We start from the raw sequence: 144,179 nt of genomic DNA on the forward strand, positions 1-144,179 counted from the left end.
GACAGTAATGAAAGTGATAAAAAAAAAAGAAAGCAACAGTGTAAAAAATAAAAATAAAAACTAAATTTTTTTTTTAAAGGGCCTGCGTCCCCCTGTTCTCGTGCGCAAAGGTGAACACACGTGTCGGTCCTGCACGCACGCACGCAAACAGCAATCATCCCGCACATATGAGATATCACCGCAAATGTCAGATCATGGGCAGTAATTCTATATATGGCACCTGGACGAATCATGTCAAATTTACAAGTTATGCGCTGCGCTTGGGTGACCCCAAAAACAAAATTAATAATAACCAACTCTGTGCTTACTAGTGCGATAATATTAAATACAAATAATATGAATGTTTAATAAATAAACAAGGTGTGAAAAAACAAGTGCTTGTTACACCATAAATTAGTACTTATTTGTGCTTTTTACACCATACATAGTGTCTTAATCAACATAAAAAGTGTCCAGCAGTGATAATAAAACAATGCGTGCAGGTGGTGTTCAGCTGTGACAACAATCCAACATCATGCCGAAGATATCCTGAGTGCTGCAAAACATGCTCCTGTGCTCCTTCGTGACCCCCTTAAGCTAATGTGCTCACCTCAGAGCGTGTGACTCAGCTTCTACCCTGAGTCCAAAATTGCTTTGGAGCCACCCCTGGGCTCAGTCTCAGTGTCTGCTGCACTCCTCCAGCTGGAAACAATGTGGCTCCATACATAGAATGAAAAGGAAACTATATAGTGTAATATAGTCAAAATACTTTTATTAAAAGAAAACGCTCCCCACACCGGGGTACTCACATGGCACTGGTGCGTCAGTGCACCATACTATAACGGCTTTCTATGGAAAATCAGTGGAAGTTTGGTGCGGTATGCTGTGCTGAGACAGCGCTGGTGTAAAGTCTGTGTCAGTCTCTCCGTCCTGGCCCCTCCCCTACGCGTCTTCGACACAGGGATCACGTGTCATCATCAGGGGATTATGATTAGACGGATGCTCTACAGGATTATATAAGGCGATCGCGGCCATTTTGCCATAGATCGCAGACACTCTAATGCTAGGCTACAACTTCTGTTATGACTAATGAGCCTATCCCACCACATTAACCCTAACTGCTGCTGAAAATAGTAAGTGGGGAAAATGTGCCTAGTGTTATTTTACGACCTGTCAATAACAGCCGAATGAGACTCATTTGTAAGTGTAATTCCAGGACAGAGCTCTGGTACCCCGCACAGCGCATACCACAGCATACCTCCAAAATTACAGATAAATGCATATCTACATATAAAATATAGTAAATAACAGTAATCTAGGATTAAAATCAAAACTAAAATTATTGTACCGCAAATTCCCTGTCCATGCGATTTTAAAATGCATCTCATCAGAGTGATCTGAATATGTGTGTGGGGTAAACAGATATCCCCATTATGAGTCAATATTTTTATACAATAAAATTATTATACCACGAATCCCCTGTTCATGCGATTTTAAAATGCGTCTCATCAGAGTGATCTGAATAAACGTGTAGGGTAAATAGATATCCCCATTATGAGTCAATATTTCAATACAGTATGATGTACAATGAATAAAATATGAAAATATTATTAAATAAAAAATAGATAAAATAGATAAAATTAGGAAATAAAAAGATAACCATAGAAGACTATTAAAAGGCTATCGCTCAATCCTCATGTCCGTACCAACCATCGCTCAAATCCTATATATTAATATAATCCTTAACCCTAGAAATACGTGATTGATACGCATCAATCAAACATTCAAGCTGGGAAATGAATAGGCCTGAAAAACCACCAGGAATGCTCAATCTGAGGGTTAAAAATTGCTAAGGAAGCACCTAAGGTCAAATTCTTTATTCAACCCCCCCCAACCCCCCCCCCCCCGGGAAGAGGGAGCCTAACTGGTGTATCCACCATGACTCACGCTTGCTAATCTCCCTAGTATAATTTGAACCTCTCCAATGTTTCTTAGGTGCCTCTATAACCCAAAATCGCATCCCGACTGTACTTTTGTTATGCACCTCTTTAAAATGTATCGAAAGGTAGTGCTTATCGAAACCTTTCCGTATGTTTCTCACATGTTCCTCCATACGATCTTTTAAAGCTCTTGTGGTGCGCCCAATATAAAGAAAATCGCATGGGCATTTGACCGCATATACCACTCCCACTGTATTGCAGGATATAAAATCCCTTATCGTGTATATGTGGTTAGTGTGGGGATGCTGAAATTCCTTAACCCTTTTAGTATTAGTAGGAACCCTGATGCAACTGTAACATCTTCCACAACCATAAAATCCTTTTAGATCCCAGAACATCTTGGGTCTGGACGAATCATGTCTCAGGGTCTTCACTGTGAACGGCTGAAGATTCCCCATCAGACCCTGAGACAAGAACGGTATATCGCAGCTGGGGTGGGACAAATTCAGATGGAGGGGGCGCTTGATTTTAGTCTTCTCTAGGGCAGCACAAAACTAAAATACACCACTGCTTGCAAAACAGACTTGTAATAAATTACAAGTCTGACTTTTGGTGGATTTAGAATCTACAGTATTATTGTACATGAATTAGAAAGTTTTGTTAGGAATGGTCAGCATCTGAAGGAGCAAATATTGGTCCTGGTTCTCATATCTTATTGCTAGTCAAATGCATTACCTTTTAAAGGAAATGCGTACTGAGAGAAACACAGAGGCAACCATTGCTAAATTCCTCCCAATTATGTTAACAGCATAGCCATTCTGGATTCAATATTTTCTCAATCGCTGTCCTGGAAGAAGTGTGCAGATTAGAATATTACAATACATTTTAAGAATAGAAGGTCAGTAATGCCATCCTCCCTAAAACATTCCTTTATACACCCTCAGAACTATGTGTAACGGGTGGTAAAATGCAAGTTACCTTAATGCACTGTAACACACAGCACAGTGCAGTATACTGTGTTGCTATTCATTCAGAATGGCACCCCAACGCCAAAATACAATAGATGCCAATAGACCTGTACTGCAGCGTACTACAGAGCACCCATTGTACACCGCCTTTAATGAGGTTTAGGATTTTTTTTCTGCTGTGCACTGTAAGCTTATTTTAAATGAATGGGTTGATTTAAAGAGAGGCCCGGTGTATTTTTCTTTAACATGGGGATGTATAAAACACTCATGGCCCAGCGGAGGTGGACGGGGCTGACTGGCTGCACGCCCAGGTCGGGGGGACTGCTCGTGGGAGCGGGGGTGCTGTCCCTGCACCCCCTGTGTGACACGGGCTCGGAGGTCCAGGCCTCCGGAGCGCCTTAGCATGGAGGTTACTCCCAGAGTCCAGCTCCGCTTTAGGAGCTCCACAGAGGCTGCATCCAGGGACCCTCCGCCCCTGCACACAACACCAGTCACATGCGGAGTCGGTGCAGCCCAGGAGGAATTCTCTGCCTCGGCTGTACTCGCAGGATGGGGTGGTGGTGGCTGGCGTGGCTCATTCCTCATTGATAAGCAGATAAGCAGCGGGGCGCGACCGGGATTGGCTCTGTGGCCACCCGGGCAGCTTGCCGGGGAGAGACCATCCTTTGGGACCTGGCCTGGTGCCTGGATCAGCCGGGAGGCCCTGACACGGCAGAGCCATGAGGGGAACGGAGCCCTGATGGCAACAATGCAGCTGGCGGTGGCCAGGGTGGGGCAGTGAGAGGAGTGGGGAGAGAGGCTGCATCCCACCCGGCCGGGGCGAGGGGGCGTCTGGTCAATGATGGGGAGTAGCCTGGGCCCTCCTGGAAGGTAGCGAGTGGTGACATCATGGGTGTCTGGGCTGGGGCAGCATGTCTAAAAACAACAATCATGTTATACTTACCTGCGTTGTGTAGTCGTTTTCTAAAGAGCAGCCCAGATCCTCCTCTTCTCGGGTCCCTTGCCGGCACTCCTGGCCCCTCCCTCCTGCCGAGTGCCCCCACAGCAAGCAGCTAGCTATGGGGGCACCCGAGCTGAGCCGCTGCTCTGTGTGTCCATTCATACATGGAGCTGCAGCTCAGCCCCGCCCCCTCTCTCTCCTCATTGGCTCACTGACTTTGACTGACAGCAGCGGGAGCCAATGGCACCCGCTGTGTGTCTCAGACAATCAGGAGGGAGAGTCCCGGACAGCCGAGTCTCTCGTGCAACACCACTGGATAGAGATGGGGCTCAGGTAAGTATTAGGGGGGCTTTTTATCTTAATGCATAGAATGCATTAAGATAAAAAACCTTCTGCCTTTACAACCCCTTTAACACAAAATACAGCACATTAATGTGCTATACAGTAGAGCAGGGGTCTCAAACTGGTGGCCCTCCATCTGTTATGAAACTACAAATACCATCATGCTTCTGCCTGTGGGAGTCATGCTTGTAACTATCAGCCTTGCAATGCCTCATGGGACTTGTAGTTTTGCAACAGCTGGAGGGCCTCCAGTTTGAGTCACCTGCAGTAGAGTAGTTTGAAGGGGGCCTTAATGTTTAATTGCTAAGTAAGAACTAGGGGGTATAAAGGACGCACAGGTCACAAAAAAAAAAAAAAAACCAATATATGCATTAAAAAAAAATTCCTTTAACAGTCGATAAAAACACATGTACATTATGTGAAATGTTTACTGGTTGTCTGAATTTTGTAAAGCATGAAAACTGCATGAAACTTCAGAGCCTGCATAGAAAAGAGTAGGTTAAGGAACACTAAAATCTTAACAAAACAACCCCACCCTAAGTAAATATCTAGCTGATGCTTGTACAGGCAAAACATGTTGGCATGCTATTTCTCTTTGTAATAAAAAATGTATTATTTTAAAAATAATGTAAAAATATGTTGCCTGCCAGTGGTGTAGCTATCGTCTTTGTGTCCTATGGCAACTTTATGTGTCTAGGTGTAAGGGTGCACAGTGTAGCTTTTCTGTCTGTCTTCATCCTGCCAGAAGTCCCCTCCATGGTCACACACAGGGAGCCCCTACAATATTATGCGTGCTGATGTTACATGCCTAGGGATGAGCAAACAAGCAAAGTTCAGTTTTCACAAGGTTTAGTGAAACCTTTCAGATCTTATGTGCGGTGTAATGAAATCAAATAGTCAATCTGAATTTCCTGGGTTTGTGCTCGATGTATGTTTCAGTTAAACACAACATAAGACTTTCATCGATTGTGCGATCAAATCTGTGAGATCTGTTTTGATCAGTGCCAGTTCATGATAATATAAGCATTTTTGTTTGACAGAAAGTTGTATTAACCATTGTATATAGAAACTGTTTTTTTTTTTTTTTAATTATGAAAGCGTTCATATACTGTGTGGGTTTTTATGTGGGCCAATATTTCGAAGATTAATAAGCTGGTTGAAGATTTCCTGGTGTTGACATTTCAGTTCTTTTTCAGTGAACCGGAAAGACAATTCCCTGAGAAACACATTTGTTTGCAGAACAAAAAGTGTGAAGTCATTTCTGTTGGTTTAGGTGTTGTCATGTTTGCTATGCATTCACTCCATGTGGAGATTTTAAAATAAAGTCAGTAATCTTCTCCCTGACGTGCAAGACCATGTGAAATGGTTGGATTAGGGCTGTAAAAACTGCTAAAATATCCTAATAATAATGGTTCCCACAGTTCCTACAAAATAATACAGAATATATGCATCTGGTGTATTTATTTTTCCTTTACAGCCATAAAGCTCTCATTAGAGCCATGTTAGAAAAAGCGGTAATGTAGTGACTACCCCATATGCATGAAAATTGTTTTTTGTAGATAAACTAATATGCACAATTGGTTTAGAATCACGTTTCAAAAGTTTGTACCTATTAGCATTCCTTCAGAACACAGAGTAATTTCTAAATAATGACCTTCATTTTACTGAATAATGTTCTCTTATATCCCATTTCAGGAGCAAGTATAGCAAACAAAAAAAAGACTCTTTCTGCTTGCTTAATGGTTGCTTAAATCATACTTGCAGTAGACAGGGTATAGGGATTTCTTTTACAGTAAACATAACCTGGTCTAACATATATCTAAGGTAGTAGCAGTCCAGAAATGAAGGTGCCTTGTGGTGCCTACAAGTGTGTGTGTGTGAGTCCTTAAATAAACCTCTCTGCCATGTGAGACTCCTATAAATCCCAGGGTAAAATTGTATATGGGGCATCAGCTTCTGCCCAAGTAAAAATTGATCCCAAACTGGAGAGAAGTCAAGGCCCATACACCTTGGACTTGGGATCCAGAAGGACATGTAGACTGATCTGAAGGCCATCACAAACGCTTGCAGGTACCACAAGGATTTCGGTGCTTCACAGAGAAATGTCTTAGATCAAGTCAAGTTCACTTAAAAGCGGAGTTCCACCCATATAAAAGTCAGCAGCTACAAAAAGTGTAGCTGCTGACTTTTAATAATCAGATACTCACCTGTCCCACGGTCCAGCGATGCGGGCGAACGAAGCCCCGCTCCTCTCCCCCTTCTCTCGGCGGCACCGGCATTCTGTCCCAGAAGATTGCACGAAGGGAGGGGGGAGAGGTGAACTTTGTTCCGCCGCTGCGGAGTCCCGGGAGGAAGTGGGAGCTGGATGCCTCTGAAAAGAGGGTATCCGCTCGCCCCCCCCCCCCCCACAAAAAAATGACATGTCAAATGTGGTATGTCAGGGGGTCACCTACACTTAAAGGGGAAGTTCCATTTTTGGGTGGAACTCCGCTTTAAGAGCTGCTGACCTCTTAGAGACAGCAATGTACTAGCGACATATGTAAACTAGTTTAGGCTGCCATTAAATGCAAACCATTTTATGAGGAACTATAGGTATAGCACAATGTGGATATGCCATACATTGCAAAATGAACGATGGAGATCAATTCAACAATTCTACAATTTAATATTGTAGTTAACAGTCCTGATGGCTCAAAATAAACATTTTTGTAAGTTCTGGATAAGATCTAAGCTAAACTTGCTATAACCAGGTCCAGCTTGGTGTGGGGACAAGTTTATCATACATACACTGTATGCAATGTTGGTGAATATATTAAAAAAACTCCAGACTTTTATTTTATTTTAGCTGAAGGTAATTTTGCAACTAAAATATGTTATGGCAATTGTACTTTTTTAGCTATAAATCTCACAGAGCCCAGGGAGAGGTGGACATGATACATAGGCTCATTGCATTATATACCACACATAAGATCTGAAAGGGAATAACATGTTTATAACATTAGGACACCTACAGTATCAGTTTCTTTAGCGTGGTTTCTTGCATCATTGTACAATGATATGTAAAAGAGCTGAGAAAGCATCTTTAAGTTTCGCTCACATGGGTTTTGGCATTAATTATAGCTGTATGTGTTAACCAGACTAAGTTTATTTTTACAGTTACCAGGTATGTCCAATTTATATTGTTAATGCAGGCTTATCAAATTTGAATCTTTATTACAGAAAGTGAAGTAAGCTGTGTTAGTTTTTTTTCTATCTATCAGGAACATTACTAGTGTTTTCAAAGACATCTGTTAACATAGCTCTTTATATTAAAAAAAATTAAGGGAAAACCTGTTTAGTTATTTCATTATGTTCTGTATAGTGTATAATCTACACTAATAATCTACACTTAAGATGCTCCCCTTAGATATCGACTTTTATTCAGGGACATGCTTGGTGCTCAGAGTCCAAAAAGTTTTGCCTCTTTTGCCAGAAGCCTATTTGTAAAATGAAGCTGAAAGAAAGGTTTCTCAGCGATGATGGCATGGTATCTTATTTAGGTGACTTCATACCATTTCTGTGGAGCAGCCACCTTTTTAAATCTGTAGTGCTACCTCTGTAGGAGTCGCTGGATAGGATGGGTCCTCTGTTCTTTGCCTTGACCTTCTCAAGAACCTCAGCCCCTCTGACACACCAGGTTGAGTGTACAAACATACAGTATCACAGGGAATCACTGAAAGTATTAATTAGTACCCAATAGTAGCGCTATATCTAAGAAAACAGGCACCAAACCAGGTAGTAAGTGCAAACTTAATATATTGTCACACAATATGGTGGGTCACTAGGCAAGCATAAAATGGATTAACAATGGTAATAAGACAATTTAGAATACAAAGTTATTAGCTGTGAGGACTAGGCATAAGATGATATTTGGCATCCAGATCAGCATAAACAGTAACTTCAAGGCCACCTCAACTGCAGCAGTAAAGTTTAATCTATCAAATGCTGGAATTATACATTTATGCACATTTATGGCAGTGATACTAGCCTTAGACTGACTGGGCATGCACTGTAGAAAAGAAAAGGGAGATGGTATTGGAGGGGGCAAGGGACCAAAGGGGCTTGCACAATATTTATTACGGGAGAGATGTTCTGCTGTCGGCTATCGTTGGGGCCCTTTAGGAGTGTCAGTGCACCTAACGGCAGTACCAGTTACCCTACATTACTACAGTATAGGTGTGGTATAGTCTCAGCATGAGTGAAAGGTAGATCTGGTTCAGATGCCATATAGGTTTTGTATAATGCAGTATAGGGTTGGTATAGGTGCAGCCTAGATTTAGAATAAGTGTGGCAGTTCATTATGGGTGCAGTATGGATTGGGTACGCTTGGTGTCCTGCTTGCAGGGACTCAGTTGCCACTAGCAGTATCAGCAATGGGCGAATAGTCCTTTCACCAGGATGCTGAGTTGACCTCTTGCTGTAGAAGGGAAGACCCCCTCGGTCTTTCCTTGAAAGCCTTCGGTGATCAGCAGTGGGTGAGTGGAGTGGAGCTAACCAATATATGGCTGTCATATCAAACTACATCTTTGAAGATTCTCAGTGCTCTGCATAGAAGTCTATGGGCTTACTTGGCTTTATCTCTTCCCCCTGCTGCCTGGAGGAGAATGGTACAACATAAAAGTAATATCACATTAGAGGGAGAGAGGCAAATAAAGAGCAACATCTCCTTCTCCATGTTGCTGTAGCCCAAACCACAATAAGTATGCCCTTTAAGGCAACACCCACCATTTAGCAGGCCTACCAACCACTGTAGTGCCATGGCACACTTAATGTTTGTACTATCTTTAGCCCACTGGAAACCACTCCATAAAAAGGGCAGCTAATTGTGTTTGTTTGCTTGCATTGCTTGCAAACTGTGCTATAATTTTTTAAATCTGAACTCCAAGTAGATATAAAAACATTACTACTACTGTTGTGTATTCAATTATAAATAGGTTAATGTGTTAAAAAAACAAATATTGTGTTATTGTACACTATAGTTGTAATAATCATACAATCAAGAAATAGTTAGAACTACTTACAAAAACAGGAGTAAACTCGCATAAAATACAGTTAAACACATGCAGCACCCTGGCGGCCTGATGGCATCACCTCTGTAGCTCCTTCCAACGCGTTTCATTTGAAAGAACGTTATCAAGGGGATAACATACTTTCTAAATGAAACACGTTGGGAGGAGCTACAGCTCATGCCTGCTAAGGTGCTGCATGTGTTTAACAGTATTTTATGCAAGTTTACTCCTGCTTGTTGTAAGTAGTTTTAACCTTTATTCAAAACTTGAACTTTTAATACTACACTATGAGTTCCTCCTGTGTTTCCTCTTCTCATTGAGTGCACTGCTGGACCGTTTTAACTGCATGGTCTATCCATCTTGGAAGCCTTGCTCTTGGCATTCATACATCCCATTGGGTTTAGGTGCAGTTATACTTCCACCTTGGGTCCCAGCGGTTGATTGTGGATCATCCTGATTGCTTGGTTTTGTCCATTTTGGAATCCTGGCATCCAACCCACAGGGATATTGGGATAAGGCGCAGGCTGACCTCCATCTTGGGGTCTTAATAGCTGGTAATGAAGAAATGACATTTGCTACAATGTAAAGTAGTGAGTGTACAGCTTGTATAACAGTGTTATACTGTCCCCTCAAAATAACTCAACACACAGCCATTAATGTCTAAACCGCTGGCAACAAAAGTGAGTACACCCCTAAGTGAAAATGTCCAAATTGGGCCCAATTAGCCATTTTCCCTCCCAGTGTCATGTAACTCGTTAGTGTTACAAGGTCTCAGGTGTGAATGGGGAGCAGGTGTGTTAAATTTGGTGTTATCGCTCTCACTCTCTCATAGTGGTCACTGGAAGTTCAGCATGGCACCTCATGGCAAAGAACTCTCTGAGGATCTGAAAAAAATAATTTTTGAACTATATAAAGATGGCCTAGGCTATAAGAAGATTGCCAAGACCCTGAAACTGAGCTGCAGCACGGTGGCCAAGACCATACAGCGGTTTAACAGGACAGGTTCCACTCTGAACAGGCCTCGCCATGGTCGACCAAAGAAGTTGAGTGCACGTGCTCAGCGTTAAATACAGAGGTTGTCTTTGGGAAATAGACATATGAGTGCTGCCAGCATTGCTGCAGAGGTTGAAGGGGTGGGGGGTCAGCCTGTCATTGCTCAGACCATACGCAGCACACTGCATCAAATTGGTCTGCATGGCCTTCGTCCCAGAAGGAAGCCTCTTCTAAAGATGATGCACAACAAAGCCCACAAACAGTTTTCTGAAGACAAGCAGACTAAGGACACGGATTACTGGAACCATGTCCTTTTGTCTACTGAGACCAAGATACACTTATTTGGTTCAGATGGTGTCAAGCGTGTGTGGCGGCAACCAGGTGAGGAGTACAAAGACAAGTGTGTCTTGCCTACAGTCAAGCATGCTGTTGGGAGTCAATGGCGTCCCTGGGGGGGGGGGGGCAGAGGGGGTCCTGACCCCCCCCAACATTATGCTGTGCCCCACAATGTGCCCCCCAATTAAAAAAAAAAAAAATTTTTATTTTACAAACAAAGTAAGATGTGCATTCATAGCGGATGCGCATCTTACTCGGGCCGCCGCTGGAGCAACACAGTCTATATTAAGAGGGAGAGCGTCCCCAGTCAGCTCCTGAGGGTGATTCCTCCCCCCTCCCTCTGCTCGCTGACACTGCATAATGCGAGCACTCACACAACCATGGCCGCCCAATCTGCTCCTTCCCCTGCATCCTCATTGGCAGGGAGAAGAGAGAGTTGCAGGAAGGACTCCACTAGGACTCTCAGTTACTGAAAAAACAGACTGATTTCTCCCGCCTTAGGACAGGAGAACCAGCCTGTAAATTCCAAGAGATGCCAGACCAGCTCTGTCAATAGCAAGGGCAGGACAGCAAAGAGGAGGCTGGGGAACCCCACAGTGGCAGAACACCAGGGCCCGGTGGCAAGACAACCTTTGCAATCATGATAGTTCTCCCACTGCTTTGGACCCTTATATTTTCTTGGTATGCTGGTGACATATATCTCTTGTTTTCTGCCAATACAGTAGGAAGGGAGCTCACTGCAGAACATGTGAAAGGGCCCGTTATGGGATCATAGTAAAGGGCCCCAGGATATATAAATAAAAAAAAATATATATATATATATATATATATATATATATATATATATATATATATATATATATATATATATATAAAATTGCATTTTATAGTTGCCCCCCTACTTTTGTCCCTGTCCCCCCATGTGCCCACCCTAAAGACGTCACTGTTGGGAGTGTCATGGTCTGGGGTTGTATGAGTGCTGCCGGCACTGGGGAGCTACAGTTCATTGAGGGAACCATGAATGCCAACATGTACTGTGACTGTGACTGAAGCAAAGCATGATCTCTTCCCTTGGGAGACTGGGCCGCACAACAGTTTTCCAACTTGATAATGACCCCAAACACACCTCCAAAACGACCACTGCCTTGCTAAAGAAGCTGAGGGTAAAGGTGATGGACTGGCCAAGTATGTCTTCAGAAATAAAAAATATTGAGCATCTGTGGGGCATCCTCAAACGGAAGGTGGAGGAGCGCAAGGTCTCTAACATCCACCAGCTCCGTGATGTCGTCATGGAGGAGTGGAAGAGGACTCCAGTGACAACCTGTGAAGCTCTGGTGAACTCCATGCCCAAGATGGTTAAGGCAGTGCTGGAAAATAATGGAGGCCACACAAAATATTGACACTTTGGGCCCAATTTGGACATTTTCACTTAGGGGTGTACTCACTTAAGTTGCCAACGGTTTAGACATTAATGGCTGTGTGTGGAGTTATTTTGAGGGGACAGCAAATTAAAAACTGTTATACAAGCTGTACACTCACTACTTTACATTGTAGCAAAGTGTAATTTCTTCAGTGTTAGCATATATACCTTGAAGCAGACCTTGCAGTACGATGCAACGGTATAATGTCTGGACCCTCTACATTTGTAAATTACTAGCTTTTAGTATGTGCAGAAGTTACATGCACTGTAAAGAAAAGGTTTAGATTTATACTGACCTTACCCTCATCTTCGAAAGTGCTTTGAAGGATGTCACCATCCTTATGGGAAGATTTTTGAGGAATGCAGATCATGACAACGCATTCAAGAAGACACTCCAGTCCATTGCAAAAGCAACATCTTGCGAGATTCACAGAAAAAGACATATGTGGAAGGAGCGCCAGACCAAAAAATAAGAGTCCAAATTAATTTATTGATATTGTGTTAAAAGACAGCCAACACGTTTTGGGGGTTAAAGGAACTCCCACTTCATCAGAGCTACAACAATACACATAATATAATGTAAATATAATTGTGACTGATAAAATCATGAGCCTAACAATCATAAAACATCATGAATAATATACATATACATGTGTCTACACATACAGTACGTGCATTTAAAAATACCTGCATATACACAAACACACATACATGAAACTAAATGAAGATGAAGAGATGAATAAATATCACATAGCAAGTGATAAGGTGCAATGGGTCCATTTTCAAAGTTAATATTATCAGATTCTACAGGTACCTCCTTTTGCACTTATTAAGTGGGAGGCACCGAGATATATAAGCAGACCTTGCACTTTACTTGAAGGTCAACTTTAATATGTCTTGATATCAATCCTTGTCTCCCCTGCACAGCAGCACTCAGACTGGAAGGGAAATGGGAGAGGCACAAAGAGCTCTACAGGCTCTGCTATTTGTATCAACCTTCCTTCCACTGAAAACATACTCAAATACAGCATATTAAAAAAAAGCCCTATACATAGTTTTTTCCAGCAACCTTCTAGCTGGTCTTGTAGCGTAATGGGTCTTTTCTCTTCTTTCTTGGCAGCAACTGCAGGCAATCCTTTCTTCTGGACTGAGCAGGACTTACATAATGATGCTTTTTTGGTGGTTCCCTAGCACTCCTATCTGAGATCTTCATTGTGAGGCCCACAAAGCGCCAAAAAAGACTCTTCTTTACATTTTTATTTGTCAGAGTCTGCTTCTTCTGCACATGCAAAGCTACAGTTTCTATTCATTTCCAATGTAGAGTTTGTACACAGTGTGGGCTGATGCACCCAAGGGGATTAAAAATCAATTTTCATTTATTTTTTTTAAAGTGAAATATTTTTTTTTATATATATAATTGACATTTCTTAGGCTGAGTGATATATTGTTAAACTTTTTTTTCTTTAGTTTTGGATGGAGTGGGAAAGGGTTATATGCCCTGTCAGGTTTTTATTTCTATATGTCATCCCACTGGGGAGATTTACTCTCTTCATTTGTCTTGATGACCACTGTCACTGGGACAGAAAGTAAGGGAAATTGTCATGAATTTTCAGTAGTCCATGTAACAGTAATAGTGGACATATCAATAGGGACACATGTTCTGGTGACACATTTCTGGTGCCCTGTACACACGACCGGTTTTACCGTCGGAATAAACTCTGAAGGTTTCTCCGACGGAACTCAGACGGAATTCCACTCAAGCAGTCTTGCCTACACACGGTCATACCAAAGTCCGACCGTGCAGAGCATGGTGACGTACAACACGTATGAAGGGACTAGAAAAAGGGAGTTCAATAGCCAGTAGCCAATAGCTTCCGTCTCGTACTTGCTTTAGAGCATGCTTTGTTTTTGGTACGTTGGAACAGCATACAGACGAGCGGTTTTCCCAATAGGAATTGGTTCAGTAGGAAATATTTAGAACATGTTCCATTTATAGGTCCGTCAGAATTTTTGAAAAAAAAGTCTGATGAGGCACACACACGATCTGAATAGACGATGAAAAGCTTCCATCTGACTTTGTCTTTCGGACATTCCGCTCGTGTGTACGCGGCATAAGAGTGGATTCCCTAACTTTAGGGAGCACTGCAGAGAAGAGATGAGACCCAGGGTCACAACATGTGATTTTGCTTATTTCCTTTTCTATGAGACTGTAAACTGTGGCTTGCGAATGGAAAATACAATTTTAAAGGCTAAGTTCACCTTTTAAAAAAAAGCCCATATTTTTTCAGGATCCTGCAAAGCATTACAACCATGATCAGTGGATTACAGGTGCTCCTGCACACTCTTCTTCCAGCTTTCTAGCCTGTACCTCCTTTCTGCTTGGAAGCTGGAGGAAGTGTGAATGAACTACGAGACCGTTCATCAGCAACCCCCAAAGTTCATTGAGAACTACAAGTTACCTGCCGCAGTGGTAGACAGGACTCATAGTTTTCTCATTCACAGATTCCTGTGAATTAATGCAACAGGTATGGGGAGAGGATCCACCGCTTGCTGTTACAAGGGAAAGCCTTGCTGATTTATGTGAAATGTGAATTTTATATACAGGTCCATTTTAAAATCATCCTGAACTTGGACTATACTGGACTGGACTACATAGAATCCCTCTGTAAAACTGCTGTCCCGTGTCACTGCACACCATAGCTTGATGTATGCTGCATTTAGGAGGGACACTGCTGAGCCTGTGCCCTCTCCACCAATCTAGCGTACCTCTGCCACCTCACTCCCAGTGACAGAAGGAGGTCCTGCTGTGCACCTAGCGTGAACCTCATGCATGCACTCCTTCGTACTCCGGGTTCGGTCCTGGTTGCTTTGGCCCTTTGCTACTGTAGTATCTGTCACCAACAGCAGGTACCACGCTTCACAACTGACTGCAATGTAGCTTGCACTATTTCTAGTTCCGGTCTCTTGGTGTTTTCCAACGGACTGCTGGGTGCAGCAGTCCCACTCAGTGCTTTATTGGCTCCCGCTACCGTCAATCAAATCCAGTGACACGGGAGCAGGGGGCGGGGCTGTGTCTTGCTGTCTACATCAATGGATGCAGCAGCAGGACTCTGGAGCACATCTGCACGGGTGCCCCTATGGAAAGCAGCTCTCTGTGGGGGCACCAATAAAGAGGAGGGGCCAGGAGCACCGCTGGGGACCCCAGAAAAGGAGGATCAGGGCCGCTCTGTGCAAAATCCTTGCACAGAGCATGTAAGTATAATATGTTTGTTATTTAAAAAAAAAAAAAAACTAACCTTTACAGCCACTTTAAGTATTGGAGAACATGTGATATTCCTCCTGCCCCCCCAGATGTAGCACTTAGTGCCTAAGTAGCCAGGTGTCAGACCACAGCACTACAATGCTGAGACGGGGAGTGTGTGGTGCATAGCCGTTGTACAGGTTTTGACTTTTTGGAATTGTGGAAGGGTCAATGGTGGAGTTTGCCCAGTAGTGCATTTAATCAACTAACAGTAGCCCCTTTAAAACCTGCAGTGAGCCATGGGCACTTTAAACATACCTGTAATAAAGAGCCCCAGTCAAAACAGCCATGTGAAAAAAGGTATTGCTGGTATACACATTCAATACTGTGAAAGTCCGTCAAAAGCTTTCTTTGTTAATAGGGAAGTTTGTTGTGACTGACTTGCACTCACATTAAGTCTTTTTGGCAAGACTGGCTTCATTGTGCCATATCCACATAGAAGGAGAGAAAAAGAGAAAAGCCTTTTCCCCTACACTATATAATCCACCCAACAGCTGGAGTCTATAAGTTGTGATGTACTGCCCTGCATATCTTGGGAGAGAAGAAAGGACCTTTTAAGCAGGATAATTAGTCCACTTCTACAATCATACACAGTCCATAGACACAAGCCTTCATTTGACTGCTATAGATAACAGAGCACAGACGTGTTTTTCTTTTTCTTAACAAAAAAAGCCCCATCTTCTGACCTTTAAGACTGTGGTGAGGTCTCAGTAGCCTGGAAACACAGAGCTGGCTCTGCTGAAGAATGCACAAACTTCCAGCCTTGTTTTTTTTCTTTTAAAAATAAACCCTTAACCGCAACAGATTTTTGAGTGTTTTACCTTATATACTCCAAGTTAATTATAGTGCAGCCGAGGACTTTATACAAAGAGGATAAGAAGTCTGCATGCCGGAGCTGTCAGATTCTTTGCATCAACGAAAGCTGATTACAGAGGTGCATTGCAAAAGGTATTTTACAGTGTAAATTGAAGGGTAGTAGTTGATGTTCAGGTCAAAAGTATGTACCAGAGGAGGGTCAAAAAGTATGAGGAAAAGGTTCAACAAGTCAAACAAGTTATTAAATGTGACTCACTACTACAAGCTATATTATGACCTCAATTAAAGGGAACCTTCAAAGACAAGATGTTATGTACTGCGCTTTGTTCCAACAATTTGCCTATACAGAATAGTGGTTTAGTATGATAGTTCTAAGTATATTGACAATTGTAAGTATATTTACAATGTATGATTAATCATTTACACATCATGTAATGTATTGGTTTAAATGCAAGCAATGTATGTACCTGGATTTGACTTGGTGACATACCCATGCAGTCCCTGTACAGCAGGTAAGAGGAAGAAACATCACAGTCACACATCATCAGTTCATATTGCTGAAAAGCAGCATGCCGATAATAGGAGAGAGCAGAGTGACAGACAGATATGCTCTACATTGTGCTGCTTTTCATTAACAATCTAGTCACAGATTGGGGGTAGGTCCATAACAGCCTGGGCTCAGAAGAGGGTTGAATGATGCTAATAGTTAATTAACCTGGAAGACTGACATATAGTGGTGGGACAGCTCTGGGTTAAAGACGATGATTCCAGCAAAATCTGATTTTTTTTTTTTTTAAAGTGGAGTTCCACCCACTTTTACAACTCTTCAGCATCCCTCACTAAACTGTGCACTGTAAACGAATTGGATATTTTTTTATTTATTTTTGTATATCTGCTGTATTCATTTTTCACTTCCTCCTCCCTGGCCGTGGCCCATCGCATCATTTCCTGTTTGCAATGCCTTCTGGGAAGGGGCGGCAACTTCCTCTGACACTGCCGTTGCTATGGAAACCTGATCTGAAACCTATTACACTGCTTGTGCTGCACTGAGCATGTACGAGATCTGCAAGGATGAGATCCAGGAAGAAATACAGTCTGGCTTCAGATGCCCACACTTAAGATGGCCACGGCCTGCTGTAAGTTTATAAAATAACAAACTACTGCTATAAACTAACAAAACAGATCTTAGTTTACAGACTAACTTTACTAGAATACATTAAGCTTGTGTATTATAGGGGTATTTTTATTCAAAAAGTATAATTTCAGCCGGAACACCACTTTAAATTTGGCTATTATTTATTTTGGCTGGAATTCTGCAGGTATTTTGGGTGTCAACCTGAATCTCTTATATGCTTATCAGATGGAACTGGCAAGGGGGAGGGAGGAGGAGGGCTTAGAGTGGTATTAACTGCTTCAGATCCGCGCTATAGCCGGATCTGAAGCATGGATCTGCTTTGCTGGGAGTATGTCTATTAACGTCCTCCCCTTTGCAGGCTCGCCCCGCCCCCCTGAAGAGCACGTGCGGCCCCTTATCACATGATCAGCTGTCAGCCAATGACAGCTGATCACGTGATATAAACAGAAAATCTGTAATAGTTTTTTTTTCTCTTCTCACGCTGACAGCGCGAGGAGAAAAAAAGCTGATCACCGGCTTCTGTTTGAAGGGACATTGGTCCCGAAGAGGAAGAGCCTCATATGTGCCCACCAGTTCTGCCTGCCAGTGCCACCTGCCAGTGCCATGAAGCAGTGCCCACAGTGCCACAAATCAGTGCCCACACTACATAAGTGGCAGCAATCAGTGCCACCTATCAATGCCCACAAGTGCCACCTATCAATGCCCACCAGTGTTGCCAATAAGTGCCTCATCAGTGCCACCTAGAAGTGCTGCCTATCATTGTCACCTACCAGTGCCGATCAGTGCCCATCACAGGCGTGGTCATACGGTACGCACACGTCGCTTCTACGTTTTGACTCTGCACTTCCGGTTTCGGTAGCTAAGCTGGTGGAACGCACGCCGTCACCTCGCTACCTATACACCATCCGCCTCTGGTTTACTAGGAGAGCATTGTCAGTTCCGTTTTTTAAACTTTTACTTATTATTTTTTGACAATAAACGGCTTTTATTCCCAAATGGATTTACACTATGAGGATTCCTTGTTTCTCCACACATATTTTGTTCCGGTGGATACTTATGTGAAGAACAACGCGGATCCAGGAGGAAGGGGCTCGCTGAACCTGAGAGGGGGATTTCGGGTCTCCAGGATTCCGGCCACAGGATCCATTCATGCCCTTCACCCCTGTAGGGGTTGGGCTTTCTGGTGAGTGGGGGCACAAGAGGGGGCCTGCCAGTCACGGACACACTAAACATTGAAATTCGTTGGGGATTACACACCTGTCAGACATACCTCCATTGGACAATTTATATTGGACGATTTTGATTGCATCACATATGCTAATTTATTTACATCCTATTTAATACTCTCTTTTTGATTTTTTCACTTTCAAAACACATTTTTATTCACTTTTTTACTATTCACATCAGGAAGGACACAGAAGTTCATTTTTATGTATTGTTTATGATATTGGGCACTTGAGTGGTTTTTTAAACAACAATATTACTTTTTATGTCACTTTTATTTATCTTGCACTATAGTATGATTTTGCAATCTTTCACTTATGGTTGTGACTTGCACATTCACACCCTGTGCCATATACGTATTGGATTAATTTACAGGATTTTAGTTAGATTTTCTCACACATGTTGCTGTGACTTTGGTGCACTCTGCACATTTATTGTATATTTTTTTCCTATATATATATACTTTTTTCACATTTTCTCTTTCCCATTACAAAAAAATTTTTTTGGTGGGTTGTGTATTACGTTTTTTGGTTTTTGATTATCTGTGAACAGCGCCATTCCCCTTTTAGAATACATCAGTGCCACCTATTAGTGCCCTTCAGTGCCACCTATCAATGCCCTTCAGTGCCGCCTATCAGTGCCACCCATCAGTGCCACCTCTCAGTGCCCACCAATGCCACCTCATCAGTGCCCACCAGTGCCGCCTATTAGTACCCATCAGTGCCGCCTTATCAGTGCCCATCAGTGTCGCCTAATCATTGCCCATTAATGCAGCCTATCAGTGCCCATCAGTGTAGCCTCATCAGAGTACATCAATGAAGGAGAAAAATTACCTGTTTGCAAAATTTATTAACAAAATATAAAAAACCCAGAGGTGATCAAATACCACCAAAAGAAAGCTCTATTTGTGGGAAAAAAAAGAAAAATTTAATTTGGGTACAGTGTTGTATGACCGTGCAATTGTCATTCAAAGAGTGACAGCGCTTAAAGCTAAAAATTGGTCTGGGCAGGAGGGGGGTTTAGGTGCCCAGTGAGCAAGTGGTTAAAGGTTTGGCTTTAAAAAAAATAACAAACATGTCATATTTACCTGCTCTGTGTAATGGTTTTTCACAGAGCAGCCCTGATCCTCGTCTTCTCGGGACCCCCCGCCGGCTCCTGGCTCCTCCTCCTTGACCAATGCCCCCATTAGCAAGCCACTTGCTATAGGGGCACTAGTGTGTGCTTGCTCCTGAGCCCTGCTCTATCCATACATAAGATTCATAGAGCCGTGGTTCGGCCCTGCCCCCCGCTCTCTAATTGGCTGTTTTTGACAGAAGTGGGAGCCAAAGGCTCCCGTTGCTGTCTCAGCCAATGAGAGGGAGTCTCGGGACAGCAGAGTCTCTCATGCACATCGCTGGATCGAGAAGGGGCTCAGGTGAGTACTAGGGGGGGGGGCGTGGGGGGAGCAGCACACTGAAGGTTTTTCACCTTCATGCATGAAATGCATGAAGGTAAAAAACCTTCAGCCTTTACAACCACTTCAAGACCAAGGACCTTTGGGGAACATACTACTTGCATGCCAATAAATACAGTTGTAGGTACTTTTCTTCATGACAATAATCCAAATGTAATAAATGTTCCTTTTGCAAAGTGTGAGGATAAATGATCAAAATAGATAAATTTGTTTTACAAAAATGTAATTACTACTCTGCCTTACTATATTAAATTATCAGTAAGATTAGTAACACAGGGTATGCACACCACCATTTTTAGTAGATCAGTCAATAATTTATTTTACACAGATTTAGTTTTGATCAATGAATGTTTGCCAACATACACACATGAATGATTTTCAGTTGATTTTTATCAAAAAACATTTTTGAAAAATGTTCTCTCATATACTTGAACGATCCAAAGTGGATTATGGTCATTGAGATTGAAAAGGAATAGAGCGGTAATTCTATGCGTTTGTGGTGCCACATCCAGTATTAAGTATAAGTATACACACGATCGGACTTTGTACAAACTTTCCCGTGGATTTTTGTACAAAGGGCGTTGGCCGTAAACTAATTAAGCATACACACGGCAGGACTTTTTCGGCAACAAACACGAACGTAGTGACGTTTCAACGTACTGACGACACTTCAAAAAGAGGACGTTCAATTCTCCGGCGCCATACTTTGGTCAACTTCTGTATTGTTGTCTGATAATTTGCATTGGTTCTGAGCATGCGTGTTTGTAGTTTGTACAAAAGTCCGATGGTTTTGTGTACACACGATCGGACTTTGCTCCATCGGACTTTTGTTGCCGGAAAGTTTGCCCATTCGCACAGCCAACAAAAGTCTGATGAAAACCGAAAAAGTTTGTCCGATGGAGCGTACACACGGTCGGATGTTGCCTTAAAACAGCTAATTTGCATGTTTGTTGTCAAAAAGTCTGATCGTGTGTACGGGCCTTAAGAAACAAAACAAGGAAAATCCCCTATGATGGACTTTAAAGGCACAACTAATTAAAATTGAAAATGTTTGAAAGTATTTCAGTAAAGGCCCGTACACACGAAGAACCGGAGAGCGGGAGAAGAACCGGTGACCTGGAGAAGAGGCCAGAGAGCGGGAGAAGAACCGGAGACCTGGAGAAGAGGCTGGGGAGCGGGAGAAGAACCGGACACCTGGAGAAGAGGCCGGAGAGAGTGGAGAAGAACTGGACACCGGGAGAAGAGGCCGGAGAGAGCGGAGAAGTTGGAAGAGACCTCCGAAGTCGGAAGAGACCTCCGAAGTCAGAAGAAGACCCCCGGAGCTGCCTAATAAATTACTTTAAAAACCTGTCTAGTGTGTTTTTTATTGAAACTTTTTTCCCCCAGGTGAATGGGTAGGGGTACGATGTACCCCATATTCATTCACATAGGGTGGGGGGGCCGGGATCTGGGGGCCCCCTTATTAAAGGGGGCTCCCGGATTCCGATAAGCCCTCCGCCCGCAGACCCCGACAACCAACGGCCAGGGTTGTCGGGAAGAGGCCCTTGTCCTCATCAACATGGGGACAAGGCGCTTTGGGGTGGGGGGGCTCGCAGGCCGCCCCCCTGCCCCAAAGCGCCCACCCCCCCATGTTGAGGGCATGCGGCCTGGTACGGTTCGGGGGGGGGCGCTTGCTCGTCCCCACCCCCCCGTCCTGACCGGCCAGGCTACGTGCTCGGATAAGGGTCTGGTAAAAAATTTTTTGGGTGGGGACCCCCACGCCGTTTTTTCGCATAGGGGGTTCCCCTTGAAATCCATACCAGACCTAAGGGCCTGGTATGCTCCTGGAGGGGAACCCATGCTGATTTTTTATTTAAAATTTGGGAGTTCCCCCCTCATGATTCATACCAAACACCTGTCAGTAATTCTTGTCGCTCATCGGGAAAGGAAAAAACACATTTTTCCTTTCCCGATGAGCGAGCCAGCTCGGCGCTGACTCCCACAACGGGGCTCGCAGGTGTCAAATCTTGCCGATACAGAAGTTGACCAAAGGGTGGCAGTAAAGAGCTGAAAAAACGCGTGATTTGGTGAAAGTTGGATGAAAAAGTCCTGCCGTGTGTATGTTTAATTAGTTTAAGGCCAACGCCCTTTGTACAAAAATCCACGGGAAAGTTTGTACAAAGTCCTATCGTATGTATAAGGCTTAAGAAATGTTATTAATTGTTAAACACATTAGCTAAAATATGCATATGACGATAGAATGTATTGTCAGTTCATAACATTGTCACCATATTCTAAAATGACAGCTATGATCCTCTTGCACCTAGGGTTTCTGACTGAAATACTTTCAAACAATTTTAATTTGAATTAGGTGTGCCTTTAAAGTCTATCATAGGGGATTTTCCTTGTTTTATGGTCATTGAAATTAATCATCGATGGAATCTAACCTTTTCAACTAAACAATAACAAAAAAGTACATGAAACTTACTGCCATGCCAAATCATTTGACTTTTAAAAAAACTGCAGAAAAATTGATGGAGCACAATCAACTGATATTTTGAGAATTAAACAATTGTTTAACCACTTCTGGACCAGCCACCGCAGTTTTGCTGCGGCAGGTTGGTTCCCCTGCGCGAAACCACATAACTATACGCTGGCTCGCGGGGACCGGATAGCAGGCCCCTTGCGCGCCCGCTGCACAGCGGGGGTGCCGATGTTCGTGGCCGACGGTCGCGATGACCACCGGCCACGAGCGATCGTGACCTGGAGACACAGAACAGGGACGAGTGTGTGTAAACACACACTTCCCTGTTCTGTTCTGACAGGAGTGACAGATCCTGTGTTCCTATTAGCTAGGAACCACGATCTGTCACTTCCTGCAGTTAGTCCCTCCCCCTTCAGTTAGAATCACCTCCCAGGGAGCACAGTTAACCCCTTCACCGCCCCCTAGTGTTAACCCCTTCACTGCCAGTGACATTTTTACAGTAATCGATGCATTTTTAATCGCACTGATCACTGTATTAATGCCAAAGGTTCCAAAAATGTGTCAAAATTGTCCGATGTGTCCACCATAATGTCGCAGTCATGATAAAAATCGCAGATCGCCGCCATTACTAGTAAAAAAAAAAATTAATAAAAATGCTATAAATCTATCCCCTATTTTGTAGACGCTATATCTTTAGCACAGACCAATCAATATATGCGTATTGCGATTTTTTTTTACCAAAAATATGTAGAATAATACATATTGGCCTAAACTTAGGAAAATTTTTTTTAATATATTTTTGGGGGATATTTATTATAGCAAAAAGTAAACAACAATGCGTTTTTTTCAAAATAGTCGCTCTTTTTTTGTTTATAGCGCAAAAAATAAAAAGATGCAGAGGCAATCAAATACCACCAAAAGAAAGCTCTATTTGTGGGGAAAAAAAGTACATCAATTTTGTTTGGGTACAACGTCGCACGATCGCGCAATTGTCAGTTAAAGCGACGCAGTGCCGAATCGCAAAAAATGCTCTGGTCAGGAAAAGGGTAAATTCTTCCGGGGCTGGTTAAACCAATTTGATTGGGCTGTCAAAAGCTGTATTTTTTTGGCCAATTAGATATACACACTTCCAAGCACAATAGCCCTTTAAATTGTAACATATACATGTGGGAAATATAAAGTAACTTATGTCAGCTGTAGCTATAAATCTGCCGATGATTGCCATAAGTACAGCACATAAGACAGTGTTGACCATACACATTTACTTGTAACCAAATACAAAACTAAAACATAACTAATAGACTGTGTAGCACAAGCTGTTACACATCTTTCAGCTCCACAGTGTAAGTACGGGATGCCTTGAATTTTGAGTCTTATGCTGGCCATACACTATACAGAAAATCGGCCGAACCCATTTTCGAAAAACGAACGTTCGACCGTGACCGCAAACGATCGTGCCATCATATAATGTCCGATAATCTGTTCAGTGGACATGAATAAATAATTTTGTGTTCGTTTTTTTACATATACCTAGTGCAGGCAGTTCGGACGGGAAACACATTAACCTTGCAATTTATCGTACGTTCGGCAGAAATTTTCCAAACATGCCGTTCGTTTTTTTTCCACAAAAACGTCACAAACGATTATCGATTTGTACCCACTAACTTGCCGAAAAACGAACGAAGTGTCCATACGAACGATTTTTCGGCCGATTTTTCGTATAGTGTATGGCCAGCATTACTTTCACCACTTCCATGTCATACACTGCAGCTGCAAGGAAGCTTCAGGAGCTGCCAGTGCTTGTCCTACTACTAAATGCTACAAATATAGGAATGAAAAGCAAGATGTGGTGAGAAATTCTTGCATTTTCAGAAAATCCAGGTGATTTCTAATTTACATTTTAAGGCAAATGCAGTAAATTCTACATGGTAGGGGGACCAGTGGGAGTACAGGGCTGGAGAGCCTTCCTGGGGAGGGGAGAATGCCAAGTGTTATCCCCTGCTCTATCAAGGACCCTCATAGAGAGCGGGAGAACCCCAGAAGGTGCTAAGCAGCCGTGCTGCACATGGGCGGTATGTTGGAGATCCCAGGGCACCTGCTGCTGCAAAGGTGAAATGCTGCTGGCCGCTGCCAGGAGAAAACTGTTATCCCTGGGGCTGGGACACATCATGAGGATTGTTATTGCTGCAGAGAGCTACTGTTCCATTATCCAACTGGTCCAGAGTGTTCTGCTGTCCAGGGATTACTGCAATGAAACACAGAACTGTCTGCTGCAGAGGAGTTTTGAGTATTAAACCATGTGCGTGTGTGCTGAGCTAAGATGGGGTTATCATTGCTGAGTTAAGATGGTGGCTGTACACTTGAGAAAGTTAGCCTGGGTAGGGGGCTCAGGACTTAAGGGACTCGGTTGCCACTGGAGGCTGAGGACACAGTAGAGGGCTCAGTGATGCTAAAGACTGGTTGCTCTTAGCCCGTGCTGTGGATGAGAGCCGCTGAGCCACGTGTGGCTTCCAGGAGAACCAGCTACAGAGGTTGTATGCTAAGTCCATGTGGTCACTGTTGGGGAGATTTACTAAAACTGGAGCACACAGAATCTGATGCAGCTGTGCGTAGTAATCAGCTTCTAGGTTTTATTGTCAATGCTTAAAGTGGAGTTCCGCTTAAAAAAAAAAATTAAAAATCAGCAGCTACAAATACTGCTGTCACGGGCATGGCCAGAGTGGAGGCTGTTGGAGAGGACTGTGTGCAAGCCTGTTGCCCACCGATTATGGGCCCTAGCATTTGAGGTGAATGAGAAATCCAGTCTGAACTGTATTAATCGGACTCAGTCATGTATATATTGTATGGGGACTCCTTACTGTATATTTGTGTCCCTGAAGAGGGAGGGGGGATTCCTCCAGCAGCCCCCTGCTGATAAGACTGATTCATTCTGCTGGGACACATCCTGTGAGGAGATGCTGGTGTTATCAACATGTGTTTATGTTAATTGAGAGAGCTGATCACATTAGCCACCAGCCCTGGCTAATAGACGAATGGTCTAGGCTGAGGAGGGGGGAGATTGTTGTTTGTATTGTTAATTGTATTAATGTGTGAAGCTCGGTGCCCACAAGACTGTCATCTGGTCTGGGTACATTTTGTAGTAAATTAGGTCATGTTAATTAGGTTAGCTTTGAGTCATCCCTGCTGTATAAAGGTCTGTGAGATCTCAAAATAAAGGTAGTTCTGATGTACTCCAAGACTGGTGTTGTCTAGTTCTTGGGGTTCCTATAGCCAGATCCATTGGACTCGTGTTCCAGAACTTAGGAAGCGGTATATGACGGAAGCACTCAAGCGGAGTGTGGGGCGTTCCGTGACATTGGTGGCAAGCAGCGGGAAAGCTTCCTGAAGTCTGGGACATCCAAACTTCCATCTGGATCCAAGGTCCAGATAGCAGAAGAGGAGAGGTACAGATACCAGCCGCCATGGATGAGGAATTCAGAAGGAGGTTGCGAGAGATGCAGATACAGCACAGAGGACCAGTATCAGAGGAGGTCCTGCTGGGATGGTGTGATTCTATTCGCTGCAAACTCTGGAAGGAAGCGCTAGCCCGTGAGCAGCGACACCAGGGAAAAGTTCTCCCCTCCATCGAGGAAAGGTACTGGTCGCAGTACGGACTGCGGGTGCGGTTTTTGGGAGAAAAACCACACAAGAAGCAGACAGCTGAATTAAGCAGGCTGGTCTGGGCAGAGATGAAGCTGGATGAGAGCTACAGAGCCCTCCGCATGTCCCTGGATAGCGGATGACAGCCCAACGGAAGGCTTAAGCTACGGCGGCTTGGGACTGTTGTTTGTGAAGCTGACAGGGGACCCTAACTTTGGGAGTGATTTGGAGCGGCGGGTGGACGAAATCATGGATTTCAGAGAAGGGCTACTAAACATTTCGGAAGTGCACTGGGCACAGGAAGATTTGGAGTTTCTGGCCGTTCAGGAATGGGAGCTAGAGATCGCCTACAGACGGCTGCTAGACATTGCTCAGTGCCAGGGCTGGGCTCCCTTTGCCTGGGACTATCAGGAAATACCAGCTGACAACCCTGAAATCCTGGCTGAAGAGTCTGCAATGTGGCAGAGCGATAGTGTGCTTTGCCAACCTGCCCCCACAGCTATGGAGGCGGAGGTCTTATGGCGGATGCAGCAAGTGCTGACTGACCTTGATGATCCTGTTTCTGCATGGGATGATCTTGGATGGAGGAATGTGCCTGTCCAGCAGCATGCCAGAGAATCTGCAGTGGAAAATCTGGAGATTGCCATCCCCAAAACTGAAGTGCTGACAACAGGGCAGAGCTCTGCTAACCTCTGCCCAGCACTGATGGCATCTTCTGAGTTCCACGGACAGGAGATGGTGAACCTCTATCCACAGACACCAGTTATAGAGGTAGAGGATTTAATAGACTTTTCTGCTGAGGAAGAACAACCTGATGAGCCTCCAGCAGAAGAGCTGCTATCAGGGCCAAAGTTCACTGTGTTCTGCCCAGCACCAACAGTGGCTTCAGCCTTCCTGAGAGAAGAGGTAGTCAGCCTTTCTCCCACAACACTGACAGGGACATGTGATTTTCTGCCAGCAGCATCTATGGAGTTAAAACAAACTTCTCCAGCTGAAGATCTGGTAACTGAACAGAGGGTCCAAGACCTCTGTCCCACACTTTTACCAATTCCAGAGACTGGGGATTTAATAGACGTTTCTGTAGAGGAGGAACCACCTGGCAAACCCCCAGCAGAAGTGCTGGCAACCGGACAGAGGGTCCAAGACCTCTGCCCCACACCTGCAGCAATTGTGGAGGCCCAAGGTGAGGAGGTTGCAGTCTATCGCGAGCTGCAGATCAGGATCCAAGGAGAGAATGCAGTCATCACCTCACAACTGCAGCTTGATCTGGTGTCGGTTGATGGGGCTTCAGTCCCCACCTGTATACCCCAGGGATGCTGGGCAGTCGGCCCAGATCCCCAACAGCAGGATGGAGTGAGCCCAGTCCCCCTGTCTTCTCTCCAGCGGCAGAAAGGATTCCAGGGAGAAGGGCCAGTCCGGGCCTCTCCCCAGCGGCAGATATGTTCTCTGAGAGAGGCAGAGGATGGCTGGGTGAGTAATGCACTGTTTGGGATGATTTGTTTGGGGTACTGTGTGGGTACAGGCAGTAGAGGACTGGAGCTGTGGACTAACTTCGGAGTCAACCCGTCTGGGGTCTCCTCCTGTGTTAGTCTCCTGCCGAAAGGGGAGAAATGTCACGGGCATGGCCAGAGCGGAGGCTGTTGGAGAGGACTGTGTGCAAGCCTGTTGCCCACCGATTATGGGCCCTAGCATTTGAGGTGAATGAGAAATCCAGTCTGAACTGTATTAATCGGACTCAGTCATGTATATATTGTATGGGGACTCCTTACTGTATATTTGTGTCCCTGAAGAGGGAGGGGGGATTCCTCCAGCAGCCCCCTGCTGATAAGACTGATTCATTCTGCTGGGACACATCCTGTGAGGAGATGCTGGTGTTATCAACATGTGTTTATGTTAATTGAGAGAGCTGATCACATTAGCCACCAGCCCTGGCTAATAGACGAATGGTCTAGGCTGAGGAGGGGGGAGATTGTTGTTTGTATTGTTAATTGTATTAATGTGTGAAGCTCGGTGCCCACAAGACTGTCATCTGGTCTGGGTACATTTTGTAGTAAATTAGGTCATGTTAATTAGGTTAGCTTTGAGTCATCCCTGCTGTATAAAGGTCTGTGAGATCTCAAAATAAAGGTAGTTCTGATGTACTCCAAGACTGGTGTTGTCTAGTTCTTGGGGTTCCTATAGCCAGATCCATTGGACTCGTGTTCCAGAACTTAGGAAGCGGTATATGACGGAAGCACTCAAGCGGAGTGTGGGGCGTTCCGTGACAACTGCAGCTGCTGACTTTTAATAATCGGACACTTACCTGTCCCAGTGTCCAGCGATGTGGAGGAACGAAGCCCCGCTCGGCTCCCCCTCCTCTCTGCGGCACCAGCATTGTCACTGTGGGCGCCCAGCTGTGGCTTTACAGCCGAGCAAACACTACGCATGCGCGAGCTGCGTCGTGTGCTGTGACTGGCCGGGCAATCATCTGGGACCTGCGACATGTCCCAGATGATTGCCGAGAGGGAGGGGGGAGAGGTGAACTTACTTCAGGAACCGCGGAGCCCCGGGAGGAAGTGGGAGCTGGAACCCTCTAAAAAGAGGGTTTCTGCTCCCCCCCAAAAAAATGACATGCCAAATGTCGCATGTCAGGGGGTCACCTTCTCTTAAAGAGGAAGTTCCATCTTTGGGTGGAACTCTGCTTTAATTGTACAAGCTGAAGTTAGAAGCTGATTGGCTACGATACCCACTGCACCAGATTCTGTGTGTGGGGTGTGTGTGCTGAAATCACCCAAAGACCATGGAGAATATCCCTGTTATTTTGCAGCCAAGTGCTGTTGCTCAGAGTGTGCACCATCCTGGCAAGCTGGCATGAGAGATGAACCACCTTTCGCTGGCCATCATGGGACCACCCAAGTTCTTGGACTAGCTGCTGCACCGATCCTGTTCCTGTCTGTCAGTCCAGGACTTTGGATTGCAAGTACTAGTATAACGAAGGGGAAGAGCACTCCACGCTACAAAATAAGGGCCCCAATGCTGACAGGATTTTGTCACCAAGTTCACTGGTCAGTGTGGTAGGCAGGCCCTTGTCTCTTCATAGGATAGAGGGTTGAGCAATTGTACTCCTACAATTGAAGTCATATTGTGTTACTCTGTTTCTTTTAACCTCTTTTCCTTTTACAGAGCTTTGCCTGTTAAACAAAGCCCATGCACACCAGTTGTGTCATAGTGTCATAATGTCATCAGAATGTCGGTCTGAGAAGAGGGGAACGCCCTGAAAGCTTGTCCTGGAATGTTAGCGCAAATAAAAAAATGTATCAGACAGTACTCATTTGTTCATACTCTTCACAGTAAAGCTGGCTATAGCTGAATTGAAATTTGACCGGTTCAGGAAGGATCAACCAAATTTCAATCCATGTGTAAGCCATTCCTGTTCATCAGAAGTTGATCGCCAGGATGTCTCCTGCTGAACGGGAATGCTGGAGAACTTTTTTTGATTGGCAGCTGCAGCCAATAGAGTACAATGTCCTGATGGTGGGGGTTTCTCCATCCACCTCCTTTGTGTGGATGGAGGAATCTGTGACCCAAAAATGACCCATCTATGGCCAGCTAAACTCTGATAAAAAAAACTCATATAGAAACATTGTCAACCATTTACACACTGGTGTCATTAAGGTAAATTCCAGCCATCACACCCACAAGAACTCACGTAACCTTGCTTTATCCTTGATGTCTCGAGCAAAAGTCATCACAACAAGCTGTAAATTACCCTTATTTAAACATTAGCCACAAGCTAATGCAACGGTATACACAAAGCTCTTTTGATGCTTATTTTCTCTTTTAGATCATCTGTTTCTTTATGTGTTTTCAACTGAAAGTTGAGCCTTTGTCATTGAGTGATTCACTACTGCTATTCTCATTGGGAATGTCTGGAACAATCATTAAGTGACACTTTTTGAATGGTGTCTGCCATGTGATGGGTTCCAGCAAGTGCAAGTTGACCTGGGATTACTATTCTGGGGGTTTCAAAGCATTAATGTTGGGACCTGCAAACCCCCATCTTCACATAGCAAACATGCTTAAACTTCAAAAAGTATTTCATGGGAAGGGTATGCAGATAATTCTTTTGCTTAAATGCCTAACTCATCAAGATAATTAGGACTTGCTTTATAATAAATTAAAAAATAAAACAAAGGTTACTCACATTTAATGAAGCAGTACAGCATTTATTATAGTGTTAAGTACTATGTTAGTTCATATTAGGCGTTTACAAGAGCTTAAAATCAAGAACATAACTTAGACAAAGTGTGGTATATACTATAATTACCAAATATCTTTAAAAAGGAAACTCCAACTTTAATATTTCCTAACTCCCATATGTAGTAGGAATATAGGGGGGTCTGATGCTTCTTTAGCTTTCTTATCCAGCAGGTGAATTATATTTCTAGATTGTGATCTCTAACGAGCAAGGCCCTCTGATTCCTCCTGTATCAAATTGTATTGTAATTGTACTGTCTCCTTTTATATTGTAAAGAGCTTCACAAACTGTTGGTGCTATATAAATCCTGTATAATATGTATAATAATAAAATGATCACAGTGTAGCCTATAATGGTATTGTATAGTTTTCAAGGTTTAGATATACATATAAAATAGATCAGTTGGATATAAATAATCCTAAAACCATGTAATAATCTTTATTTCCATGTATATTTTGTATAATATGGTGAGGGGTTAGAACCCTTGTAAGTTGTTTTTTTTTTAATTGTATTTTTATTGAAAATGTAAAAGTTAAACAAGGCACCAAGTACCTGAACACTACAATATGGTTTAGAGAACACAATCCAATAAAGAACTTCCACAGTCAATCAAGTAAAGGATTATTCATTAAATGCAATATTTGGTGTGCCTCTCATGTTTCATTTGTCATTTATGATGTCATTAGCATAAGCTACTGAAAGTATATGTGTATAGGAGCATGGAATAAGTAAAATCCCTAAGGCTGGGTTCACACCTATGCGAATTGGATGCGGGAAAATCCGCATCCAATTCGCATTAGTAGGAGATTGGGACCAGCTCTCTATGGAGCCGTTTCACATATCTCCGCTGTGGCTCCGGTGCGAATTTGCACAGGGGTCCTGTGCATCTTTTGGTCCATTTCAGGTCCGAATTTAGCCAAAAAATTTGTGCTGAAATCGGACCTGAAATGGTGCACGGGGACGCACCGGACGCCTGCTGTGAGCCACATGGAGCAATAGTGTGAACCCAGCCTTAAACTGAGGACTTTATTATGTTCCATTAAACATCTAACATAATAAAGGAAAGTACATAACTTGGATAAACAAACCTGTCATTGAAAATAATGGTAATTAAAAACATAGGTGAAAATCATGAGCATATCCTTGAAAATTACATTGGGGTACTTTACCCCTGCAGGGTTTTATAAGGGTGCCAGGTGGGGTGAAGTATACCATCTCTTGCTTCTTTCCTGTAGTCTTTTTCTCTTTTTACTCTTTTCTCTCTTGTTGTTACCAAGGTAGTGGTACCACTTTCTCTACCATGGATCTCGTCTCTTATTTACAGTAATAGGCCATTATGGGTCAAAAATTTTCAATTTTCTAGCCATGATTGTGTTCATTGCTCTACTGCTGTCATATACTTGATATGCATATTTAGCCTGGATAACCCATTCTTTTTGGATTTATACTTTAACCCAGGGGGAGGAAAGGAAGGTTGGTGGGGAGGGGAGGTAGGTTGAAGAGGGAGAAGAGGTTGTAGGGTGGGGAAGAAAGAAATGGGGGAAATCCCGGTACCACCACCCCTGGGCCGCAGTATCACCAAGAAAAAAGGCCTGTTCACATTTTTACACGTCACGAGCAAGCACCGATTCTTACTCCCGAGAACACATGAATATGGACCACTGGAACCATGTATGCCTGAACTTTTCTTCTCTGCATTTAGGTGTTGCCATGTGGTTTTACATTTGATGGATTTCAATGATCTTGGAGAAGCACAAAGTGAGAGATGGGGGAGTCTCCTGGTTCCAGAGGGCTGGAATACATGCCTCAGCTGCATTCACTAAATAGATCAGCACTGTTTTCTTGTATCGTTTTCCTGGGTTCAGTGAGAGGAGTGTAAAAGGATTTGGCCAGGTCCATTCCAAGGTCAAAGTGTATCAGCTGCCTGATGATGGTTCGAACTGTTGACCAGAAGTGTTAAATTTTATCACACACCCAAAGATATAGAGGAGCGTGCCCTCTGCCTTCTGGCATTTTCAACAGCTAGCAACTGTCTGGGGGTATATTTTGTGTAAAAACTATGGCACTTTGTACCATCTTACCAAGATCTTATATCTGAGTTCCTGATACCTATTTGCAATAGACGAGTATTGTGTGAAATATAAGATGTGCTCCCTCTGAGTGGAGAACATGGTCTCCAAGTTTTTTTCCCATTTAAGCAAAAATAGGGAGACAAAGTCTTCCGCTAGTAGAACTAGTAGGTGATACGCATCTGAAACCGTGTAAGAAGATGGCGTAAGGTCCTCACAATTGATTTTTTTTAAACTTAATTTGAAGTGTTACATAGTGGCATGCAGTATCATCCAGTGTGCTGTGGAAAAATGCACCACGCCTGCTGGACACACAAAGTGCACAGGTAATCGCCAGCTCTGTGGACAGCCATGGATAACTGCGGCCGCCGCTGACCTTTCATTGAAATGCACAGGGCTTGATGGCTGCAGCTAGCTGTTTACAGGTAGCTAAAACAGCTGCAGGACTCAGCCCGTGCAAATGTAGCCTAATGTGTCTGCTGACAAGTGCCCTTCCAAGTATCTATGCTAAAAATGCTAACTAATGCTTAATCAACACCTGTTCTAGGAGTAGTAACCCCGTTATCCCTAAATTACCTAAAATTTTTGTTAGTGTGTTTGGTGGCAAATAGTATAATCCTCTCAAGGGCAGGCTAAGAAATGTTAACCTATACCCTGCTTATTTGTAGCAGTAACTTACAATGGGGATGGAAAGTATTCGGACCCCCTTAAATTTTTCACTCTTTGTTGTATTGCAGCCATTTGCTAAAATCATTTAAGTTCATTTTTTTCCTCATTAATGTACACACAGCACCCCATATTGACAGAAAAACACAGAATTGTTGACATTTTTGCAGATTTATTAAAAAAGAAAAACTGAAATATCACATGGTCCTAAGTATTCAGACCCTTTGCCGTGACACTCATACATTTAACTCAGGTGCTGTCCATTTCTTCTGATCATCCTTGAGATGGTTCTACACCTTCATTTGAGTTCAGCTGTGTTTGATTATACTGATTGGACTTGATTAGGAAAGCCACACACCTGTCTATATAAGACCTTACAGCTCACAGTGCATGTCAGAGCAAATGAGAATCATGAGATCAAAGGAACTGCCTGAAGAGCTCAGAGACAGAATTTTGGCCAGGCACAGATCTGGCCAAGGTTACAAAAAAAATTCTGCTGCACTTAAGGTTCCTAAGAGCACAGTGGCCTCCATAATCCTTAAATGGAAAACGTTTGGGACGACCAGAACCCTTCCTAGAGCTGGCCATCTGGCCAAACTGAGCTATCGGGGGAGAAGAGCCTTGGTGAGAGAGGTAAAGAAGAACCCAAAGATGACTGTGGCTGAGCTCTAGAGATGCAGTCGGGAGATGGGAGAAAGTTGTAAAAAGTCAACCATCACTGCATCCCTCCACCAGTTGGGGCTTTATGGCAGAGTGGCCCGACGGAAACCTCCTCGGTACAAGACACATGAAAGCCCGCATAGAGTTTGCTAAAAAACACCTGAAGGACTCCAAGATGGTGAGAAATAAGATTCTTTGGTCTGATGAGACCAAGATAGAACTTTTTGGCCTTAATTATAAGCGGTATGTGTGGAGAAAACCAGGCACTGCTCATCACCTGTCCAATACAGTCCCAACAGTGAAGCATGGTGGTGGCAGCATCATGCTGTGGGGGTGTTTTTCAGCTGCAGGGACAGGACGACTGGTTGCAATCGAGGGAAAGATGAATGCGGCCAAGTACAGGGATATCCTGGATGAAAACCTTCTCCAGAGTGCTCACTGGGGCTGCTGGCTTGTCTCAAATGACAAATAGCTGGATGAGCTGGACCTGTACCGCACCCGCTTCTTCCTATTGGAACGGCGTGCGTTCCACCATCTACAGCTGACAACCAGGAACCCGGAAGTGTGGTAGGTGTAAAGTGACCAGTTACCACTTCAAGAGACAAGCCAGAAGCCCCAGTGCCGGGTAGGCACATTTTAATGTAAGCAGCCATTTGGCTTTTGTGATTTTAGTTTTACATTTTATTAAACAGTATTATGCTATGAGAAGTTTCTTGATTATCTTTGCATATCCTGCCCCACCATTCTGAGGAAGAGGTTCCTGCACATCTCCAGCCATATCCATATGCAAGCAGGCATTATCCTGCCAAAGCGGTACTTGACTTTCTTTTTAATTAAAGAAGTCAAATACATCTGGTAAGCAGCCTTTACATCTGCTCACGTTGGGTGATTTGCTATTGATTTGGTGAAGGAAATCCACTATCAAGCACGAATTCAGCAACACATATTTTATCTGCTTTAGTTGAACTAAGCACTTATTATCGGGACAATTTTTCTTCACTTTTTTTGCATTCTTTGATATTTATTATTATTTAGTCTCCTATTACAAAGGTTGTACTGGGAATGATTTGTATTTTCAAAGGTGAAATTTAAAGATTGCACATTGGTATATTTGTATATTTTTATTTGTACGCCTTAATATAATGCACTAAATGAGCGCCCCCTTTTTGTGTATGTATTTCCAATTTAGGAGTGGTATTCCACATTTTTGAGGGGAGCAGCCTAATTACTTTTATTATATATTCTAATTTATTTCACTTTGGTCGGAGGGTCTTTTATACTTATTGACCAAATATGACCATGGCCATATTTGGTCAGTGATGTCACCACCATTCTTTCCCCTTAGCCCATATAGCTGATGACAACTCAGGGAGCTCATTTGGTTATGAGTACCATCATTGAGGTTTTTTTTTTTCCAGCAAGTGGCTGGGCTTCATTATTGATGATGGATTTACAGTGAGTAACTTTTTGGGAATAAAGGAGTTTGGTGTCTTCATTTCTAGGTTACAATTTTTTGTGTGTGAATGAGTGGGGATATTATATACCCCACACTCATTCATTAAAAGGGGCTTCCAGATTCTTATAAGCCCCCAGTCCACAGACCCCCCACTGCCACCTGGCCAGGGTTGTGGGGAAGGTGCCCTTGTCCTCTTCAACATGGAAACACAGTGCTTTACCATAGGATGTCCCTCCAAGGTACCCATCCCCATGCTGAGGGCATGTGGCTTGGTATGGTTCAGGAGGATGGGGCAGGGGTTGCATGCATTATTACTTCTCCAGGGCAGTGCCCACCCCTCATGCTATTATATTTTTAATTTGACAGATTTTGTCTCTCATTGATTTCAATGAGGTTCATTATTGGCATCTGAACTTCTTTGAAGTTCACAGAGCCCTGCTCAAACTGAACTCAGGGCAGTTCGGATCATCCCTAATGCTAGTCCAACTACTAATCCAAGTTTAGTCTAATTCATAATCCTGTTAGTCTAAAATGGCATCCAGGGCTTTGCTGCTTTCTAAAGTCTTGGAATGTACCGTATATGAAACTCTATGGACTAACAGAAAGTAACAGTGACAGTATCATGTAACGTCATCTTAAAACCTTTATTCTAAAATAGTGTAAACTGGTTCATACAAACTTCTCTTAAAATCTTGTTATATAAACACATTCAGGAAGAGGCCATTTCAACCCTAAGTACATTGAAGAAATGCTTGTGACTGATCTGATTAGACAGTGTAGCCGCTATCTCCTGTATACGTTAACATTGACACAATTCAAGGGTGGACCCTCTTCATCAGAGCAGAGGTTTGCATGCACGCTTACAAAGTCCAATTAATCATTAGATAAAAATTAGAATAGTAGTAGTAATAGCTAACCCCCTTGCTGCCTTCATTTATAAATTATCTGTAGTTTATAATTTACATAATTTGGTTCCATTGTGTACAGCCGTGGCCAAAAGTTCTAAAATGATACAAATATTAATTTTCACACAGTCTGCTGCTTCAGTGTTTTTAGATCTTTTTGTCAGATGTTACTATAATATACTGAAGTATAATTACAAGCATTTCATAAGTGCCAAAGGCTTTTATTGAAAATTACATTGGGTTTAAGCAAAGAGTCAATATTTGCAGCGTTGACCTTTATTTTTCAAGACCTCTGCAATTCACCCTGGCATGCTGTCAATCAACTTCTGGGCCACATCCTGACTGATGGCAGCCAATTCCTGCATACACAATGCTGGGAGTTTGTCAGAATTTGTGGGTTTTTTTGTTTACCCGCCTCTTGAGTTCTGAATAGGATTAAGGTCTGGGGAGTTTCCTGGCCATGAACCCAAAATGTCATTGTTTTGTTCCCCAAGCCATGGATTGTTTGAGGATTTGCATAATTTAATTACAGAACATGCCCACAACTTTGAAGATGTTTTTTTTTTAATTGTAAAGCAAACAACAAATAGGACAAAATAACAGAAAAATTCAATGTGCATAACTATTCACCCACCTAAAGTCAATACTTTGTAGAGCCACCTTTTATGGCTATCACAGCTCCAAGTCACTTTGGATAAGTCTCTATAAGCTTGCCACATCTTACCACTGGGATTTTTTCCCATTCCTCCTTACAAAACTGCTCCAGCTCCTTCAAGTTGGATGGTTTGTGCTTGTGAACAGCAATCTTTACATCTGACCACAGATCTTCTATTGGATTGAGGTCTGGGCTTTGACTAGGCCATCCAACACATTTACATGTTTCCCCTTAAACCACTCAAGTGTTGCTTTAGCAGTGTGTTTGGGGTTTGGGGTCATTGTCCTGCTGGAAGGCTCCATCCTAGCCTCAAATCACACACAGTGTGGTACAGGTTTTGCTCAAGAATATCCCTGTATTTAGCACCATCCATCTTTCTCTCAAATCTGACCAATTTCCCAGTCCTGATTGCTGAAAAACATCCCCACAGCATGATGCTGCCACCACCATGTTTCACTGTGGGGATGGTGCTCTTTGGGTGATGTGATGTGTTGGGTTTGCGATAGACATAGTGTTTTCTTTGATGACCAAAAAGTTCAATTTTATTCTCATCAGACCAGAACACCTTCCTCCATACATTTTGGGAGTCTCCCACATGCCTTTTCGCAAACTCAAAACATGCTATTTTGTTTTTTGCTGAAAGTAATGGCTTTCTTCTGGCCACTCTGCCATAAAGCCCAACTCTATGGAGCGTACAGCTTATTGTCGTCCTATGTACAGATACACCAGTCTCTGCTGTGGAACTCTGCAGCTCCTCCAGGGTTACCTTAGGTCTCTGTCCTGCCGCTCTGATTAATGCCCTCCTTGCCCGGTCCGTGAGTTTTGGTGTGCAGCCATCTCTTGGCAGGTTTGCTGTTGTGCCATGTTCTTTCCATTTGGTTATGATAGATTTAATGGTGCTCCTAGGGATCATCAAAGATTTGGATATTTTTTTTAAACTAACCCTGAATTGTACTTCTCAACAACATTGTCTCTTACTTGTTTGGAGAGTTCTTTGGTCTTCAAGGCAGTGTTTGGTTAGTGGTGCCTCTTGCTTAGGTGTTGCAGCCTCTGGGGCCTTTCAAAAAGGTGTGTATATGTAATGACAGATCATGTGACACTTAGATTGCTCACAGGCAGACATCATTTCACTAATTATGTGACTTCTGAAGGTAATTGGTTGCACCAGAGCTTTTTATGGGCTTCATAACAAAGGTGGTAAATACATACGCACATGCCAATTATCATTTTTTTTAATTCTGAAAAATAGTTTTATGTATATATTTTTCTAATTTTACTTCACCAACTTAGACTATTGTGTTCTGATCCATCACATATAATTCAAATTAAAAAAAAAAACATTGAACTAAAGGCTGTAATGTAACAAAATAGATAAAAAGCCAAGGGGGTGAATACTTTTGCAAGGCACTGTAGCAAGGTGCTCCATCATGCTGGAAAAGGCAGTAAGCCTATAAATGTATACTTGGATACACTGTAGACATAGATACATTTCTATAAAATTTACCCAAGTGTTGATTTGGTCACTCCTAATCTTGCTGCTTTGTTTCGTTTTTGAAGCCTTACAATGGCCTGTTTCACTTGCATGGACAGCTCCTTTGAACACATGTCGGTTCACAGCAGTAGATTCCAAATGCAAATAGCACACTTAGGCTGGCCATACACGGTCGAATTTCGAAAGAATTTTCTTTTGAAAATCAGAAAATTTGTACGTTTTGTGATCCGATGGTACCACCATTGATTTCGAAGTTCAATCAACCAAGCCTTCAATATCACCTCATGTTGCTACAGAAAATAATTTTCGTGGCTGGGAATCTTCTTTTCTTTCCAGTAATTTTCTTTTCTTGCACATGCACATTTTTTTTCGATTACATTTCTCGCACGATTCGCCCATCGATTAGAAAATCTTTTGTTTTTTAAAAAATTTCCAACATGTCCGATTACTCAAATTCGATGGTCACACGAAAATCAGCTGCAGCCCACTAATGGTGCGAAATATGAACAAAAATTCTTAGAATTTTCAAAAGAAAATTCTTTCGAAATTTGACCCATGTATGGCCTGTCTTAGAATCAACTCCAGACCTTTTACCTGCTTAATTGATGAAGAAATCATGAAGGAGTAGCCCTCACCTGGCCATGAAACAGCTTTTGATTCAATTGTCCAATTACTTTTGGTCCCTTGAAAAAGGGGGGAAGGCTATTCTTAAGAGCTGTAACTCCTAAACCCTTCCTCCGATTTGGATGTACATACCCTCAAATTAAGCTTGAGCGTGTGCATTTTCAGCCCATATTTGAATATGTTTTGGTAAATACCTGAAAAATTTTTTAATTGTGCCTGTTTTCAGATATATATGGACCCAACTGTAGATCCATCACATTTGGCATATTGTATGGGTTTTAGGTAGCGTGAATATATAATCCAGGATTGAGTCTGATTGACTGTGGCTGATATAGATGGATACATTGTTTATGTTCTGCATTCATCACACACATTGCAGCAAGTACCAATAAAATGATAAATTGTTTCCCATTCAGCGGTGTGTGGAGTAATACAGGTTCATTGTTTATTGTGCCCACTTGCCGACATAGTTGGGAGATATGAGGCTGTACATCTATTTGCATAAAGAGAGGATACATCAGAGTTAGTTCTTGAAAGAATAGGCACATATGAGCATTGCTGACAGGTACGGTTCAGCTTTCATTTATGGGTGTTCGGTGGGTTGGTGTCAGCGTGCACCCGCCAACATAATACAAGTTTAACTAATAAGCAGTAATCTCAGTGCCACACATTATATCTTTTAGTATTTGTAGTCTACAATAACATGATATATTTAACTTTTTTTTGGGCAGATAGGGCTTTAATTTTGTAGTAAATTTGGATACATATAGTTTTATTTCATTGGTCCTCAGGAAGGATGCGCTTGAACTTGAGAGAGTCCAGGGAAGGGCAACAAAAGGCAATAAGGGGGTTGGAGAACCTCAGGTATGAGGAACGGCTACAAACATTAAACTTATTCTCCCTCGAGAAAAGACACTTGATAGGGAATATGATCAGAAGATACAAATCTTTGAAAGGTGACTCAAGCTTTGGATCAAAGCTTTAATCAAGTAGCTACAGGCTGGTTAGTTTAACGTCTAGAGTAGGGAAGATACTTGAGAGTTTACACATAAAAACACATAGAAGAGTATTGCTAGAAAACAATATTTTAAGCAATAGACAGCATGGGGTCATGAAAGACTGAAGTTCTCAAAATAATCAGATTTTTTTTTAAAATGAGGAAATACCGGTAAGAAAAAATATAAAAGCAGTAATTTAAACAAAAAAAACAAACAAAAATGTAATATATTGTAGCTTACCGATCATTAGGTGTGGTGGTTGCATTAGTTTTTGTTTTTAAGCTTTTTTCCCCCTCTGTTTTCACCTGGTAAAAGGGGCCAGTAACATACCTCCTGTATTAGCGTGCCCTCACTCTGAATGAAGGAGCACAGAGGCACCTTTGGACAGCAGCATTGTCAGTCTGGAGAGAGGGGAGTATTAAATGTACTAGCAGATTTAGGTACACTAACTGAAGAACAGCTTGTTTGGTTGAAAAACAACAGACTTACTGGCCAGATCACAAGGTGAAAATAAAGGCGAGAAAGGCTAAAAAAAAAAGAAAAGTAATACAGCCATTACATCTAAGAATTGGTAAGTTGCAATATAATAAAATGTTTGCTTTTGGCTAAGATAAAGTAGTAGCTGTAAATATAGTATACTTAAAGCGGAGTTCCACCCAAAAGTGGAACTTACGCTTTTACGCTTCCCCTCTCCAGTGTCACATTTGGCACCTTTCAGGGGGAGGGGGGGAACGGGGGACCTGTTTTTGACAGGTCTCCTTCCCCACTTTCGGGAGACGGGCTGTGGCCCAATCTCCCGGAAGTCCGACCCTCTCCTCCTTCCCTCGCCGCCGGGCCAATTAGATTGCAGAGCGCACTTCGCACATGCGCAGTATGGATCCAGCTGTGAAGCCTTTCGGGTTCCCTTACCGGGAATGGTGGCGGCAGCAGCACCCGGGAGCCGACCTGAAGATCGGCTGGGGAGCCAACATCGTGGGCTCCCTAGAAAGGTAAGTTCCTTAACATTAAAAGTCAGCGGCTGCAGTATTTGTAGCTGCTGACTTTTCTTTTTTTTTTCTAAATCCTGAACTTCTCTTTTAGTTGATAGCATGACACTTTTTCACGTGTACTTTTTTGGATGACCCATTTCATTTTTAACAGCTTTTTAAGTAGATTGGTGCAAAGTATCTTTTTGAGATAGCTATCTAGTCGGAATAACATCTTTACAGGATGTCTTCAACCTAAAAGCAGATCTTGATACACTGTTTATTCAGGCACCTACGTGATGAAAAAGATTAAAAGCTGATAAATGTAAAGTTATGCACTTGAGGGCTAAAAATATGTCTACATCATACATTATGGGAGGAGAACAACTGGGAAAGTCAATAGTCGGGAAAGATCTGGGTGTGTAGATCCAAGACTTAGTAATGAAATAAATACCAAGCTGCAGTTTCTAAAGCAAGCAAAAGAGGTATAGACTCCAGACAGATATCATTTTGCCCCCTGTACAAGGAAATGAAAAGAAGCATGGAGGATCCCAGCTATGAGGAAAGATTAGCTAAACTGAATGTATCCTCTCGAGAAAAGGCAATCAAGGGAGTAGTGAACTTTGTGTAAAGTTATTCTTTTAGGGTCATTACAAGGAAAAAAAGGGGACACTCTTTACTTCTGGGGTATTTCCTCTTGGACCAACACCTTCATAATTGATGTACAGTAAGGTCCATAAATATTGGGACATCGACACAATTCTAATCTTTTTGGCTTTATACACCACCACAATGGATTTGAAATGAAACGTTTTTTAAGGGAAAGAAGTGGAATGTTATGCAATGGCCAAGTCAATCACCTGACCTGAATCCGATTGAGCATGCATTTCACTTGCTGAAGACAAAACTGAAGGGAAAATGCCCCAAGAACGAGCAGGAATTGAAGACAGTTGCATTAGAGGCCTGGCAGAGCATCACCAGGGATGAAACCCAACGTCTGGTGATGTCTATGCATTCCAGACTTCAGGCTGTAATTGACTGCAAAGAATTTGCAACCAAGTATTAAAAAGTGAAAGTTTGATGGATGATTGTTAATCTGTCCCATTACTTTTGGTCCCTTAAAAAGTGGGAGGCACATATACAAACTGTTGTAATTCCTACACCGTTCACCTGATTTGGATGTAAATACCCTCAAATTAAAGCTGAAAGTCTGCAGTTAAAGCACATCTTGTTCATTTCATTTCAAATCCATTGTGGTGGTGTATAGAGCCAAAAAGATTAGAATTGTGTCGATGTCCCAATATGTATGGACCTGACTGTATAAAGGTTTAGAGCATTGCAGGATCCAGGAATTAATGTGAACACTTGCTATAATAAACTGCCCCCCCATGTGATACATGATTCTTCCAGCATGTTAGTGCAAAGCTTCAACGTGACATTAGTGACCACCCGATGACCATGACCATGGACCACCGGATAGAACCACAGCACACATGAGGGGTATTGGGTATTAAAACACACTGGGAAGCAGGTCCGATTCTGAATATTCTTCAGCCTTCTTAGCTCCTGAAGACAGCAGAAAGGTAAATATTAGACAGTTTGATGAGACCTTTTTTTTAGTATAGTGTCAATGTCACTTTAAAGTGGAGGTCCGGCCCTTTTTTATTTTTTTTTTAAAAGTCAGCAACTACAAACACTGTAGCTGCTGACTTTTAATAAGGACACTTACCTGTCCAGTGAGCCCACGATGTCGACCCCCCGAGGCCGATCTGTCCAGTGGATCTGGTGCCGGCGCCGCCATCCTAACGATGGGAAACAGGCAGCGGAGCCTTGCAGCTTCACTGCCCATTTCCTGCTGCGCATGCACAAGTCGCGCAGCGCTTTGTGAATGGACGCCCGTCTACTGGGACACACACATGTCCCAGAAGACATCGCACCCTATCTCCCAGGAGACAACGCGAGGGAGGACAAGAACCGCGGAGTAGGAAGTGGCAGATTAGGATGATCTGCCTAGCAACAGCCATTTCTGGCATTTTCACCCCCTTCCTTCCCAGACCAATTTTTAGTTTTCAGCGCTGTCGCACTTTAAACGACAATTGCGCGGTCGTGCGACGTTCTACCCAAACAAAATTGACGTCCTTTTTTTCCCACAAATAGAGCTTTTCTTTGGTGGTATTTGATCACCTCTGCGGTTTTTATTTTTTGCGCTATAAACAAAAGAAGAGCGACAATTTTGAAAAAAACAATATTTTTTACTTTTTGCTACAATAAATATCCCAATTTTTTTTTTAAAAAACACATTTTTTCCTCAGTTTCGGCCGATACATATTCTTCTACATATTTTTGGTAAAAAAAAATCACAATAAGCGTATATTGATTGGTTTGCGCAAAAGTTATAGCGTCTACAAAATACGGGATAGATTTATGGCATTTTTAAAAAAAATTTTTTTTTTTTTTTACTAGTAATAGCGGCGATCGCGTTTTTTTTTCGTGACTGCGACATTATGGCGGACACATCGGACATTTTTGACACATTTTTGGGACCATTCACATTTATACAGCGATCAATGCTATAAAATTGCATTGATTACTGTATAAATGTGACAGGCAGGGAAGGGGTTAACCACTAGGGGGAGACGAGGGGTTAAATGTTTCCTAGGGGAGTGATTATAACTGTAGGGGGAGGAGACGCACAAGGGGAGGAGACCGATCGGTGTTCCTCTGTACTGGGAACACAGATCGGTCTCCTCTCAACTGACAGGACGTGGATCTGTGTGTTTACACACACAGATCCACGGTCCGGCCTGGTTAATGGGCAATCGCGGGTGCCCGGCGGACATCGCGGCCGCCGGGCACACACACCGGGTCCCAAGCAACGCGGTGCGTGCGTGCCCCCTAGATGGCCGGGAAGCCCAGGCCGTCATATGACGTCCACCCAGGATGGGAGATCCCATCTGTGGACGTCATTTTACTATGGCCGGGTAGTGAAGTGGTTAAGGAACGTGTTCATGTATTTTTTTTTTTTTAGGGTGGACCTCCGCTTTAAAATCTGATGGTGAGCTGTATTGGATTTCTGCCAGACATATTGTTTGGTGTTGAGGCTAACTAATAAAATTTTAGTCTCACCTGACCATAACACCTTTTTTTCCATGTGGCCTCAGAATTTTCAAGGTGCATTTTGGCAAAGCTCAAACGTGACTGCATGTGGCCTTTTTTGAGGAGTGGCTTTTTTTCTTGCAACCCTCCCATACAAGCCACATTTGTGGAGAATTTGTGATATTGTCACATGCACACAATGACCACTCTTTGTCATAAATTCCTACAACTGCTTCAGAGTTGCTGTAGGCCTCTTGGTAACCTCTGACTAGTTTCCTCCTGGCTCTTTCATCCAGTTTGAAACGACGTCCAGATCCAGGGGAGGGTCTGTGTTGTACCAAATACCTTCCACTTCCTAATAATAGACTTCACTGTGCTTCTAGGTGTTAATAAAGCCTTTGAATGTTTTTGTATCTATCTCCTGACTTGTGTCTGTTCACAACTTTATGCCGGAGATCTTTTGACAGTGTCTTGCCACCCATAGTTGATGGTTTGCTCCATTTGCACTCCCAGGGACTGAAATGCTCCAGGAAAGCTCTTTTCATGCTGAGCTAATCAAAATGACCACAGATGATCACAGTTAAAAGTCAAATGGCTGTGTGTGCCATTGAGAATGTGATTAGCTACACCTGATTGAGTTTACAAGTCATTTTTAGGAGGGGGTGATCCTTTTTCCAACTCAGTGATTCTGTTTTTGATTTTCTTTTTTTTTATTCTGAGAGGTTGGTGTTATAATCTTTCACTTGGATGTTATAAGTTGCACTGAGTAAATACAGCTGGATAAAACAAAAAATATCTGTCTTCATTTCAGGCTGCAAAGTTACAAATCGTGATTATTTTAAAGGGGGTGATTACTTTCTATACCCACTGCACATACATCCTTTTGGGTGTCATAAGCTTAATGGGAAAAAATGTAAAAGAACTCTAACTTTTTGTAACAACCGAATATCACCCTATTTTTATTTCTGGGATGGAAACAGGAAAGATAAGTCACAATATTGGAGCTGTTCCACAGGAGTGACCTGTTTTATTTACACCTCACATCATTTAAAAGGCAAATGTCAGACATTGACCTCCACCATGAATAATGGCTTGTCCAGCCATGGGTTTAGAATGGACAGAGATTAGAAGCAGATGCAGTATTTTAGCCTTATCCTTTAAGCCAGGAATTCATGACCCTGGGAGGAATCTGGTCAGGGCACACAGGTTAACATCAACCATTCTGCTCCCTATCGATCACAGGTCCTGTCTCCTGTACCATAAAGCTATACAAAGTACTATTCTTAATAGATTTCTCTGTGAACTCTGCAAACAAAGGGGTTTTGACTTGTGAAATTCTACATTGAGTAAATTGGATACATAGAAGATACAGGTTTAACGTGTGGAGCAACAAGTAAATACCAAAATAGGGAGGAGAAAATCCATGTCATTTGTCATGCTGTCATAGAGTAACATCATTATCTGTGACACAACATAAAACCTTAAAGTGTTACTAAATCCACAACAGTAAAATCACTCTGTATATGCAGTAAAGCATGCTTGTTATATTCACTGTGGGACCTAAGAGGTTAATCCTCCGCATTGTGTAAAAAGGCTGTTTGATTCTGTCTTCCCTGGTTCTCCCCTTCTTTTACTGTCCCCAATCCATCTGCTGAAAGAACAGAGCTTTTGAGGCACTCTTGCACATGCTCGGTTTGGTGTGTATTGCTAGAGAGTTTTTTTTTTTTTTTCTCTTGGCAGAGTGCATGTGATCAGCACATGGCCAATCAGGAAAGGGCCATGGGTCCCGCAGCCTCATAGGACAGTCAGAGTAGAATGAAAACTCCTCCTAAGAGTTTTAACCAGACACTCATAGATGTCACAAGACTACTAATGAGAAAAGGTATTTAGCATTTTATATTTACTAAAATAAATGTGTTTCCATGTTCTGTGTACCATGGCAGACCAGATATAGGTAATGCAGGGTCCTGGGTTTAGTAAAACTTTAAAACCCAACTCCAGGCAGTTACAAAACAGTTAAACCTACCCCTCTCCCAGTGGTTAAAGAACCTAGTGCTTATTGTCACTAGAGGATGATCTAACACAAAATTACCTTAAAGAACAATTCCATTCATTGGCATGTTTTACATTTTATTCTATTGGTTTATTAGTCCGATATAACTATGTACTACAGTGGGTATAGAAAATAATCACAATGTGTTGCTTTGCAGCCTGAAGTGAAGACAGACACAGTTTTTGTTTTAACCGGCTGTATTTACTACTGCAACTTATAACATCTATCTGAAATATAGAACACCAACATGTCAGAAAAAAAAAGAAAAAGGATCACCCCCTTATGTCAGTATTTTGTTGAACCACCTTTTTTTCTTTAATTAGTCTGTTGGGATATGTCTCTACTAACTTTGTATATCTAGACCTTGCAATATTTGTCCACTCTTCTTTGCTAAACTGCTCAAGTTCAGTTAAATCTGATGGTGACCATTTGTGGACTGCAGTCTTCAAGGCATTCCACAGAATGGGGTTTAAGTCTGGGCTCTGACTAGGCCATGCAAGGACATCCCCCTTTTTGTCATGTTGGAATGTAAACCTTCTCCCACGGACAACTTTCTGGCAGAAGGACAGCGGATTTTTATTATTTTTTTTGTAAAAACACCTGGATAAAACAAAAACGATGTCAGTCTTCATTTCAGGCTGCAAAGTAGGGGTCATCCGATATAGTTTTTTCAGGGCCGATACAATACTGATTTTTCGGCTGCCTTTCAGGCCGATAGACGATTTTCTGTAGATTTAAACCTATTTTTACACTGTTCTTTTTAAAAAAATGTTTTCACTGTTATTGCTGTCGCAAGGAATGTAAACATCCCTTGTGACAGTAATAGGTAGCACAGGTACTCTTTATGGAGGGATCTGGGGTCTATAAGACCCCAAACTTCTCCACTGCACTTAAAAGTATTCAAAATGTCAAGATCAGCGTTTCTGAATACTTTCTATTTTTTAAAACTGGGGCCTTTGGGATGCCAGTAATCCAGAAGTGATGTCATGACTTTGCTACCGGGTTACTAGAACCGTGAGTCGGACAAAGCCGATCTGCATCCCGGTGGGTCAGGAGACAGGGGCAGGTGGAGCTACACGAGAGGGGGTTGATGTTCCTTCCCGCTGCTTGATTTTTTTTTTTTTCCTATACCCATTGTTTCATACCTGATCGATGCCCCTGGAAGCTGGAAATCACTGAAGTAGACACCACTAGTCCAGTGATCTCCACTTGCTTCAAAGGTCCCTTGCTGAGCAGCTGCTCTCCTGCATTGTGAAAACAGGAGGTTAGCCGCTTGGCGTGAGCACCTTTCAGAGAATGCTTTGCATTTTCTTAATACAGTAAAACCTTGGATTGTGAGCATAATTATTTCCGGAAACATGCTTGTAATCCAAAGCGCTTGTATATCAAAGCGAATTTCCCCATAAGAAATAATGGGAATTCCGCTGATTCGTTCCACAACCATTTATTCATAGGTTCTTCCGTTAAAAAGCTAAAAAGATTATAGCAATGTGATAGGTTGTGTAACCATAAAATTTCCATCCACAATCGCAGCTTCCACAAGGGGATTAGTAGCAAAATCTAGCAGGAGCTACAGAGTATAAAAGAGAAGAGAGGCGCCTCTAAAACGTGTTTGCGGAAGGGGGTTTAACAAGACTCGTGGCCACTCATTAAAATTAGAAGAAAATAGGTTTAAGCTTAGTGCGTAGAGGGTTCTTTACTGTAAGAGCAGCAAGGATGTGGTATTCCCTTCCACAGGTGGTGGTTTCAGCAGGGGGGGCATTGATAGTTTCAAAAAACTATTAGATAAGCACCTGAACAACCGCAACGTACAGGGATATACAATGTAATACTGACATATAATCACACACATAGGGTGGACTTGTGTCTTTTTTCAACCTCGCCTACTATGTAACTAAGTGTAGCAATATGTTGCTAAATGTTGTACCTTCATTAAATGTAACCATATTGCTACACTTAGAGGCGCCTCTCTTCTTTTTTATACTCAGTTGTGACATGATACTACTCTTATATCAAGACATTGCTTGTATATCAAGTCAAAATTTATTAAAAAAAATGTTGCTTGTCTCGCAAAACGCTCTCAAACCAAGTTACTCTCAAACCAAGGTTTTATTGTAAATGCAAAGCAGTCTCTGATTGGACAAGGAGGAGAGGCTGGGCGGTGATATCACGCTCTTCACCTTGTCTAAATCAGAGAATGTTTTACATATATTCTGAAAATGCAAAATACTCTCCATTGATGAGCAGCCAGTCTGAAGCCTTTTGAAAAGGCGGTCCTATACACTCAGCACGGGAACCGGAGATCACTTTCCAGTTTTCAGTGCATCTACCAGGTATGTCATATACAGTTACATATATAAACATGCTAATGCCTGGAATTGTTCTTTAAAGGGTTAGTTTACATATATAAAAAAAAAAAAGAAAAATACTCTATGCACACTACTTCATAATTTTAAAATAATCTGACTTTAAAAACATCCATTTATGCTCCTACCATACTTCTAAGCTTTTTGTGAATGGAGAAAAGCTTACCTCAAACCACTTCTGATATTTTTCATATCTCGGTCCTGCTCTCTTCTCTAGGACGAACAAACTGTTAGAACCAAAGCCCCCTAGCAGTACAAAAGAGTGCCGTCCTTCTTAGCCCCGCTTTTTCTTTTGTTAAGGTGAGCCAGCTCTTTAACCTGAGGACCCATGACAATTGGTTGTCCTCTCCAGAGCTGAAACATTTAGTGGGCGCTCCTACCAGCTGCCACCTTCTAAACTTATGATGTGGTTTAGGGTGACTTTGTGGAAAATGGACAGGACAAGAACACGGTTATCCCTAGATCTGAACTCCTGCTAGTTAAGACATGTGAAAGTACAGAATCTGATCCTGGGACTACTTAGGATAAAGGAGCAGTGTGAGGAACTGTGTAGACGTTAGGGGGCTCAGCACTGTTGCTCGGAGTTGTAGTGCAGAAAGGCAGTCAGGATTTTTACTAAACACATATAAAGTTATCTGAAGAAGATAGTGCTGCATTTAAAACCGCTTGTTCAACAGGGTTCGGCAAACCCCAGGCACCAGGTCGCAATGACGACAAGACATTTGTCTGGTGCCTGGGCTGCCACCCCAAATGCTGCACACACCCTCCACCCCGCTATGTATCCTGGGCTCTGACATAGCGGGTGCCGCTGGTTAGGGGGGGGGGGGGGGACGTCCACTCTCCTCCACTTTTTGTTGTTGACCGGGCATTGACATGTGACGTCACTTCCGGGTCCCTGTTGAATTTCCCTGGCCATCAAAGCCGGTGTCTTGCCGAGAAAGGTCGATAAGGACCCCCCTGTACTGCGCAGGCGCAGCGCTTGCGCAGTACGAACTACTAGGAGCCGCCAAAGATAGCCGAAGCTGAAAACCTTCAATCAGCTGTACATGGCGCCTGTGCCCTAGGTCCAGGTTCAAGCCCCACCATCCAAGTGGACCTAGAGGGAGAATAAAAAAGTGCCGAGCGAAGCGAGGCCGTGCCCGAAGCACGGCGAGCGAAGCGAGCCCGCGAGGGACCCTCTTACAGGCGCCGTGTACAGCTGATTTCCAACTATTCGGCTTCGGCTATTTCCGCCGTCTCCTACTGCGCAGTAGAAGGGGGTCCTTATCCGCCGAGGGGAACTTTCAGTGCAGCACATAGGAGACATGTAGAGTCTTTTAGACACTGGATGTCTCATTAAAGAGAACCTCTCATCAAAAAAATGAAAGAAAGAATCACATAGGGGGACTTTTTGTTCCCTATGAGATAGGAAAAGTTTTTTTACAATTAAAAACATTTTAATTTGTACTCAAGCACAAAAATCCCCCCCCATGTACACACGTACAAACCTTTGACCTCCTTTGTAACGCTAAACTGATGACCTATAGGGGGCTTTTAAAGCGTCACCTATGGAAAATACAGGGTACTGACGTTTGTTGCCATTTCACGGGTGCATGCAAATTTAAGATTTGACATGTTGAGTATCCATTTACTTGGCACAACCTTGGCTTTTATATTTTACAAAAACATTAGGTCATTTATTGCGTTTTTTTTGTGCCCCCTAAAATGAATGTTCCACCCGTAAGCTATGTTAGTTTAAAAAAAAAAAAAAAAAAAAAAAAAAAAAAAAAGCTGGCTCCCAACTGCTTTAGCTGGCTCAAGTGCCATTCTACAGTGAAGGATAAGCTCTTTAGTGCCATTTGTTCTCAGCCCCTGCTCACATTAGAAGACAGCACATTGGTGTATTCAGAACCACACATCACAATGGGATTTCCCAGCAGCTGCATTTTTGGAAAAGGTGCGGGGACCTTTTCCCTGTGTTTTCCGTAGGTACTGCAGCCCAAATTAGTGGGCTACTGTGGCCCTGCAAACAATGCCATCAGGAAACCAGCATGGTGCGAACCTTGAGTTAGGGTGTCTGCATTCTGGATGAAGTAGTAATGCAGACTCCTTTGGACAGCAGCATTGTCAGTGGGAAGAGGGCTGTGTTAAGACTAGCAGATTTAGATGGACACTAATGCCCCGTACACACGGTCGGACTTTGTTCGGACATTCCGACAACAAAATCCTAGGATTTTTTTCCGACGGATGTTGGCTCAAACTTGTCTTGCATATACACGGTCACACAAAGTTGTCGGAAAATCCGATCATTCTGAACGCGGTGACGTAAAACACGTACGTCGGGACCATAAACGGGGCAGTGGCCAATAGCTTTCATCTCTTTATTTATTTTGAGTATGCGGGGCACTTTGTCCGTCGGATTTGTTTACACACGATCGAAATTTCCAACAACGGATTTTGTTGTCGGAAAATGTTATATCCTGCTCTCAAACTTTGTGTGTCGGAAAATCCGATGGAAAATGTGTGATGGAGCCTACACACGGTCGGAATTTCCGACAACAAGGGTCTAACACACATTTTCCGTCGGAAAATCCGACCGTGTGTACGGGGCATTACACTTTAAAAGTAGTTACAGAAAAATCATTTTATTTCTTTTGGGATAAACGTATTACAGAAATGAATAAAAGCACCCCCATCAGTGGTAAATGGTTTGTCTCAACCTTCCAACTGCCACTTTGTCTGGACAGCTTGGTTGGTTAAAATATTCTGAAAAGTAACAGACTTATCTGGCTTGAGCACCTGGATCAGTTGTGAACAAGGCCACCATATCTGAAACGCGTTAACATCTGCTTTACCTTATCTGTCTTTTTATGGAGTATCAATAAATTTGGAGATATTTAAGAGCATGTGTGGAGTTGCAGATCATCTTCTACTATTTGGCTGGATTCACCAGGTGAAAATAAAGGAAAAAACCCTAAAAAAAAAAAAACCAAAATAACAAATGCAGCCACCACATCTAAGAATTGGTAAGCTGCAATTTGATGCATTTTTGGGATTTAATACCAATTTAAAATGGAAACTATGGGGGCTGCCATTGCTGGCCTCCTTTTAAAATGCTAGATATCTGGCTGTGTTTGGAAACCGAAATAAGCACACTTTGGATGAATTCCTCGTCTCTATACCTACTTTGGGGGCAGCAGCTCAGACAGCCAAACAACATGGCAGCCAGAAAAACGAACATTCGCAATAGGAACATGTATTATTGCAGCCTCCATAATCTTTCAGCACCTTTAATAGAGTAGGTATAGATTCAAGAACTAAAATGTTAGATAACTACTATAATATCAACATAAAAACCACTGCAAAACTATTTTAGTGCAGTAGAAATATTTTATTAAAAAAGAATATACTATAAGAAACACATTTGTGAAGCATTTTTTTTCTTATACAGAGGCTTTGAAAGAGAATATTTATAAAAATGCATTACAAAACATTACTCCACAATTAGCAGTTGATCATACTGACTAATGTAACTGCTCGGTTAGAAATATCATTAAGGCAGACTTCAGAAAGGATAACAGGATCCTTGGCTATTAAGATACAAGTATGATTGGGAAAGAGTGCGCAGTGTAAAAAAAAAAACAAAAAAAACAAAACAAAAACAAAAACACCTGTAGTGTGCAAAGTAATATTGACTATAGCATGGAATGGAAACTCCTCTATATACCGCCAGCTGAACTACTTAGGATTGCCACAAGCTGCTGGTTCACCATTATCTTTAGTGTTCTCCTATTTTAACACTTTGTCATACACACAAATGCACAGAAGATAAAGCTATATTGTGATGCAAAGCAAATAGCTGCGCATTTAATGCTACAACAAAAAAAGTCAATGCAAACATATTTTAAAGAAAAACATCTACAGATAGTCCATTCATCCTGCTGGAATGAGCTGCCCCAAATAAAACCATGTTCCATTTTTTAAAATGCTTCTTAGCAGTAATTCTCTTCAAAGTGAACCTGTGCTTTGCCCATATACAAAAAACGAGTACACTTTAATTCTTCCGTTTCCCTGCATATACTCACCTTCTAATTGTCACCTGACTCTGCAGCCTGGGGCAAAGACTTCTCTGTATGCGGAACATGCACCACTGAGTGTCTGGGTGGCCAATTGCTAGACCCAGCACTGTCACATGACAGAGACCGATTCCCAAGCTATCTGTTCATTTCCACTAGTGCAAGCTCCAACTTGAAAAGGGCCAAAAGCAAAAAAAACAGAGCAGTGGGGAAGAGAAGTACAATAAGCAAGAAGGCCCAGCATTTAAGAGACCCTGTTAACTTTACCCTGCATGGTCAGATCATAGATTCACTACAAGGAACCTGTGATTTTTGTTGTCTGGTCTGGCCAACTGTTATTAGTATATGCATCAGCAGACGCCTCCTTCCAACTGTTCTTGGAATAACTAGTTAAATTGACTAGGTTTCGATTACTTTAGCCTATTGTTTTCATTTCCCTACCAAGCCTGGCATCAGGGGTGTCTTTGACCTTCCTCTAGTTTAGAATGGCCACAGATGGCAAGAGGTCTCATTAAGGATGCTGGGTGATGAGACCTCTGCCCAAATTTCTACAGCTTGCACATACCATAATCTACCACATTTTGAAGCAAAAAAAAAAAAAGCTTGGTTCTCCACAAAAAAATGGAACGTCCAGTTATTGATAAAGTGATCTTCAACAATGTTAGAAAATCTCTTGTGTAATAATGTTTAACAAGGTTTGCCTTCAACAATCAGAGGGGCTCCTAAAAAAAAAAACAAAAAAACACTTCTGAGCAACTCAAGGATTGGAATTCATGTCCAAATCTGTTGTGTGCACTTCTTAAAGCCGGGTACACATGGACTGAATGTCAGGAGACATTTGTCAGTTCAAAAGAAAACCGGCCTGTGTGTATGTCGGTCTGTCCAACAGAAGCCAGCAGTTTGGCCGGCTTCTGTCTGATCGGAGTGTTCTGGTGGAGGGGCCATCCCCCTGTCAGAACACAACAGCTCAGTGGGGGAGATCGCTGTACTAATGTCGGATGGTTATTACAGAGGCTCAGACCGCAGCCGTCAGTTTTAGCTATTAGTATGTACCAGGCTTTAGACATAAACAGTCATCCTTAGATTGTAGATATCTGTTATTAATAAAGATGGGGGATGTACTTGTGACCACCTCGTTAAAGGACACAGAGTAACTTTTTTAACATTGATCGGATCTCTGATGCATGTGTAGTGAAAAGATCACTTCCACTTCTTGGGATAAAAGGTAAAAAGTCTAATCGAAAATTGCAGAGCTCTCCCAACATATTGAAAATTCTCTGTAAGAAAGTGGCACCAATGATGCTCGCATAAACTTGTTACCACTTGCACAATGATTTGCAACTTAATTGCTGAAAGCAATGCTTGAAGTGGCCTAAAATTGCATGAAATAATCAAATTGGTGTTTTTGGCTCTTCTGTTGCTAGGTAAAGAGCTTGATAAATTAGGAAGAGGAATCCACGAACAGGAACATAAATTTTCATTTTACTCTACTTGGGTTACTAAGTGTCTCCTAAAAATTGTGTTTGAAGCATAAACAAAAAAAACAAACAAAAACACACAAGGTGGCAAAAAGCAGTAGTCCAACAAATGATTAAATCCAAGTAAAAAAAAAAAAAAAAAAAAAAAAAGTGTTAAATCAAACCTGCTCCCTTCAAGTTAAAAAAAAAAAAAAAAAATCTTGTGCCAACAGTTGTAAAAGTCCAAGCTCTTACTTTGCTCTACTGGTACCTTCGTAACCTCATTAACAATGTGTAGGTGTCAAATAGTCATAGCTGCAAAATATAATAATTTCTTAGGATTTGTGCAACTTTTTTTTAATTTTATTTTTTTAAAAGGTGGCCTATACTGGATCCCAAAAACATAGGCTATGCACTGGTATTTTGAGATTAAAAATCACATTTTTCAACAATCTTTTGAGACATATGCACCAATAACCGAAGAGAAAATTTTTCAACAAAGAACATTTTACAAGGAAAACACTTCTGTATTCATGAAACATTAAGATAAATTACATTTTATATTATATAACAAGAAATCCTAAAACATTTCAATTCCTTCAACCAGTGGGAACTGAGATTTTCTATTTTTTTTTTCTGCTAACATCTATGAATATCTGTCTCACTGTTGTGAAAAGTTACAGTCTTAAATTCTCAGAAGAGGAACAAGTAAAATGAAAATTGCCTCTGTACAAAGTATATTCTTTTAGAATAGGCAGAGTTTTTTTTAAAAAAAGTCAAATTTTCTGTATAAAGTCCAATGTATAACATCTATACCATATGAAACTGTTGGTCTGTGCCCCACCATGTTCATCAAAGAAACATGTGAGTAAGTCCATAGAGTTTATGTATTATAGTTTGTATTCCTATACGCCAATCTCATCATCAAGATCTTCTTCAAATGTATATCCTTGGCCAACTTCATCCTCATCCTCATCCTCATCCTCATCCTCCTCATCATCATCATCAAGCTCTTCACAGTGACTAGTGTGAAAACTGTTCTCTTTTTGTGCTGGACTGTCAGGAATCCCTTCATAGATAGAACGTTTTTCTTCTTCACTATCCCCTTCATAAGCTGATCGGTTTCCTTCCAGGTTTTTAGAGAGGACACTTGAATTATAATCCAAGCTAGGGTTTGTAATAGGCAGCGTGGTGGAGAGACTGTAATGGCTTCCTTGGGACTCTGTGATGGAAGACAGCTGTGCAAGCTTACTGCTTTCTGCAGAAAATTTGTAATCACATTGGTCACCTGGACTGTTCCAGTCATCAGTGGGAGCATCTCTGTCCATTACACCCAAAACATCATCCAAAATGGATGGGCCAAGATCAAGATGGAAGGACAACATGGACTCGGCATGTTTTAGCCCACAATCCAGTGGAAGCCAATCTACTTGATCTGCGTGACCTCCAGAATTACTGCTATTCCATACGCTGTCGTCTTTAGCTGGTGCATGATTAACGGGGCTAGAAGAAATGCTTCCTGCACCGGAGCCGATTCCCGAGGACTGAGAAAGTTGACTTAGTGAGTCAGCCGTTTTATTATCATCGTGTTCTCCAGCTAGTTTCACAACACCGTTCTTCTTGGAGGTTGGTACTTCCGCAGCTGGAGGAGAGGCAGGGCCGTGGTTACTGAGGAAAGATGTATCTCCAAACACATCCCCACCTCTACCAACATGCATAGTGTGTCTGAAATCCCCTAAAGGGGCACTGATCATCTCTCGATCTATTCGGGTTCGCTTCTTTGAGTGGGAGCTGGACTGCTTGAGGATAGGCATCTTGTAGTGAAAACTGCAAAAGAAAAAACACAATATAAATCATTTGAATCAGGGCTAATTATAAGAAGTTAAAAACTTTAAATTAAAAAAAAAAAAAAATACAGATTTAGTTTAGCTGAAAAAAAAAAAAAAAAATACTTGCATCACAGACCATCTAGAGTCTTACAGAGTAAGAGCCATGAAGATGCGCAAAGTACAATGTTCATTGAAAACCAATCATCATCTCTTAACAATCCAACTACAATAAACTGCCATTTCATTGGCTGCTATGGGTTACTTTGCACATCACCACTGTTCTGTGCACTATTAGGCCCTATTCACAATGCAACGCTACCACAGCGTGTTCTTGAAGCTTTTTTTTTGCATATTTTTGGAGCAGCACAATTTTTTTGAACAGACCTGCCTGTGCTCCAAAAATTCACGATAATGAAGATCATGTACCAAGTTGTGCCATTATGCCAAGTGTGTTTTGCATCAAGCTTTTCACACATTTTGTCATGCAGCAAAACATGAGTGCTACACGCATTTGGGCTGCCATTAAAAAATAATGGCACCAAAAGCACGTTGTGCGTTTTTCACGTTTCCGAAACACGGACAGAAACAGTAGTCTCGGCCCGTGTTTCTGCTCTGCCCAGGTGTAAACAGAGCCTTGGTTTAATTGCTTCCTGTGACCCGACTGGGGAGGTTCAACTTATTTGTCCTGTTGGCTATTGTCAATAGAAAATGATAGGTTATTTGACATTTTACAGTTGTCCCCAGAACAGGAATAAAAGGTGACATCTTAAAAGTGGGACACTTATTCTAGGGCAACTAAAAGAGGAAGTAGCCTCACTTTGTATACATTTCCTCCCACTTCCTGTTCTATTCCCTTGAGCAGGAAGTGAAGGGAAATTTCAACAAAGGGAATAGACAACAAAAAGCAAACTGACAGGTTGTACCCTTCCCTACGCTATCCAAAAATAAAAAAAGTTTAAACATTATACATATTTTTTTAAAGCAAGCATTGAAGTTAGAATTCAGTTAGAATTCAGGCCTGCCAAATCAAATAACATGGGCTTTAAATTGTAACCCACATAAAAATCTTCAAATTATATTTAAACTGAAGAACAAATATGTAATATATTGTAGTTACCAAAAAAAAAGCGTCATCAGCCTTTCAAATTTCTTCGGTGAACTACAATTCCTACCTATAATGAAGATGAGGAGAGGGACAGGTGTTTGTAGTCCAAATCAGGACGACAATGCTGCACCTCCACAATAAGGCTACTTTCACATTGAGGCAGTTTTCAGGCACTTTAGCGCTAGAAATAGCCTCTGAAAAGCGCCTCCCATTCATCGCAGTGTCTTTTCACACTGGGGCGGTGCGCTTACAGGGTGTTACAAAAAGTCCTGCAAGCAGCATCTTTGGGGTGGGTTGGGAGCGCTGTATTTAGCGCTCCCAAAATTCCCTGCCCATTGCAAAGAATGGGCAGCGCTTCCAAAGTGCCTGAAAAGCGATTTGAAAGTGCTGCAAAACAGGACTTACCATTTTTTGGGGGTAAAAAGCACCCTGCTCCAGGGCGGTGCTTTAGAGCTAATAGCCAGGAGTCCCGGTGTGAACGTAGCCTTACTGTACAGTTAGCAATGTCACCAAACACAAAGTTTGTTGTTGTCAAAATTGCCAAGTTAAAATAAATGGACCCGATACACATTGTTTAACCATTTGCCGACCGGCTGACGCCAATATACTTTGGCAAAGTGGCACGTTCCCGCAAATCGCCGTATGGGTACGTCGTCCCCTTTAAGAGGTGCGGAAGGCCTGCGGCATGGCGGGGGACCCGATGCGCATGGCCGGCGGGCGCGATCGCCGCCAGCCACACGCGATTGCGGGAACAAGTGTGAGAGCTAGAACAGGGATTTGTGTGTATAAACACACAAATCCCTGTTCTGTCAGGGGAGAGGAGACATATTGTTTGTTTCTAATAATAAGGAACAGCGACATGTCTCTTCCCCCAGTCAGTCCTATCACCATACAGTAAGAAACACTCACTAGGGAACACAGTTAACCCTTGATCGCCCCCTAGTGTTAACCCCTTCCCTGCCAGTGACATTTACACAGTAATCAGTGCATTTTTATAGCACTGATCGCTGTATAAATGTCAATGGTCCCAAAAATGTGTCAAAAGTGTCCGATCTGTCCGCCGCAATGTCGCAGTACTGCTAAAAATCGCTGATCACCACCATTACTAGTAAAAAAAAAAATAAAATGCCATAAATCTTTCCCATAGTATGCAGACGCTATAACGTTTGCGCAAACCAAATCAATATATGCTTATTGCGAATTTTTTTTACCAAAAATATGTAGAAGAATATATAAATTGGCCTAAACTGATGAAGAAATTTGTTTTTTTAAAAACATTTTTTGGGATATTTATTATAGCAAAAAGTAAAAAACTGTTTGTGCTTTTTTTTTTTGTTTATAGCGCAAAAACTGCAGGAGGTGATTAAATACCACCAAAAAAGCTCTATTCGTGGGATAAAAAAGGACGTCAATTTTGTTTGGGCACAGCATCGCACGACAGTGCAATTGTCAGTAAAAGCGACGCAGTGCCGTATCGCAAAAAATGGCCTGGTCATTAAGCAGGCAAATCTTCTGGTCTGTAAGTGGTTAAGGACTGGTAAGCTGGTAAATTATTACATGTTCGTTTTGGGTTTAGATACGCATAAGGAGAGGCACAAACTGTTTTTTTTTGTGGTTTTTTTTTTACAAACTATATAGAAAATTGCTCCATGCTCAGGGATTTTTTTTTTTTTTTTGTGCAGAGAACATAACTGAATATACACAGGAAGGTTACATTCCAGTGGATATTTCATATTTCCCAGCATCCAAGTCCCTTTAAAACTGCACAGGTGGCCTCCATATCCAGCCAGCATGAAAACTATAAAGCAGACACTTGGAAATAGCCCATTTATCACTGCCATTGCCACAGTTGTAACTTCCTAAAGAGAATCTCACCAGCAGTTTTACACAATATCTGATGTGACACGCATACTTAAATATGTTCAGCGTGCATGGCATTCAGCTGGAATGCAGGAGGTCTCGGAGGTGATAGTAAAAACAGGCCTTGAAACCGGAGGAACAAAGAGTCCCCGCAAGACGCTCACTACAATTCGTTTACATAATGATTAAAAACTTTGCAAACTTTATTTTAAGCATTAGTAAAAAGACAAGTCACTGAATTCCACTCCTTTATATTGAGCCAACTTATCTCAGTAGCAGTGCAACTTGCCTAACAATTGAACTGAGTAACTTCTGATTTTACTATTAAGTTTCACAATCCTAATTGCTCATGGCCCTACCTTACTGAACAACACCTGCTGGCTTCTTGTACTGCTTGGCATAATCCAGCTCCAACTATTTACATTTTAACCTTGCTTGCCATATTCTTGGAAAGGGTAACATGCTCCACCTGATGAATTTTCCATTGGCATAAATGGAGACCGCAATTATTTGACATGTACAAGACAATCATAGTCAAGGCAGGCAATGGAAAATAAAATAGATACAGGAAAGTCTCATATAAAATTTGACTGAACCTTTGAACGTGACCCTGTTAGTCATCTAAAATAACCTGGTGGATGTTCCCTGAAAAAGACCAGATCTGTTATATTCACATCTCCAGCAGCCCTTACCCCCTACTTTTGCTCCATTCCAGTGCTATACGCATCATCAGACATTCACCATTCAACATGGATTGTCAGATGTCTATGTCCTCTGATGTTGCCACAGTTTCATTCTTTGACCCCTATCTTGCTACTGTGTTCTGTACTGATGTACGGGTCAAAGGTTTGAGCCACAGCTCTTGGTGTCCAATGTTCCCACAAGTATTAAATGCTGAAGAGTCTTAAAGCGATTGTAAAGTCTTGTTTTTTTCTCTATAAAAAATAACAAACATGTTATTACTTACCTGCCCTGGGCAGCCCAGAGCCTCCTCTATGCTCCTGGCCCCTACAGCAAGCAGCTTGCTATGGGGGCACCCAAGTAGAGTCACAGCTCCCTGCATCCAATCAAACACAGAGCACTGGCCCGGCCCTACCCCCTCTAACTCTTGATTGGCTAGCTGACTAACAGCGGCGGGAGCCAATAGTGCCGCTGCTTTGTCTCAGCCAATCAGTAAGGAGAGTCTCGGGCGGCCGAGACACTCGTGGACATCGCTGGACAGAGATGGGGCTCACTGCACACAAAACGCTTTTTATCTTGATGCATTAAGATGAAAAACCTTCCGACTTTGCAACCCCTTTAAGCCTGGTACATAGGAAGTTTTTTTTTCATTAAACCAAGTGGGCTGAATTCGACACTGGAGGAGCTTTCTGAGCTATTGTGATCTGACAAGGGGATGGGGACTGGGACTGCCCCACCCCACCAGAACACACCACTTAGTGCTCGCAGTCAATGGCTGCAGCTTGCAATGCCGATCGGCTGCTGGTTTTCCAGCATGCCCATTCAACAGAAGCTGGACTTTAGGCTGGCTTCTGTCGGACAGGCCGCTGTACACACAGGCCAAATGTCAGTCAGTTTCCGTTGAACCAGCTGATACTTGACCCGTATGTATCATCCTTTACAGAGACTGCAAACACAAACAGAGCACATTTAGTTCCTTGAATGCAGTGACACATTTACAATGCCTTGTAACTATGCACTGATTGTGTCTCACACACAAGGGAGATTTTTAAGTAGGCTTATATTGGATTGTCATTAAAAGAATGATCATTTATATTGCTATGTTGAGGTTATAAAAGAAAAGTGTAAGCTGTCACTTATGCCGAGATCTCCTTTAAAGGTCCCAAGACCTAAAACATTGTTGACCCAAAAGTTGCACATCTCAGAATAAAATCTCTATGCTTAATATTTCTACCTCACATTGAACAATGCATGAACATGAATACACATTTAGAAACAACATAGGACCCACAATCCCTCAAGATTCATATTGAGAGGGCAGCACAATAAGGGCATGTTACTGATAGTATTATTTTAAAATTGGCATTATAAAACATCTGTGCCAGCTTCTTCAAACTCCATCTCACATGCTGCAGACACCACTAGATATTTAATGAAGAAATGTTTTTTGAACAACAGATTAAAACGGCCGTAACCCTAAAAAAAATAAATCAATAATAAAAAAAAGGCAAGCACCCTGTACAGCAGGGGTCAGCAACCTTTTTCCACTTAAGGATTCAGTGTATGTGAATGCATGGAGGGTCGCATTCACCTGCTAATAAATGAAGATAACATTACACAGCCCCCGCACCTCTGGCCCTCTTTATATTTCACAGCCCTCTGCACCCCTTTACATTACACAGCCCCCGCACCTCTGGCCCTCTTTATATTTCACAGCCCTCTGCACCCCTTTACATTACACAGCCCCCCGCTGTGTAATGTACAGAATAGCCAATTACTTGGATAAAAACAAAATAGCTTGATCAAAATTAAAATCTTTATACCTCTTAACACAAAGCTTTGGCATAGTGGGGGCCCTTCCTCCCTTTCCTCTTAAAACAAGGCAAATGGAATGCAAGGTATCAGAATTACTCATAATAATCTGTATTACATATGTATTGGTATCTATGTCCTAGGTTTTAAGTGGCTTTACAATAAAAAAAGCCCAAGCCTCAAACCTAAACATGTAACAGATCCTGGCTGGAGCTCAGCATCTGACACTTGAATAAGGAACAAAGCGCCTTCTGTCTGGGTTTGGCTCATGAATTACAACTTCAGACGAGACCCTGGTCCCCTTTTGCTCTCTTCCCAGAATTGAGAAATAATTCCCTTCCCAGCAAAGTCATGCAGCCTTTCTAACAGATGGGCCTATTTCCCCAGCAGTTTTAATTTAATGCGGGTTTATGGATACAATTCAAGTTAGAGTATTTCAAACAAAGCTAAATGTCTGAAAATACGTTGATTCTTTTTTTTTAAGTTATAAACCTGGTTCAAAAACAGAGAAAGTCAAACAACATTACTGCTGGTCTTCAGTAACAAAACCACAACGATAAATGATCACTATTTCAACTATGTAAGGCAGTTAAAGCGGGGTTCCACCCAAATTTTGAACATTATCTCTATGCATTCTCTTCCTTGCCTAGATGCTGACATGCTGTGTAAAAAAATTTAAATCGCCGTAATTACCTTTTTTTTTCTAATCTTCTTAGCACTTCCTGGTTTTCCTCCCATGGAAGTAGGCGTGTTTCTAGCCTCTCCAAGACCTCCCACAGTCCCCTGGGAGCTAGTCTCAGGCTTCCCAGCATGCATTGTGCAACAGCGTCATCACATCTCAGTGAATGCTGGGAGCACAGCATTCACCGCATCCAGGAAATACATGCTTGTGGGCTTCAAATGCCCACAATGAAGATGAAAACCGCCTTCAGTGAATTTTATAAGTTATTCTTTACAACGAAATCGGACACAGGCAGACTTATTACACAGAACATGTGAGTAGATAATCATGAGAAGAAAAGTTTATGAATGAACTCCAAAAAAAAAAAAAAAAAAAAAACGATAGATAGGTGGACCCCCGCTTTAAGAACGTGAGGGTAGGGAAGAGTAGAGTAGACGGGGATCATTTTTAAAACAGGGTCATTCTGCTCAGCACCGATGTTTGTTTTGGGCTAGTAGTTTGGAAGGCTTGTATAACCCCCTTGAATCTATTGGGTTATACTGTATAACCCAATAGATTCTAGGAGGACCCAGTGATAGATCCCTGCAACATAGTTACCAGATCAATTTCTATTGAGGCCACTGTAGGAGGGTTCTCACACCCAACGTTTAGCTTTATTTCACATTACCAAGTATACAGTGAAAGCCTGATAATGGTTCAATTGACTTGTGGAAAAAGCCTGTCAGAAAATGGTTGCCTGAACAGCTTTTGTGTTCAGTAAGATGCCGGAACTATTCGGGTATTCTTACAGCCGGTGGCGTTGGCAGTATAACCCAATGGATTCTAGGAGACTCCTGTTATTGATGACTGTACCATAATCATCAGACTGAATCCTATCTAGGCCACTGTAAGAGGATCTTCACACCTTACATTAGTTGTTATATTATAGGAGGAAAAGCTTGGTAAGAATAAGACACTGGCAGAAAAAAAAAAAAGCTGGAACATTGCAGGAAGACCTCTTCACGAAATATTCAAATTAATCTATGAAGTCAGTAGAGGAATTAAAAAAAGAAACTCCAGGAGCCAGGCAGCCAGCTTGCCTAAAAACCTCACAAAATGTGCAATTTTCTAATCTTTTCTATTGCTTTCAATGTTTGCCGACTCCATAAAACAAAGTAACTCCAAGACTGGATGGAGGCGATCTCGAATGCAATACTAAGGCCTCTTTCACACGGGCGTTCCATTTGTCTGTTTTTCATCCATTCGTTGACGGATGAAAAATGGATACCAATGTATTTCTATGGGCAAGCGCATGTCAGTGGATGGCCATCAGCTGACATCCGCCTCCGTTAACATCCATTTTTGAAAACAGAAGAAAGCCCTGATTTTCCTCCATTTAAAAAATGTAACGGATGAAAAACAGATGTAAAAAACAGAAATGGTCCGTTTTTGCATTGGTAATGGATCTAAAAAAAAAAAAATATGTAAAAACTTCCATCTAAAAGGGGCATTAGGCGGATCCCTGCTGAGTGGGCAGATGACAGGTCCATGTCCACTCCACTGTGCAGAGCGGACATGGACACAGTCACGCTCTCCTCTATGGGGAAAACGGATGGAAATGGACCCACCATCGGTCTGTTTCTTTTGTGGGCAGGATCAGATGGCGGCAGGTGTCATCAGACATGTGTCCGCTCACATTTGTCGCTCCATAGGGGAGACTTGAGGGTTCGATCATGTCCACCTGAAAAACTGAGAGGTGGACTTGATTGGACCGCCAATGTAAAAGGGCCCTTGTAAACTCCTGGGTGATTAAGCTACCTGTTGTTATGCTAAAAATATGGATGTGTCTTGATTAGCCACTAGGGAAAGCATATGGTGGCTCTCTTCCTCATGTAATTGAATGGAAAGCCTAAATGCTGTCCATGTCAGGTAGGGTTGCACCGATACTAGCATCGATATCGGTGCCGATACCGAGTATTTGCACAAGTATCGGTACTTGTGCAAATGCACCGATACTTGAAACTAATACTTTCAGGCTCAGCTCTTTGCGCTGTCAGCCGGGCAGTGCAGATCGGTCCAACCTCGCGGTAGCATGGATAGAGGATTCTGCTAGAGTTCTTTTGTTCAGCACGCGGGCTAAACAAAAGAAACTATAGGAATACATCAGTTTTAAATTTTCAACAAATAAGATCAACCACTAAGGGAGTGCATGGTTTTCAATGAGAAAGCCGAATCAGACTTTTATTATGTAAGAACCCAACAAAAGTACAGCCATTGTAAGCACTGCAAACTGAAATCTATGCCTATATACTGCCTGCTATGAATAATTAGGTCTGCCCTCATGTACATCCAGGACAGTTCCAAATGATCCACTGAAACAAGGCTTTTATATAGATAAGATTTACACCAAACAGATTACTTTTACTTACATGCCTATTTAAAAACAAAAATTATACATTCCTTACAACGCATCCGTGGAGCCACATACTTTGGTCTTCCATTCATAGCTTCTGTACCACTTAAAAACATCACAGCACAGGAAGATAAAGCCATGAAAGAGAGCAGCTGAAACACATTAAGCGTGGCCAGGGCTTTTTTTCTCAGACAATAGGTGCAGGAACTCCCCCTTTCTGAGTCACCCCTTTTCTCCGCCCCTACCCACCTCCCAGTACTGTCCCTTTTAGACAATATAGAACCAAGTATCATTTTGAGGTGCTAAGTAATTTGTATGGAATTTGGTAATGATATCAAGAAAAGCTGTAAAATAGATCCCCTGCAGACAGCAACAATAGATCCCCCTAACAACAATGGACCAACCACAACAAAATGTCCCTGCCAGCAACAATAGACTCCCGGCAGCATCAACAGATCTCCGCACAGCCAACACTAATAGTCTGTCTGGCTGCCATCAACAATAGACCCCTCTCCCAACAGTAGATCTCTTTCAGCAACAACTGACCCCCCCGCCAGCAACATAAGACCCCCCCAGCAACAATAGGTCCTCCACCAGCAACAATAGACCTCCCCAGCAACAATAGACCCCCTTGCAAAAATAGATCCCCAGCAGTGAGCATCAATACCCAACAGCACACCCCAGCAACCCTTGCCATTACAAACAGTCAGTCCAAGAGGTGCCGAAACTGCGTCCCCCCACGTTCCCTCTGAAAAAAAGCCCTGAGCGTGGCAGACACTGGTAAGTGTTTATCACATTATCGCTGCAAAGTTCTAGCAATGTGTTCCCTCTGCAACCACTTTCATCATTTACACATAAATATTGTGGCACCATATTGCTGCCAGATTGGTTTTGAATGCTTCAAAAAGAGGTTAAATGGCATGGTCTCCTACTAATCAGATGTACCTAAAAGCACCCATGGAAATCACAGCTGGATCAGGAAACTGAATCTCTATGAGAAGCCCCCGGACATGACCTGCCAACTTTCACCGGGAGCAGAAACAACCAAGCAGTTGGTGAAAAAAAAAAAAAGTAAAATAATTTCTTAATCAATTTAGGCCAATTTAGGAATTCTTCTACATGTTTTTGGTTAAAAAAAAAAAAAAAAATCCCAATAAGCGTATATTGATTTGTTTGCGCACAAGTTATAGCTTCTACAAACTATGGGTTAGATTTATTGACTTTTTATTTTTTTTACTAGTAATGGCGGCGATCAGCGATTTTTAATGGGGACTGCGACATTGCGGCAGACAAAACTGACACCAAGTGACACTTTTTGGGGACCAGTGACCAGAGTGATCAGTGCTAAAAAAATAAAAAATAAAATGCATGGTCACTGCACTAATGACACTGACAGGGAAGGGGTTAACAGGGGCAATCAAAGGGTTAACTGTGTTCCCCGGGAGTATTTTCTTACTGAGTGGGGGATAGTTTACCTGAAGGAAAATAGAGATCTGTGTTCCTGCTTAGTCTAGTAAAGAAGATCTGTCTTCCTTACTAGCAGAACGGCGATCTGCCCCTCTCGGAACGATCGCCAAATTTCTGCCAGATTGGCTCCCACTGTGTCCAATCACAGCGGAAGCGGGGCTCCGGTGATGCGTGCGCACACCCCAGAGCCGGGGACAACAATCACGTACAGGTACGCGATTTCACGCTTAAGGGCCGCCCTGTCGCAGTATATGTACATTGGGGGTCCTTAAGCAGTTAAAATGCCATTTTAGTTTAAGTCATATTTTGGTCATCTGAATTGTTTTAATTTCAGTTGTATTTTAGTCAACTAAAATAGTGTTAATTTCATCAAAGAAAATATTTTAGTCAACAAAATAGAGAAACTTGCCCTAGACTGCCATGACTGGCCAACCACTGCTTGAGGAAATTGTGCCCCCTCAAAAGAAACATCTTTTTTAAAAGGCTTCCACCTGGCCAAGGTGCTGGAGCAAGTGACTCTTTATTTAGGCCTTGTTCACACCTATGCAGTTTGCTTTTGATTCATCTCTGCATTTTTGTGGTGTGTTTTTGACGCATTTTGCGTTTTTTATGCTTTTTTTTTTTTTTTTTTTTTTTAAAGGGGAGATGTTTTTGTTGTTTGGCAGATTAAAAACATGAAACATATAAAAAACACACTACATGAGTTTTTGCAGCGTGTCCATCGAAGTCTATTGAACCAAAACCGCACCTTGCTGCTTTTAAAGAAGTCCCTGACCCTGTCCAAAAACACAGTGGCTGAAAACGCATAGAAGTGAATGTGTCCCCTAGAAAACCACGTGAAATGGACTGTAGTTCGTTTCCGCAAAACGCACTGAAAAATGCGTAGGTGCGAACCAGGCCTTGTGTGGGGAAAGTTGCTGGACCACTCACCAGAAGGACGACTTTTCCTAGATGAAGCAAAGGTTACAACATTAAATTACAGATTCACCATGGGCCACATGGTATCTGCATAATTTGTTGGGGCCAAGCTGGCCCTAAACTGTTTACGTTTGGGCCCTTTCACACGGGCTGTCCTATCAGGTCCACCCGTCAGTTTTTCAGGCGGACCTGATCGGATCCTTGCAGTCTTCCCTATAGAGCGGCGGATGTCAGTGGACGCATGTCCGCTGACACCTGCCACTATCTGATCCGATCCTGTCCGCAAAACTCAGGCGGATGGTGGTCGTATTTTCCATCCGTCTGGCGGATCAGATGAAAAACGGACAAGCGGTCCGTTTCCATCCGTTTTCCCCATAGAGGAGAGCGGGACTGTGTCCGAATACGCTCTGCACAGTGAGCGGACAGGACCTGTCATCCACCTGCTCAGCGGTGATCAGCGGAGCGATCCCCTGCTATGCAAGCAGAGTCAGTTACATGGAGGCGCCCGTGTGAAAGGGGCCTTATTCTCAATCTTTAGGAAGCGGAGGGAGTCTAAAATCCAGGGACCATTCGCTGTCCCAATATAGATGTGTTAGCCAACAAATAAAGACTCTTTAGAAGAGTTGTAAAGGCAGAGGGTTTTTTATCTTAATGCAGTCTATGCATTAAGATAAAAAACCTTCTGTGTGTAGCAGCCTCCCCAGCACCCCCTAATTACTTAGCTGAGCCCCTTCTCTCTCCAGGGATGTTCAAGAGTCCCTCAGCCATGAGCCATCCAGGACACTCCTCCTAATTGGCTGAGACACAGCAGCAGCACCATAGGCTCCTGCGGCTGTCAAAGTCAGTCAGCCAATCAGGGGAGAAAGGGGTGGGGCCAATCGGGGCTTCATGTCTGAATGGATACACGGAGCTCTGACTCGGCTCGGGTGCCCCAATATAAAGCTGCTAGCTGAGGGGGCCACTTGATAGGAGGGAGGAGCCAGGAGCAGCAAAGAGGGACCCGGGAAGATGGGCATCTGGGTTGCTCTGCGCAAAACCAACTGCACAGAGGAGGCAAGTATAACATGTTTGTTTTTTTAAGAAAAAAAAAAAACAGCCGAGACTTTACAATCACTTTATAAAAACAAACGAACGTTGATCCAACCCGTTCCCCCTACAAAAGGTGGCCATATAGTCTTTAGATGACACACCCTGACCAACTGAGGATGGCAACCACCCCAATTTATAACTAGCCTTTGAAGTAAGGTGCACAAGGAAGATCCTTGCACATCACATATTTGGAGCATATATAGCAGTGGATAAATTAAAACAAGAAGTATAGCCAAAGCTATTTTGGCTATGCTTCTCCTATGGATCACATGTGTCCAGTTCATTCTGCACTCCTGTGACCCACTTTCAGCCCACAACAGGCATGCCTGCTGTCAGCTGATGTCACTCAGCCAGTCCAGGCTCAGGAAAGAATCAGACTTCTAGTTAGGATATACCTAGATGCCTGGACTGGCAGTTGGCTCAGGCTCCCAGCGAGCCGCTGAGAGCCTGAGCCAGTTGCTCCAGTCCTCTCCACAGACCTGTGCACCCGTAAATGCTGGAGGGGCAAACCAGAGAGCCGGTGACTGACAGTCACGGTCTCTCTGCTCACCGAATACCAGGAGTGATCCTTTATCACTCAGTTCTTGGTCTTAGAGGCGGTGGGGGACAGCTGCAGCTGGGATTGGTGCTGCGGCCATCTAGAAGAGTATGATTGTTGTTTTTTGTCTTTTTTTTTTTTTTTTTTAAGCCATACTTCTCTTTTAAGGGCAGGTTTTCCAAATGTGTGCCCACGCTAGACAGAGGGAACTCATGGCAGTACACTATAAACCTATTAAGTTAAGAGGGATGGGGTAGAAAAGGGATTTGGAGCCTGGGAAACAATGCATCACCCCCTCCAGCCAGACTCCACCAGTTATTAACGAAAATGTATATGCAGGTTAATTAAATATTCCACACATCCAATAGTCATTCAGTACACCAATGCATAGGGCTCATTGATATGGGTGCAGAGGCCTGTACAGCATGTGACTTGCATGCTTTTATATGTGCAGGAGTGACAATGTCTGCGTCCAGGGCTGTGCATCCGTCCCTACATGGATGGAAATGCTTAGGTTTGCGGGAAGATCTGTACAGCATTTCCTGTCTTGGATTTAAAAAAAGCCACTAGTAGTAAGTAGCTACACATCTGCTACTCCAGGGCACATAACATGCAAAATGCACGGTGTACAGGCCTCTACGTTCAGGTGAATGAGCCCCAATTTCTTCTCCTTTCTGAATGTTTAAAATTCAAAAGATGCATTTTTTTTATATATAAAAAAAACAATCCATAGCTTGGTGAAAGCAGTACACACTAAAGTGCTGTCATCAACTTAAAACTATAATGATCATTTTTGGTAGCAATTTTATCCCTGCATTTTAGCTTTAGAAATCTTATACACAAAAGATGACCAACCAACACTGAAGAAGTCAACATCTGGACATCATTAGTGAGGAATATGACCTAGATCTTGCCTTTTTTTGGCCACCAGGACTATACAGGAAAACAAAAAATATGAGATTTTCTGTAGCTCATATACTCCCTGAGCTCCCATTGTGAAGATATTCTGCTATTGGCTGCTGAATCACTCGGGCCGAAAGGAAATGCTCTATGAAGACCTATTTAACTCCTGCACTTCCTTCCTCTCTCCATCTGGATGCTGCATGTTTAAACAGCTTGGGTACAAAAATACATCACCAGAGAACAAAGAAAGAGGTGAACTGATGTAGAATCTGCAATACACAACCATTAGAGCATATTAGAATTTACCAAAAAAACCCCAAAATAAATAAAAACCCCTCAGCACACGGGACTTGGCTGGATTGGTGGCTTCTTATGCCTTCAGTGAGATATATCCCTTGTGCTGCTGGGTCCTCTTAATTGAATTCTTCCTACTTCGATGGACTCGACATCCGTACCACCGCGTTTCCCCGAAAATAAGCCTGGGTCTTATATTCATTTTGGCAACAAAAGACACAGTAGGGCTTATTTTCGGGGTAGGTCTTACCATGTAATGTGCTGTCTTCTCTCCCCCTCTCTCTCCCTACCCGACAGGAATCCCCAGAGTGAACCGAGTTAAAATGCTGGTAAAATCCTATAATCCACTCTATTACAGTAGAATATAATGTTCAATGTGTGTGTTTCTGTAATATAATTGTGCCAAATACCTTCGATATAGCGCAGCTCTTCCCCGCAATTATATTACAGAAATATACACATTGCACATTATATACTACTGTAATAGAGTGGATTATAGGATTTCACAAGCATTTTAAACTAGCCTATTTTCGGGGTAGGGCTTATATTGCAGCCCTCCTGGAAAATAACGCTAGGTCTTATTTTCGGGGAAACACCAAAAAGTGATTCATTCAACAACAAAATATCAGATTTTGATGTTGATTCGTGGGAACTTTATGTCATTTTAAAGTGAAATTACAACTCTGGGTACTATTTTGTAATCAGATTTGATTATCCAAGAGGATAATTTAACCTAGCTGGTTCTGCTTGTGAATTTGGAGAAGTATTTAAGACGGCATTGAATAATTTAGGATATTAAAGCGGGATTCCGGCCTAATAAAAAAAGAAATTAAAAGTCAGCAGCTACAAACACTGTAGCTGCTGACTTTAAATAAGCACTTACCTGTCCTGGGTGCCCGCGATGTCAGCCGCCCGAGGCCGACCCGTCCCTCGGCTCTCGGGTCCCGGCACCGCCATCCTAGGTAAGGGAAACAGGCAGTGGAGCCTTGCGGCTTCACTGCCAGTTTCCTACTGCGCACGCACGAGCGGCGCGGTGCTCTGTGAATGGCCCCGTGGTGTTCTGGGAACACACACATTCCCAGAAGGCAACGGGGCCGCTCACCGAGGAGCAGAAAAGGAAGAGACAGATTAGGAAGACTGACTAGCAACAAGGGTTTAGGTAAGTTTAAACATTTTTTTTCAAATGTTTTTTTTTTTTAATTTTTTTTTTTAGGATTTTTGGTGTAATTTTTTTTTTCCAGGGTGGCCCTCCACTTTAAAAAATGAACCTGACAAAAAGAAAAAAAAAAAAAAAAAAAAGTGTTCCTAATTAACAATTATTAACCCTTACTTTCCCATAATCAGACTTAACTACTTCTTTCCCAAGCCAATTATTTTTCCATTACACCCCATTTACACTTGTGCGAATTTGGACATCAAAGTCGCATGACAAGTCATACCCCATGTTTTTCAATGATGACCATTCATATATGTGCAACTTCAAAGTAGTTCTTGGTCCGACTTTCATGCAACTTGAGGGCCATAGACTTCAATATAAACCCTCAAAAATTGCATGAAAGTCGTACCTGAATGTTTTACGTGCAACAGTGGGGTTTACCAAGTTACATCCAAGTCGCACCGATCCAAAGTTGTACGACTTTGGAGTCATACAAGTGTAAATGGAGCTTTACAGCTGCAGCCACTGATTAGTGCTGGTGCCGCTGGCAAATTGTAATGCCCCAGCAGGAGGGGATTTCTCTAACCAACTTGTTTACGGATGAACAAAAAAAAAAACAAAAAAAACAAAGCATATGGCTAGCTTTAGTGTCATCCCCTTTTCTTTAGTGAAGAGAGAACAGTGTATCAGATCAGTACAGCTTTTGAGTACTTGTTGGTACGGTAAGTATTCAAAGGTCACATCAAACACTTAAAATGGCACTAAACTCTAAATTTTCTTACATCATTCTAAAACAAGTACACCACAGCTCTTTTTTTTTTCTTTTTGTGCTATGTTCTCTTGAAGCTCTGCTCACCATACTAGTGTAGAGCGAGCAGGGCCTGTTTCTGGTCACATGCTCCGCTCTATGCATACTACAATTCCCATAGTACTAAATTAATCTGCACATAGATGTGTAGTCTACCTCGGAGGCGAGCAGGAAAGAGTGGCTACGTTCACATACGTAAGGGGGGGCATTTGTATTTATTTATGCAAGTAGGAATTCTTTATTTTTAAGACCCCTTTCACACAGGGGCGCTTTTCAGGCGTTTTAGCGCTAAAAATAGTACCTGCAAAGCACCTGAAAAGAGCCTCTCAAGCCACCCCAGTGTGAAAGCCCGAGTGCTTTTCACACTGGGGCGGTGCGCTTGCAGGACAGGAAAAGGTCCTGCAAGCAGCATCTTTGGGGTGGTGCGGGTATACACCGTTCCTCCACCGCCCTTGTCCATTGAAAAAAAATGGGCCGCGTTGCCGAATCGCCTGCAAAGCCTTTCAGCAGCGCAGAAAAACGGGCGCTATTAACCCTTTCCTCAGCTGCTAGTGGGGGTTAAAAGCGCCCAGCTAGCAGCCGAAAAGCGCCGCCATAACAGCGAGAATAAGTGAAAATATATTCAAATAATCAACGTAAGAAAAAGTTCAAATAAACTCTGAAGAGGAAATATCAGGTGATGTATTTCAAGGGATCTAGCTCCTTCAGTGTGACAAACTGCGACTTCCACCAATGACAGAAAGACGCACTCACCAGATAGCGTTGCTGTCTATAATTTGAACAGCAAAAATCGCATGTGTTTGATCCAGGACCTCAGGAGGTATATAGTCAACATCAGCTCCCACTTCCCACTCATATCTGAATTATAGGACCTTCTTTCAAAATGCATCAGTGTATATGGATCATGACCAGAAAACTTTCTTTTTCATTTCAGTAAAAACAACTCAGCGCGTTTATTGGTGAACTAGCATATAAAAACAAACATAAAACCACATGTGCAAAGAGCAGTTACATAAAAAGCCACCAATCCAGCCAAGAAAAATGGCGGCAAGAACCTCAAGCACAAAACATTATGTGCAAGTAGTAGGCTTGCACTTACATGGAACTCCGCCAATCTATTGCAGAGTGGCGGCCAGGACCTCAAACGTTGTATAATATTAAACCTCATCACTTTAATATTAACCACTTGAGCCCCGGACCATTATGCTGCCTAAGGACCAGAGGTCTTTTTCCAATTTGGCACTGCGTCGCTTTAACTGCTAATTGCGCGGTCATGCAATGCTGTACCCAAACAAAATTTGCGTCCTTTTCTTCCCACAAATAGAGCTTTCTTTTGATGGTATTTGATCACCTCTGCGGTTTTTATTTTTTGCGCTATAAACGGAAAAAGACCGAAAATTTTGAAAAAAAATGATATTTTCTACTTTTTGTTATAAAAAAAATCCAATAAACTAAATTTTAGTCATACATTTAGGCCAAAATGTATTCGGCCACATGTCTTTGGTAAAAAAAATGTCAATAAGCGTATATTTATTGGTTTGCGCAAAAGTTATAGCGTCTACAAACTAGGGTACATTTTCTGGAATTTACACAGCTTTTAGTTTATGACTGCCTATGTCATTTCTTGAGGTGCTAAAATGGCAGGGCAGTACAAAACCCCCCCAAATGACCCCATTTTGGAAAGTAGACACCCCAAGGAAATTGCTGAGAGGCATGTTGAACCCATTGAATATTTATTTTTTTTGTCCCAAGTGATTGAAAAATGACAAAAAAAAAAAAAAAATATTTACAAAAAGTGGTCACTAAATGATATATTGCTCACACAGGCCATGGGCCTATGTTGAATTGCACCCCAAAATACATTTAGCTGCTTCTCCTGAGTATGGGGATACCACATGTGTGGGACTTTTTGGGAGCCTAGCCGCGTACGGGGCCCCGAAAACCAATCACCGCCTTCAGGATTTCTAAGGGTGTAAATTTTTGCTTTCACTCTTCACTGCCTATCACAGTTTCGGAGGCCATGGAATGCCAAGATGGCACAAAACCCCCCAAAATGACCCCATTTTGGAAAGTAGACACCCCAAGCTATTTGCTGAGAGGCATATTGAGTCCATGGAATATTTTATATTTTGACACAAGTTGCGGGAAAGTGACACTTTTTTTTTTTTCATAAAGTTGTCACTAAATGATATATTGCTCACACAGGCCATGGGCATATGTGGAATTGCACCCCAAAATACATTTAGCTGCTTCTCCTGAGTATGGGGATACCACATGTGTGGGACTTTTTGGGAGCCTAGCCGCGTACTGGACCCCGAAAACCAATCACTGCCTTCAGGATTTCTAAGGGTGAAAATTTTTGATTTCACTCTTTACTGCCTATCACAGTTTCGGAGGCCATGGAATGCCCAGGTGGCACAAAACCCCCCCCAAATGACCCCATTTTGGAAAGTAGACACCCCAAGCTATTTGCTGAAAGGCATGGTGAGTATTTTGCAGCTCTCATTTGTTTTTGAAAATGAAGAAAGACAAGAAAAAACATTTTTTTTTTTCTTTTTTCAATTTTCAAAACTTTGTGACAAAAAGTGAGGTCTGCAAAATACTCACTATACCTCTCAGCAAATAGCTTGGGGTGTCTACTTTCCAAAATGGGGTCATTTGGGGGGGTTTTGTGCCACCTGGGCATTCCATGGCCTCCGAAACTGTGATAGGCAGTGAAGAGTGAAATCAAAAATTCACGCCCTTAGAAAGCCTGAAGGCGGTGCTTGGTTTTCGGGGTCCCGTACGCGGCTAGGCTCCCAAAAAGTCTCACGCATGTGGTATCCCCGTACTCAGGAGAAGCAGCAGAATGTATTTTGGGGTGTAATTTCACATATTTCCATGGCATGTTTGAGCAATATATCATTTAGTGACAACTTTGTGCAAAAAAAAAAAAAAAAAAAAAAAATTTGTCTCTTTCCCGCAACTTGTGTCGCAATATAAAATATTCCATGGACTCGACATGCCTCTCAGCAAATAGCTTGGGGTGTCTACTTTCCAAAATGGGGTCATTTGGGGGGGTTTTGAACTGTCCTGGCATTTTATGCACAACATTTAGAAGCTTATGTCACACATCACCCACTCTTCTAACCACTTGAAGACAAAGCCCTTTCTGACACTTATTGTTTACATGAAAAAGTTTTTTTTTTTTGCAAAAAAATTACTTTGAACCCCCAAACATTATTTATTTTTTTAAAGCAAATGCCCTACAGATTAAAATGGTGGGTGTTTCATTTTTTTTTTTCACACAGTAATTGCGCAGCGATTTTTCAAACGCATTTTTTGGGGAAAAAACACACTTTTTTTAATTTTAATGCACTAAAACACGCTATATTGCCCAAATGTTTGATGAAATAAAAAAGATGATCTTAGGCCGAGTACATGGATACCAAACATGACATGCTTTAAAATTGCGCACAAACGTGCAGTGGCAACAAAATAAATACATGTTTAAAAGCCTTCAAAAGCCTTTACAGGTTACCACTTTAGATTTACAGAGGAGGTCTACTGGAAAAATTACTGCACTCGATCTGGCCTTCGCGGTGATACCTCACATGCATGGTGCAATTGCTGTTTACGTTTGACGACAGACCGCCGCTTGCGTTCGCCTTAGCGCGAGAGCAGGGGGCGACGGGTGTTTTTTTTTTTTTTTTTTTTTTTTTTTTCTTTATTATTTTTTTGCTTTTTTAATCTTACTTTTAAACTGTTCCTTTCATATTTTTTTTTTTAATCATTTTTATTGTTATCTCGGGGAATGTAAATATCCCCTATGATAGCAATAGGTAGTGACAGGTACTCTTTTTTGAAAAAATTGTGGTCTATTAGACCCTAGATCTCTCCTCTTCCCTCAAAGCATCTGACCACACCAAGATCGGTGTGATAAAATGCTTCCCCAATTTCCCAATGGCGCTATTTACATCCGGCGAAATCTAAGTCATGAAATACTCGTAGCTTCCGGTTTCTTAGGCCATAGAGATGTTTGGAGCCACTCTGGTCTCTGATCAGCTCTATGGTCAGCTGGCTGAATCACCGGCTGCATTCTCAGGTTCCCTGTTGAGACAGGAGAGCCAGAGAAAAACACGGAAGACGGTGGGGGGGGGGGCATTCCCTCCCACGGCTTGTAAAAGCAGTCTAGAGGCTAATTAGCCGCTAGGATTGCTTTTACATGAAAGCCGACCGCTGGCTGAAAAGAATGATACCAAGATGATACCTAAACCTGCAGGCATCATTCTGGTATAACCACTCAAAGTCGTGAATGGCGTACCTGAAGACAAAAAAATGGTTAACAATGGTTAACAATAAAGCACAGTAAACAGTAAAGTATAAATAATTACATACCTGAAAAACAAACATGATAAAACATAATAACAATAACAATAAAACATTGCAGAATAGAATACAGTAAAAAAGAGCAGAACAATAGAGAGAGAATAGAGAGAGAGAGAACAATAAAACAACAACTATTTTTTTTTATTTCATATTTTTTTTTTTTTTTACACTTTTTTTGTAACTAACTTTTATAACGGTAACCGGTTCCAGGTTCGGGTCTCTCAAAATGCGATGGCATTTTGGGAGACCCTGTGAAAGTGTGCCTAGTCTGTGCAATGCTGTACCCTACGCTAATACTCAACTAGTGAATGGTAGCGTTCAAAACATTCACCAATGCAAAGACCAGGATTGTCAGGACAGGAGGGACAATAATAGTGGGCGTCACGCCTATATCCGCGCTTGCTGCAGACACGACATCTTTTTTGGGGGGTTCGTTGGGTAGGGGTACTCGGGAGGACATAAAAATGCCTCTCATGCAGCCGACTGCATTTGGTTGGGGATGTGAATGGGGGAAGTACGGGCGCTGCAGAAGCGGTGGGTTCCCAATTAGGATTGGCGAATGCAGCAGGAAGGGCACTATGGGCACGACGGGCCTGTGTTTGTCTTTTTGGTGGCAGCGCGACACTACTTGTGCTTGCCACCTCACCAGCTTGAACTGCACTTATGGGACTCGCCACGTCACCAAGTGTTACTGCAGTGCTGGTTTGACTACGACCGGGGTGTACTAGGCCGCTGGCGCTTGCCAGTTCACCAAAACGCTACCAAAAAACTGTTAGCGATCGCAGGGATCAGGCCTGACTCTGCGAACGCTGCAGTTATGCGTTTAGTGTTTTGTAAGTGACAGTGATCGATCGATACTGCACTTGGGTGGGCTGGGCCGGGCCGGGCGGAGGGGCAAAACGCAGGTGCTAGCAGGTATCTGGGCTGATCCCGCTAACACTGCGTTTTTGGGAACCCTAAACTGCTGGTGACGCTAGTATAGATCTGATCGGATCAGATACTATACCACTAAGGGAGGTGTACGGTGCGTGCGTGGGTGTTAGCGGTACTGGCGCTAATCTGACGCTGCCTGGGGCTGGTGCTTGCCAGTTCACCAAAATACTACCAAAAAAACTGTTAGCGATCGCAGGGATCAGGCCTGACTCTGCGAACGCTGCAGTTATGCGTTTAGTGTTTTGTAAGTGTCAGTGATCGATCGATACTGCACTTGGGTGGGCTGGGCCGGGCGGAGGCGCAAAACGCAGGTGCTAGCAGGTATCTGGGCTGATTCCGCTAACACTGCATTTTTGGGAACCCTAAACTGCTGGGGACGCTAGTATAGATCTGATCGGATCAGATATTGATCCGTTCAGATACTATACCACTAAGGGAGGCGTATGCTGCGTGCGTGGGTGTTAGCGGTACTGGCGCTAACCTGACGCCTGGGGCTGGTGCTTGCCAGTTCACCAAAATGCTACCAAAAAAACTGTTAGCGATCGCAGGGATCAGGCCTGACTCTGCGAACGCTGCAGTTATGCGTTTAGTGTTTTGTAAGTGACAGTGATCGATCGATACTGCACTTGGGTGGGCTGGGCGGAGGCACAAAACGCAGGTGCTAGCAGGTATCTGGGCTGATCCCGCTAACACTGCGTTTTTGGGAACCCTAAACTGCTGGGGACGCTAGTATAGATCTGATCGGATCAGATATTGATGCGTTCAGATACTATACCACTAAGGGAGGTGTACGGTGCGTGCGTGGGTGTTAGCGGTACTGGCGCTAATCTGACGCTGCCTGGGGCGACGCATATCACCGCCGGGCGATCGGGGGGCTAAACCTTTATTCGGTAATAAACGGCGGGTGCCCTGACACTATAAAAAATAAACAAACTAACCAGCGTCGACCGTAACGGTTATACGGTGATCAGTGGTGAAAGGGTTAACTAGGGGGCAATCAAGGGGTTAAAACATTTATCAGATAGTATAGGGGGGTCCCTGACGCTATAAAACGCTGACGGCGAACCTAAATATTTACCTCACTAACTAGCGTCACCAGCGACACTAATACAGCGATCAGAAAAATGATCGCTTAGTGACACTGGTGACAGGGGGTGATCAAGGGGTTAAAACTTTATTAGGGGGGTTAGGGGGGTACCCTAGACCTACAGGGGGGTAACAGTAACTGTCCCAACACTGTAACTGTCACAAACTGACACTATGCAGTAATCAGAAAAAAAAAAAAAAAAAAACTGCTGGTGTCAGTTTGTGACGGGGGGGGGGGGGGGTGATTGGGGGGGGATCGGGGGGCGATCGGGGGGGGGGGGATCGGGGTGTTTTGTGTGCCTGGCATGTTCTACTGTGTGTGTGTGTGTTGTGCACTCACATTGATGTCTTCTCTCCTCGGGCCGGAACGGAAATTACCGAGCCGAGGAGAGATGACATCATTTCCTTTGCTGCTGTTTAGCATACAGCAGCAAAGGAAGATTCTCATTGGCCGGCGGCGATCGCGAGGGGGGGGCCACGAACGGATGGTCTCCCCCTCATCACCGATCGCCACTGGACAAAAGACGACCGCCTCGGGCACCGGGGGGGGGGGTCCGATCGGACCCCCCACCCGCGGAAGGCAAATCACGTACCCTGTACGTGATTTTGCCTGTCCGTGCCACTTTGCCGACGTACATCGGCGTGAGGCGGTCGTCAAGTGGTTAAAGAGGTGTGTTTGGTTTTCCTTTTTATTTTTTCCACAGAATACATATTTAAAATCTGTGTTTTTATTTCTGTAGTTTCCTGACAGGGAAATCCCTTGAAACGCCTCAACCTTGACATCGACTGGCTTTGATGCCTCACACAATATAACCGTCTGATACAATGACTCATGCAGTAAGACCCGGTTCACACAGAGGAGACCTGTCAGGCGACTTAGGCGCCTGACAAGACGCGCTCCATTCTGTACAATGGAACAGTTTCTTATCGGAGCAACTCAAGTCACTCCAACTTAGAAAAAGGTTCCTGTACTACTTTGGGGCGACTTCAGAGCGGCTTGCATTGACTTCTATACAGAAGTCATTTTGCAAGCCGCGCTGAAGTCGCGCTGTACGGGGCGGCTTCAGAGTCGGGCGACTTTGAAGCCATCCCTGTGTGAACCGGCACTTGAGTACTGTAACTCGTTTTGGATACTATGTTGGAGTTTTAACAAGTTGTAATAAGCTTAATACCTTTTAAATTGTGTGATTTACCATTTGGAGGCACAAGTAAAAATCCCATTACTACATGGTCAAGTTGCTACAGAGAACATATGTAACCACCCTAGAACAGGAAGTCTGAGGAATAGCAGGAAAAAAACTTGCATTTGAGAGATGAAATGAGGCAAGAGGGAATAGAAGCTACATTATACTAAGGCCTCATGCACACTGGATGTTTTTAGGGCCAGCTCACACCATAGAAACACAGTCCGGATGTGTTTCAGGTGCTTTTCTGCATGCACGTTTTTGATGCGTTCCAGTGTGTTTTTGTTGCGTTTTTTATGCAGTCCAGTGCTCCCCCCCTTTTTTCTTAACCTTAAATAAGAACAAGTGTGTTGCAGTGCATTTTTGGTTCATTTAGGTGTGTTTCAGTGCATTTTTGATGCGTTTTACAGCGTTCCAGTACAGTTCAGTGTAGAAAAAAATGCATGTTCTACTTTTTTTCTGGAACGGGAACGCACTGGAACTGCAAGCACTGGTGTGAACTATGCCATTGAAAACCATATAAACCTACTTTCTATGCGTTTTTGATGCAGAAAAAAATGCACTAGACTACATGTGGTGTGAACTGGACCTTACAGCAGCTGTTTTTGGCTTCAGACGTTTTTTTCTACAGTTAATAAACTTCCCATCATGTTATCCTATGTGTCTATGCACACATAGGCTGTTATCAGCAGTTTTTGGCTGAAGCGTTTCTTGGCTTTAAAAATACCCCAAAACTAGTGGCTTCTGAGAGGAGTTTTTCAGCTGTAAAAATGCTCTAACATCAAAAAAACACTGATGAACGCTCAAAAACGCAGCTCACCTGCGTTTTTTGATCCACTGGGAAAAAAAATGCCAATGCGGAAAAAAACGCTAAAAAACACGATTCCAAAAACTTTGAAAAACACTGAAAAACTGCAAAGCTACTGGTGTTTTTAAAACGTTATTTTAAACGCCCGGTGTGCATGAGGCCTTATATTTAAAGGGTTAGTTCACATTTATCAAAAAGATGCTTATGCAAATAAGGGACATCTTTAGATAAAAACAAACTGTGCAGCTTTGACCAAAGTTCAATAATGCCCTTGCTATAGGTGTAGGCCATTTACATACCTCATGGACTCTGACCTGCAAACTGAGCATGTGAAGGGAATCGAATATGAGAAAAAGCTTGCTCCTGTGATGGTGAAAAGTAATAGCTGGGCCTCACTTAGTAACGTACTGGGAGTTTTCAGTCAGGCTTCATGAGGTACGTAAATTGCCTACAGCAAGGGCATTATTCAGCTTTAGTCAAAGCTGCAGTTTATTTTTTACAGATGTCCCTTATCTGCATAAGCATTTTTTTTGTAAAGGTGAACTAGCATTTAAAATATATATATATTATATATATATATATATATATTTATTTATTTTTAGTGTGACTTTAAAGTCAGAATACTGGATCATGTATAAAAACATCCTGTATAGAAAAATGCTTCCCATCACCAATTTTAGACACTGGATATGATAAAATAGTTCACATGTTTTGCAAATTCTCAGCCTAATGCCGCGTACACACGATTGGACATTCAGACAATTAAATCCTGTGATTTATTTCCTGTGGACGTTGGCTCAAACTTGTCTTGCATACACACGGTCACACATATCTTGACGGAAATTTCGATCGCCAAGAACGCGCTGACGTACAACACGTACAACGAGCCAAGAAAAATAAAGTTCAATAGCCAGTGTGTTTTTTTTTTTGCTTGATTCCGAGCATGCGTGGAATTTTGTGCGTTGGAATTGTGTACACATGATCGGAATTTCCGACAACGGATTTTGTTGTCGGAAAATTTGAGAATCAGCTCTAAAATTTTTGTTGTCGGAAATTTCGACAAAAAATGTCCGATGGAGCATACACACGGTCGGAATTTCCGACAACAGGCTCCCATCGAACATTTGTTGTCGGAATGTCCGATCATGTGTACGCGGCATAACAGTTCATGGCTTGCTTTAGAATGACAAAAATATGCTTTGACGTTGTTGGGTTACACGTGTCCAGACAACATACTTCAGCTTCTAGACAAGACACGTTGTTAAGCTTCAGTATTCCAGAATAACACAGGTACTGCCAAAAAAGTGTGTACAATGGTTTAAAGTGTTAACCCCCCCCCCCCCAAAAAAATATACAGATCCTGGTCCCTTAAAGCAGATTACACAGCACAGCGTTTCTGCTGTGTAATCTGCCCCCCTCTAAACTGTAAAAAAATCTGCCACTTCCTGTATCCCCTCTCTATACTGACCACGATAACCAGTGCTGCTCAGCCCTGACCACCGTGGTCAAAGTGCGTCCCTCTGTCATATGCTGCTCTCCTCTCCTCACCCCCCCCTCACCCTCTCCCTTCCTGTCAGCTGTGTCTTCCAAAGTTCAAAGGCTTTCGGAGTCATTGACCCTGAACAAGCATAGAACAGAATGGGGACTCTTCTCATTTTATTATTTCCATTTTCTGCATGCCAGTTCTGGGTCAATGACGTTAGAAATATTGAGGCCAGGAGGAAGTCAGCAACTGCAGTCCCCACATATCTGTCATGACAAGTCCACATTAGGTGCCCGTTCACACATAAATCGGACAGCTGGCGCACAGTAAAGCCCCATGCACACGGACTGAATGTCGGGTGGCATCGGCTGGTTCAATAGAAATGGCCAGCGTTTGGCCTGCATGTACTGCAGCCGGTTTGAAAAAAGCCTCACATTGCATCTAAAATATTTAAAAAAATAATACAACCAGATCCATATTTAACTTTACTTAATCTAAAACCGGAATGGTTAACACTCTCTCAATTCAAACTTATGATCCAACTAATAACGGCTGCAAAACAAACAGTGGCCAAGGCATGAAATCTCCTACATTGGTACTAGCAGAAACAATTCACAGAATGAATAATACAATGTCCCATGCTAAGATGGTAGCCATCGATCAAAATCAAATTCCAAAATTTGAAAAACTTTGGCATCCTTGGATAAAACAACAGTTCCTGTCAAACTTCAATGACTCTGTCCTGTTGCCATGGTAACAGATTAAATGACTTACAGTGACACCCATTCTAAGGCTTCAAAGAGAACTAAAAAGAATAATAAACTGACGAGCGGGACAACCTTGTGGACCATACCTCTACCTTTCAACCCTTTTTCTTCTCTCTCATTCCTTTTCTCCACCTTACGATTAAAGCCCATTATCAGAATTTATTTGACCTATATACACTCTACTTGTAAACAATATGTATAGTAGGTATAAATCATTTAAATACCTACAAAAGTAACTAAGGAAATGATATATATCTTTAATTTAGGTTTACGTGAACCCAATGTTTAATATTTGAAATTTCATGATATTTACCTATATAAACCCTACTGTAAAACAATGAACTTACTTTATAGATCCTTGTAAACTTACTTTATGTATCTTTATAACATTGTATACTCAATAAACTTCTTTTGACAAGGAAAAAAGCCTCACAAAGTGGAATGACTGAAAAAGGTGTACTGACCAGCTCCCGATCAGGGCCTTAGTGTTCTGCTGTTGACAATAGAACAGCAGAGGAGATTGCTGAACTAACATTGGATTGTTAGTACAGCAGCTCTGACCTGAGTGGGCAGGTTTTTTTCATTCAGCCCGGTTGAACAAAAAAAAAAAAAAACAGAAAAAAAATACTAGCAGTGTGTACTAGGCTTAAAGTGGATGTAAACCCATTTTTTTTTTTTTTTTTTTTTTAATATCATACTGTAGAGTATACGATTTCCTACCATTTAAGCCCAGTCTTGCCACAAAGTCAATCCATCTCTGAGCAATCCTCTTTTACTGTTCAGTGAGAAAAATCTTGACAAACTGAGAAAAACTTTGTCAAATCCTCCCCCTTGCTGTGAGTGACAGGTGATTTACATATCTTGTGCACTAGCCTAAGACACATGCATTATTTTTTAATTCCCTCCCCCACTCCTTTCTTCAGCAGCTCTGCAAGGATTGGCTGTTCCACACCTCACCATGATTTGGCATGCTGAAGTCATGTGATTACTTTCCTGTCTTTTCACTGGATGTTAGAGATCATAGCAGAAGTTCAGTGTTAGAAAAACACAGGAGAAAATGCAAATTGACAAGGGGAGTGTAGAGGTGGGCCCGGAGTCTACTGACATCACGACTCCACCCACCGAGCTCCAGACAACAGACCCACCCACAGAATCTGCAGTTTTTCGGGTCTCATAACAGACAGAGGGGAGACATTTGACAGGTAAAGATACATGCAGGAGACATGTATATCCTTATAGATAACCCCTATGGCAGTAGTTTAGAAAGGATGACATTGGGTTTACATCCACTTTAAGCCACAGTAGTTTACTGACTGTTAGCGGTCTGTTCCGGTTGCAGTGAGCTGGCAGTAGGGGGCGGTGTAGTGTGCGATTCACCACATCACACAGCTCCCCCTTTTTTTTTTGGTATGAAGTTTACTTGAAGTTCACAAAAGTGTGGTGCGTTACATTTCTGTACAGTGCGCTGTGATAAAATTCAGCAGGTCTGCATTTTATCGCAGATCACTGCAACGCAGCTCCGGGGAATAGGACACAGAGAAAACAATTGTTTTCTGTGTGTCCTAACAGTGGCCTACGTTTACCTAGTAAAGCAACTGGTAATGCACAGAGATGAAACAAATACTTCTATACATTGTATCTGTTTAGCTGCAATCAATTCTCAACAACAGTTCAAAGTGCATAATTCATAAGGCTTGTCTGAGCTGTCACAGAAAGCGGGGAGGGGGGACGAGCTCTGAGAGCTGATTGGAGGGAAGAGATACACCCCCCCCCCTCACAGCCCACAGGTACAGAGCTGAGACTGTCAATCAGCTGAAGCTCCCTCACCTGTCACTTTTTTTCTTGGTGTCAGGAAAAGTTGTCAGAAGTGACTCATACAGATGGCAGAGGAATGAAGCAGCAGAAAAAAATTATTCAGTGCTCTGGATTGAAACACGTACACATTAAAGAGGGATATGCTTTGTTCATATTTCATGTCTGAGGTTTACAACCACCTTAAGACAGGAACACTGTCTGTTTTTTTTTCTGTTGAAATATTAAATGGTGAATTTATGTGGCTATTTTAGATACATACAGGAGGAACATTTATGAAGACTTATTGGTTGAACTGGATGGACTTGTGTCTTTTTTCAACCAGACTATGTAAGATTTACTAGAAGTGCACCGAATGGAAATTTTGGTCCCAAAAACTGAAAATGCACCTCCAGATTGAAATGCATTGAAAACACAAGAACCCATCAATAAACGCACCGGTGTCACGTTTTTGGTGCAAGTTTTTGAGTCACGTGACCTATAAAAAACAAGCCATAAGCACAGTAAAATCGAAGTAAAATTGCATGCGTTTTCAGAGCCATTATCATTTTCAGAGCTTTTTCTCTTATCGGCAAAATGCAGATAACACCATTTTTGGCCGATATGTTTAGACTGACAAAATTTTGGTGCATCTCTAGGATTTACTGACATTTGTGCATCAAAACCCGTACTATAGGCTCCATTCATAAAGCAAAAATACACCCGGCTAAGGATTTTTTTAAGTGACAGTTATTTTCAGTTGAGTTCAAAGAGATTTGAAAATTACAATTCACAAATCACATAACTAAAAATAAAGATCCTTATTCTTGTGTTAAATCTTTGTGAATTGAGCCCTGTGTGTATGTATATATAGAATAACACACATGTTCGTCATTTTAGAGGCTCCACAAATCACTCCAACCCATCAATAAAATCCACTCCGAGCCTTTATATAAAAGTGATCCAAAAGCCAATAATATCTTTTTCTACTTCAAGATAAACTCCAGCGCTTATTCCCGTTCAGCCAGCTGTCTGTATGTCAGGCAAACACTGCTTATAGTATTCTATTAATGGACATTTAATACAACAGGGACATTGTGGACATTCTTCGACTACATTATAAACCAGCCAGCCGAGGTATGCTGTTAGGTGCGGCTTGTATTAAACAGCCCAATGTCAGCTTTCCTTTTCATAACTGCAACAAAAACATTTTAGGACTGGTTCACGCTATCCTGCACGGTAAAAACACGTTTCACTGCATCGCAAGTTTGTTTTTTTTCCTTACTATATTTGAGGTGTGACATTGTGACACTTCATTCATGTCTCCAAACAGCAGCACAGTTACATGCGGTGACATCTAGTGCGCTGCAGAAAAAAGTCGCATGTCTGCATTTTATCATAGCTTACCCCATATAAAACATTACAGTTGTGATTTAATAGGGCGCATGGAAAACTATTTGGTTTTCTAATTGCCCCAGTGGTGACCTGTACTGATTGAATGTGGAAAAAATGCATATCACTGCACTGTGTGTGAAGGAGCCCTGCCAAAAAAAAAAAAAAATAATAATAGGTTACTATAGGCTACTTATTTTTCCCCATATACCAGAAATGGGAAATACGTCTTAATTTCAGAAATTCAAAGCCTACCAATGCTGACCTCATTCCCTATCGCTAGCTGCATGCTTGTTTCGGGTCTGCTACTTAGAAAGTACTAAAGTTACGACAACCAAGCAACTAGCATTTCCAGAAAGATAGAGCAGCGATTAGAACTCATTAGGTTGACATGTTTAGCACCTGATCACATCTAAGCCTTGTGGCAAAGCTTGTGTATCAATGCATGTTTTTACACGTTAATGTGCATTGTGTTAGGCAGCAAAATTACACTAAAGTGCACGACCCTTTTTTTTTAACTGCATCACCCCAACAAGCATGGTAATGAGCTACCATGTATTCTGAAGGGATTTAACACAAATGCATTGGTATGCACATTTGGGCTACCATTAAGAATGAATGGCACCACAGTGCGTCTTTAAAAAACAAAACAAGTGTCTTCAAGTGTCTTTGTGCACAGGGGCTTAACTATAGGAACCAATGAGAAAAGATCTTCATTTTTGATGTTCTTAAAAGTGTTACTAAACCCACAAAACAGTAAAATCAACCTGTAGATGCAGTAAAACAAGCTTGTTATACTCACTGTGGAACCTAAGGGGTTAATCCTCTGCATTGTGTTTGATCCTCCTCTTCTTCCACTGTCCCCAATCCATCTGATAGAACAGAGCCTTGGGGACAAGCTGCACATGCTCAGTTTGGTGTGTAGCTAGAGTTTTTTTTTTTGTTCTATGGAGGTTACACTGAGCCAATCAGCACTGTCCAGACAGAGGTCCTGCAGCCTCATAGGACATTTGGGAGAATGAAAACTCCTCCTCCTCCAAGCTTTAACCAGTGCTCAGCTGGACACTGATAGAAGTCAAAAGACTGCTATATACTGCGAATGGGAAAAGGTATTCAGCAGTTTATCCAAATTAAAATAATTGCATTTCCATGTTCTGTGTACTGTGGGAGACCAGATATAGTGAATGCAGGGTCCTGGGTTTAGTAACACTTTAAGATAAAAAAAAAAAAAAAAGAAACTAGCACCTGCTATGGGTAACACACCATCAATGGATTCTTCTAAAAAACAAAACCAAAACACAACACCGTGACACTTCAGTTTTAATGGATGTTAACAGGATCAATTGTCTACTGGCTTCTTAGGCCCCCATGCATATAGGGCTTTTGCTCATCTCTCCTAGAAGCCTTTTCTCCTGGCCAGTAGCGTTTTTGTAGGGGAAAAAAAAATAAAAAAATAACGCTTGTAAATGCATCTAGATGTGTTTAGGCGTGTCAAGCGCTTAGGTGTAAATTAAAGGAGTTGTAAAAGGCAGTTTTTTTTTTTTTTTTATCCTAATGCATTCTATACATTAACCACTTCCTGACCGCCGTACGCCGACAGAATGGAACGGGTGCGCAAAAGGGTGTACCCGTACGTCCCTTTGTAATCCTGGGCTAGAGGGCTTGCGCACACTGCTGGCGGGCATGCGCCGTGGGAGCATGCTCATGGGTCCCCCCTACAGTAAGAACACGCTGAGGGAACACATTTAATCCCTTGATCACCCCCTAGTGTTTAACCCCTTCCCTGCCAGTGACATTTCTACAGTAATCAGTGGCTATTTTTAGCTCTGATCACTGTATAAATGTCCCTGGTCTCAAAATCAAAAGTGTCTGATCTGTCTGCTACAATGTCGCAGTCCCAAAAAAAAAAAAAAAAAAAAAAAAAAAACGCAGATGGGGATATTTATTATAGCAAAAAGTAAAAAATATTGCTTTTTTTAAAAAAATTGTCAGTCTTTTTTTTATAGCGCAAAAAAATAAAAACCGCAGGTGATCAAATACCACCAAAAGAAAGCTCTATTTGTGGGGATAAAAAGGACGTCAATTTTATTTGGGTACAGCATCGCACGACCGCGCAATTGGCAGTGCAGAATCGCAAAAAATGCTCTGGTCATTAAGGAAGTAAAATCTTCTGGGGCTGAAGTGGTTTAGATAAAAAGCCTTCTGTGTACAGCAGCCTCCCCACGGTAGCAGGAGGGCAGGGCCGAGTCCTGCTGTCTGTGTCAATGGATGCAGCAGCAGGACCTGGGAGCAAGCCCACAGCGGTGCCCCATGGAATGCGGCTCTCCGTGGGGGCACTCGAGAAAAGAAGGAGCCAAGAGCACCGCAGAGGGACCCCAGAAAAGGAGAATTGGGGCTGCTCTCTGCAAAACCCTTAAGGAGGGAAGTATGACATGTTTTGTTTTTTTAAATAACAAACACACAGCCCCACACACCTTTAGTCCCCTTTCACACTGTCGGACCGATCAGGTCCACCTGTCAGTTTTGTCGGCGGACCTGAACGGGCGCTTCATGTTAGTCTATGGAGCGACGGATGTCAGCGGTGACATGTCTGCTGACATCCGACCCGGTTCGTCCGCTAAAATAAGACAGATGGCCCTACGTTCGCATCCGTCCCTGGCGGATCGGATGAGATCTGATGAAAAGGGACATGCTGTCCGATCTCTCCATAGCAACCAGCGGCGCTCAACAAGTCCCTCCCCGCTCAGTGAGCAGAGAGGGACCTGTCATCCGCCGGCTCAGCGGAGATCAATGGAGAGATCTCCGCTGAGCTGGCGGACAGAGGCGGACTCCCTGGCAGCGGATCCGCCTCGTGGGAATGATGCCTTAGGCTACTTTCACACTGAAAGCGTCGCTAATTTTAGTGGCGCATTTCAGCTGCTAGCAAAGCACTTTTAACCCCCGCTAGCGGATGAAGAAAGGTTTAAAATTGCCCGTGTTGCGGCGCTGCCTAAGTGCTTTACAGGTGCTTCGGCAGAGCTGCCCATGCATTTCAATGGGCAGGGCGTTTTTGGAGAGGTGTATACTCTCAAAACGCCCCAATGATGCTGCTTGCAGGACTTTTCAGAACATCCCTTAAGTGCACCACCCCAGTGTGAAAAGTCACAAGGAAATGAATGGGGAGGCGGTTTTCAGGCGTTCATTTCTAGCCCTAAAAACGCCTGAAAACCACCTCAGTGTGAAAGCAGCCTTTCAACCCCTTGACGTGCGTAGTGTTAATGCATGCTTAGATGCATTTATACACGTCAAGCTTTTTTTTCTACTAAAAAGCTACTGCTCCTTGACTGACAGGTTTTTTTCTGTCTCTGAAATGCCTTTGCGCACATGGACACATAAGCCAACATGCAGACGTCACTAACCACAGAGTTAAAACGTCCAGTGTGCATGAGCCTAAAGCCCCATCCACACTATTAGATTTTCTGCAGATTTTTGTCTTCAGATTTACCAAAACCATGTAATATGAGGTCAAACCTTAAGAGTTTCAATTTGTATGCAATCAGGCAGGCCCTTGCACTACATGGTTTTGGTAAATCTGAAGACAAAAATCTGCAGAAAATCTAATAGTGTGTATGGGGCTTTATACTGCTACTGTCTCTGTCAGTGAGATCGCTGCACTCACAATTCCAAGGACATCTCAGAATGTCACCACTGAAACTTATGCCAAGTGTCAATCGAGAGAGAGAGATCGAGAATATAATATATATATATATATATATATATATATATATATATATATATATACACATACATACATACATACATACACACACACACACACCCCTTTTAAAGAGGAAGTAAAGGCAAAGAGAGCGAGACATATTTATATATATATATATGTTATTATTATTATTATATACACACACACACCTTTTAAAGAGGAAGTAAAGGCAGGAAAAAAAAAAACCACACACACACACACACACACACACACACACACACACACACCTGTAAGGCAAAGGCATAATGAACTAGTATGCAAAATATGCTCATTATGAATAACTTACCTGAGATGGAAGCCCCCGAAGCGACCCTCGTTCTTCTCCTTCATCGCCGCCATCTGTCCCGGAGTGACTTCTGGGTATTTGCGGCTCCGGCGCTGTGATTGGCCGGAGCCGCGATGATGTCACTCCCGCGCATGAGCATCCCGTTAGCAGCGGCATGCTCATGCGCCGTAGACATCGGTGCCAGTCTTTTGCAAATATCTCCTAAATCCTGTAGGTTTAGGAGATATTTGTTGCACCTACAGGTAAGCCTTAAACTTAATCTAGGCTTACCTGTAGGTAAAAGTGGTCCCAGAGGGTTTACAACCACTTTAAATATTAATACATAAAGGCCCCCATACACACCCTATGATTCTTTCAGCTGCATATTCTTTGCATTTTTTAATGGGTGCTATAATGTGTTATGACACGATAATACACTATTTTATACACCTCAACGCTTTAGAAAGAACGAAAAAAAAAAAGCGCAGAGACGTGAACGCCGCATATTTCTGACATCAGGACTAGATATGTTTTAGTGTGCTGCAATGGTACAGAGTGAACGGGGCTCTGAGCAGAACAGTGTAACTATCTATTAATCAGATATTTCTCCGTCTCTATACAGCAAGTTCTCTCTGTAAGCAACACAAAGTGCAACAAAGTAGGAGCAAGTGAAAGCAGGTGAAATCCATACCAGAACCTGTCGGACCAGTTCACCATTCTTGTCATGACTTATCTCTGACTTACAGTTGATTTCCAGCATACGCACCTCTCAAGTAAATCTCAGCGAGATGCCGGATCGGGGAGGGGTTGGTTGATGCGTTGTAATCTTTTACTCCTGGCTGGAGGGCTTGTCCCGGACACTAGAGCTGACGTCATTACAGTTCCTTTGAAAGTCACTATGTATCTCATGAGTGAGCTATTGTTTTCAGTATTTAGGACAACGGTGACCTAAACTCCCCGTCATACACAATGCCACCGCACAACTTACATCAACACCTTAAAAGGATATATATATCGTTATATTGCCACAAATATTTGAAAAGTTTTTCCCAATACCTTATAGATGAGCAATGTCCCTATTCACAAGAGTAGCAGTGGAAAACTGTGGCAGCAGACCTGGCAGTGAAATATGTGGATAGGCATTTCTCCATCTTGGTGAAGGGCCGATACATCACCCATCAGAGAAATCTGTTGTATCAGTTCGATAAGTGTAAAAATACCTGTTAGGCCCCTTCCACACTTGTTGGACTTTTCCTGCGACTTTGGACATCAGCGTCACATGACAAGTCATACCCCATGATTCCTGATAACCATTTATATCTGTGCGACTTGAAGTCGCGCCAACTTCAAAAGTAGTCCCTGTATTACTTTGGTCTGACTTTGATGTGAGTTGAGGTCCATAGTCCTTAAGTTTACACAGGCATTCCTTGAAATCGCTGCAAGCTTGCGTGGCTTTCAAGTTGCCGCAGTGTGAAAGGGGCCTTAGAACTCCGTCACACATTTGTTTAGCCGCACATATCGGATTCCGATTCTTGTGGCTGGATTGACAGGTGAATGTGAATAGCGGCGGCCGCTCAGCCTGTATAAAGTAATGACAGGCTGACAGCAGCTGTCACTGTTCGGCTGTAGCCATATACAAAGCAGTTACCTGTGATTAGGGATTGCTGTCTGAGCCTGTCAGATGCATCAATGCTTGGCCACCCATCCCAAACCAGAAGTAACCCCTTGGTGTGCAGATACATGCAAAAAGCGACGTCCACTGTCAGCCCGCCATTACTTTATACAGGCTGAGCGGCTGCCGCTATTCCATGCACCTGTCATTCCAGCCACAGGAATCTGTTGATGCTGGAATCCGGTGTATGTAGCTAAATAGCTGCGTGAAGGAGGCCTAACAGGTTATTTTTACACTTCTAGAACGGATACAACAGATTTCTGTGACAAGTCATGTACCAGCCACGCATTAAGATCCAGAGGTGCCCATCCACATACAGCATGTGTGTGTACTCTGCAGTCTTATCTCAACCATTGTTATTAGCACTGGTTCAACTTTGTGGACTATAGAATACCTGCCTTGTATGTTCCAAAGGAGATGGGGAGAGGTTTTGTAGTCCTTTCATAAGTTGTAAAACTGCTCTTTTTTAAAAATAGTACAGTGTGCTAGTGTTGTCACCTTCGGACAGGAAGTTTGTTATTGGCAAGACCTCCAGGTGAAAAAAAAAGGAAAAACAAAATGCAACCACCACATATCTAAGGCTGCACTCAGAGTATAACATCTCATGAACATGTGCAAAAATGCACTGTTTTGTGCATTGGTAATTGCATCCAAAATGCGGCAAAACAATGTGTAAATGCACAAAAAAAAAAAAAAAATGCAGCAAAATGCACAATAGAAGAAAACAAAAAAAGTGGATTGCTGCACAGATCTGGAAGAAATACAAAGTACACCAAGATTCAAGCAAAAACAAATATATCTCTTGTATTCAGACATTGTTAAATAATTAATTATACACTTAGACAGTTTAGCTTTAACAAAAAATTAATTAAATTACAATTCCATGCACACCAATGTATCCAAAATTCCAATTCTAGTCTGCAGCAGTCCTCATGAGATTATGGTTGACTGTTCCCACAATGATCTCCTGTTTGTTACAGACGCCAGCCACTGATAGAACTACTACTCTCCAAGATACACAACACCGCTTTACACTCAAATAAAATATAAAGTAGGCAATACAAATCCAAAACTTAAACCATTAGTAAACTGCAAAAAAATAAAATAAAATAAAAGGTAATGGCATAATGTGTGCATCACATACTAGCACATTATGAAAAATATGGGAGTGGGGTTTTGTACGACCCCTTCCGCCACTTCTAAAACCAATCCGGCAGCTAATCGGCCGCTGTAATCATTTTAGTGAGAAAGAGAAATCGGTGGCTTGAGAAAAAAAAATACAGGGTTATGGCTGATTGTTTCAGCCATAACCCCAGTAAACCACTGCAAAGCCACAACGTATATATACATATTGCGGTCTTTAAGTAGAGTGTTCATCGGTACTCATAAGGTTTACCACACTACCAACAATGAGAATTTTTATAAATCTGAGGTTATCCTCCTGCAGGACCTGACTGTCTTTTCAAACAGAGGGTCATGGATGCATCCTGTAATAAATGTATATTTGTAGAGTAATGTTTTCATACAATATATTTTTTCTCATTTCAATAGGGGAAAAACTTTCAAGAAGAATTCTGGGTATTTTCACATAATTACACTGGTCCAGTTTGGACCAATGAAAAAAAAAAAAAAAAAATTTTTATATTATATATAATATATACATATATTTGACAGCGCTATACAAGTACCTGTAATAAATACATTTTTCTTATACTGCTTGCCGACCAGCTCACGCCGATATACTTCCGCAGAATGACTCAGGTGCGCAAAAACCACATACCCATACGTCACTCTGTCATTGGTGGCTAGCATGAGCGTGCCCATGGACTCGATGTCCACCGGTGGCCCACGATCGTGGCATGGGAGATGCCTATGTGAACAAGGCAATTCCCTGCTCTGCCTAGCAATATGACAGGGATCTACTGCTTCCAGTGATCGGGAGCAGTGATTTCTGTCATGTTCTAGTGAGCCCATCCCCCCTACAGTTAGAACATACTGAGGGAACACACTTAACCCCTTGATTGCCCCCTAGTGTTAACTCCTTCCCTGCCAGTGACATTTACACAATAATCAGTGCATTGTTATAGCGCTGATCGCTGTATAAATGTCAATGATCCCAAAATTGTGTCAAAAGTGTCCGATCTGTCCGCCACAGTCACTATAAAAATCGCTGCTCGCCGCTATTACTAAAAAAAAAAAAAAAAAAAAAAAAAAAAGTATGAATAAAAATGCCATAAATCTATCCCCTATTCTGTAGGTGCGATAACTTTTGTGCAAACCAATCAATATATGCTTATTGCGATTTTTTTTAACCAAAAATATGTAGAAGAATACATATTGGCCTAAACGGAGGAAGAAAACAAAACAAAACAAAAAAAAAAAAAAAAAAAAAACGCAGAGGTGATCAAATACCACCAAAGAAAAGCTCTATTTATGGGGAAAAAAAAAGGACGTCAATTTTGTTTGGGTACAACGTCGCACGACAATTGTCAGTTACATTGACGCAGTGCCGTATCGCAAGAAAGGGCTTGGTCAGGAAGGGGGCAAATCCTTCCGGGGCTGAAGTGGTTAAATAATAAAAGCATAAGGCTTCATGCACACTGGGGCTTTTGTAATCGCTTTTCTCCTAGCAGGAGAAAACAGCTTCAAAAACGCACAAAGTCATGGTTTTTCAGAAGTATTTCAGTATGTCAAGTGCTTGGGCATTTCTTTCATTGCCCAGAATAAATTTATTCTTGCCATTGAAATGAAAAATGCTGAAAACGCTAAAAGTGCCTAGCGCTTTTGGTGTTTTTTCTGCCAAAACATTGCTCTCTTGAACGCACAAGTGATTTTTCTTCTGCCTCAACTCCGGTGAAGTCTATGTGTGCATGGACATAGGCTAACATGGAGGGATGTTTAGAAGCAAAAAATAAAGAAAATCAAAGAAATTAAAAGAAAGAAAATTAAAAAAAAAAAAGGAAGAAGGTCCACGCTTGTAAAACCATAGTTTTCTTTAAGCTCAAGCATGCATAAGGCCTAAAGCTGCAGGCACTTTATTCAGAGCAATGATTACATGATAATTTAATGAGGTTGTTGCATGACTGAAAGATGTTTGAGGGGCATGACTATTCTTAAAATTTTAGCAAAGTGAACATTTCCATAGGAAGTTTGGCGGACCAGGGAGAAGGCTTTTTAGTTGGTGAGAAATCCAGTTTGCACATCTTCTGGTACACATGATGAGATTATTGGACGAACGATCGTCAGTTTTTTTTTTTTTGCATGCTATTCTCATATTGAAAATGAAGCGGTTACCAAAGTTACAAAAATTCTCACATGACAGAATAAAAATTCAGAAGTGATGTAATGTATTGTTTGTATTGCATTTTCAGATGAAAACTGTACTGTTTAAAAAAGGAGAATTGTACAACCTGCTACTGTATGAAAAAAACTCTGTTTGTCCCATCGGATAATATCAGATGAACCGTCGTGATCAGCTCTCTAAAGCTGTGTACTAACGATCTGATTATCATATGATCACTTCAAAAGTTGTATTTTTCTTACTTTTTTTTGATCGTGTGTACGAGCCTTAAGACTGCAGTCCACTCTCCCTTTTTTTTTTATTTGAGAATGTTACAACAGGAGATGAAACACAATGGTGGGTATACCCTCAAGCCATCAAGGTGGACAGAAGCAGACTCTGGAATTAGCTAGAGGCCAAGTCAGTCAATCAGGCTCCACCTAAAACATTCTTTAGTATACAGAGCCTACAAGTTAACATACTGTATGTATTTGTGGTACCCTCACATACTCTAGATTTGAAAACGGTTTCATAATGTTATCTCCTCGATTTGCAATAATCATCACAAGATTTCAGACTAGGACTGGATAATGTAGAAAAAAAAAAAAAAAAAAAAAAGAAAAAGGATGGATATGTCCAGCCAATTCCCAAATACATACTTTATACAATTAATCAAGTGGCATTAATAAAACCTAGCTGACAAGCAAGATTTAGAGAAAACCAAGACACTATCAGAGTTACGAAGCCCAGCTGTCTGAAACGGAACATGTACCTAAATAATTTAGTGCCTGCTTAAAAATATGTTAGGGTCTTGTACTCCGCAGAGAGTCAAACCTATCATTTTCCCTTCCAGGATCCTCATATTACGCCAGCCAAGTATCGGCAAAAGTCAGTGACCTCTCATGAAACCACAGCAAACTCTATACAGTTGAGGGGGACAAACATGAGCCTTTTCCAGTCAGAGTATAGGAATATCCCTTCCTTGCCTAAAGCAGTACTTGAAAATGTCAGGTGTCACCATGATAGCCAAGACAGAGAGGTTTTCTGCACTCTACAGATCCTTAGCACCCACTCTCTGCCTCAGGTTGGGAAGCAGATTCTGATAACCCCAAGTGAAGTTTAAGTGCTTCACTAATTATCACCTCTGCTGAAGGTGCATCGTAAGTCAATATTCTTTCTGCTGGTTTCGGAATGTCATCCATGTAAAGGAAACAAGACAAAGATTTGACTGCATGGTTTCCTATAAAAATTTATAGTAATAAAAGTATATTAACAGACAAAATAAATAAATCAATAAATAGGCAATTTCTGATACCTGGTCAAGGTTATTTAAGCAACGCAGTTGCTAAAACGCTCTTACTGCCGTACTGGGAATCTGGGTTCAATGTCCACCTGGGACGTCATCTGCACAGCATTTGCATTCTCTCCCACGTGTGCAGGACTTTTTCCCAACACAACTTTTTTCTCAACCTTTTTAACATGGAGGAACTTGAAAAATCTTTCTGGGTTCATGGAAGCTCTGATAATTACCTTCTCCACAACAAATACCATGGTCACTGGCAAGAAAGCTCCTTAAGCCGGCCATAGACTGTTCAAATCTCTGATTGTTCAGCAGGGTCTGGCTGAGATTTGAACGATCTATAGGCAGGCTGATTATACCCATGCGATCAATTAACTCGGATACAACCAGCAGATCAGATTTTTCACGTGGTTATTGCCAGCGGCTATAACTGCTAGCAATAATCACGGTATTCTCCTGGCTGGGATGCCCCCCTCCCCCCCCCCATACCGGGAAAGCACGATAACTCCGCGGGAGGGATTACCCCATGAACACTAATTATGTTGATAGAAAATCGGTTGATTCCCCGTCTTTTTTTTTAAATTTTTATTATGTTTTATTCAGTTTTTAAAAAAGGTACAAAATTATAAAAACAGTCATACCAAAACAAAAAGAAAAACAGTCAACACTACCTCCAGGAAGGTAGCAATTAGGGGTGCAACGGATCGTCATCGATCCGTGATCCGATCCGCGGAGGTTGATCCGATCCGTGGAGGTTGATCCGTACGGGACACCCGCGATCCACGGAGCGCTCTGTGGCCTCGGCCATAGGAAAGGCCGCGGCTTCGGCCTAGCTCCGGAACGGCGGCCATCTTGGTACACCCGGCGGCAGTTTAGCACGTGATCGCTCTGTCAAATGACGGAGCGATCACTTGTAACAAAGCCGGTTCCTCTCTCCCCTCTGTGTACTGATCTGTACAGTGGAGGGGAGAGATCGGATGGTAGCAGTGCCAATACTCTGCAATGCCCTGCCAATACTCTGCAATGCCCTGCCAATATACCCGCCAATACCCTGCCAATAGGGAGATTGTGGATATTACAGTGCGGGAGATTTTTTTTTTGTTGATCCGAAAATGATCCGAACAGTGACTCCTAATCCGAGGAACAATCCGAACCGTAAGTTTTTTGATCCGTTGCACCCCTAGTAGCAATAACAGTTAGGCAGAACCAGCTGCCACCCCCCCCCCCAGATTACCCCCCCCCCTGTGTGGAAAAGCAGACCCCCTCTAGCCGTACCTTGGGATACAATATGCAAGAGGAGATGGTGTACACCAGGATTAGGACATCTAGACAAAATTGATAAATAGCCCCCCCCCCCCCCCCAAGTGAAGCGTAACCTGAGCAACCAGAGATGAGAAGCACAAAAAGGTAAAACAGATATGTAGCTTGATCTAGGAGAGTGCAAGCAAGGAAGTAGAATAACAAAAATAAATAAAAACACAACACCATGACTGACTGGTCTTGCCTAAGTACATTCACTTTACCCAGAATAGAGGGGAATCAATGCAGGACTACCCACTCATGTCAGTCACCGAAATCCAGTTGCCCCAAACCTTCTCAAAGTTCTTAGGACACCTCCCCTGTGTAAATAGGTAGCTTTGTAGAATGGGGGAGAGAGCGAATTTCTTAAATCGTTCCATCGATGGCCTGCTTTACATTTGTGGTCATTTGAAAGAATCGCCCCTACAGACATGTAAAAAGATCATTGTTGCTAGTAGTTACTCATACGAGAGGCAGAAGTTTCTCATTGTTTAAGGAACCCCTAGCAACCTTTGGAAGAACCCTAGAGTTCCATGGAACACTGGTCAAGTAAGGTTGCTCAAACTATAAAAAACATAACTAGAATAAATACTTCAACAAACTTGCCCTCAAGAAGGCGTGTGTGCACATAGGACATTCAAACCAAAGGCTTTCCTTGTTCAGCAACTGGTGAATTTATTTAAATAATGTTGGTACTAAACAATAAATAAATAAATAGTATAATAATAATAATAATATCATCACAGTATACACACAGATAACATTGCCACTATAACAAGGGGGTCAACACTGCAATGACTCTTTATCCTGCATGGCCAAAATACAAGTTCTCCATAAACTTTGAATCCAGCTGCCATTGTCTTGGGTGTTGTAACAATCATCTGAAACAAGCAGTCAGCTAAAGAGATATGGTAGAATGCCATGGCAATAATGTGTTCATCTGTCTACATTATATAATGGCAACTACTATATTATACCTTTTACAAGCAACGCCTAATTATATGCCATCACATTGACAGGTTTTTAGTGTTACATCCTTTTCCCATATTAATATGTCCAGGCATAATGATTTCACCATCTTTATGGGTTTGGAATGCAGTTACCAAACAAAATGTCATTGCGGCAATCCTCAAAACTGAAAAGCCTGGATCTAATTTTCTGGCATCGGTTGCACTTTATGAATGGCCAGTTGCAGATGGGGCGGAGACTCAAAACAAGCAATGGTGTTTAGGATACCTGTAGCGCTCCTCTACAGAAGTACTGCATGATCTGCTGAAAAACGAAACCAATTCTTTTACAGCATTTTGAAGAAAGCTTAGATATTATTTTAGACCTTTGCATACTGAGACCCATAGAGAAGTGGAATTAGCATGCATGGACTTTAGCTTTACAACATTAACAAAGAGTAACAAATAACAAGCTGTAACCTATAGAAGCCAAAGTTCACCTTTATGATCTAATGTCAGAACACTGAACTTTGATTTCCATGAAGCACTCTGCACATTATTACTCTAGTTTACAGTGCCTTATCAAATAAACCCATTAGTGCAACTCACCCCACCACTTCTTATATCTGAATTTAGTTGGGAGACTACTCTAGATTTAGGCTGGCCATCAGGCATGTACTGGCAATCGGGACTACCAGGAGCTTCCCAGTGGGCCGATGGCTCAGGGGGTCGGTTTCGGCGACAAGCTGCATTAGGCATTGTTTATAGTCATGGCAATGGGCCGGTATAAGTGAGGATGGGTGACGTCGTAGCTCCACCCTGCTGACCAAGTCAGATTGGATGCAACAGGTACAGGGGTGAGGAGCTACGTTCGGATGACGTCACCTGCTGCGATCCTGTCCGAAGGAGATCTGTATGCTGATCGAGCCTGAGGATTATTTTTGAGCTTTTATATATCTGCATAAATGCAAGTAAGATATTTATTATAATAAAAAGCATTGACCTTTTAAAACGGAGAGCACTTCGATCCTTTTTTCTTTACCTACATGTATTGTGGGGGAAGTTATCTGAAGAACATCGCTTACTTCCTGACTGCACTTTCCCCTAAGGGGACACACGCTGTTGACTTCCTGTTAGTTCAGGGGTCCAATTGCTAAGGTGAGCGAGCATCTCACAGGTAGAGGGATTGTCACAAATTTCTTTGTGGTTCCTGGATTTCCTCTTTTCCACACATGGAGGATCTATGCTGTTGCTGTTTAGTTTTGGTGTCTTGAACTTTGGACATTTTTAAAATCTGAATCGTTTTATTTTATTTATTTATTTTTTGTATTTTGCGCTGCACTTTCTAGGTTTTGTATATTGTTTTAGGTGTTGTGAATAACCTTTTGTTGTTCAGCTGGCAAACCATTGTATGCTATTTATTTGTGCCGATTGCATCCTAGATCAATATTATCGGTTTCAGTGACAGCCTGTCAAAGTAAAGGCTGCGTGGCTGTCATAGTATTGGCTGTGTGGCTTGGGTGGCCATTGGGGTTGGTCGGCATGGGAGAGACCTGTCATCCGCACTGCCCCATCACCTCAGTTCACCCATCACTTCAGGGACTTTCTGGCTTGTTATCACTGCTCAGTTCAAAAGCCTACATCTCGAATGGTATGGGGGTGGATTAGTGCATATGAAATGGGCAAGCTTGCACATCTGGAAAGGCACCATCAATGCTGAAAGGTATATCCAGGTTTTTCAGCAGCATATGCCTCAATGCAGACAATGGGGGTTATTTACGAAAGGCAAATCCACTTTGCACTTCCAAGCGCACTTGAAAGTGCACTTGGAAGTGCAGTTGCTGTAGATCTGAGGGGGACATGCAAGGAAAATAAAAAACAGCATTTTAGCTTGCACATGATTGGATAATAAAATCTGCAGAGCTTCCCCTAATTTCAGATCTACCCCTCAGATTTACAGCGACTGCACTTCCAAGTGCACTTTTCACTTGTAGTGCAAAGTGGATTTGCCTTTGGTAAATAACCCCCAATGTCTTTTTTCAGGGAAGGCCTTGCATATTTCACCAGGACAATGCTAAACGGCACACTGCATCTATGACAACACCATGGCTTCGTATTAGAAGAGTCCAGGTGCTTAACTGGCCTGCCTGCAGTCCAGACCTTTCACCAATTGAAAATACTTTGCTCATCTTAAAACTAAAAATATGACAAAGACGACCCACGACTGTTAAGAAGTTAGAATCCAATATCGGACAAGAATAGGGCAACATTCCTCTCCCAAAACTCCAGAAACGGGTCTCCTCAGCTCCCTGATGTTTAAACAGTGTTGTTAAAAGTAGAAGGGGTGCTACACTGTGGTAAACATGACCCTGTCCCAACTTTGGGGATGTATTGCTGCCATCAATTTCTAAATTACCTTATTTTTTTTCTTAAAATGGTACACTTTCTTGTGCATGCACAGGTAACTCCTTAGCACCTGGCTTGTGAAAGGAGGCATCTGAAAGAGGGAGAAGTTCAAAGCACTAGTTTATCCTGCCAGAAGAGGAAGAGCGCAACCTTCACACAGAGCAGGCAAGGAATGAAAAACGTAAAAATTATAAAAAGTATATCTATATATATATATATATATCTATCTATATCTCTATATCTATATCTATATATATATATATATACATATACACATATACACACACACTTACCAGAAGTATTGGGATGCCTGCCTTTACATGCGCATGTACTTTAATGGTGCCTTAGTACGTAGTGTTCAATATTGAGACCTATAACAGCTTCAACTCTTCTGGGAAGGCCATTCACAAGGTTTAGGAGTGTGTCTATGGGAATGTTTGACCATTCTTCCAGAAGTGCATTTGTGAGGTCAGACACTGATGAGGAGGCCAGGCTCGTAGTCTCTTCTCCAATTCATCCCAAAAGGTGTTCTATCGGGTTGGGGTCAGGGCTCTGTGCAGGCCAGTCAAGTTGCTCCACCCAAACTCGCTCATCCATGTCTTTATGGACCTTGCTTTATGCACTGGACCAAATCATTTGGTGGAGGGGGGGATTATGGTGTGGGGTTGTTTTTCAGGGGATGGGCTTGGCTCCTTAGTTCCAGTGAAGGGAACTCTTAAGGCGTCAATTTCATGCTCCCAACTTTGTGGGAACAGTTTGGGAATGGCCCCTTCCTGTTCTAACATGACTGTGCACCAGTGCACAAAGCAAGGTCCATACTGCGAGCTAGGCCTTCTCGTCCACATCAGTGCCTGACCTCACAAATGCGCTTCTGGAAGAATAGTCAAACATTCCCAAAGACACACTCCTAAACCTTGTGGACAGCCCTCCCAGAAGAGTTGAAGCTGTTAAAGCTGCAAAGGGTGGGCCAACTCAACATTGAACCCTACGGACTAAGACTGGGATGCCAGTAAAATTCATGTGCGTGTAAGGCAGGCGTCCAAATACTTTTGACAATATAGTGTGTGTAGATAGATAGAGCTTTTGGTATCACATTAGGAATACACACTTTAAAAGCGGAGTTCCACCCAGAAATGGAACTTCCACGGACCAGATTCCTCCCCCCACTCCGGTGCCACATTTGGCACCTTTCAGGGAAAGATTGCCGCAGAGAGTATGCAATGTCCATCCCCCCCCCCCCCCCCCCAACTGCCTTCTGGGAGACACACAGGTCCCAGAAAACAGCAGGGACCATTCAGAATGTGTAGCGTGACTTGCGCATACGCTGTAGGAAACAGGCTGTGAAGCCGCAAGGCTTCACTTTGTTTCCCTTAGTAAGGATGCCAGCACCTGGAGCCAAGGGATGGGTCGGCTGGGATGGGTCGGCTTTGGGTGCCGCCATCGCAGGCTCCCTGGACAGGTAAGTGTCCATATATTAAAAGTCAGCATCTACAGTATTTGTAGCCATTGACTTTAAAAAAAAAATTCCCCAGGCGGAACTCTCCTTTAAATCGCTTTTTTTTTGTTGTTGTTTTTTTTTAGCAGAGTTAAGTGTCTTTTAAAGTTTTGCAGCTGCTTGTTTACTGTAAGCAGGAAATATTACAGCTACTTAATGCACACTCACAGACAAAACAAAGTCACCCAGTAACTTCAATACACTATCTTAAAAGAAGATCTCTATTTCCCTATCAGGACTGTCCACCCCCAGCACATGGTAATCAGGGCCTTCACAGAGCTGCTTCCAGGAAGGGAGATTTGCATTTATTGGATTAATATAAGTAGAGGAATAATGACTGGTAAGAATAGCTTGTCCTGCTGAAAACACAAATGTCACAAACCAACTGGTAGAAATTAAAATGATGACATTAGTCTGCTTTCACATTTAATAAGATCCCTGTGGCTCTGGAAACACATCCTGTGTGCAATAATTCAAGGCTGAGCTGTTTACAACACACTCAATGACAGCTAGTCTAACTATGAGAATTGTTTATGGGGATGGAAAGCCAATGCAGGAAACGCCTTCCGATGACGCGCATACCTATGTAATGTGAATATGTAATCCAAGCCAGACTCTATAAAAATCAATGTTGCAAGAATTGTACAATATAAAATATGGATTCCTATACACCATTTACATAAAACTATATGACAACTTCTTATACTTAATTTTTTTTATCAACCTTTAAAGCTGAACTCCAAGCAAACTGCTACATACAAAGTTGTAACATATTATTCCAGAACTGTTTTAGCTCAATTCAGCCAGTCTTGTGGTCCGGAAACAAATGCAAAGACAGATCAGGGAGCACACTTTTCTCTAATGCAGTTAATCAAACTTGGTCACTGACCTGCCCTAGCTTATGAACTAGAAAATAATGAAGCAGTCACAAAAGTGAAATCATCATTCTGCTCTCTCCTCCTGTCAGCATTCACTCAGTGTTACAATGACAGCACTTTGCAACCAACCTCTTCCAATCCTGTGCAGGGAACTACACTGCCTTGCTGAACCAGAATTTCAGCGCTCATCCTACCAATCTGAAATTGCTTGTGTTACAGCAAAACTCTGCTTTGCTCTCTTGTGGTACCAGATCCCCACCCCCCAGTGTGCAGCAACAAAATTATCAGTCAAGGGCATAGGGGAACCTCAGGTATTTTTCATTTTATCGGTTGACACTTCTGCACCATTTTACAGAACACAGAGAACCATTTACATCACTCTCTGACCCCTTAATGAGCTTATGGTCACATGCTATGACCCCAGTCTTCCACAGAAATTTTGGAATATGAAGGATTCCCAGAGCACCATGGGTGTTCTAAATGGAGCAAACAAGAATAAGGGACCTATAAGGATGTTTTAATGTAGAATCCCTATATAAAAGCTAACGCTGGTCAGAAAGATGAAAAACAAAATAATTGCTCCAATAGCATTGCTTGCAACAACCTTCAGGCTATATACTAAAGTCAAACCCACATCCTATGACACAGTGCCAAAAAAAAAACTTTTGTTTTTAATAGAGTGGAGAATAGTTAAAATTCCTCTGAGGGTTTTTTTTATCATTTCCATCTGTGTCCCCATTTCTACCCACCGCCTGCAACACCAGGCATGAAATGAGAAGAGCAGTCATCACCAGGACAGGATACAGACAGTGATAACCCTTGCTCATGCTAGATGTTTAACTGTTTGTGTCTCCCTTTTTGTTTTGACAGGTGAGGAGGAATCTCCCCCCCCCCCCCGATGTACACAATAAAAACCTAACAGAGGCTCTAATCCTTCCAAACCATCAAAAACAAAATAAAAAGTTTTGGTTGGAGTTTGGCTTTAAGGCAGCCCACCAGTGATATCCCAAGGTAGCTATGACATCTTGGAGTATGAAACAAACATCAACCTTCTGAACCAGCTGCTACATCTTCACAGATCCTATAATCCAACTCTGTGTTATTGGCCTCATCAACTAACATATATAGACCCTTCAGAACTTGATACCAAGGTTCTGGAATTTAATGTAATTAATAATGTTTTAGGGTGTACTCATGATAGCCATTTTAACCATGTCCTGGGCACAGTTCACCCCCTTAGATCAGCTGGTATGTGTAGTGTAAGTGCTCCAAAATGTGCCAGGGCATTGTTAAGCGTACTGTGCTCGAGACCGCTACAAAAAGATGATCAGGGGCACAGTTCACTTAGAAGTCCAAAACCATTTACTTCAAATCTCTCTATAGATCACCAAGTACAGAAGCAGAGATCTGGCTGTCAGGGGTGATGATCTAAGTGTGCTCAGGAACCCTTCCTTTCAAGCACAGACCAATGGTGGAGGGAGGATAATCATAAACTGGGCATGGTTATGATCAACCTTGCCCATTGTAAGTGTGCCTGTTATCTCCCAGGGTCCCCATGGTCATCTGATGGCAATGAAAGTGTATATACAAAGGCAACTGCTTTTGGCTGCCACACACGGAAACTTGACAACAGGACTCCAGCTACATTATCTTTTGTCTATAACCAGCTATAATCAAAGAATATTTCTAAATTGAATTGAATTTATTTGTGTTCAAATAGGCCCATCTAGTCAAAATTAAAAACCCGCCATGCTCTATACCTAAACAGCATTTCTTTGATAGAAACCCTATATGCAAGAAGTCCTGTATCCAGAAGTAAAATACACAGGCAGGACTGAAAGCTGCTACTTCCTACAGTCATTGTGAAGAGCATTCCTATTGCCAGAGAAGTTGATAAACGTTCCCAGGCCAGGCTAGGAGGAAAGCCCCCAGGCTGAGCTAGGAGGAAAGCCCCCAGGCTGAGCTAGGAGGAAAGCCATACTGCTTACACTGCATGCTAATTAGGACACAATAGTCACCTTCTGGTTCACATGTTGCCCAGGACATTGATTCTGATTCCATTACAATCCTAATTATCATTTGCTATTCCCAACACCACATGTCAGGACTGACTTCCTGTGTTAATGATCTCCCAGTCTGACTCCCTGTGCTGGGCCCCCTCAGACTCCAGGATTCAGGAAGCCTCTTGGCTAGAACTCAAAAAGGTCCAATAATTCAGCTTGGTCTCCAAGTAATACTGAGTCGATCTTTCCTAGTTGGCAGCAATCTGTTCACTGTTAAACACATATTCTGGCTCAGGTTTATTATACTTCGCTGTCCTGCATTGTCTCTTTGTACTAATTGCATAATTGAAAATGCTGACTTCTAGGAAACTATGCGTTTCCACATTATCTGACCAATTCAGGAGGTGCAGCAACCCATCACATGCTTTAATCGTATTTCACCTATACTTCAACCAGACATTTTCAGTACCTTCTACATAAACCACTTTCAACCAGGGTTCCTTTCCATGTTCCTTGAGCTGTGGCCGATTGACCCATTTTATGGTGTCTCCATAGTTCCAGGTTCAATGCCACTTGGCAGGGCCACAAGTATAACTCCGATGACCTTTTAAGCGGTCTGTAAGGGTGCATCCTTCGCCACTGACCTCCAAGAAAATTATTTCAGCAGGTGCTCCCTGAAAATTATTTCAAGGGTTCCTCTGGGGTAAATGGTTGAGAAAAGTTGATCTATAGCATTGCCCTTTGTAGGTCTTTATTGTATGAACCAATATTTGTACAAATAAAATGTTTTTGCCCCCATTCAATCTTTAGTGTTTTTCCACTTGATTCCCTATGCCAGACAATGCTGCAGAAACAATGCTGAATGTTAAGTTTTGAAATTGATAGCTAGAAGCTGATTGGTTGCCGTGCACAGATTGGTATGCCACACATGGGAAAAGTGGATTTTGTACGATAGTAATAAGACGGAATCATAATTTGTTATGGCAAGTTATCAATTGTAGCCGTTTTCAACACGTAATCCCATAATCTGTTTATGAATACAATTGTAATTTGATCAAAAGTATCTCAGTGCTGCCGTTGAATGCAAAATAATTACAACTTTCCTCCCTGGCCTACTGACTGATTGAATCAGATCTAAATTAAGCCTATGTCAACCGGAAGAGAAATTCAGATGAATAAGATACATGGCGGCTAATGCATGGGGCTCTCCTATGGTAGCCGCTCTTAAAGTGGAACTAAAGGCTAAAATAATAATAATAATAATAATACTAATAATACAACCAGGCAGGCTCCTTATTGCAGAAGAGACATCTCTACACACCGATCGGACAAAGTATTATGACCACCCACCTAATATTGTGTAGGTCCACCTTTTGCCACCAAAACAGCCCTGGGCCGTCAAGGCATGGACTTCACTAGACTTCTGAAGATGTGCTGTGGTATCCGGCACCAAGTTGGCAGTAGCAGATCAATGCCTCTGCCAGCTCACCTTCTTCCCATAGTGCATCCTGGTGCCATCTCTTCCCCAGGTAAGCAACAAACACGCACCCAGCCATCCACATCTTCATGTGAACAGAAAAATATGACTCATCAAACCAGGCCACCTTCTTCCATTGCTCCAAGGTCCAGTTCTGATGCTCACATGCCAATTGTAGGTGCATTTGGCTGTGGACACAGCTCAGCATGGGCACCCTGACCAGTCTGTGGCTATGCAGCACCATACACAACAAACTGCACTGTGTATTCTGACACCTACCAGAACCAGCATGAACTTTATCAGCAATTTGAGCTAAGGCAGCTCTTCTATTGGATCGGACTATATAAACCAGCCTTGGACCCCATTTGCATCAATGAGCCTTGACTGCCCATGACCCTGTCACCAGTTTTTCTTCCTTGGAAAAATCTTGGTAGATCCTGACCCAGGAATGTCTGCAGTTTTGGAGATGCTCGGACATAGACATCTAGCTATTACAATGTGGCCCTTGTAAAAGATGCTCAAATCTTTACACTTGCTAATGTTTTCTGCTATTAAACACGACTTCAGAGACAACATGCTCACTTGTTGCCCAATACATCCCACCCCCTTTCAGATGCCATTGTAATGAGATAATCTATTTTTCTACTTTACCTGTCAGTGGTCATAATATTATGAATGATCAATATAAAAATAATTATTAATCATTTGCCGACCACCCTATAGCAGTTTTACTGCTACAGGGCGGCCGTTGTGCGCATGATCACACATATACCGCCGACTCGATACCCGCCAATCGTTCGATACAGAGGCCGAACGGCAGTCTGCCTATGTAAACAAGGCAGATTGCCATTCTGTCAGGAGGGATGGCATGGATCCTATGTTTTTCCCTAGTATAAGCAACTCCCACACTGTTAAAAAAAGGCATACAGTTAACCCTTTGGACGCCCCTGAAGTTATCCCCTTCCCAGCCAGTGTCATTAGTGCAGTGACAGTGCATATTTTTAGCACTGTATTAGTGACACTGGTCCCCCAAAAAGTGTCAAAGATGTCAGTTAGTGTCCGATTGTCTGCCGCAATCCCATTATAAAATCGCTGATCGGTGCCATTACTAGTAAAAAATAAATGAAAAATTCCATCAATATACGCTTATTGGAATTTTTTTTACCAAAAATATGTAGCAGAATACATATTGCCCTACATTGATGAAGAAATTAGATTTTTTACTTTTTTTTATTGGATATGTTTTATAGCAAAAAGTAAAAAAAAACTTTTTTTAAATAGTTTGTTTATAGCGCAAAAAATAAAATGCAGAGGTAATAAAATACCACCAAAAGAAAGCTCTATTTGTGGGGGGTGGGGGAGACAATTTTTATTTTGATACAGCGTTGCGTGACCGTATAATTGTTGGTTAAAGCAGAGCTCTACTCAAAAGGGGAAGCTCTGCTTATTGCCTCCCCACCTTCTGCTGCCACATTTGGCACCTTTGTGGGGGGTGGTACCTGGTTTTGACAGGTACCCACTCCCGGCTGACTTCGACAGAACTCAGCCGGAAGTTCAGCCCCCTCCGCTGGGCCATTCACAATGCGAAGTGCAGTAGGGAACTGGCTGTGCAGCTGCAAGGCTTCACTGCCAATTTCACTCACCCGTGGCGACAGCACCCCGAGGGCCGACTAAAAAAAATAAACTAAAAGAAAAAAAAAAAAAAAAAATCAACTAGGACTGCTGGATTCGTGGAAGGTAAAGTGTCTTAATATTAAAAGTCAGCAGCTAAAGGATTTGTAGCTGCTGACTTATTTTTTTCTGAAAAAGCCTGAAGCTCCTCTTTAAAGAAGAACTGCAGTCTGCTCACATAATTTGTAATAAAAACATCTTTGCCATTCTGAAGCTTCCCTCCAACCACTTTGCATATTCTTTTACATATACTGTGATTCTGTACTTGCCAAATATGCTGCAGAAATCTCCCTCTACTGAGCCTGGCTGCAACCATTTTAACTGTGGGCAGCTGAAGCTGCTGCCTGTTCACTTCCTGGATCGACACAGACACACAGAGGCACACCTCCAGCTCTGCAGCTCTCATTGGCCCTCTTATGACTCATCCCCCCTCCCTTCCTGGCAAACTGTCAGGAGAGTGAGAGAGCTGTGCATGATGTCATAAGCCTAGACTTTTTACCAAACAATAAACAGGAAGTGGACTGTATAAGGTATCAATTGGCAGAAAAAAAAAAAAGTGTTTTACTATCTAAAGTTAAAACAACAAGGGCAGAAGATTTCATAGATGGAAAGTTGAAAAAATTACCGAAGGTCCGCTTTAAAGTAGTGCAGTGCTGTGTCGCAAAAAATGGCCTGGTCGTGAAGGGGGGGGGGTAAAATCTTTCAGAGCTGAAGTGTCAAAAAAATAGTAATAATAAACTATATATATCACACAGTAAGTGCTGCACATTCCTATTCAACCGTTTTCAGATTCAATCGCTTTGATCGATCAGCTAATAAGTTCCCCTTCAATAGAGTGAAAAAGGGCATGGCTAGGAGTTGAGAAGTCGCTCACCTTGTAGAAGTAGATGACAATAATCCAGAGATTTCTTGTATCCCAAACTGCTATTTAATCCAAGCTTTTAACAATCCAGCAGAGTGTAGTGTCTCCTGGGGGGAGATCCGGGTGTCACCCAGCACAGGCTCCGGGCTCCTTGTCCTCTGATCCGGGCTCCTTGTCCTCTGATCCGGGCTCCTTGTCCTCTGATCCGGGCTCCTTGTCCTCTGATCCGGGCTCCTTGTCCTCTGATATCACTCTGGGTGGGGGGGACTTCAAAGAGAACTCCAGATCAGCGAGGACTATGGAATAAAACAATGTGGGCTCAGCAATCACACAGCACAGCCCCCCTTCCCACCCCCCAGACAATGGACACTGCTGATTACAAAACAATGCTTTTAAAAATAATCAACACTATTATTATTAACCGATCTCCATAGAACAAGCAGCTAAACTCGCCCTGATCACATATAGTAGGGATCACATAGGAATGTTTAATAATAACTTTGTAGAGCAGAGGAATCGTGCACTGTATTGTGACACATGTGTGCAGACAATGTACAGTGATAGTGCTGACTTACCTGGCAGTGATCAGGGCTCACAGTCCATGATGTCGGGCTGGGATGGATGGATGAAGGGATGGATGGATGGGGTAGTAGACTAGCCCGGCGCTCTCACACTCACATACAGAAGACTGGAGCCGCACTCAGCACACAGCAAACTAAACTCCATCCGCCCCGCCCCCTTCCTGCTCTGGATTCACTGGGGCGGGTGACGTCACATATCCCGAAAGTTTCCCGAGTGTTGTGTGTGAGGAGAGGGAGCCGTCCATGGCCGGGCGGGAGGGCGAACAAATGGCTGCTTGTGTGTGTGTGTGAGGGGCCGGGATGGAGGACTGTGATGTGTGAGACAAATATGTGTGTAAATCTATGGAGGAGAAGAGGTCTATAGAGGAAGCCATGCTCCTTCCTCGGTGGGTTGGCCGACCCTTGGCCTCCAGACCATTGTTGGAATTTCCTGAAACTGTTTTTAGTGTAATTTCTTCCAGATTGAGAGATGTGCATTGTAATTCATGCCTGAGGGCTGTGACCGAGCGAGGAGAGGCCTAGACACTAATACGTCCTACGTTTCTTTGTATTCCTTCCATCTCCTCCATAGGAATATATTCCTGTATATTATACACAGGATTAGGAGGACTTTTATGAATCTCCACCAACAGGGACATTGAAATCGGGGGGTTCAGCACATACGTTCTTCTTAAAGCCCAACTCTGGGCAAAAAAACCCCCAGATATCTGTGCAGGGAGGGCAACCACATTGCAAAGGGTTAAATCTGGATTTTAGCCTTACTATTTTATCGACCTAACCTCCTAGTAATGAAGGATGTCCCATACCATGCAGGCAGCTGGATCCTGGAGACATCTTCATGGCAGAGATTCCCGTCCTCTTCCTGTCTCTGAACTTTCGGCATGCAGGGGGTTAAAAATTTAGTTTCCAGACTGAATTCATCAGTAAAAGTTTCCTACATGGACCTGCACCGTCCTCCCCTCTTGTATGTTGAGAAAAGTTCTTTAGGCTGTATTCACACCTATGCATTTTTAGTGCTGTTTGCACTACAGAAAGTGTTCCATAGGAAACCATGGTAAAAGGATATGCAAAAAGCACTAAAAATGCATAGGTGTGAATCCAGCCTTAGCCTTGGTTCACATTGATGCTACTTTGAAATCGTGCTACTTCACTTAAAGTAGTAAGATTTCAGGTGCTACTTGAAAGACATCTATGCGGCTTCATGCACAGATGTCTATTGAAGTCGCACCCGAAATTGGCAAAAGTAGTGCAGGAACTACTTTTTCAAATTGGTGTGTCGCTGCAAAGTTGGCGTCGCACCAATTGGAACGGAGCCATTGCTGACGATAGGCTTCATCTTGTCATGTGATTTGTCCTGCCAAATCGCATGACAAAGCACTCCAATGTGAACGAGGGCTTAGGCTGGGTTCACACTATTGCGAATTGGATGCAGGTTTCCCCTAATCCAATTTGCATGTCAGTAACCTCTCAATGGAGCCAGTTCACACATCTCCAGGACGGCGGCAGAGCGAATTGCACAGGAGTCCTGTGCGTCTTCTGGTCTGTTTCAGGTCCGAATTCAGCCAAAAATTCAGACTGAAATTGGATCTGAAAAGGTGAGCAAGGATTCACCGGACCCCTGCTGTGAAGCCACAGCCTTAAAGGGGTTGTAAACGCTCCTTTTCCCCATTCATCTTTCAGGACAGCAATGATCTCTTGGGAGCTATCCACACCACTTTGGGGATACAGGAGGAAAAGAAGGCGTTATCGCTCCATGACCAGATGTACAAAGGTCAAGGGGAACAAAAAAGGAGGGAGTTCCCAGTCCATGATGTCTTGGTTGAAGCCATAAAGAAAGAATGGAAAGATCCAGAGAGGAAACCTTTCTTTTCAAGGGCTATGAAGCGAAGGTTTCCCTTTGCAGAGGAGGAGACTCTAGTCTGGAATAAGGCTCCTAGACTAGATGCGGCCTTTTCTCAGGTTTCCAGGCACATGGATCTAGCTTTCGAGGATATGGGGATTCTTTCAGACCCCATGGACAGAAGAATGGACTCTCTTTTAAAGAAGTCCTGGAATTCGTCGCAAGGAAACCTTAAGCCTGCCATGGCGGTTACAGTAGTGGCCCGCAACATGGAATATTGGCTTACTCAAATTAAAGAGCATATTGAGGCAGGGACGCCAAAAGAAACTATTTTGTCTTCCTTCCCAATGCTACTTAAGGGGGTGGCATATATTGCGGACGCGTCAGTGGAATCAGTGCGCATGTCTGCAAGGTCTTCTGTCCTCACTAATTCAGCCCGAAGGGCCTTATGGCTGAAGACGTGGCAAGGAGACAGCGCATCTAAAGTTAAACTCTGTGGAATTCCACTCACAGGGGATCTTTTGTTTGGACCAGGGTTAGAGTCCGTTTTGGATCAGTCGGCCGATAAGAAAAAGGCCTTCCCTGTTGAAAAGAAATTTGGGGAGCAGGCTAAAAGAAAGTCTCGCCCTCAGAGAAAGTTTGAAGCCCCAAAAAGCAGAACGGCAGAAAAAGGTTTGGGGGCAGAAGGGCAAAGGGCGTGGAGGGGTGATTTTTCGCCCTCCTGAACAGGCCAAGAAAACCCAATGACGGGGTAACCACAGTGGGAGGAAGATTGGGGGCCTTCCTTCCGCAGTGGGAGATGATCACCTCCAACCAGCAGTGGTGTTAGGTGGGTGCGGGCCGCACCCGGGTGACACCCGCCAGAGGGGTGACACCCGTAGGTAGCGCCACGCACTGCTAACACTGCCCGCTGCCCTGATCTGCGCCTTAGGTCTTGCGCTGTGTCCCTCAGCGCAGCAGACTGAAGCCGCCTCCCCCTCCTCCCTGTTTACATCCTCCCTGTTGCAGAAAAATGATCAGCTCTTTTATCCTCCCTACAGGAGTTAGTGGAACAAGAGGTGGTGGTAAGGGTTCCTGTAGAAGAGACAGGCAGAGGCTTTTATTCCCACATCTTTGTGGTCCGCAAGCCTTCGGGAAAGTTCAGGCTTATCATGAACCTGAAGCCTCTGAATGTCTCAATTACCTACAGGAAATTCCGGATGGATTGTTTCTATTCGGTGAAGGCACTTCTTCCTCCGAATTGCTTCATGGCGTCGATAGACTTGAAAGACGCTTATCTGCACATTCCAATCGCAGAAAGTTATCAGAGGTTTCTCAGACTAGCGGTAAAAACCAGGGAAGGAACGTTTCATTTACAGTTCAAAGCACTCCCCTTTGGACTATCCTCTTCCCCTCGCATCTTCACCAAAGTGATGGTGGAGGTTCTGGCTTTCTTGCGGCTCAGAGGCATCTCTGTAGTCGCATACCTAGACAATCTACTTCTGTTTGCCGCTTCCCCGGAGCAGTTGTCCCAGGATCTTCAGGTAGCAAGAGACAGCCTAGAAAATTTAGGGTGGCTCTTGAATATGGAAAAATCCAGTTTGGTTCTGTCTCAAAAGGTCACCTTCCTGGGCTATGTATTGGATTCAACAAAGCAAAAGTGTTCCTTCCAGTAGAAAAGATCCAGAAGGTGTACAGAGCAATGTTATTGCTCCAGGGCAATCGTCAGATCTCAGTAAGAAAAGCGATGCCAGCATTGGGCTTACTGACTTCCACGCTCCTGGCAGTTCAGTGGGCAGGGCTGCATTTTCGCCCACTACAATTGTTTATCCTGAAGGTCTGGGACCACAGTCCAGGTTTCCTGGACTCCTTAATATCCGTGCCGAGTTAGGTCAAGAGGTCCCTCTGGTGGTGGAGAAAAGGGTCCAATCTCTCACAGGATATAAACAAAAAAGTCAGTGCTACTACCCATACATCACATAGAAAGCAGAGATCCCGGGTGCTTGATCCACAGTCGCTGGCTGAGTAGGGAAATGAGGAAAAGATGATCCGCACTCCAGTGATTGCTCTTAAAAAATGTAATTTATTGACAAGCCACAGTGACCAAACGCAAATGAGAACAGTTGACGCGTTTCAGCCCATAAGGCCTTAGTCATAACCACCAAGACTAAGGCCTTATAGGCTGAAACGTGTCAACTGTTCTCATTTGGTCACTGTGGCTTGTCAATAAATATTAAACTTTTTAAGAGCAATCACCGGAGTGCGGATCATCTTTTTCTAATCTCTCACAGGGCCTGGAGTGGGTTTTTCCAGTCTCCAGGACGGTCACGACCGATGTGAGTGGCACAGGTTGGGGAGCACACCTAGATTCCATGATGGTGCAAGGCACTTGGAGGAGAGAAGACTCAAAGAAATCCTCGAACTGGAGGGAACTGAGAGCAATAGAGTGGCTCTCAGAGCTTTTCAGAGAGAACTCCTGGGACAGCACGTGAGGGTCCATTCGGACAACTCATCAGCAGTGGCCTACATCAACAGGCAAGGGGGTACCAGGAGCAGATCCTTGTGGGCTCTGGCAGAATCCATCCTCAGGTGGGCCGAAGCGAGCATTCTCTCTCTTTCAGCAGTACATTTGAAGGGGGAACAAAACCAAGTAGCAGATTTTCTCGGCAGAAAGATGCTAAGGGAAGGCGACTGGGTCGTGAACCAGGACATCTTCGAGATGATCACTCAGAGGTGGGGGGTTCCTTCTGTGGACCTCTTCCCCTCGAAGGCGAACACAAAAGCTCGTCTGTTCTTTTCCCTAAACAGATGGGACGGAGCAGCTGGGGTGGATGCACTAGCTCAGAGCTGGCATTTCTCAAGGTGTTATGCCTTCCCCCCTCCTTTACTGATTCCAGCAGTTCTGAGAAAACTTTGGAAAACACAACCCTCATTCTGATCGTACCATACTGGCCAAGGAGGCCGTGGTTCTCCATCTTGATGGGTCTGGCTGGCAGTAGAACCTCCCTGGATTCTACCTATCCAGGAGGATCTTCTTTCTCAGGGTCCAATCTGTTGCCCCCAAGTGGAGCAATGGAACCTCACAGCGTGGATACTGAGGAGGAATTGCTAAAGGGCAAGGGTTTCTCGGATCGACTAGTGACAACTCTCCTAAATTGCAGAAAAAGGGAGACGCAAGCTATCTACCTAAAGGTGTGGAAACGCTTCAAAAGTTGGTGAACGGAAAGCTCCTTTGATGTACGCAGTTTTGTAGCAGTATTAGAGTTTCTGCAGGCAGGAGCGGACAAAGGTTTAGCCCTTAGCACCTTGAAAGGACAGGTGTCGGCACTGAGCGTGTTCCTAGAAAAGCCGCTAGCTATAGATCCTTGGGTAGCTAGGTTTTTCAGAGCCTTAGGCAGACAGAGGCCAGTTAGAATTTCCCCCTTCCCAGTGTGGGATCTGTCTTTAGTTTTACAGACTCTTACAGGGGATCCTTTTGAGCCATTGGAATCCTGTATTTTGAGGTTGATCATCCTCAAAATGGTGTTCTTGGTGGCGATCACCACAGCAAGGAGAGTGAGTGAACTCAAAGCCCATTCTATTAGGGCACCTTTTTTTCAGGTTTTCCTGGACCGTTTGATTTTTAAAATGGATTCGTCCTTTTTGCCAAAAGTGGCCTCTAGTTTTCATAGATACAAAACAGAAACACACTCACGAGGAGTGTAGCTCCTCTAATGGGACTTTAAAGAGGGTCACTTCCAGTATGAGTACAAGAGTAATAGAGGTTTTTAAAAAAATGTTGAATGTTTATTAAAGAAAATATTAAAAGAGGATCATCATGACCTAACATTGATACATAAAATGGATGCATGCAATTGAGGAAAATTGATATATATGGAACCATGACCAATTGTAATGATAAAGTTGATTGAACAACAATAACCATGTGACCCGACATTTCGAGGTAAAAAGGGGGTTGACCTCTTCTTCAGGGGTAACGACAATTGGTCAGGCTGAATTTTTCATCACTCAAGCTTACATAGACGTTTCCAGGACATTCTCAGCATCCAATAAGAGCAGTTCGACCCCCCACAGCGCCTTTCGCGGTTCTTGACATGCCACAGATTGACGCTGAGGAAGGACAGGCAGGAAGATGACCCCCTGGTGACACAATCTGTGGGAACATCACGCTGTTTACAAACAAATTGGGGACTGACATTGGTTCGTCCTCTCCTCCCTGGCTTTAAGGTTTTGGTTTGATTCAGAGGATAAAGAGTTGAACAGAGTAATGCCTTGTACACACAACCGGACTTTTCAACAGCAAAGGTCCGACGGAAAGACTCCACTGGACAATTTGATCATGTGTGGGCTTCATTGGACCTTTGCTGTCGAAAAATTAGACGGACTTTAGAAATAGAACATGTTTCAAATCTTTCCGACGGACTCGAGTCCTATTGAAAAATCCGTTCATCGGTATGCTAGTCCAATGGACAGACAACAACGCAAGGGCAGCTACTGGCTACTGGCTATGAACTTCCTTATTCTAGTCCGGTCGTACGTCATCACGTTTGAATCAGTCGGACTAATCGTGTGTAGGCACGTCCGTTTTGTCAGAACTTCGTCGAAAGACCGTCGGACCTTTGATGCCAAAAAGTCCGGTCATGTGTACACGGCATTAGGCATTCTGTGTCTCGAAGCATTGAACATTCAAGTGAAATAGATAAGGGACAGGCTGGTGAAGGGCACAATGCAAGCACTGGCAATTGGTGTTGCAATATCAGCAACAAACAATTAGAGCAAAATAGTCCCAGAGAGTGTCCCAGAAGAAATGTCAAATCCTTTATGGCCACCTTCTAATTCAATGGTGCCTATCATCCCCCTATTTACAGCACAACCAGATATTAACCATTTGAGCGCCGGAAGGTTTTACCCCCTTGATGCAATTTTTTGCGATATGGCACTGCGTTAAGCTGACAATTGAACGGTCATGTGACACTGTACCCAAATAAATTATATTCTCTGGGTGTGTTTACAAACTGTATAGGGGATGGGCCGCTTGGGACAACACACAGATCCATTTTCCTGCATAGCAGGAAGACAAGATCCTATGTCATCCCCTGTCAGAACAGAGATCTGCCTTGTTTACTTAGGCAGATCCCCGTTCTGTCTCTGCGGGGAATGATTGCAGGCGGACCATTGAGTCCGCCGGACCCGCTGATTGACTCCCCCACTAGCCAATTGGCGTGCGTGTGCGCCCACAGGAGCTAGTGCACGAACCGCTGTACTGGTACGGCAATTCACGCAGTATAACTGCGGCAGGTAGTCGGCAAGTGGTTAATGTGGAAAAAAAATATTTTACACCTATTTAATTTGTTTTCCACCAAAGAACTATTCGTTGTAGAGTAATGCAGTCTTTATGCCAGACAGTTCATTGCCAGGAATCCAGATTCTGGTTATGTCAGACCATTTGATTGGATGTCTATCACTGATTCAGCTTATAAACATTTCCAGGCCTGATTCTGAACATGGAAACCACAATTGAACTGAAATCACATTGGTTCACGTAACCAATCTACCGCATGGCTATCTTTACTTCAGTCATGTTCAGCACACAATATCAAATCTTAATGGGATTTTTTTTCATTTTAGTGACAACTCTCTGTGCCTTCCAAAAAGTGAACCCGCATATGATAAGCCCACAGAATTAGGCCATTCATCAATTTCTTTTCGAAAAGTCTTTCACACCCCAGAAAAAGATCAATGTTGACAAGGCCTTCATCTACTTTACAGACAGACAAAGTAGAAATAAAAGCAAAGCTTTTAGACAGGAAGTGCTGGTTGTCCCCAGAATCCTTGGAACTAGTGTCCATGTTGGAAGTTTCCCCCCAGTTCCTTTTTGATGACAACCCTAAATTTGGAATTTTCTTTCACTTTTTGGAGATATTAGGCTGCCCATACATTATACAATTTTCCTTTAGATTTACGGAAACCATATAATATGAGGTCAAATCTAAACACTTTTAATTTGTATGCAATCAGGAAGACCCTTGCACTAAATAGTTGAAGGTAAATCTAAAGAAATTTGAATAAGAAAATTGTATAATGTATGGCCAGCTTAACAGTAAACACGAGAAAAAGAGAGGGTGAATCTCCCTAACCGGGGTCAAAGACAGTGGGAACCTTTAAATTACCCTTATTTCAATAGGGAAACCACCTCTATGTCGACAATTATTTCAGTGTATTGTTTTTCAAACATCTTTTTCTCAAACACACCATAACTTGTGGTACAATGTGACCAAATAGCAAAGGCTTTCCTCAAAGACTTGTCCACACAAAGCTGGAAAGGGGGAGTCAGCAAGTTTGTGTAATGAGGGATGTTAGGCACCTAAATGGAGAGATAAACTGAATGTTTATGTCCTTTCATCTATCCATCCAGATATCTCAGTGCAAATTCAGGAAAGTGCTGTACAATCTACATATGGGGTTTTTAGATTCAAACAAGCAGATGATGAAACTCCACTTAACCACCCAAAGATCAAGGTACTGATATACATCTATTTATTTCAATTGGCTATCTACAGTCATGGCCAAAAATAATGGCACCCCTGTATTTCTGTCAGATAATGCACCACTTCCCCAGAAAATTGTTGCAATTACAAATGTTTAGGCAAGCTCATGTTTATTTCTTTTGTTTGTATTGGTATGACACAAAAGAGTGAAAAAAAAGCCAAATCCATTCAAACTACAAACATGGACTGGACAAAATTATTGGCACCTTCTCAAAATTATAAGAAACAATTGTATTTCCAAGTTTGTGATGCTCCTGTAACTTGTAATTAAACTCGCCTGTTTCAATTCACAGGTGCTGACAATTTAGAAATCACGCCAGCAACCAGTTAAAATGGTGAAAATTGACTCCGCCTTTCTGTTGTGTGTCTGTGTGTCACATGGAGCATGAGTAAGAGAGAGAGCAGCAAATAATTGCTTGAGGATTTGAAAACAAAATTTGTGGATAAGCATGGACAATCTCAAGGTTTCAAGTCCATCTTCAGAGATCTTAAAGTAGTTGTAAAGTTGGAATGTTTTTTTATCTTAATGCATTAAAAAAAAAAAAAAAAAATATATATATATATATATATATATATATATATATATATATATATATATATAATATATTAAAAGCCTTCTGTGTGTAGCAGCCCCCCTAATACTTATCTGAGCCCCATTTCTCTCCAGCGATGTCCATTAGTGCCTCAGCTGCCTGGGGACGCTCCCTCCTGATTGTCTGAGACATGGCCGTGGTACTGTCAATCAAAGTCAGCCAATCAGGAGAGAGAGGGGGCGGGGCTGAACGACAGCTCCGTGTGTCTGAATGGACACACTGAGCTGCAGCTCGGCTTGGGCACCGCCATAGCAAGCTGCTTTCTGTGGGGGCACTCAACAGGAGGGAGGGACCAGGAGCAGCAAAAAGGCACCCGAGAAGAGGAGGATCTGGGCTGCTCTGTGCAAAACCACTGCAACAGAGCAAATAAGTATGACATGTTTGTTATTTAAAAAAACAAGACTTTACAATCACTTTAACCGGAAGGATTTATCCCCCTAATGACCAGACCATTTTTTTCGATACGATACTGTGTTATTTTAGCTGACAATTGCATGGGCGTGCAACGCTGTACCCACATAAAATAGATGTCCTTTTTTCCCCACAAATAGAGCTTTCTTTTGGTGGTATTTGATCACCTCTGTGTTTTTTATTTTTTGCGCTATAAACAAAAAAGAGCATCAATTTTGAAAACAAATAGCAACATTTTTTACTTTTTGTTATAATAAATATAAAAAACGTAAACAAATGTATTCATCAGTTTAGGTCAATATGTTCTGCTACATATTTTTGGTAAAAAAAAAAAAAAAAATAACAATAAGTGTATATTGATTGGCTTGCACAAAAGTTATAGCGTCTACAAAATAGCAATAGCAAGATGCATGCAAAAATCTTGTGTGCCCTGTTTTACCTTCTTGTGTGAACGAAGCCTTGTTAATCTGCTTTATTTTGGACCCTTGTTTTTTTCTCTGTGATTTTTTTTTATTTTTTTGCTGTTGTATTTTATAATACCAAAGAAACAATGTTTAATGTTCCCAGCTTTTGATACAATGTTGTTTAGTTATTGTGATACTCAAGATAAAATGTTATAATCAGTCCAAACATTGAGAAAATCCAGATTCACCATACTCAGGAGGAGAAGAAGAATTTGTTTTAGGATGTAGTTCTAGTATACCTACAGTATCTCACAAAAGTGAGTACATCCCTCACATTTTTGTAAATATTTTATTATATGTTTTCATGTGACAACACTGAAGAAATGACACTTTGTTACAATGTAAAGTAGTGCGTGTACAGCTTGTATAATGCCCCGTACACAGGGTCGGACATTGATCGGACATTCCGACAACAAAATCCTAGGATTTTTTCCGACGGATGTTGGCTCAAACTTGTCTTGCATACACACAGTCACACAAAGTTGTCGGAAAATCCGATCGTTCTGAACGCGGTGACGTAAACACGTACGCCGAGACTATAAACGGGGCAGTGGCCAATAGCTTTCATCTCTTCATTTATTCTGAGCATGCGTGGCACTTTGTCCGTCGGATTTGTGTACACATGATCGGAATTTCCGACAACGGATTTTGTTGTCGGAAAATTTTATATCCTGCTCTCAAACTTTGTGTGTCGGAAAATCCGATGGAAAATGTGTGATGGAGCCCACACGGAATTTCCGACAACAAGGTCCTATCACACATTTTCCGTCGGAAAATCCGACCGTGTGTACGGGGCAAAACAGTGTAAATTTGCTGTCCCCTCAAAATAACTCAACACACAGCCATTAATGTCTAAACCGCTGGCAAAAAAGTGAGTACACCCCTAAGTGAAAACGTCCAAAGTGTCAATATTTTGTGTGGCCACCATTATTTTACAGCACTGCCTTAACCCTCTTGGGCATGGAGTTCACCAGAGCTTCACAGGTTGCCACTGGAGTTCTCCTCCACTCCTCCATGACGACATCACGGAGCTGGTGGATGTTAGAGACCTTGTGCTCCTCCATCTTCCATTTGAGGATGCCCCAAAGAAGCTCAGTAGGGTTTAGGTCTGGAGATATGCTTAGCCAGTCCATCACCTTTACCCTCAGCTTCTGTAGCAAGGCAGTGATTGTCTTGGAGGTGTGTTTGGGGTCGTTATCATGTTGGAATACTGCCCTGTGGCACAGTCTCCAAAGGGAGGGGATCATGCTCTGCTTCAGTATGTCACAGTACATGTTGGCATTCATGGTTCCCTCAATGAACTGTAGCTCCCCAGTGTCGGCACCACTCATGCAGCCCCAGACCAAGACACTCCCACCACCATGCTTGACTGTAGGCAAGACACACTTGTCTTTGTACTCCTCACCTGGTTGCCGCCACACACGCTTGACACCATCTGAACCAAATAAGTTTATCTTGGTCTCATCAGACCACAGGACATGGTTCCAGTAGTCCATGTCCCTAGTCTGCTTGTCTTCAGCATGCTGTTTGTGGGCTTTCTTGTGTATCATCTTTAGAAGAGACTTCCTTCTGGGATGACAGCCATGTAGACCAATTTGATGCAGTGTGCGGCGTATGGTCTGAGCACTGACCGGCTGACCCCCCACCCCTTCAACCTCTGCAGCAATGCTGGCAGCACTCATACATCTATTTCCCAAAGACAACCTCTTGATATGACGCTGAGCATGTGCACTAAACTTCTTTGGTCGACCATGGCGAGGCCTGTTCTGAGTGAAACTTGTCTTGTTAAACCACTGTATAGTCTTGGCCACCATGCTGCAGCTCAGTTTCAGAGTCTTGGCAATCTTCTTATAGCCTAGGCCTTCTTTATGTAGAGCAACAATTCTTTTTTTCAGATCCTCAGAGAGTTCTTTGCCATGAGATGCCATGTTGAACTTCCAGTGACCAGTATGAGAGAGTGAGATCGATAACACCAAATTTAACAGACCTGCTCCCCATTCACACCTGAGACCTTGTAACAGTAACGAGTCACATGACACCGGGGAGGAAAAATGGCTAATTGGGCCCAATTTGGACATTTTCACTTAGGGGTGTACTCACTTTTGTTGCCATTGGTTTAGACATTAATGGCTGTGTGTTGAGTTATTTTGAGGGGACAGCAAATTTACACTGTTATACAAGCTGTACACTCACTACTTTACATTGTAGCAAAGTGTCATTTCTTCAGTGTACACATGAAATGATATAACAGATTTACAAAAATGTGAGGGGTGTACTCATTTTTGTGAGATACTGTATGCTCTGAGAAATATATTATTTAAAGGGGAGTTCCACCCAAAAGTGGAAGTTCCGTTTTAAGCACTCCTTAACCCCTTCTATGCCACATTTGGCATGTCATTTTTTGGATGGGGGGAGCAGGTACCTAGTTTTGACAGGTACCCCGCTCCCACATTTGTTCGGGCCACCTAGGCGCCTCTCCCCCTCCCCCCTGCAATCTTCTGGGACACGTCACAGATTCCAGAAGACTCTCTGGCCACTGAGGAGGCGCAGCGTGACTCGCGCATGCACAGTGTGCACCCGGCTGTGAAGCCGAAAGCTGTCACAGCTGAGTTCCCACACTTGTAATGCCGGTGTCGGAGAGAACTGAGGGAGAGAACCGAGGGTTCGGGTGGCTGCATCGCTGGATCGTAAGACAGGTGATTGTGTGTGTGTTAAAAGTCAGCAGCTACACTTTTTGTGAATAAACACAAAAACGACGGGAACTCTGCTTTGAAATGACAATCTTGTGTAACAAAAATATATTTTTGTTTTCTTTCTTCATTTTTCAAAAACTTATGGCAAAAACAGAATCTGGATTCTCTGTACCTCTTAGCAAATACCTTGAAGTGTCTGCGGGTGTTTTTTGCCTTCCGGGCACTTCATGGCCTCCAAACATATGATAGATTGTCGGACAATCAGATATGTCATTTATGTCCCTTGAAAGCCTGAAGGTGCATTATAGATTTTTGGCCCTCCATGTGAGGTATCTACATACTCAGGAGAAGCAGCAGAATGTGCTGTTGTAATTATGCCTATGTTATGTATGAGAAATTTGTTAAAATAACTACCGTACTTTGTTGGGGGGGGTCATTTACTTTTTTCAATTTCCAAAAACACTGTGGCAAGAAATGAGATCTTTAAAATACTTACCACACCTCTTACTAAATACTTTGGGGTATCTTCTTTCCAAAAAAGTGTAATTTTGAGGATGTTTGAACTAAAATTAGCAGTTAGATTTTACCATAATTGTAGACTCTGTAACATTCATACAAAAAGAACGTAGAAGAATAAATTTGGCCTAAAATTATGAAGAAAATATTTGATATGTTTTATAACAAAAGTAAAGGACAGTTTTTTTTTTTTTTTTTAAAGTTCTGTATTTTTTCCTTTTATGTAGTAAATAAAAATCAGTGTCACCAAAGGAAATATCTGTCTGTCTCAAAAAAGGATATAAAATGAATATGGGTACAATGTTGTAAGATCAAGTAGCTCTCAGCCAAACTCTGAGTGCTGGAAACTTAAAAATGTAATGGTAACAAAGGGGGTGTACCATGCTGGCACTGAGGTTTAGTTTAAGAGACACTGTCAGTTGAATGAAAAGAATCTTGAAAAAAAAACAGCAATAGAAAGTGAAACTATAGTAGTTGCCCCCTGCCTGTACATTGTATCAAACCTTCGCTCTCTTGCAGTGCTAAACCAATGCTAGAATCTTCAGCATCTGACATTGTGTTGGATGCATGTGTCTCCCGGCAACCCATTGTAGCTCCCCCAACCCAACAACTAGAACACCAGAACACTGCTGCTACGCTGTCAGGTGAGCAGGCTGGTGGACTATGTACCCAAAAAAAAAAAAAATAATGCAACTGTGTATTAGGCTAGGTTCATATCACTGTGTGTGGGATATGTGAGCAAAATTGTAAGCTTTCCTGACATGCAGAGTAATGTGCTGCATTTTAACAAATGCGTAGGGGTGCCTTTCATTTTTCTGTCATTTATTAAAATGCAAAAGATAAGCAGATGCCAAATTCCCACGCGGGGTGCCTTAAATTTTTTAACCCCTTTACGTATTGGCAACTGCCGTGCACTTTTGCACGCGTCAAACCACATGGGGCTGCAGCAAGCTACAGTTCAGTGCAGTGCAATTTTACAAAAGGGCCATGGACATCTTTCCATGGGTTTCTTGGGTTAGGGCAGTCCATTGAAGTAAATGGGCTGCCCTACATGTATCACGCAGCCCGCACAGATGTGAACAAAAACTTAGTCGATTTGCATATTAGCATGCTCTTGAAAAATGCTGTGGAGTATATTTCTGTTGTAAGGCTTTCTAGACCCATGATATGATCTTTGACCTAACTGGCTGATTATAATTGCATTCAAACAAATTGTGTATCTGTAGACACACTATGACTTCTGCAGGTGCTCACTGTCTGATCGATTTTTAGGTTTCAAATTCTTCTTTTAGAGTGTCTGCACAGTACACAAACACCTGTCTGCACGCCTTCATTTCAATGTGTCGGGATTATGAAACTTACTATTAAAAACTTTGACCAGTGATATTTTAAAGACATTGTACACTTTCAACTGTTTTAGTTGTTTTAACCAGTGTAGTTATATTCCTTAAGTTGTTTGCCTTACTTTGTAATGATAGGCACACATGTTGTGGCTGCAGTTTGTAGTGTCATGGCTGATCACTTCCCCTATGTCCATGTATTCATACATTTAGCTTGTCCCTATGGAAAGGAAACTTCTTGTTCCAAATTAAACAGTGTCCAGAGCATGCCTTGCCATTTATTCTGTGTTGCATCACACATGTGGGGGTGCTATTGTGATGAAACACATCTGTTCTTGTGTCTGTGTCAGATATAATTACTGTTTATCCCCACCTGAAGAGCACTAGACTGAGAGACCCAAGGATTGTGGGATATATAGTTTCTTTACAAGGAGTGTCTGTTCTGAGACTACAGAAGGGGGTCATGCATTAACCTATGCAATGTCATGTCTAATGTTTGAATGCAAACAGAAACTTCTGACCTTGGAATGTGAAGATTTACTCTAATATAGGCTGTGTGTACAGAGCTAATAATGACACCATGAAACTATATGATCAATGTATCTCTTATGCAGATGAAAACCATAAGGAGCAAGTAGAAAGGTTTATGCCTTTAGGCTGTCAGATACATTTGTGTGAATAAAATCTGAGCTTGCAGTGCTAAAACTAAAAACCTAGCTAATGATTGTGGGTTTGTCACTATCAGTTGTTCATCTGCCAGTTTGGAAGATTCATGGGGCCTGCAATAACTTCTAACACTGAAGCTACTCTGGGTTCCTTCAACTTGTGTAACAATGTATTTAATATCTTGGGAGCCTCCTGTCATCTAGAAAAGGTAGTGATTGGGGACATGTACAAGGAATTCTAATGCAATAGGACCATGGGTACCAGGGGTGACTGGTACTCACAATTTATTTGCGGGGGGACGCAAACAAACTGAAAAATGTAACTGTTAGTAATGCAGGACTGTAAATAGCCATTTATCAGGTGATTATGTATCATTACTGCTAGATAAAACTGTGCCCATCAAATTCAGCCTCCCTGTGCCCATCAATTTCAGCCTCACTGTGCCCATCATATGCAGCCTCACTGTGCCCATCACAGTAGGCCAATCACATCCACATTTCAAGTAAAAGAAAATAAAACCACTTAACATAAGGTGTCCTCATCAGAGCCCCCTTTTACACCAGGTGTCCCAATCAGAGTCCTCCTTTACAACTGGTGTCCCCATCAGCATCACCCTATACATCAGGTGTCCCAATCAGAGTTCCCCTTTACAGCAGGTGCCCCCCTTTACATCAGGTGTCCCAATCAGAGTCCACCTTTACAAGAGGTGTCCCCATCAGCATCCCCCTTTACATCAGATGTCCTCATCAGAGTCCCCCTTTACATCAGATGTCCTCATCAGAGTCCCCCTTTACATTAGATGTCCTCATCAGAGTCCCCCTTTACATTAGATGTCCTCATCAGAGTCCCCCTTTACATCAGATGTCCTCATCAGAGTCCCCCTTTACATCAGATGTCCTCATCAGAGTCCCCCTTTACATCAGATGTCCAGATGTCCCCATCAGAGTCCTCCTTTAAATCAGATGTCCCCATCAGGGTCCCCTTTTACAGCAGGTGCCCCCCTTTACATCAGATTTCCCAATCAGAGTCCTCCCTTACATCAGGTGTCCCCATCAGAGTCTTCCTTTACATCAGAGGTCCCCATCAGAGTCGTCCTTTACATCAGATGTCCCCATCAGAGTCATCCTTTACATCAGATGTCCCCATCAGAGTCGTCCTTTACATCAGATGTCCCCATCAGAGTTGCCCTTTACATTAGATGTCCCCATCAGAGTCCCCCTTTAGATTAGATGTCACCATCAGCGTCCCCCTTTACATCAGATGTCCCCATCAGAGACCCCCCATACATCAGAGATCCCCTTTACATTAGATATCACATCAGATCAGAGTCCTCCTTTACATTAGATGTCACCATCAGATTCCCCTTTACATTAGATGTCACCATCAGATCAGAGCCCTCCTTTACATTAGATGTCCCCATCAGAGTCCTCCTTTACATTAGATGTCACCATCAGAGCCCCCCCCTTTACATTAGATGTCACCATCACAGCCCTACTTTATATGAGATGTCACCATCACAGCCCTCCTTTATATCAGATGTCACCGTCAGAGCCCCCTTTACATTAGATGTCACCATCAGATCAGAGCCCTCCTTTACATTAGATGTCACCATCAGATCCCTCCATTACATTAGATGTCACCATCAGAGTCCTCCTTTACATTAGATGTCCCCATCAGAGTCCCCCTTTACATTAGATGTCCCCATCAGATCAGAGTCCTCCTTTACATTAGATGTCACCATCAGAGTCCTTCTTTACATTAGATGTCACCATCAGAGTCCCCTTTTACATCAGATGTCACCATCAGAGCCCCCTTTGCATTAGATGTCACCATCAGATCAGAGTCCTCCTTTACATTAGATGTCACAATCAGATCCCCCTTTACATTAGATGTCACCATCAGAGCCCCCTTTACATTAGATGTCAGCATCAGATCAGAGCCCTCCTTTACATTAGATGTCCCCATCAGAGTTCTCCTTTACATTAGATGTCACCATCAGAGCCCCCCTTTACATTAGGTGTCACCATCACAGCCCTCCTTTATATCAGATGTCACCATCACAGCCCTCCTTTACATCAGATGTCACCATCACAGCCCTCCTTTACATTAGATGTCACCATCAGAGCCCCCTTTACATTAGATGTCACCATAAGATCAGAGCCCTCCTTTACATTAGATGTCACCATTGGAGTCCCCCTTTACATTAGATGTCACCATTGGAGTCCCCCTTTACATTAGATGTCACCATCAGAGTCCTCCTTTACATTGGATGTCACCATCAGAGCCCCTTTACATTAGATGTCACCATCAGATCAGAATCCTCCTTTACATGAGAGGTCGCCATCAGAGCCCCCTTACATTAGATGTCCCCATCAGAGTCCTTCTTTACATTAGATGTCACCATCAGAGCCCCCTTTACATTAGATGTCCTCACCAGAGCCTCCCTTTATATTAGATGTCCCCATCAGAGTCCTCCTTTACATTAGATGTCCCCATCAGAGTCCTCCTTTGCATTAGATGTCTCCATCAGAGCCCCCTTTACATTAGATGTCACCATCAGAGCCCCTCTTTACATTAGATGTCCCCCCTCTCCCCACCTCGTACTCACAGCTCTCACAGCAAGTTGCCTGTCATTTACCTTCGGACCAGCCGGGCTGAGTCAGAGAAACCGTAAGTGAAGGCGTAGGACTTGCCAATCGCACACCACAGCAGGGAACAATGATAGAGGGAGTGTTGAGGGCACTGAGCTCAGTGCCCCTAGGACTTTTTAAAGGAAGCCAATCGAACTTCTTGTTTGTAATCACGTGACTGCAAACACGTCATGCTTCCCATAGCAGCTGTGTGTCCGGCGCCCTGAACACACTTAAAGGGCCATTATTATTATTTTTTTCCGGTGATTGCAGCATGTCATGCTTCCCATACAGCTACAGTCAGGTCCATAAATATTGGGACATCGACAAAATTCTAATCTCTTTGGCTCTATACACCACCACAATGGATTTGAAATGAAATGAACAAGATGGGCTTTAACTGCAGACTTTCAGCTTTAATTTGAGGGTATTTACATCCAAATCAGGTGAACGGTGTAGGAATTACAACAGTTTGTATATGTGCCTCCCACTTTTTAAGGGACCAAAAGTAATGGGACAATTGGCTGCTCAGCTGTTCCATGGCCAGGTTTTGGTTATTCTCTCATTATCCCATTTACAAGGAGCAGATAAAAGGACCAGAGTTCATTTCAAGTGTGTTATTTGCATTTGGAATCTGTTGCTGTCAACTTTCAATATGAGATCCAAAGAGCTGTCACTATCAGTGAAGCAAGCCATCCTTAGGCTGAAAAAACAAAACAAACCCATCAGAGAGATAGCAAAAACATTAGGTGTGGCCAAATCAACTGTTTGGAACATCCTTAAAAAGAAAAAATGCACCGGTGAGCTCAGCAACACCAAAAGACCCGGAAGACCACGGAAAACAACTGGTGGATGACCGAAGAATTCTTACCCTGGTGAAGAAAACACCCTTCACAACAGTTGGCCAGATCAAGAACACTCTCCAGGAGGTAGGTGTATGTGTGTCAAAGTCAACAATCAAGAGCAGACTTCACCAGAGTGAATACAGAGGGTTCACCACAAGATGTAAACCATTGGTGAGCCTCAAAAACAGGAAGGCCAGATTAGAGTTTGCCAAACAACATCTAAAAAAGCCTTCACAGTTCTGGAACAACATCCTATGGACAGATGAGACCAAGATCAACTTGTACCAGAGTGATGGGAAGAGAAGAGTATGGAGAAGGAAAGGAACTGCTCATGATCCAAAGCATACCACCTCATCAGTGAAGCATGGTGGTGGTAGAGTCATGGCGTGGGCATATATGGCTGCCAATGGAACTGGTTCTCTTGTATTTATTGATGATGTGACTGCTGACAAAAGCAGCAGGATGAATTCTGAAGTGTATCGGGCAATATTATCTGCTCATATTCAGCAAAATGCTTCAGAACTCATTGGACGGCGCTTCACAGTGCAGAGGGACAATGACCCAAAGCATACTGCGAAAGCAACCAAAGAGTTTTTTAAGGGAAAGAAGTGGAACGTTATGCAATGGCCAAGTCAATCATCTGACCTGAATCCGATTGAGCATGCATTTCACTTGCTGAAGACAAAACTGAAGGGAAAATGCCCCAAGAACAAGCAGGAACTGAAGACAGTTGCAGTAGAGGCCTGGCAGAACATCACCAGAGATGAAACCCAACATCTGGTGAGGTCTATGCGTTCCAGACTTCATATTGTAATTGACTGCAAAGGATTTGCAACCAAGTATTAAAAAGTGAAAGTTTGATGGATGATTGTTAATCTGTCCCATTACTTTTGGTCCCTTAAAAAGTGGGAGGCACATATACAAACTGTTGTAATTCCTACACCGTTCACCTGATTTGGATGTAAATACCCTCAAATTAAAGCTGAAAGACTGCAGGTACAGCACATCTTGATGTTTCATTTCAAATCCATTGTGGTGGTGTATAGAGCCAAAAAGACTAGAATTGTGTCAATGTCCCAATATTTATGGACCTGACTGTATGTGTCCGGCATCCTGCACACACTTAAAGGGCCAGTAATTTTTTAATTTAATCTTTTTCTTTCTTTTTTTAATGAGTAGCTTTGGGGGGGGGGGGGGCAGCCCCTGATGGGTACATAGCAAGAGGAAGTCCCTTCCCTGAAGTTTACAATCTCTAAGAGAACAAAAAATAGAGAGGAAGTAAATAAACAGTATAGTACACATATGCAATGCAGATAAGGGGGGAGGAGGAAGTTCTATGAATTTAAAGCCACATGGTAGCAATGTGCAGTAAATTTATAACTCTAACATTGACCTTGCTAGAAATTCCAGTGTCAAATTATTATGGCATATGACACAAAAAATGGCCTAGTAGAAATCCACTGGGAACACAGTGCTCCACTAAGCAGCTCCTGAATGGTTAGGCAGAAACAAAATTGTAAAACCAAATGCTTAATTTGTGATGTCATAGTAACAGTATACCACTTAATCTCACAAAAAGGAAATGTAATATCACAAATCAATATATAGTTAAAGTGTTACTAAACAGAAAAATCAGTCTGTATATGCAGTAAAGCATGCTTGTTATACTCACTGTGGGACCTAAGGGGTTAATCCTCAGAATTATGTAAAAAGGCTGTTTGATCCTGTTTTCTCTTAGATTTCTCTTGGGTTTGGTAAAATTTGAATACACAAATGGAATCTGTTGAGTGGGTAGCGAAACACCAGGGGCATTGCTAAGTCTATGAAAGATCTTTTGGCTAGAGCCCATAGCAGCGGTCACCAACTGGGGGAGGGGAGGGGGGCACGCGGGTGGTAAGCAATTTTTCACGGCCAATGGCTGGTGTCAGCACTTCAATCATCACGGCACCATGGTTGATATGGTGTCAGGGTGATTGATGCGCATTATTTCTATTGTTACATTGTAATATATAAAAGTGGATCAACTCACCATAATGCAGGATTAGTGGGAGCCCTGGGCGTGTCCCTTGCAACATCTCCTGCCACCAGATGCAGCTTGTCACTTGCCACCGTCGCCTGGCACCAAATGTGGATTGTCACTTGTCACTGTCGCCTACCACCAGATGTGGATGATCACTTGCCATGTCACCTGCCACCAGATGTGGATGATCGCTTGCCACGTCACCTGCCACCAGATGTGGATGATCGCTTGCCACGTCACCTGCCACCAGATGTGGATGATCGCTTGCCACGTCACCTGCCACCAGATGTGGATGATCGCTTGTCACGTCACCTGCCACCAGATGTAGATGATTACTTGCCACGTCGCCTGCCACCAGATGTGGATGATCGCTTGCCACGTCACCTGCCACCAGATGTGGATGATCGCTTGCCATGTCACCTGCCACCAGATGTGGATGATCGCTTGCCACGTCACCTCCCATCAGATGTGGATGATCGCTTGCCACGTCACCTCCCACCAGATGTGGATGATTGTTTGCCATGTCACCTCCCACCAGATGTGGATTGTCACTTGCCACGTTGCCTGCTACCAGATGTGTATGATCGCTTGCCGTGTCACCTGCCACCAGATGTGGATGATCGCTTGCCGTGTCACCTGCCACCAGATGTGGATGATCGCTTGCCACGTCACCTGCCACCAGATGTGGATGATCGCTTGCCACGTCACCTGCCACCAGATGTGGATGATCGCTTTCCGTGTCACCTGCCACCAGATGTGGATGATCGCTTGCCATGTCACCTGCCACCAGATGTGGATGATCGCTTGCCACGTCACCTGCCACCAGATGTGGATTGTCACTTGCCGTGTCATCTGCCACCAGATGTGGATGATCACTTGGTACGTCACCTGCCACTATTTGCAGATTGTCACTTGCCTTGCCAGCCAGTGCCACCAAATGTGCATTGTCGCTGCATTGGTGGCAGGCTGGCAGCACCGGTCTATTTAGCACAGAGGCAGGTGCAGTTGTCCGACGCCACTGCCTCTGGTGCTGTCCCCCATAATACTTTGTTGGATCAGCTTTCTGGAATTTGTTGTTCTGAAGGGACTCTAAAATACAGCAAGGGTTGACTGCAGGACTACAGGTCCCAAGATCCTTTGCTTTGTTACAGGCCGGGGGGGCACAGAGGCAGGTGCAGTTGTTGATAAATGAATGAATAAATGATTTTGCGGTTGTTGGTTCAGGAGAGCGGTGATGCGGGGCGGGCAGTGAGAGATGATGTCATCTCGCTGCTCCCTGCCACACCTCCGACATTGACGAGGCCCGTACTGTGAGGGTGGAAGAGCAGTGATGCGGGGCAGGCGGAGTGAGATGATGTCATCTCTGCTTGTCCGCTCGCTTCTCTCATGCGCCTGCCTGGCTCTCTCATGCAGCCCGCACACGTGGCCCGGCCCGCTGATTAGGCAGGGACTCCTGTGGCAAGAGACTCAGGGCCATGGGCTCCCAGATTCAGGGCTATAGCCTCAATAGCCACCCCCTGGCGATGCCACTGGCCAACACAATACAGCACAAATAAATGCTACACTGACAGGTGGGTGCTGCAGCCCTCAAATTAGGAGAGAATACTTCATCTAAGATGCACAGAAGGGGAGAGAGAAAAAACAGGCACAAAAGCCACTATAGTCTAGAATTAAAAAACAAACACTTTATTAAAACATTGTAAGTTGCACTCACAAGAGCAAGTAGGAGACAGGCAGAAGTGATAAGATTTGCAGCACTGGGTCTCAGTCCCTGACATGATGCTGTTGAAAAGGCAGAGGGAAATGCGTTCATTGACTGTGCATGCGTCTTGAGTGAGGACATTCCCTGTCATCATGGCCAATTTCTGATTGGAGGGATGAGTCCTGGCTTCTATACAGTGACACCCAGCGCCCTATACCATCTCTTTGGCTATCACTTTTTGGCTTCCCTCATGGTCAGGCGCTGAGCCCCCGGTGCTGCAAATCTTAAATCTTCTGCCTCTCTGATACTTGTTCTTGCAAGTGCACCTTTACAATGTTTTAATAAAGTGTTTCTGTCTCCCCTCAAATGATTATGACCTGTAAGGATTCCAGCTTACCCGAAGAACAAAGTGTAGCCATTGGAGCACCTAATAGTGAAAACATGGTTATTGAAAGATACAATTCTCTACTATGTTTCTTCTCTAACTAACATTTTTAAATGACGTTTTCCAGCTGTCAGTTCCTAAAGTAGCCTTAAAGTGTGAACCTGACATTGGAGTAGGTTTACTAGTGGCTCATTTAGTGCGCCGTGGCCAAATATGGAGCTAACGGTGCTGTGGTTTGAAAGTGACATGCCTACAGTAGATTAAATTATTTAGCAATATGGTACTAGAAACAGTACTGATGTAACAATACCAACTTGGGTGAGTGCTACACTGGGCTGAAGGTTCTAGAGGGGGTTGAGGGACTTTATCGGATGGGGCATTATGGCAGGCTTGTTGCACTGTGCTGTGCTGGGGGTGTTGTCATGGCTTTGTAAGCATTGTGGCTTGTTAGGAACTCTGCAGGAGGTTAGGGGGCTAAAGGGCACTGTCACTGTGGCAAGTATGGGCTGTGGGCTTCTCAGTAGAGGAGTGCAGGAGGGTGCACTGTAGAGGGTAGATAAGCACTCACTAGATAGTGAAACATCCCCTTTTTCTTGTCTCTGGTTATGTGATCGATAAGAATTCGATTTCACTCACCTGCAGGTTCCAATGTCACAGTAGGTCTGTGTCTTGCTCTGCATCAGGGAAGACATTGATTTCCAATGCTGGCTCTAGCAGATTGTTGTGTCCAAAGGCAGAACAAATCTGGAGGAAACCCTTACCGCCTGGAGGCCTGACAGGGAAACTAGTCCGCCAGAGTCTCCAAGCCAGAGCTGGAAAGTTCTCAGCTATATTGTAAGGACAGGACAACAGAAAACATCCCACTATTATCCTCTCCATAAGAGAGAGACAAGGTGCTTTGTAGTTCATGTTTTTTTTTTTGGTTTTAAATAGATTGAGGAACAGTTAAAACCTCTATTAAGTTTAAGTAATATAACATACGAGGATATATTCCCCTCACCTTCTATTCTATCTGATACCCATTACCAGCACAGCATGTGAAAATCTATTCTCAGGGGACACAGACAGGAAATTAAAACTTAATTGAGAATCTTATCCTTCCCTGTACCTTTGAAAAAGTTTTTTATTGCCACCTATGTCCCTTTTGGGAAGATATTTCACCACTCCCTGTCCCGGTACCTGTCAATTAGACAGGAAACAAGAATAAAGGATACAGTAAAAAAAAAAAAGACAGAGACTAAAGCCCTACACTACAGATTTTTGTGGGTTGCATGAAAAAAAACTGACAGCTTCATGCGAGGTTAGTGCAGCGATCTCCCCTGGTGAGCTTTTGTGTTCTAACAGGGGGATGCCCCCCCCCCGCCAGAACACTCTGGTCAGTGTTGGCTGAGAGCACGGATCAGGAATCAGTCGGCTGCTGGTTTTCCAGCATGCACGTCCAACAGAAGGCGCCCGATATTCTGCCCATGTGTACGGGGCTTAAACCTTCTTCCACACTATCCAAAATAGTTGACCCAAAGCTTGATTTATTTTTTGGTTTATATGCATTTATGTTTATTTAACTGTAGAGCTTATGCACTAAATCTCAGTGTGCAAAGAACTCAAATTCGCAACTCTCATGGAGCAGGAGGTGGTGCTGGTTTAGCAGGAGGAGGGTAATAGTGATCATGGTAGGTTCTCGGATCGGATATGCCCAATTAACTATTCCATTTGAAAGTAGTCAGTCAGCCCCATTTCTATGCGGCCTACTCAATGAAATTAAATCATTGCCTGCTTGGATGCCAACTGTCATTGTGTTATCATAGACTATTACTAGCCATACATGCACTAAACTGTGTAAATAGACAAATCTCTCTTTTCTGGCTGTCTGAATACCTTATTTGCATCTGATTGAATGCAGTCACTGTTTGGCCAACAATTTTCCACCAAGCTCATTTGATTTTCCAGTGTAAGCCACTGTGTAAATAGACAAATCTAAAATTTTGGCATGAATTGGCTACAATTTTACCTGTGTAAGGCAGGTAGGGATGAGCTTCGAGTTCCAGTCGAACTCATTTTCGACTCGAACATCGGCTGTTCGCCAGTTCGCCGAACAGCGAACAATTTGGGGTGTTCGTGGCAAATTCGAAAGCCGTGGAACACCCTTTAAAAGTCTATGGGAGAAATCAAAAGTGCTAATTTTAAAGGCTTATATGCATGGTATTGTCATAAAATTTGTTTGGGGACCTGGGTTCTGCCCCAGGGGACATGGATCAATGCAAAAAAAGTTTTAAAAATGGCTGTTTTTTCAGGAACAGTGATTTTAATAATGCTTAAAGTGAAACAATAAAAGTGTAATATTCCTTTAAATTTCGTACCTGGGGGGTGTCTATAGTATGCCTGTAAAGGGGCGCATGTTTCCCATGTTTAGAACAGTCTGACAGCAAAATGACATTTCAAAGGAAAAAAAGTCATTTAAAACTACTCGCAGCTATTAATGAATTGCCGGTCCGACATTACACATAAAAGTTCATTGATAAAAACGGCATAGGAATTCCCCACAGGGGAACCCCGAACCAAAATTTTTAAAAAAATGACATGGGGGGTCCCCCTAAATTCCATACCAGGCCCTTCAGGTCTGGTATGGATATTAAGGGGAGCCCCGGTCAACATAAAAAAAATGGCGTGGGGTCCCCCTCAAAATCTATACCAGACCCTTCAGGTCTGGTATGGATTTTAAGGGGAACCCCGCGCCAAAATTAAAAAACAAATGGCGTGGAGTCCCCCCAAAAATCCATACCAGACCTTATCCGAGCACCCAACCTGGCAGGCTGGTTTAAAAAATTTTGGTTCGGGGTTCCCCTGTGGGGAATTCCCATGCCGTTTTTATCAATGAACTTTTATGTGTATTTTCGGACCGGCAATTCATTAATAGCTGCGAGTAGTTTTAAATGACTTTTTTCCTTTGAAATGTCATTTTGCTGTCAGACTGCTCTAAACACGGGAAACATGCGCCCCTTTACAGGCATACTATAGACACCCCCCAGGTACGAAATTTAAAGGAATATTACACTTTTATTGTTTCACTTTAAGCATTATTAAAATCACTGCTCCCGAAAAAACTGCCATTTTTAAAACTTTTTTTTGCATTGATACTTGTCCCCTGGGGCAAGACCCAGGTCCCCAAACACTTTTTTGACAATAACTTGCATATAAGCCTTTAAAATTAGCACTTTTGATTATTCATGTTCGTGTCCCATTCATGTTCATGACTTTAACGGTGTTCGCGTGTTCAAACTAATTTTTTGCCTGTTCGCAAGTTCTGGTACGAACCGAACGGGGGTGTTCGGCTCATCCCTAAAGGCAGGTTTATGGCTGGCTGGCCGGCCAAAGAGATATTGAGGTTGATTTACTAAAACTGGAGAGTGCAAAATCTGGTGCAGCTGTGCATGGTAGCCAATCAGCTTCTAACTTCAGCCTGTTGATTGGTTTCTGCACCAGATTTTGCACGCTTCAGTTTTAGTAAATCAACCCATTGTGTAATGGCTGTAAAGATAGCATAATAAGCACTTACCAACCATATGGGGAGCTGTCATCACTGTCAACTACATAAGCTAATGCTAATTTTCCTGTTTTCCAAAAGTTCAGAAGTTCAGAAGTATTTTGGTCTTTCTACATAAGCTATGAAATTAGGAATAGAAGCTTAAAGTTCTGTTGCATTGTTTTTCAAAATGTGGATAAGGCATAACTACATTACACAACAAAGATTTGATGCCTCAAGATTGTACCAACATCTGATACCCCAGCTCCCGATGGTACCATTTGTAATGTATATAAAATAAGGCATTGGGCAGGACCTTAAAGTGCTCTATTAGAACCCTATTTTGGTATTTAATTGTTAGGCACTGCCAATGCTGCATGCCACTGTTTTGTACAAGTGGTCTATGGGATGTAGGGATCATTTTCTGTTACCACCAATGGTCTGGATCAGATAGGGGGTTTGCATTTTCCCTTAAAATCACTTTGAAATAACAGATGTGTTCACCTTATATTAAACATATCATAAACACTGATGTGTGTTAAAAAATGTATTTCCAAATAATATGCAGAAGCTATTTTACATCAAATATATACAGTAGTTACATCTAAACAATTTAGTAAGCATTTCATTTGGCATTCTCCATAGAGTTAAATAACTGAAGGACAGGCATAGCTTTGTTTTCCCTTAAAACTTGGTGACATGGACAGTTTCACATAACTATTTTGGTTCCGCAGAAAAATCACACAGATGTATTCATCTCACAATCTTCAAGCTTGTGACTTCATTTAAGTAGCTATTTTTTCTTATTATAAAAGTACAATAAGTTAATTCAGTGCCAGGAGCTTGTTGCGACTCTACTTCACAGTTTATAATTCTGTTATATGGATTTTGCTTTCATTGAAAATAATATGTATGAGACTAAACACATTTTTTTGTTAGGGGGTGGAAATAAAAACTATGGATTAATTCATCTGTACGAATTTGAAAGAACTGATTTTGTAGAGGCAGATAGTTAATACTTAAATGAGACCTGGTTTAAAAGAAAACCCTATTTTCATTTAAAAATAACATATACAGTAGGGATGAGCCCCATGTTCAAGTCGAACGTAAGTTCGCCGAATAGCGAACAATTTGGGGTGTTAGCGGCAAATTCGAAAGCCACGGAACACCCTTTAAAAGTCTATGGGAGAAATCAGAAGTGCTAATTTTTAAAGGCATATATGCTTGGTATTGTCATAAAAAGTGTTTGGGGACCTGGGTCCTGCCCCAGGGGACATGTATCAATGCAAAAAAAAGTTTTAAAAACTGAAGCTTTTTTGGGAGCAGTAATTTTAATAATGCTTAAAGTGAAACAATAAAAGTGAAATATTCCTTTAAATTTCATACCTGGGGGGTGTCCGTAGTATGCCTGTAAAGTGGCGCATGTTTCCTGTGTTTAGAACAGTCCCTGCACAAAATGACATTTCTAAAGGAAAACAAGTCGTTTAAAAGTACTCGCAGCTATAATGAATTATCGGTCCCGGCAATACTGATAAAAGAAGTCATTGAAAAAAACAGCATGGGATCCCCCCAGTCCATTACCAGGCACTTTTGGTCTGGTATGATTATTAAGGCGAACCCCAAACCAAAATTAAAAAAAAAATTGCGTGTTGGTCCCCCCAAATTCCACACCAGGCCCTTCAGGTCTGGTATGGATATTAAGGGGAACCCCGCGCCAAAATTAAAAAAAAATGGTGTGGGGGGTCCCCCTCAAAATCCATACCAGACCCTTCAGGTCTGGTATGGATTTTAAGGGGAACCCGCGCCAAAATTAAAAAAAAAAAATGGCGTGGGGGTCTCCCCAAAAATCCATACCAGACCCTTATTCGAGCACGCAACCTGGCAGGCCGCAGGAAAAGAGGGGGGGCAAGAGAGCGCCCCCCCTCCTAAACCGTACCAGGACACATGCCCTCAACATAGGGAGGGTGCTTTGGGGTAGCCTCCAAAGCGCCTTGTCCCCATGTTGATGGGGGACAAGGGGCCTTATCCCCACAACTCTTGCCCAGTGGTTGTGGGGGTCTGCGGGCGGGGGGGCTTATCAGAATCTGGAAGCCCCCTTTAACAAGGGGACCCCCAGATCCCGGCCTCCCCCTGTGTGAAATGGTAACGGGGTACAAATGTACCCACAACATTTCACAAAAAAGGTGCGAAATGGTACAAATGACAAGACACGGCTTGGGACAAGTCCTTTATTAAAAAATAAAAATATCCCACGAAGTCTACTTCTCTCGCTCAGCTGGCGGACCAAAAAAGAAAAAAAAAAAAGCCGCGAAGACCCGCCTCCATGGGAGGCACCCACCATATGACGCCTCCTTGCAGGTGACAGTTCTTTGATAACTGAGGGCGGGGCCACACAGTGACGTTCCCGGGTGACCCCACCCCCCTTTGACGCACGGGGACTTCCCTATGACTTACCTCGCCCCCTCTGATGCCCCCAGAAAGCTATAGGGAAGTCCCCGTGTGCCAGAGGGGGGCGGGGTCACCCTGGAATGTCACCGCGTGGCCCCCCCCTTAGTTATAAAAGAACTGTCAAAGCGAAGATGTGTCATACGGCGGGTGCCTCCCATGGAGGCGGGTCGGTCGCAGCTTTTTTTTTTTCTTTATCGGTCCGTCGGCAGAGCGAGAGAAGAAGACTTTGTGGAACATTTTTATTTTTTAATCTCTTAATAAAGGACTTGTCCCAAGCCGTGTCTTGTCATTTGTACCATTTTGACACTTTTTTTGTGAAATGGTAGGAGTACATTTGTACCCCGTTACCATTTCACACGGGGGGAGGCCGGGATCTGGGGGTCCCCTTGTTAAAGGGGGCTTTCAGATTCTGATAAGCCCCCCACCCCCAGACACCCTCAACCACCGGGCAAGGGTTGTGGGGATGAGGCCCTTGTCCCCATCAACATGCGGACAAGGTGCTTTCAGGGGCTACCCCAAAGCACCCTCCCCATGTTGAGGGCAGGTGGCCTGGTACGGTTCAGGAGGGGGACGCTCTCTCATCCCCCCCTCTTTTCCTGCGGCCTGCCAGGTTGCGCGCTCGGATAAGGGTCTGGTATGGATTTTTTGGGGGACCCCCACATCATTTTTTTTAGATTTTGGCGCGGGGTTCCCCTTAATTCAGATCTGGTATGGATTTTAAGGGGGACCCCCACGCCATTTTTTTTTAATTTTGACACGGGGTTCCCCTTAATATCCATACCAGACCTGAAGGGCCTGGTATGGAATTTGGAGGGAGCCTCACACAATTTTTTTTTTTTTTTAATTTTGGTTCGGGGTTCCCCTTAATATTCATACCAGACGCAAAGGGCCTGGCAATGAACTGGGGGGATCCCATGCCGTTTTTTTCAATGACTTCTTTTATCTGTATTGCCGGGACCGACAATTCATTATAGCCGCGGGTACTTTTAAATGACTTTTTTCCTTTAGAAATGTCATTTTGTGCCGGGACTGTTCTAAACACGGGAAACATGTGTCACTTTACAGGCATTCTATAGACACCCCCCCCAGGTACGAAAATTAAAGGAATATTTCACTTTCATTGTTTCACTTTAAGCATTATTAAAATCACTTCTCCTGAAAAAACTGACATTTTTAAAACTTTTATTTGCTTTGATACATGTCCCCTGGGGCAGGACCCGGGTCCCCAAACACTTTTTATGACAATAAGTTGCATATTAACCCTTAAAATTAGCACTTTTGATTTTTCATGTTCGTGTCCCATAGACTTTAACCGTGTTCGTGTGTTTGAACACATTTTTTGCCTGTTCGCATGTTCTGCTGCAAACCGAACCGGGGTTGTTCGGGTCATCCCTAATACACAGTATACAGCAGTTGCTATGCATGTTGTTTTGAATCTAATATTTGTTTGGAAGTTGCAGTTGTGAAATGCCTATTTATGATTATAGGGTCCTTCAGCTATTTTTCTTGATCACGCACACTGCACTTTGTTAACTTGTGAGAAGTCGCATTGCTCTATTACATCTGTGAATCGCACTTTTGTGAACATGAATGTTATTACTATCCTTTAGTTTCCGGGGGTTATATTCATGTCAGATGCTCAATATTGATTGGACATTTTTTGAGACATAATTTATATTTATTACACTTTATCACGTGAGGTTGGATTTTCCATGATATTTGGTGTGAGACTGGATTATTCTTGTGTGTTTCACTTTGCACTTTATATGTACACATTGCTGTACTGAGCCTTACCTGTTTGTGTTTATTCTAATTTTTGCCTTCGTATTAAATATTTTTTCACGTTGGGACTGAGGTAGCGCTACATACTCTTTATCATATGTTGAGTAAGGTTATGTAAGTATACCATTTATGTTGGCGGCTCCTTGTCTTTTTTTTCCTATTGTGGTTTTTTGCGCATTAGTTATTATCTCTTATATTCTCTTGCTTCTTCTCGCTGCAAGCTGCACTTCATTTAGTTAATGAGTTCAGTACATACTCTAGGATTAGGATCAGCTGGGACAAATCCATCCTCTTTCCCCTTGGTCAACTGCAATCTGGGTCTGACACTAATACGCTGCTTAAATGAGTTAATAAGTTTAAAGGAGTTGTAAAGGCAGAAGGTTTTTTTTATCTTAATGCATTCTATGCATTAAGATAAAAAAACTTCTGTGTGCAGCAGCCTCCCCAGCGCCCCCTAATTACTTACCTGAGCCCCATCTCTCTCCAGCAATGTCTATGAGTGTCTTAGCTGTCTGGGACTCTCCTCCTGATTGGCTGAGACACAACAACGGCGCCATTGGCTCCCACGGCTGTCAAAGTCAGTTAGCCAATCAGGGGAGAGAGGGGGCGGGGCTCCGTGTCTAAATAGACACACAGAGCTGTGACTCGGCTCGTGTGCCCCCATAGTAACCTGCTTGCTGTGAGGGCACTCGACAGGAGGGAGGGGCCAGGAGCAGCGAAGAGGCACCTGAGAAGAGGAGGATCCAGGCCCTTTGTGCAAAACCAACTGCACAAAGGAGGTAAGTATAACATGTTTGTTATTTTTTTTTTTTTTTAAACAAGACTTTACAATCACTTTAAGTATTTGGGGATAAAAATTGGCAGAAACATCTAGTCCTTTGTTGATCTCACTCTGTCACCTCACTTACGATCCTTCTCCCAGTGATGTACAACATGGATAACTTTTTTTGCCAAATTAGAATGCACTGCTCTTTCCTTTGTATGGGGCGAGAGAGACTCCTCGCCTCAATAAGAAGATCCTACCACTTACCCAAGGAGGTCTCTCTCTTCCAGACTTTCATTTATATTATTGGGCGACAGTCTCAGTCACCATACAATGGTGGTTCCCTCAGCCAAGGGACAACCCAGCAGTCACTCTGGAGCCACTCTTAGCAATTTAGTTTTCCCTGGCCTCAATACTAACTCTTCATTCACTTGTCAGCCGAGAATCACTATCATAGTTTGGAATCAGGTGAGGGCACAGTACCGTACACCCCTGTCTGTCTCCCCTCACATGCCCCTGTGGGCTAATCTTACTCTTCCCCATTTGTGGGTTCTGCCTGATCCACAAATTCGGGCTACCCTAGGTGTCATAGCATTGGAACACATTATTTTCGAGGACAGGTTGAAGAGTTTTGCTGAACTTAAGATGAAATAAAACCTCCCCACTTGGATGTTGTTTGCTTCAAGAGCGATGAAGAAACCCTTGTTCTCTATTTATCTCAGACTCTCCTCTGCACATTCGGTCAAACTGACCAGACTTTATCAGAAGTGGCAAGGTGGTCTGCCGGATTTGTCAGAAGATGACTGTATACACCATTACACTGCTAATATGGTTTCTGCCAAAGACGGGTTTATACAAACAACATTTTTCCATAGGGTGTACTATACCCCTCACCGCCTAGCCACCATCTGCCCTACAGTTAGTCCCCTATGTACTAGGTGTCAGCTGACCGAAGGCACATTTTTTCATGTGGTTTGGACCTACCCTAAGAGTCATCCCTTTAGGGAAGCTGTACTTGGGTTATTTATTTATTTTTTTTTTTAAAGCCCGTGGCTTGTGAACACATTCCAAAAACTCCACCAGGTGCAAAAAAAAGTGCACACCAAAAAGTGTGACAAAAAAAGTACACGGGGTGTACATATGGTCCTCCAAAGGTCAGGGACCTTTGCCCTGATCCCCCGGGGCGTTAGGCTCCAGACGGGGACTAGGGTACTTTACATGGCCCATCTGGCCGAAACCAGACAGACCCCTTTCTCTGGGAGGTCTGCCGAAACAGATCACCCCAAGTACTAGGTGGTGCTCCACCCGAAGGGAGACCCCATGAGAGAGGGCGAACCAAGCCAGAAGGCCATGGCCAACCCCTCCCAAGACGTTCAGGGCAGGCCCTGAGGACCTACACCCTACTGATCAAACGTGAAACATGTACAAACCCAACAACCAAAAAAAATACATGAAGTGACAAACAAGACAAACAACATAAAGGTGGGGAAAAGGGAAGTGGAGAAGGTGCAATGGTGCCATTGTTATGATGCAATGGCCGGCCCTAAGGCCAGGAATAAAAATTCATCTGTTCCTGGTCAAAAGGCCTCTCCCAAGAGGCAGGTGCGAAAAAAGTGTGTGTGGTGCAGTGGCCAAGGTGTCGGTAAAACTTAGTGTAACTTTCACAGTGAGTAATTACGGCACCCCTGGACTGCTACTCCAGGAGCACATACACTAAGGGCTTCAGGACCCAGCCTTCGGCCAGACCCAGTGCCTCTCCATTCCTATCTGTCAGAAACCATGAAATCAGACCGAGACAGAAGTAAAGTTAAATCACACTTGTCTAATAATAAAAATAAATAGAACAAACATAGTCAAAACATAGCCAGAGTTCAGGAACCAGAACGGATAGTCAGACAAGCCAAACGTCAGGGAGCCGGAGATGAGCGTACCATAGTAAAACAGCAAGCAGGATCTGGAGCCAGAAGGGATGTCAGCCAAGCAAGTCTTTTAACAGGAATGCAGGAGAGCGTCTCAAATTACGCTATACTCCATTGCTGAAGCTCATTTAAATTTTGCTGCACAACATTTAGACAAGCCTGTAAAATGCTGGGAGAATATAGTCTGGTCAGATGAGACCAAATTGAACTATTTTGTTGCCATAAAGTTTTATAATGGTTTGGTCCGGTTGGTGAGAACACCCATTTTAAAGACACCTCATCCCAATGAACATTAAATCAAAGAAAGACAGGGAGATAAGGGATGGGGGATTTTCACGGTGTCTAACATATACTTATACACTTGACTTGTTGTAGGTAAAAAATGTAATTTTTATTGACATAATAATTTTAAAAGAAAGGACACAAAATATACAAAAAATACAAACTTTTCGGTTGACAGTAAAAGATTGTATTCAATTGGTGGTCATCATCTTATACAGGTGGATAATAAATCGTAGCAAGAGATATTGCACATTAGCCTGACATGTTTCGCTACTTAAGCTTCCTCAGGGGATGTGCAAGAGACTTATTAAATTGAGACCACTAAGTAAACAGAAAAAAACAGAGTTATAACAACAGTTTGAGGATCACTGTAAAGTTTATACATACAGAGTGTCACTGTTGGTTATGAACCCAGTTGCCTATGAGAATTAGACACTTACCCCATGCAATGGTTACACCTTTAAACTGCCTGGCCGGTCCCCTGACTTGATCCCAGATACATCGAATCCGAGGGGGTCAATATGGCAAGGTCATAGAGGGCTGATAGGGAGACACTAGGGGACATTAGGGTTGCCTTGAAGTTAAAAACATTTTTTTGATTAAATATATTGATAGTAAAGTTTGTGTGGAGGAATGGAGGGGAATTGGGAGGACTGGGGGAAAAAGGACCGAATGAGGAAGAAAAGGAAGGAAGAGAGAGGGGAGGGAAGGAGGGAGAGAAGAGGGGAGGGAGGGGGAGGGGGAAAATAATGATAATGATTACCATTATCATTATTTTCCAGTCTGCCTCTGCAGCCAAAACTACATAAAACCTGATTAAAACTCTTCAATCGCTATTGTTCCTCATGGACATTTAGATAAATCAAATCAATATAGAATTCAGTGTGAGTATAAAATTATATATTTTGTTGCCATAATACACACCATGTTTGGAGGGCAAATGGCACTACACATAACCCCAAAAACACCATACCAACAGTGAAGTCTGGATGTGGGAACATCATTGTGTGGGGCTGTTTTTCCCCATACGATACTGGCAAACTTCATATCCTTGAAGGATGGATGAATGGGAAAATGTACCAAGACATTCTTAATAAAAATCTGCTGATGGTGAAAATTTCATGTCAATAGCACCTTTAGAAATATATTTACCTAGAAAAATGGTGACATGTTCAATACTTATTTTACCCGCTCTATATATACTATACATATACACTCACCGGCCACTTTATTAGATACACCTTGCTAGTCCCGGGTTGGCTCCCCTTTTGCCTTCAGAACTGTCTTACTGTCATAGTTACTATGTAACTATGTAATTGTTCATGGCATAGATTCAACAAGGTGTTGGAAAAAATCCTCAGAGATTTTGGTCCATATTGACATGATAGCATCACGCTGTTGCTGCAGATTTGCCGGCTGCGTATCCATGATGCAAATTTCTAATTCGACCACATCCCAAAGGTGCTCTATTGGATTGAGATCTGGTGACTGTGGAGGCGATTGGAGTACAGTGAACTCATTGTCATATGTAAGAAAACAGTTTAAGATGATTTGAGCTTTGTGACATTCTCCTGCTGGAAGTAGCCATCAGAAGATGGGTACACTGTTCTAAAGGGATGGACATGGTCAGCAACAATATTCAGGTAGGCTGTGGCATTTAAAAGATGCTTAATTGGTATTAAGGGTCCCAAAGTGTGCCAAGAAAATACCCCCCACACCATTACACCACCAGCCTGAACCATTGATACAAGGCAGGATGAATCCATACTTTCACGTTGTTTATGCTAAACTCTGACCCAACCATCTGAATGTTGCAGCTGAAATCGAGAATCATCAGGCAAC

General features: G+C 42.8%; 1 protein-coding gene across 1 annotated transcript; it reads right to left on the bottom strand.

Annotated features, from left to right (window-relative positions):
* Positions 1-51,589: 51,589 nt before the first annotated feature.
* Positions 51,590-109,177, bottom strand: CDC42EP5 (CDC42 effector protein 5). Its single transcript, XM_073602873.1, has 3 exons — positions 108,986-109,177; positions 108,423-108,706; positions 51,590-55,579 (listed from the first exon to the last, which is right to left on the bottom strand). Exon 3 carries the CDS (start codon positions 55,564-55,566, stop codon positions 54,658-54,660), a length of 909 nt encoding a protein of 302 aa, XP_073458974.1. The 5' UTR covers positions 55,567-55,579; positions 108,423-108,706; positions 108,986-109,177; the 3' UTR covers positions 51,590-54,657.
* Between the last annotated feature and the right edge of the window lie 35,002 nt (positions 109,178-144,179).

The sequence above is a fragment of the Aquarana catesbeiana genome, linkage group LG10 (genome assembly GCF_042186555.1).
Source record: "Aquarana catesbeiana isolate 2022-GZ linkage group LG10, ASM4218655v1, whole genome shotgun sequence".
NCBI classification, from domain to species: Eukaryota; Metazoa; Chordata; class Amphibia; order Anura; family Ranidae; genus Aquarana; species Aquarana catesbeiana.

Coding starts and splice junctions, on each gene's coding strand:
- CDC42EP5 (XM_073602873.1), bottom strand. CDS start 55,566: ATGCCTATCCTCAAGCAGTCCAGCTCCCACTCAAAGAAGCGAACCCGA.